This window comes from Pinus tabuliformis, chromosome 7 (assembly GCF_031772625.1).
Source record: "Pinus tabuliformis cultivar Carrire ecotype Pingquan chromosome 7, CPIR1, whole genome shotgun sequence".
Classification (NCBI taxonomy): domain Eukaryota; kingdom Viridiplantae; phylum Streptophyta; class Pinopsida; order Pinales; family Pinaceae; genus Pinus; species Pinus tabuliformis.
In genome coordinates, this window is record NC_142293.1 from 264,183,279 (window position 1) to 264,327,457 (window position 144,179).

The 144,179-nt window shown below is 38.7% G+C and overlaps 1 pseudogene; it reads right to left on the minus strand.

Moving 5' to 3' along the window:
* Nucleotides 1–19,591: 19,591 nt before the first annotated feature.
* LOC149246874 (polyadenylate-binding protein 2 pseudogene) lies at nucleotides 19,592–96,936 on the minus strand (annotated as a pseudogene).
* Between the last annotated feature and the right edge of the window lie 47,243 nt (nucleotides 96,937–144,179).

Here is a 144,179-nt window from a genome sequence, read left to right on the forward strand (position 1 = left end):
GCCACATGGGCTTACAACACCACTTGGAAGACCACCACCGGCTTCACACCTTATGAGCTGGTCTATGGGAAGAAAGCTTTGTTGTCCATTGAGTTTGAATACAACACTTTGAGGATGGCAGCTCAGCTGGACCTAGATCTCAGCCATGCACAACAAGAAAGGCTATTGCAGCTGAATGGCCTAGATGAGCACCGAATGCAGGCCCTCCTTCACTCAGAAGTGGTTCAACTTCAGAGAAAGGTGTGGCATGACCAACATCTCCATGACAAGCAATTTCATCCAGGAGATTGGGCTTTGTTGTATGACTCCAGATACAAAGATTTCAAGGGGAAGCTGAGAACTAGATGGCTAGGGCCATATTCAGTGGAAAAATGTCATGACAATGGATCTGTGATTATTAGGACCATTGATGAGGAAGCCATTCCCATGCTTGTCAATGGGTATCGATTGAAGATCTACAGGAAGCCTCCCTCAAGACAAGAGTTCATCAAAACTATGGAGAAGGCAGTGTTGGTCATAGAGAAGGGTTCTGCCTCTGCTTTGGGCATACCCTGAAGAGTCTAAAAAACAAAAAAAAAAAATAAAAAAAAAAATATATATATATATATATATATATATAAAATAATAATAAAGATCCTTGGGTTAAAACCTTTCTGAGGCGCCCAAGGCAGGTGGTAGGGGTGAAAACCTCTTTGAGGCGCTCAAGGCAGATGGCAAGGGTGAAAACCTCAATGAGGCGCCCCTGTTATCTTTCAAAAAAAAAAAAGAAAAAAAGAAAAAAAACAAAAGAAAAACAAGGTCAGCAGGTTCATTATGTAAAATTGCATGCAGGTGTTCTATGGAGGAGAGGAAGCCTCTCAACTCAAAGCCAAGGGTCCTCATCATGCAGCAAGGACACCTCACCAGCACCTCCTCCAAGAATCCTCATTTTCTCCAAGGTATGTGCAATTTTATTACAGCTTGAGTCTTCTACAGGAAGACGCAGATTTTCTACAGGAAAATGCAGAGTTTCTACAGGAAGATGCAGATCTTCTACAGGAAGGTGCAGACTCTCTACAGGAACGCATCCTTTCTACAGGAAGCGCTGCATTTCTACAGGAAGCTTCCTGTAGAAGCTCAGAACGGGCCAGAATTCATTTCATGAGGTGATCTAACGGCTAAGGATCGGTTTGGACGCATGCATGCCACGATTGTCAACCATGCACATTGATGTTATCTTGCTCCACCGTCCTTGTCGACATGCAACCAAGTACCTGCACCAGCAAAGCAGATCGATGAGTCTCGAGAAAAAAGCAACCTGTAAATGGAAAAAGCGCTACAAATCTCACACCATATTCATCACAGTCAGCCCGAGGCTCCGAGAGCATGATCGTGAGGCCATCCATCGTCGTGCAGCATGCACCCAAGGAGGAAGAACTGTTCCAAGACATCCCGCGGGAGTCCTGTAACAGTTAAACCTGCTAGAGTGGATACCATTCACCGCGCAGGCCATCTGAAGGGAAACGTGGGCGCATGCAACTGAAGCATCCCATCCATCGACGGCAGCTCATGAACATGGACCTCCGGGCCTGTGTAAGTCCGCCAGCAGCAGGTAAATCGACTCATCAGCGTCCAAAGAGCCGAAACATCGTGTACAGCCACGCAGGTAAGTGTCTCGACCCTTCCTTCCATCAGACTGCATGAATGTTACTTTGATTGATTGCTTAGGTGTAAAGGTGAATGGGTTGAGCGGCAGTATGGTCAGTTGGCCGGCCACGTCGGCCAGTTAATGGTCTAGTTGGATGTATGGGTGGCGGCCGTAACAAAACGAATGGGCAGCACGCACGTGAGAGAAATCCCGTCGAGGAAACGAGTTCAACAGAAGAGGCGGCGGCAGATCCGCGGGAATTGGTGCGGCAGCAAGTGAACGCACAGTTGAATGATGGGGTGACGTCACCCAACGGTCCGGCGGGGACAGCTCACCCCCGCGCCACGGATTCCGCCGAATTCAAAATCTAATCGGCTAGATTGCATTCATGCATTTAGCAACCACCGGTTTGAACTCGAGCGGCCATCCTGATCCTTCTACAGTGTGATACGCCGAGCCTTTGGCTATCAGAGCGATTGAGAAGCACGCCCAAGGCGCAGACCGACTGCAATCTCTCCCGAAAACCGCGCGCTGCATTCTACAGGAACGTTGTCATTCTACAGGAACGCTGCATTCTACAGGAACGTTGTCATCCTACAGGAACGCAGTTTTCTACAGGAAAGCGGGTGCCTCACGTAAAAAGGTGGCCAATTAAAGAGGTAACCCTGAACTCTTCATGCAACTGGTTATTAAAGGTGGCAAGATTGTCGTCCACAGTCCGGTCATAGAAAAACGGTGAAATTGTTGTCTGCTGTGCCTATACTGTCATTCTACAGGATGTCGAGTAATTAAACTGTGTGAGTTCCTCAGGGATAAGTTTTGTGGGTTATGTGCATGACATTCTACGCTCTGTCTCAGTAAACCAAAATCTCTTCCACAATCACCACCTCTGGTTAAGAAACTTGTTTTATCATGCCGGGTGGTTTTATAAGACGAGAACCCACTGATTCAACCAAATTGAGGGAAAACCAGGAAGTGGTAGAGCTCTTCACACGGGTTCAATGGATATCTTTTTGTGACAAATTGCAGGGGTACGATGATGAAGTGGCAGAATAATTTTTGCAGGCTCTGAAGCCGAAATCCAAGACACTGGCCACAGTGAACTTCAGAGGTCTAAGCCTCAAGCTCACCCCGCAATATATCAGTCGGATCACTGAACTTCCGATGGGTTTGCCATGGGATAAGGAAGAAAGAAAGTTGAGCCAGCAAGCCAAGAAGGAATTCTTTCCACCTGAGGAGGAATTCTCAGAGGACAAAAATGGGGTGCGAAGAACCAGCTTGCTGCCACCATGGAATGAAGTCAGTTTGCAAATCATGAAATATATAACTTGTGAAGGCCGTTTTAGCATCGTGTATGCATATCAATTTCGGTTGCTCACTGAATTGAGGCACCGGATTGATCTTCCTGTAGAACAAAAACTGAGCATTCCTTATTTCCTGTTGCAATCTCTAATTGAGTGTGCCACAAAGCTAAAAGAGGGCATACCAGATCAGATAGCCCACCATGGGTTGATCAAGCTTCTTGTAGAGGATGCGCTGCATTCATATAAGGTTCCCCTCTCATGGGAATCATTCCAGAATTTGACAAGAGATGGAGACATTAAAATGTTGATTGAAGAAACGGGGTCCTCCAGCAGTGAGGAACAAGAAGCAGTGGCCGAGGAAAAGAGAGAAAAAGGCCAGAAGACCCCGACCACAGTGCAGAAGAAAGAACAAAAGAAGAAGCATGAGGAAAAGGATGACAAAGAAAAAGGTGGCACACCCATCTTGTCAGCAAGAGAAAAGAGGTTGAAGAGCAGAATGGACAAAGCTGAGGTGGTCCACGTCAGCCCAAGTACCTCATCAGCACCTGCAACCAAAGCAAAAAGAAAAACCCATGCGGCTAAGCAAGAAAAGGTTGTGACACCCGTGTCTACAGGAAAGCAGAAACAGGCTTCTACAGGAAGCCCGAAAACAGAGAAAGGGTCTTCTACAGGAAGCCCGAAATTGGCAAAAGGGTCTTCTACAGGAAGCCCGAAAATTACCAAAACAGGGGCTCCTACAGGAAACCCCGAAAAGGTGAAACCCAAAGAGAAGAAGGTGGATATTCTGGCACGGGAGGCAGCAGCTGTATTAGTTGGCCTCAGCACGCCACCTAAGCCAAAAGAAAAGAGGAAGAGGGAGACCCCTCTATACTTTAAAGCTCGAAGAAGTGTTAGGATAAAGACGGGCAAGCCACAGCCTCCGTCCAGCAGCCCGATTGTCATCGAAGATACACCTGCTTCTCCCAAGGAAAAGTCACCCTCCAGGATCACAGTCACCTACGAGAAGGGGAGTCCAAAGAAAAATACGTGGCAAGAAAGGTTAGACCTGTTGACTGAAAAAACTCGGCTACAGGAAGCTGAAAATGTTCTACAGGACACTCTGGCCCGGCTACAGGAAACAGAGAAGAGGGAAGGAGAAGGACCCTCATCACCACCAAAGGAGGGTGAGGTAGAGCCACCTGAAGAGGCAGAAGAAGTACATATACCAGAGCCCAGCCCTCAGCCTAGTCTGAGTTCATACTACACCTTTTTAGAGGCGGGCAAAATCATACTGCAGAAATTTACTGTACCCTTATTTTTTGCATTAGAGGAAGAAAGAGTCCGTTCCCACACATGGATGCAGATCGCCAAATCAAAGGGTGTGGCGGACATAGGCCCTTTACAAGAGCAACTCAAGGAGGTCAGGAGTGAATTCACCATGGCTAAACATGTGGCTAATTGCCAACGTGTGCTTCTACAGGAAGAAAATCAGAAGCTGAGATTGCAGCTACAGGAACTAAGGGCAGGGGCAGGAACATCCTCCAAAGACATCACAAAAGAACAACAAGGCAAAAAGGAGCTGACCACCGGTCTTGAAGAGCCAATGACACTTCTACAGGAAGCATAACAACAAACAAAAATTGAAGTGCAAACTCTAAAAGAACAGCTGCAATAAAAGGAAGCACAATTGGCCTACATGGCCAGTTGGGCCATGGAGGCAATACAGTGCAGACCACCTGCAAAATCCTATGGATTGTACTTAAAAGATCAATGGCTGCAGTTCCAAATAAACACCTTGGCACAAAGAGGTATTTCACATATCCAAAACCCACAACAATTTTCTGAATTGTGCAGTACTAGTTCGTCAGAAGACAAAGCCAAATTAGCAGAGTTTTACCTCCACAATTTGGCTTTGCCTAATGAAGTCTCCTGGGATCCCAATATTGCCTTGGGTGATATGCAATTGATGGCGTTCACTTCATGGTTAAACCATGAGGATCAAAGAGAAACTGAAGCAAAATCGGTCATGAACCGAGAAGTGAGCGAGCCACTGTTCATTCGAGCAGAACCAGAGGATCCGGTGGCACTCATCTCAGCCCACCAACAGTTGGCTACTGATCCCACAGCTTCCTTGAGATTTATGGACCAACAGGCCCAAGCCATAGCTCACTTTGAAGACATGGAAAGGTTGTTAGGAGAAAGTGCTGCCCAAGCATGTGCACGTAGATGGAGTACCTTGGCACACAGCTTGAAAATCCGAGAAGACCATACCCCCATTCGGATGAGGGAAGCTTTGGCAAGGGTGGACCTTTACAAGAAATCCATGCAAAGCCTCCAGGCCAGCTGGATTGGCCTTAAACTCAGCCCACCACTGCTGCTAGGGTTGACTGAAGGCAATACAGAGGAGGATGACAGTCAACAATGGGAAGAGGTGAACATGAAAGCAGGGTTTCATATCAACAGGGAGGACACTACCACAGAGCCTTGGGATGTAAGGGAAGCAGTGAAAGCAATGAAGGATGAAGATTTGGACTAAGTTGCTCAAGGATGAGCAAATAGTTTAGCTGGGGGGTGATGATGAGCCCCAATTTTTGGTACAATTTGGGCTCATATTGGCCTACTTACCTTGCTCAACCATTCATATTTTACCACTTATGCATTCATTTCTTAGTATATTCGTGTTGTTTGTAGGAAGAAGGGCAGACATTATATCTATGTGACTAATACATGATGATTTCAGGTTCTTGGCATTAAAGAGAGCAAAAGACCACGCAAAAGGAGACAAGGAGACAGCAAAGGTGACATTGCAGGTTCATAGGGAGGTTGTCCACAGTCTTGATGACCCTCCTCGTGATTTTCACCTTCACTCCGAGCTCTAACAGCTCTCCCCACCGAGCTTAAAGGTAGCCAACACGTTCTACAGGATCAACAGTTTTACAGCAGTTTGACTCTCAGTTGGATAGCCAAGCTCCACGAATGGAGGAAGCCAGCTTGATCTTCATTTTGTATAAATATGAAGGCCGTAGCCTTTGTTAGGAGCTTTTTGAACTTTTGGACTGATATTGTAATTTTTGGAGCATAGCTCGGTGTTTGTTTTTGTAAGCCAGTTTTGGCATGACATCAGACTTTTGATTATGAATAAAGGCAAGCAGATTTGGATCTAATTCTGAGCTTTTAAGGGAGCTATAGCTCTCAGGTTAGGGCCCAACCTTAGAGCAATAGATCTCCTCTCCTTGTAGTGTTAGTTACCTTTCTTTCCAGCACTATTTTTACTTGTTTGGATATGCATTTCAAGAATACAGTTTGCTGATTTGATTTCCTTAATAGGATTGAGTAGGATTGGTTTATGATTAAATTACTTTCAGCTTCTTAGATTCGGATAGGAGGTTTGTAATACACAGGAGCTCCAAGAAAAGGTTGTTAGAGATCACTGCCATCTCTGTTTAGGGATTAGGGTGCAGTCTATACCAGCCACCAAAAAAACGCAGTCTTTTCTACTCTCATGCAAGCTGCAACACAGTCGGTTTAATCGTGGATCCTTCCATGCACTTTTTCTCTTGAGCCATACTTCATCATTGCAATTCCATGCACGACTTTTCTTCATGATTTACATCACTGCTTATTGATTTAATAGCACAGGTAGCACTGGTTAATGAATTTTCGTTTTCGGTGCAAGACATAAGTCATTTGTTTTATTTACACTACTCAATACCATTCCACTTCTTTCTTCTTCTTCTTGACCTCTCCTCAAGCCACCTACTCGACCTCTGTTCAGCTCATTTACCTTCCAACTCATCCATTGCCACGTAGCTTCATCTTTTTGACCTTTCGTTGCTGCCATCCTTCTATCCACCAACCAACTCCGTGCACTCTCTCTCCATCTTGTTCCTCTGCCCCTGAGCCATCACAAGCTCCATCTCCACCTTACCTATCCACCCAAACCATTCCATCACATCCCCATCACCCAAAGTTCCACTTACAGCACATCCTGTAGAAGTTAGCAGACTTCCTGTAGAATTCCTTAGTTTCTTGTAGGATCCCCTGCAGACATCCTGTAGAAGCCTGCAAAATTGGTTGCCGAGCATCCGAATGTTGTAGACCTCTGTGGACTAATGTTAGGGACCCTCTGGGACCTCTCCTAGCCATCCTGACCTTTACCAAGCTTTCTCTCCCTTCGCACCACCTCTGCACAGCCAAACCCTAATAAGAAACAAAGTCATAATCACTTCATCCACTTAAGCAAAAATACAAAAACCATGTTCTTTTTCATAGAAGTAGTTTGAGTTCATGCATTTCACATCATTAGAGGTAATGGCATCCTTTTTATACATTTGCACTTTCACCATTGCATCATAGAGGTTAAACTAGTCAGATTAGGGTTTACTAGGGTTTCCATGCTTTGGTTGGCTTTCAGTTCATTGTTGCAAAGTAGATCAATTTCCCTTGAGATATTCTTCGTCCATCATTTAGAAAGCTTCTTCTGAGAGCATATAGAAGTTGGCTTGAGCCCTAGCGAACTTGTGCCAGCTGACCAAGTGACAGCTGCGACAAGATCTAGTACTTGTGCATACAGCACCGTCGCTTCCAAGTTTGTACGAACTATCGGGTTGATAAAATTAGAGATAGGGAGCCCCAGGAGTTGTAGCATTATTGCTACAATACTGGAGCCCACCATCGTCATCAAAGTTCAAAGTATTGAATTTGAAGAGAATCACCAAGCGAAAGACTGCTCCTCTACCCTATATTATTTCAACTCTTCAGCAGGATGTATCTAACAAGTTGCATTTCAGGGCATCTCACACAATGAAGGTGGCTCAGAAGCTGTATGAATGGGTTAAAATTTCAGATAATGAAGTTGTTGGACTGATTACATACATGCGGACTGATGGATTACGGATCTCTGAGGATGCTCTAAAAAGTATCCATTTGCAAGTCACTGAACGTTATGGACAAGCTTATGCAGTCAAGGAAGTTAGGAAGTTTGTTAAGAAGGTGAAGAATGTACAAGAGGCCCATGAAGCAATCAGACCAACTGATATTTGTCGCCTCCCCTCAATTTTGGCCAACGTGCTCGAGGAGGATGCACTGAAACTGTACACTCTTATATGGTGCCGAACAATGGCTTGTCAAATGAGTGAGGCTGAAATAAGTCAGATATCAGTGATCTTTGGGAATGAAGATGAATCTCTTTTGCTTCGATCAAGTTCTTCAGCTATCTCGTTTCCTGGATATTTAGCGCATCTAACTGAACCACCGCCTCGATATTCAGAGGGAACTTTGGTAGAAAAGCTGGAGGAACTTGGCATTGGCAGACCCTCTACTTATGCACCTATATTGAAAACACTGGAGGAATTGGAATATGTCACCATTAGGAGTCGGCGAATATTTCCTGAGTTCCGTGGTCGAATGGTCTCTGCATTCCTCTCCCACTACTTTCCAGAAATCGTAGACTATGGTTTCACAGCTCTTTCTGTTACTTGTGGCTGTAATCGCTAAACCCGGGAACGCCGCTGGAATTTGAATGAATCGAAAATGAATAGCATTCTCCGTAATCCCGTTGCTGCAGCTTCGCTCTATCTTTATAAGAATTCATTTCTTTGTCCCTCCATATCCTCAGCCAGCGGAAGAAGTATCACGCCAACTGCCGCACCTTTAATTTCAACCTTGGGTGGCGTCGGGGATGGCTGGAGCAAGAAGAAGACAAATTTGAAATCCCCAAGGACGCCAAAAGTAATTTTAGGCTGGACGATCTTCCACCAAATCCTTCAACTCAAATTCAAAATGGTGATGGCGACGGTGATATTATTCTCCTATTTCCCTCACAGGCTCATATAGCTCTGATACCACATATTGAAAAAGAGAAATTAACTCAGACAAATATATAAATCACACATAAAAATCAGACACACAATATTGATGGAAAAAGGTTGAAGCCTCATGCTTCCTCAGGTATTCTCTCTCATTACCCATTACAAAAATAATTGAATATAGTGTTACAAATAAATAGATGAGAGACAATGTTCTCAAGATAGTGCGTGCTATCTTAGACACCTTTGGTTGAGATAATTTCTCCTTTGGTTGAGATAATTTCTCACCAGACACACCAATATAGGAGTTACCTAAACTAACTCCTATCTTAGAGGAACAACCCAAGAGTTAGGCACAAATTCCTAACTTGGAATATTTAATTAATTAATTTATTTTTGGATTTATTATTGTTTTATGAGAGAGTCTAACACTTCATTCGATGCTGAAAGGGTACAGTCGACTGTGAACAGTCGAAATTCATGACTGAAGTCTTCTTCTTCAACAAAATATCCTCTGTGTTTTGGATTTACCTGTCTCCTCCTTGCCTCGTCAGCCTGCTTCTTATAATAACAATCTCTCTGTATATGACCCTTCTTTCCACAATAAAAGAATTTCTTTTCAGAATGATTTGCAAGCATACCTTTATGACAGTGATGTTTATGTGTTGTTCCTCCTTTTTGGACTGATTGCTTCTGTGACTGCTTCCCTTTAGATAGTCGTCGTTTTGCCACCAGCGCGAGATCGTCACTTTGGGGGTTCAGATTCAAGTTCTGCCGTCGCTCTTCCTCTTGCTGCAAGATCGCAGTGAGATCATCAAACGTGGGTGTTTTCTCCCTTGCCGAGACTCCAGTGATGAAGGTTTGGAAATCATCACGCATCCCATTCACTGTAATTGCAACAAGATCTTCATCAGCCACCGCCACTCCAATGGCCCCCAATCCGTCTTTAACATCCTTAATTCGCGTGACAAATGCAGTAGCAGACTCCCTTTCGTCCATCCTCATTGAAAATAACTTTCTTTTCAGAGCCAAAACTCTGTTTGCATTCTGGGTCTCATACAGACTTTTGATTTTCGTCCAAATCTCTGCGGACGTTTTACAGTCTCTGATGTGTGCAATGACATTGTCTTTCACAAACATATTCAACAGGACTTTGGCCTTGTTTTCTCGCTTTTCCCAGTCTTCCTTCTGTGTGGTTGCAGTCGGCTTCTGCTCATCGCCTGTCACTATAGCCCAAGCATTCGCACCTTCGAGTAGGGTTTGGATCTTAAACTTCCAATTCGTGAAGTTAGACCCATTGAGTTTACCAGATTCGTTAAGGTAAGATTCCATCATATTACTCATTGTGAATCTACTTAACAACAACAAAAAACAATACCTGTCAGATGGATCTGTCACCTCTGCCACCGATCTACAGTGTCTGGCACTCCCGCTCCAATGAGCAAATTCGGCATTTTCAACACAGCCGAAACAATGATCTGATCACAATTGATCCGATCCACCTCTCCCGGATTGATCTGCTACTTCGTCGATCCTACTCTCCCTGCAGATCGCCAAACGAAGTCGAGGTTTCCCGCAGATCTCCTCTGGCACTTTCCTGATCTGTCTCTCCTGGACGGATCTGCAACTCCGCCGATCTGCACCGTTTTCAAACCGCCAAACGAAGTTGACTCTATTCGCAGATCCCCTTGGCGCTACCCCGAGCAAAAAATCCGCGCTAATAAAAAATCGGTTAGAGTATTTTAATTGGCGTGAATTTCCCGGTAAAATCCTGCACTAATCGGGCTTTCTGGCCCTTTAGCGCGATTTATCCCTTAAAATCCGCGCTAATTCCTCTTCTGGCGCGACTGTCAGCACAAAATCCGCGCTAATCGGCCTTTCCACTCAGAAAAAAAAATTTCCAAGTCCGAGCCAGGTGTTCTGCAGTCCACCTACTCAATTGAGCACAGAGCTCTCGTGTACACACAGCCACAAAGGCACTTCAAGCCACACAGGCTATTCCAGCCACACAGGCAATTCCACCACACAGGTGACAAAAGATCAGGCTCACTCAATCTGAGCTCTGATACCAAGATAAAATGTGAACAGAATTGAAAAGAAAGAGATGTAGCTCTCAGGTGTGGCCTGCACCTGGGGACTACACTCACAAAAAACTTGAGAGATTAGTCTCGTCCACTCTATCTCACAATCAATCAAAGATTACATCATTAAATACAATACTAGGAAATAGGAAGTTACACCCAAACCCCATAACTATAGGAACTAATCCTAAACTAGGGAGAAAGTTACAACAATGTAACTATTTTCTCCATTAATATCAAAATAATATTAATTATTCTCAACTGTTAATGCTTCTAATTATTGATGATGAAATTTATTAGTGTTGAAATGTGTTGTTGATGACAAGGATTGAGTGGTTGGATTTTTTAGGGTCGTTTATGCTCTTTTTGGTTTACGGATGTTTATTCCTTGATGTTGAACATGGTTTCTACTACTAATAGTGAATCTGTAGAGATTAATGAGGGTTATCATATTTCAACCATGTATGGGAGATTGTATGCATTGTTATAACATTGTAATTTTAGTGTTATAGCCTTGTACTCTGATTAGGAAGCCTTGTATCATTATTGTTTATCATTTGGTTAGTTGGATGTTTTGTCTTTGTGCTTACATGCATAGGGGAGAGAGCGATCATAGTGTTTTCCATATAAATTTCAACCTTATCATTAATCAAATGAGAAGATATGCTTCATATTTTCCATTGGAAGGTATCATGTGCATTGCAGAGGCCAAACAGAAGAACAAGATATCTGAAGGTTCCCCTTTGTTAGGTGAAGAGCCTCTTCTCGTAGTCCTCTACATAGATCTGAATATGATTATACCTACTAAAACCATCAAGGAAAGAGGAAAACAATTTCCTTGGTAGTGTATGCCAGATATGACTAATAAATGGTAGAGGAAAATGGTCATTTTGTGTTGCTTTATTCAATTCACGATAATCTACACAGATTTGCAAGTTGAAACTTGCCATTCTTCTTTGGGACAATCAAATTAATTCATCAATTTATAAATATATTATTGACCTAAATAACAACTACAAACATTGATAAAGATAAAAATACAATGAGAGATAATTGAATGTTCATTTAACTATGGAGTCAACTTCATTGAGGTACAACTAAACTTTGATATAATAACATTTTAAGAGTTTAAAGGGATATTTAAAAAAAAAATATGATTAAATAATCAATGGAGACTATCCATATGATTCAACTCATCCATAATGAATGAATTCTATTATTACCTCACGCCATAATAATATTCTAGTCATAGAATGCACTACCATGGTCAAGTACGATCATTCTATTTTACTGAAATATAACATATGAAATGGTGACATTTATCCATCTCATTTAATTTCAATTCCCACTATGACTCCCTAGGTCTAGTTTATTGTTTTGGATATGTTCATCTTATTATATTCAGAGAAATCTCTTTTGTTTCCATTACTTTCTTGTCTTCATCTTGACTTAGGGTTAGGTTTTTTAGCCATTGTAGATCATTGTTTATGCTTGATTTTTCTATCCACTAAGCTATAGCCATAGAGTTTATTTGCACTTCCTCTTGTTGTTTATCAATTTTCCTTGATTACTTTTGAGTGGTCTTTTATTTGCAAAGCCAAGTTTGGGATTTTGAGTGCTTGGTGTACTTCCATTGCAGATAGCTCTAATGCTATGCGAAACTTTTGATACCTAGAAGGTGTTACGAACTTAGTTAATTATTTTGATTACGTATACATGTCAAAATTAATTTATCAACTAGAATTACTCAATAAAAACATGAAAAAAACCATTCATAAAATAAAACTTTTAGTGGAGCACACAAGAAACCAATCACATAAGTAACACACCTGTTTTTGACAAATGACCTTGGAAAAGCCCCAATGTTGGGAAAACCAATCTTTGGTTGGGTGTGGAGCTTGCTTACTTTCTTGATTCAAATGTATTATTTTAGTTTTGTTTGGTTCTCATCCTCAATGGGGGACGTGTGGCGGGGTATTCCCCAAACTAGTGCCACTAGGGGGGTCCAACGGGGGGTGGAAACAATTATTTGGAGCCCCACCTCTAGATGGTGTCTGGGGACAATGCCTCTGAAGCAAAAAATCAGATAAAAATTTCCTTGTAAAATACTGTAATTTTGTAGTCAATATAGTCATTCATTAGGCAAAAGGTATGAAGGTAGAATTTATGTTAATCTAGGGTTTTTTTCCTTAGAAGGAAACCCTTGGTTTATATGAGGTTATTTTATTGTATATGACCATGATTTTGTGTCAGAAAAAGGGAGGAGACTATGTGAGAGTGTAGAGGAAGTTATATCGAATTTTTTATAGGATGCATCCCTTTAGTTTGATAGATAATATAAAAGGAAGGACTAGTTATTCCTCAATGGATGTAGCCCAAATTGGGTGAACCACATCTATCTGTGTCTCTCTTGTTTTATGATTTTCTATCTTTTTTGTTTCTGCATTATTTTATGTGTTACATTTCTCTGTTATTTGATTTATAATATTGTATTGTCATGAGGACTAGTTGTCTTGTAACTGTAATGTATTGTGTCATGCCATGCATAGTTGAATCAAAGTCTAAGCATTGAATTGTCTATGTTTTAATCTTCCTCATGAGGAGTTTACATTGAGGATTGCTACATGTGTAGGTTGATGTTGATTTTGTATCAAGAGAGTGTGGATGGCGTTTGTATTGTAAATCATTCACCAATCCTGATGGTTACACAAGATGAAGTTGTCAATAATTTTATGCCTAGAGGTTGTGTTTCAAAAGTATGGTTCAATGGTTGCTGCTGTTGATTTTGGTTGCATCTATTGTTAATGATGCTATGTTGTGTTTCTTTCTCTTCACAACTGAATTTTATGTTTTTGTATGTTATTATTATGGTGATGGACCTATGATATGTGATTGATTCCAAGAGGATGGATAATGGTATATTACTGGAAATTATCATGTGTTGATGGAGAGATGCTACTACAAATGATTTTTATAGCGTTATTATGTTAATGCTTCTAATTATTGATGATGAAATTTATTAGTGTTGAAATGTGTTGTTGATGACAAGGATTGAGTGGTTGGATTTTTTAGGGTCGTTTATGCTCTTTTTGGTTTACAGATGTTTATTCCTTGATGTTGAACATGGTTTCTACTGCTAATAGTGAATTTGTAGAGATTAATGAGGGTTATCATATTTCAACCATGTACGGGAAATTGTATGCATTGTTATAACATTGTAATTTTAGTGTTATAGCCTTGTACTCTCATTAGGAAGCCTTGTATCATTATTGTTTATCATTTGGTTAGTTGGTTGATTGGTCTTTGTGCTTACATGCATAGAGGAGAGAGCGATCATAGTGTTGTCCATATAAATTTCAACCTTATCATTAATCAAATGAGAAGATATGCTTCATATTTTCCATTGGAAGGTATCATGTGCATTGCAGAGGCCAAACAAAAGAACAAGATATTTGAAGGTGCCCCTTTGTTAGGTGAAGAGCCTCTTCTCCTAGTCCTCTACATAGATCTGAATATGATTATAACTACTAAAACCATCAAGGAAAGAGGAAAACAATTTCCTTGGTAGTGTATGCCAGATCTGACTAATAAATGGTAGAGGAAAAATGTCATTTTGTGTTGCTTTATTCAGTTCACGATAATCTACACAGATTTGCAAGGTGCAACTTGCCATTCTTCTTTGGGACAATCAAATTAATTCATTAATTTATAAATATATTATTGACCTAAATAACAACTACAAACATTGATAAAGATAAAAATACAATGAGAGATAATTGAATGTTCATTTAACTATGGAGTCAACTTCATTGAGGTACAACTAAACTTTGATATAATAACATTTTAAGAGTTTAAAGGGATATTTAAAAAAAATAATTTATGATTAAATAATCAATGGAGACTATCCATATGATTCAACTCATGCATAATGAATGAAGTCTATTATTACCTCACGCCATAATAATATTCTAGTCATAGAATGCACTACCATGGTCAAGTACGATCATTCTATTTTACTGAAATATAACATATGAAATGGTGACATTTATCCATCTCATTTAATTTCAATTCCCACTATGACTCCCTATGGGTGACCTTTATCACTGGAATTTAGGTTTGATATGAAATATAAAACCATATGTTTCAACAACAAACCTTGTTTTCTCTCTACACCTTATAATAGTTGCATGTAGGCACTACCTATGAGAATGAATGAATACATAAGAAGGAAGACCACATGTAAATACTAAACTAGAAGATCCATCTCTATAATTGAATACCAAATCTAATTCCACCCACTATTACCTTGTTAGCTCTACCTATAACTAAGTAAAGGATTTATTTGAAAGAAGAAAGATAAAAAAATCAATAAAATGGTATTGAAAAAATGCCTAAAAGAAGATTGAAAGCAAAAAACTGAAAATTGGATTGAAAACAAAATTGGAAACTCTATCAAGCAGACCAGTAGACGAATTGATGTTTTTTGAAAAAAAGTTAAGAAAATATTACTATTTTGTTCTAGTAAGGGTATCTAATAGTGTCAAATATATTTATGCATTAGAAACAATAATTTAATTGATTTAAAATTGTGGTTGAGATCTAGTCATGGCATTTCGGAAAGGACATGAAAGGAAAGAGTATAAAGCCTTGATTTGGTAAAATTGTGAATATGGATAGTTTCTATAACGCATGGAAAATAAATTCTCCCAAGTTTTTTATCACATAAACCTCAACCAATTTTAGCATAATTTGACACATCTCTTATTTCTTGTAGTAATGGAATCTTGAAACATATATTCTATGGTTCCCCTAACAAATCAAACTTAGTTCGTGGAGTTGTTTTCACTATCGATAGTGTTTTTGAATATGGGGAATAACAACTTGGATGTTCGTTGGGATGGAAACGACCACATGAGTGGGATGGAAATGACCACGTGTGTTTCAATTGTTACTCTAGGATTTTTAGTATTGTAGAGCCCTCTTTTTCTTCATAATCATTTTTCACTTCAACGTGTGAGGGAGGCTCATCCTCTACTTGTTTTGTGATTAATGGTGGTCTTTGTGGGTGAAGTATCTTCCTAGACCTATGTTGTAGATCATTACATGAAAGAAGACCGGTGTCATGTTTTCTTGAGTGGTTCTTTCATAGTGGAGGGCCTATAAAATAAAGGAAAGAAGATGATCATGAGAGAAAAATCACTAGTGAAAAAATTAGAGAGAAAAATCGACATTGAGTAGAGTCAGATCCAAGTAGTTAGGAATTAAAGGTGGCTAAGATTTGGGAAGGAGATGAATAAAAAACAACAAAAAAAGAGGATGACCTAACTTAGGAGGGTGAAAAGAGGGTGACAAAGAGCCAACTAGAAGGAACACAGAGGAAAGGGGAATAACCCATAGGACAAGATCAAAGAGAGACATCTTCAGCCCTAAAGTAAGATGAGTACCAAGAGGAATGCACTTGATGAGGATTTTGAGTGAGGAAATACCTTAAAAGAGTCCAAAAATGAAAACAAAGACTAGATTATGGGTGCTACTTAAGTCAGAGCATATTGGGAGAAAATATACATAAGTAATCAAACAGTAGAATGAGCAATCTTAATTCGTGCAACAGGAACCATATTGGGAAGCTGCATTAGGAAGTTCAAGCCTACAAGGGGAATGTAATAGTTAGGAAAAGCATATTCTTCAGTTAATCAAATGGAAATTTCCTTCATTGCAACAACTCCAATCCATGTTGAAGGTTCATTCTCTTCCGGAGTGGCTAATTCTTGCCAAGATAGAAAAAACATCCTAACGAGAGCTCGAGGGGGAGAGCTGATAGGACACCCCAATTATAATTAGGGAGAGCCAAGGATTGTGTTTCAGTAGCACAACCTAGAATCCAATAGCATAATAATAGTATTGAGCCATGACAAGGGATATAATAAACCACAATATAACTCATTAGGGATTCCCACAACTAGAGACCATACAGGCTATCTAGAAGAGTGATTATCTGTTGAGAATGCAACAAAATGATGGAGCTTAGTGGAAAGGAGTCGCCTTCACTAAGTGGGCCCGCAGGCAAATTATGGCGCAAAGTCTATTTTTAGACTATGTCTATTTTTAGACATATGGATCATGGTCTATGAGTTGCAGGATGTTTTTTATGGATGATTGGTCATGTTGGGAAAAATAAATGGACTTATATTTTTGGATCACAGCAGGAGTAATCGAGTCTATTTTTAGACTGCTAGTCAAAAATAGAAAAGTCAAATATTATTGTCTCATAATAATATTTAGACTATAAAATTTATCTTATTCTCTTGGAGCACTTCAGTTTGAGCTACAGATGTGGCACATGCAGCTGTCAGAAGGAAATACATTTTCTTTGTGATTTAGTTGAGCTATTGCATGCAGGACTTCAGTTAGAACTCAAGTAGTTGAGTTTGGTGGAGTTGATGGAGTTGTGTTCAGTTTGACTTGGTTGAACTAGTTGTAATTAGTCTAACTGCAAATAGACTAGTGATGAGTTGTGTGAATTAATTATTAACTCATAAAGCAACTAAAGAATACATCAATTAACTCATTTGCATGTCAGTGCATGTACAGTTCAGTGGAGACAGGTGTTAGAGGTTGAGATTGCTATAAGTTGTGACTATAGTTGTGCATAAGATCTTGCACAATCAAAGGATTGAGTATGCCCATGAGAATTGCATATGCCCAGTGATATATCCTGTGCTCACGTGATTTCCAGTGTGAGTGATTTTCCAAGGTAAATAGAACTTGGAATGAGTTTGGAATAATTCATTCTCTTGCAGGATTGTGTAGTGGAGGCAGGCAAAGCAGCGAGGGAGATTTGGAGATCAAATTTGAGTTGTATTGTGTGTAACAGGTGGAGATAGTACTGAGTACTTGTGAGGAGTATTGTACTATGTAATGTTACATGTTCTCAATCATTAATATACAGATAGTGTGGGGTTTTTACCTGTAAGCTTTCCCCGGGATACATACTGTGTTAATGTGTGCATGCGATTGATGTTTCATTATTTTTGATGCTGCTAAATTGATGATCAACGTAGAGGATCTTATGCATTGTGCATGTATTCCGCAATAGTGCATGATCAGGATAATCTCTGTTGAATAAGTGTCATATTATTTTATTCTAAAATTTTGAAGAATTTATTTAGGAAAATGCATACACATATAACATTAAAATGATGATTAATATTGGTAATCATAATATTAGAGAACTTCACATTTAAATAGAGTCAATATTTTTTTTAATACTTTATACATTTATATTTCAATTTAATTTTGTAATACTTACAAAAACATTAATTCATCAATTTATGAATATATTGTTGACCTATATAACAACTACAAACATTGATAAAGATAATAATACTTTGAGATATCATTGAATTTTCATTTAACTCTAGAGTCAACTTCACTGAGGTACAACTAACCTTTGATATAGTAACATTTTAAGAGTTCACAAGGATATTAAAAAAAATGATGATTAAATAATGAATGGAGACTATCCTTAAGATTCAACTCATACATAATGAATGAACTTTATTATTACCTCATGCCATAATAATATGCCTATTATAGAGTGCATAGACTCCCAATGGTTTCTTATGGTTCAACAACAAATATAATAGTTGCATGTGGACACTACATCTGAGTATGAATGAAGATGTAAGAAGGAATGCTTCATGTAAATACTAAACGAGAAGATCAACCTCTATCATTATTACACTAATAATTTTCCTAACTATTATATGAATATTATTATTTAATACATAGTTATTACTACATTATAGCCTTAGTTGTAATATATGATTGGTTTTAATTTTGCAAAGTTACTTGTTGAAAACAAATTCTTAATGAAAATAAAATTGAACACACTAATTTACATGGATACTTTCCCGAGGAACCAAAAATGAGTATTATAGAAGATTTTTAATTATATTGTTCTTTACAATACCAGAATATAGTATGTATAGATCATCACATCCATAAATCCAAATTCATTAACCTTGTATTAGAATACAAGGACAATTCGAGAACCAAAAATAAAAAACCATGGTTCAATTAACCTTGTATTAGAATATAAGGACAATTTGAGAACCAAAACTAAAAACCATGGGTTGAAACATTAGACCATTAAAAGCTAAAATTATGTGTGGAAATTTGCTAAAACCAATGTGCAATTTTAGCTTGAAGAACACACATGTGAATTTTTTGAATAAATTCATTTTATCATGTAGAATTAAAAATAAATTAATTTAGCAATAGGTAGTTTAAATATAATCAAATTATTAAAAGGTTTTATATAATCAAATAATTAAAACATTTTTTCTTTGGAAAGAGAATAGATTTGAAAAAAATACCTTTCTTTGTACAAAGAATTTCTAAAAACAAGAATAAACTTTGAACAAAACAAAAACTTTTGGATTGAAATTTTAAATTTGAAATGGTCATATCTAAACACAAACACACACACATAAGTTTCATATTCACAACTAATCCATACTGGAGTTGCCAGCCTTGTATGGTAGAATTTGGGTCATGTAATTCAAACCAAAAATATTCCATAGTTATGGATTGCTACACAAGCAAAGTCAAAATTGGAACCCACTCATCCCCAAAGCATGTAAACATGTGATACAAGACTAAAGAGAAAAATTTAACCAAAAAATCGCTGCTAAAAAATCTTCACTTTAATTGTTAAGAGTCTTTATTTTAACTCAAAGAAATAAACCCAAGGGCCAACTTAATATAATGTATAAATATCAATTTCTAAGACTAAAATGCATAATCAATTGGGTGAGATAATATAGGACGTTCAGGAGGTGGTACCATCCCCATCCCAATTGGATGATATAATATAGGATGTTGAGGAGCTGGTACCATGCCAATTGGATGAGATAATGTATGACCTTTGGGAGCTGGTACTATACCAATTCGATTATATGATATAGGACCTTTGGGATTGCACATGGGGACATGGGCACGAGTTGTTGGTTCCATGTCAATTGGATTAGGCAACTCGGATAAATGAGACTCTAGCTTCTTTCTTCTCTCCTCTTTTTGTTGGGAGAAATGAGACTGTAGCTTTTCTCTTCTCTCCTCCTTTTGTTGGGAGAAATGAGAATGTAGCTTTGCTCCTCTCTCATCTTTTTGTTGAGCCAAAGCAACATAAAGAGATAATATAGGACATTCGGGATTGCACATGGGGACATGGGCAAAAGCTGTCGGTTCCATGCCAATTGGATTAGGAAACTGGGAGAAATGAGAATGTAGTTTTTCTCTTCTCTCCTCTTTTTGTTGGGAGAAGTGAGACTGTAGCTTTGCTCTTCTCTCGTCTTTTTGTTGAGCCAAAGCAACATAAAGAGGCCTGCCCAGGACAACTTTCTTATTCATTTCTACCAAAGCTCGGGATGCATGATCAGGTGATGAAAATGAGACAAATCCTGAACCTTTACTATGTCCATGAAAATCCCTCATTATCTTGCATGAGGTGATTGTGCCATAAATAGAAAACAGTTCTCTCAGCTTGTTATCATCTATGCTATCATCCAAATGTTTTAAATAAAAATTCATTCCAGATTGTTGTCTCAATTCAAATTTATTTAATGCTTTTCCGACGTACCATTCTTTGTCATCAATTTTCTTGCCATTTAAACTCTCAACGCACTTTGCTGCATCATCGACATTCTCAAAATTGACAAATCAAAACACTTTGACTTCCCTGCTACATCTCTCATCACTACCGCACTTATAATTGTCCCATACTCATCAAAGTATTTCCTTAAATCTTCATCATTCATAGACTCTGATAAATTGTTCACAAAAACATTTTTAAACTTGCCTTTTCCATTTGTTTGTTGCTTTTTCATTTGTTCTCTATCCTTCTTTTTCGCCATCTTCGTTTGTTCTCTCTCTTCCTTTTTCATAAATGGGCCAACATAAATGTGACTGTCATTTATCAAAGTACCATTCATACATTTAATTGCATCTTGTGTTGATTCGTCTTGCTCAAAATGCACAAATCCATATCCTTTAGATTGCCTTGATGCATCTGTTGCAATTTTGGAAGAAAGAATGGGTCCGAACACACAGAATTTGTGATAGAGGGTTTGATTGTCTACTGCTCTGTGAAGATTTTTAATAAATATGTTTTCCGACCCACACTTGCAGATAGTGGGGTCACGGTGTGAGTACATTATCCGAATAGGCTTTCCATTAAGGGGTGTAAAATTCAAGCTACGTAAAGCCTCTGTGGCATCTTCAGCAGTGCTATAATTGACATAGCCATATCCCAGAGAAGTCTTGGTCATGGCATCTCTACAGATGAGAACACTGACCACCGGGCCAACCTGCTGGAAAAGTTCCTGAATCTGAGCGTCGCTAACATTGGGCTCCAGATCCCCCACATCCAGAGATTTGGGTCGTACTGATTCATTCGCTTTCTCGCTGCCCCCATTAGTAATAACTTCTCTCGCCCATTATTAATAACTTCACTGACATTAACAACTATGTGTTGTTCTACGGGTTGGACTTTAACAACTGCAATTTCTGCGAGTCTCACGGCAGAAAATCGATTCAATCGAAATAAAAATATTCAAAACCCATCACTGATGTTTTGATCTTTTGGTTCTTGGTGGCAGATTTATCGATTTTGCAATGTAATCAATTGCTTCCTTGGCACAACCTGTAGTGGTGATATACAACTCAATCGTGAGAGTGCGGCACCAATTCAATCGTAGTGGTGATATATACATATTTAAATGGGGTGGACGGAGCTTTATTTCCAACTCTTGGGTTTTTCTTCATGAGTCGGCTAGCTGGCATTTGAATTGTATTTCCAGCGATATTATTTTCGCAATATAGTTGGAAAACTGAGTAAAAATTGTATTTTCTCCATGTCGGTGGAAAACTGAATAAAAATTGTATTTTCCCAAATTCAATAAAAAACGTCATTATGAAAGTAACAATTTGAACAATTTAATTTTATGTTAAATTAATTAATATAGTCTTTAATTGAAGCACAAGGCAGAGATTGCAAATTATAGTCTTTAATTGAAGCAGAGGGCAGATTGCAAATTATAGTCTATTTATATCACGGAAAATGACAACCATTTTATTTAATTTCTACAAATAAAACATGGTAAAAACCAGAATAATTGGTTTACCACAAATAAAACATGAATAATGGCTAATGGTCAATGAGGTATGAGGACATTCCCATTGTATAGAAAGGGCTTTCAGGTCAAATGTCGGGTTCACAACCAGAAATTCTATGTCGTTTTCCACCGAGTTCATGGGGGATGATACAAGGGACTGGGGGGATGGTGGGGATTTGTGGGGAGGGGAGGTTGTAGGACATGAGGGATTCTCAAGAGTCTTCAGCAGGTTAGGATGTGGTAGAGGAGCCAAATTCACAGGGGCCATCAAGGAGGCAGAGAGCGAAGGGGTCATTAGGGGTCTCAAGTGTTGCATGAGTTTTTTCCGTTTTTGCATGAAGGGTTGCCGTTGCGGCGACTCCCTTCAAATGCTCTATGTTCCTTCTGTTTAATTGATTTTTGCACTTTTTTACATGCATATATATATACACTTAGTCAGATATGTACTCATGCTTACATCATCATTTAGATTTTCTTTTTTGCACACTACCTATGAACAGGTCTTGGCTCCTCTTACCTGGATCTCACATCTCACTACATGGAATGCGCAATTTGGGAGCTTAAGACCACTGCCATGGCTTCTAGAAATGCACGAGCCTATCGCGGGTTGGATCAAACTATGCACTTTGCAGTTCTAGGAGCTAGCGTCCCACCTTGGTCATTGAAACTTCATAATGCACAGTCTCTGCCAAGCCTTGTCCTATACTGAACTGTGCATTGCACAGTTCCATTCATCAAGCTTACACACTGATTACTAGGACAGTGAAGTGTGTAGTTCCCATAGTCATTCAGTCACCCCTGTCAATTAAAATTGTGCAATTTCTCTCATTAGATGCTTTGGTTGCTGCTTGATAATGTTGTAAAGTTAGATTTGTAAGAGCTAATGTTTGCTTGCCATGAGTGTCCTTTCTGTCCCATAGGTACCACACTCATGAAGCACTTCTCTCTAGCAGTCATTGTACCATGGCACCAAAGAGATTTGTTTCAAGAGTGACCACTGAAAGAAATACTCAGGAAGCAGTTGAGCAAGGGCCAATTTACTTGCTAATATATGTAGATTCCCAACTGTTTATAGAAAAGGAATCAACACTAACATGGCAACAAGACCAACAACCATGGTCGAAAGTAGCATCCAGTATAGGATCAGGGAAGGAGAAAATTGCTGACATAATAAAGGGAGAACAAAGCTGCAGAGTGAAAGCAGATCAATCTTAATGCAGACAAATTTGATAGCAAAAGAAAAAGGAAGAAAAGGACATAGACAACAAAGCGAAGGCAGAGAGAAAATTTGAGCTTGCAGGTAGCATAACTGAGATCTCAGCAAGAAGAATAAGAGTCTAAGAAAGAAAAATAGTTGAGAAGAAAAAACATGAATAAGAAAAAAGTCAAGGTGCAATAATAGAGAAAAAAATGCCAATACAGGTTGATAAGCTAGAACAACCAAGAACTGAGGATGAGAGTGAATAGATGCAGGTTCCCTCACCAAAGTTAGAAAGAGGAATGTCAAGGCTCACCCCACCCTTCATTATAAATAGAACCTCATTACTCATAGAATAGGGTTCTGGAAGCCAATATTTTGTCAACGCATTGCTTAGAGAAGGCTTGGAGAGTATTGTGATGAGCCTTAGATTCTCCACAACGTAGAGCAAGTATACTTCTTTGGAGGAGTAGGTGGTGTTGACTGTAATGGTCCACTATTGGGGATAGTGGTTGTCAATGGTCTAGGTATGGATGGAACTTTCACTTAATAATAATATAATTGATCCAACATGTTTTCATGCATATGTTGTTATTGTAGTTGGACTATTCTCGTTGCTTTAACAATGTATGCTATTTAACTTATCCATTTGTGTATGAACTATTTTTTATATGATTGTATGAATCTTGTTGAAGATGTGTTGTTAGATTAACCCATCACTTTAGTTTTTGGACTATTCTACTTTCTAGCTTGTGATGTCTTTCTACTCGTGTGTTCCTTTCAGACTGCGTACAATTACAGGCTGCTAAGGGACACACTTCCTTTTCCCCTCTATGTGGAATAACCTCTATGAATCTCACTTGACTCATCACAAGGTCACACACTTTCTTCTAGCCAAAGCTATATTACTTACCTTTGTGCACTACCGCAGCGAAGGTGCTACTTTACTATGCACTGTTGGGAATCCTACTCCAAACAATTTGAGGTCTAGTTGGGACTTATTACCGGGAAGATCTCCTTGACATAATGGTGGGTCCAACACTTTCAACAAAGAGGTACCTAAAAACTGTTGTCGATCTGTGAGAAATATTCGACTTTGTACATCAATACCTCATCCATGATGTTCTATAGGGTACCGTCCAACGCCATCATAAACCTGAGCCCCACCACCCTCAACGCCTTTGTTCCAATGTCTTTGAGAGAATTGTGCCATAAGATGAGCTATATGATGGCAAATTAAACATCGAAATGGTATACACCAAAAATCCAGTCTCTGATGTATATGGATTTTGTCCCAAACCAGATCTATATGTGTAGGAAGGTCCCCAGTGAAGCCACATTCTTTCAAAATCTAAACTACCATTTTGTCCCTAGCCCCTAAGCACTTTGGATCCACATATATGAATTTACCAATTTCATTTCCAATGTCTATAAACACCCTTTTGGTCCATAATTCAATGGGAAGTCCAGGAAGCTTCACCCAAATCAAATTATTGTGAGGGGTGTCCCTAAGAGGGTTAAGACTAACATACCAGGGTTGAAGTGACAAAACACCACATTCTCGAAAACATGACAATTTGAGGATTTTTTCCAGGTCCTCCTAGTGTAAGAAGTGGACGATGAACCACGAGTTCACAAGTTTTCTGACTATAGGAGTGTAACCAAGGAGTGTTTTCCACTGTGTTGAAATCGATGTATGCATCTCTTCTTCCTGTAAACCCGAGTAGTAACAGCTCCCCACAAGTTCTCTTTTCTATAAGCTGATCACCTGGTCCAAGAGGAAATCATACCCAAAGATTAGAAATTGTGTCTGAGGAGATGTTCTGATCCCATGGTGTTGATGTCTCGTATTAGGAGCCCAAGTGGAGTCATGGCAGTTCAAAAGGTGTGGTAGTTCCACACGTGAGGCAATTGGAAGGCCCCCCTTAGCCAACTGTATTAGATTATTCTTCGTATTCGGTAGTAATGATGTTGCATGTCTCTGCATGTCTCTCTTTAGACTTCAATTAAACATCCATTCATTTCCCCAGGAAGAAAGACGCTCCAGCAAAGGTGGCTTCGACATGTCAACAATCTCATCGACCGTTCTCCTTTGTACATTTTTTGATCCATGTAGTGAAAAGAGAGGGGACTGGAAAAGTTAGGGGAGACAGGGGGGTCAGTTCCTGAAGGCATAAGTATTACCTCCGTAGATGAGAGCAGGGCTTTTTCGTTTGGTAGAACAACTTTTGTTTATTCTAAGGAAGATTGTTTGGGTTAGAGAAGGAGCCTTTTCTCAGATTGATTTTCCTCTTCCTTATATGTTAAGAATCAGGGTGTTGTTGTGAGCATAAATATGAATGAGATTTGTGTTTGTGCCCATTGATGACTTACAGTTTATGATTAGCTTAGATTGTTTGAATGTGATTCTTCATCATAGTTAATTCATGAGTAGTCCCTGATTTGAAACTATGTTAAACATCAGTTGCAAGCTTTAATTCCATAAAAGGAATGTGTATTCCTGTATGAGTGATTGGATTGCAATTTAGAATTGATGCAACCTTATTCTTATGTGAACCAGTAATTGATTCATTTAGACTTGCGATTCATATATGATGTTTAACCTCTCTTTTTTCATGCTCCTGCAGGATAGATTAGGATAGCTAGAACTAGATTAGAGTAGTTAGAAGTAGTGTAGATAGGATTTAATACATAGAGGTTAGTTTTTTTTATTTTGTTGATTTAATTGAAGTCTTTCTCCTGGAAGCAATCTAACAATGCATTTAACAGTTTACGGGGTCCATTAAAACCTGTTGGAACTAGCCATTCTAAATGAAAGTAGGTCTAATTGGGGCTTGCAATTGGGTTAGTTCCCCTTGTTGTTATAGCGAACATTCGCCATGTCAACAAATTGGCGCTAGATGGAGGGCCTGAACCGCGCCGTCCACAGCTTTTCAAGATTTCATCTATAAGTGCCACACATGGATTCAAGAAGATTAATACATGGATTGTGAAGGTCGAAAAGACCCCTCCTCTCATTCGGAAAAGCCTCATTTCGAAGAAGAGACAATATGGGAGTATCCTGTCACTCAAGAACAACCAGTCAGAAGACTTACTCAGGCTTACGCTCATTCCATATCACATCTCCCTATATTTCATTCATTAGCTCCGATAGCAAAAAGAATTCCAAGCGTCTATCACATAAATGAAGAAACGTTTGCAACCCCTTCTCTTGAAGATATTGTGCTTGATTCTTTGCAGAGTATCAACTCTCCTTGGGAAGAATCCCTAAGGATTACCCGTGTTATCACCAAAATAGGACCCTGATAGGCTGTTGATCAGACTATCTTAGTGTAACTATTTCAAACCAATATTTTAGCTAAGGCTTAGCCTCCTCAGCCTGAGAGGGCTCTCTCAAAGGGTTAATGATATTGATTAAAGATATGGATAGTTGGCTAACTCTATGGTTTGTGATTGTATATGTTTATAGGTTGAAAGATGAAGGCTGGATACCATTGGGTTATGGAGTCAAAGTATGTTTTAGTACCACAACAAGATCAACTTAACATGAAGTCAGGGCATAGAGAGTTTTTATACATCAACAAAACAAAGATACAATGCAAGGAAACACAGTTTATAAATACATGAAGGAAGTTAGAGCATCATTGATGAGTTCTAAGTAACATGTATTCATACTACTGCAAGTAAGTGAAAGAGGAAATCCATGAGACAATAGGACATTAAGAACTCTCTTTGAATCCTGAGTAGTGAAGCCAAAACATTCTACCTAGCATGGAAGTCAAGGCATTATAGAGTTCAAGTGCAGAAATGCAAATATAAAATAGTGAAACACAATTAGTTTATCTATGAAGGAAGTCAAAGCATCATTGATGAATTTTGAGTATCATAAGTAAACACCACTGCAATGTAAGTATTGGAAGATGCCATCAAAACAAGAACATACAAGAACTCTTCATGAATCTTGAGTTGTCTAAGTAGAAATTCTACATTAGGTTAAAAATATACACAGTCTGCACATAGAGCAGCAGCTGAGCCAAAAAGTCTCCCACCCTTTGCTATTTTGACCTCTTTCTTTATATAGAGCATGTAAAACATGTATTCCTTCATTCCTCATCAAGAGAATTCGAATTTTCTATGAGTGACACCTATTCTAACCATAAAACAAACCATTAATTAGAACTAGTTGTTAACTAGCAGTGCTAGTGACCTAATACAACTAGGAGTGTAACTCCTTATTATGATTTCAACAACCTTACTAAACATTGAAAGAATTCTCTGACAGCTGCAACCTCATGAGGTCGAATTTGATGAAGCCTCCCACGTTATCACCATACTGCAGATGATAAACCCTAGAAATTAGGGAACATGTTTCCCTGTTTTTAGGTTTAGGATCCTTGAAAATTGGCACGTGGGGCAGAGCCTTTATCTTCTCATCCATGACATATTTTACGAAATTGAAGGAGGTTTTTGTATTCCATGCTGTCTAGAACAAAAACCTCTTTTGGCTTTTTAAAACACTTCCCCAGCTGTCCAGAATCTGTCCTTGAAACACACGTGTAAAACAGGAAATATATGTTCTCTGAAATTAGGGTTTCAAAGAAAGCTTAGTATCTCCCAACTGAAAACACTTATGAATAAAGTGAGATAGTTTATTGTAGCTGGAGATTTTATTAAGAGAAACCTCCTTCAAAATTTCAAAATACCTTTTCCTGTGACTAGAAACGGATCTTGAAAAAGACTGCTCAAACCAAAAGACAAAGCTTGACTTTCAACAGTATTGTAGCGCACGTTTAACCATAAATTCCTCCCACCTCATAACGAATGTGAAGAAACTGAAAGAGGTTTTTGTATTTGAGTATGTTAGGAAGAAAAACCTCTTTTAGTTTTGAAAATTTGGTTCTCAGCTACTCAAGAACCCTTCTGGAAGTTGACTAGTAAAAGCAAAAAACAGAGTCTTTTATGCTGAAACAGGCTGCTTCAGGGGTTTCGTAGCGCGCTACGAAAACTCAAAGTTCAAAATCCCAAATTTCGTAGCGTAGCCAGTGAAAATTCTGGGTTTTGCGCTACGAAAATACCTAGAGTGAGTTTTGCACTACGAAAACCTTGACACAAGTTTGACACATGGAACTTATGTGTGATGTGGGACCAGTGATAGGAAAGAACAGAGTATTGAACCTATTTGACCATACCAACAAGACTCTCTTTTAGATCTTAGACTCTAAAACAACCATGGAAAGACTATACCAAGACTAACATCAATCCTTTGGAATCAAGTTGATGTCAAAACACATGGTGAGGCTTCTAGGACATGGAATGAGGCTGTGAAACTTTTTTTTGGAAAAGAGAATGACACTTATTGAGATGAGATGACTCAAAACCTATAAGACTATGAGTAGAAGCAAGGAAAACTTTCCAAAGCTTAGAAACAAAAATTTTAGGGTGATAACAGTGGCTCCACTAGGGATAGTGTGCCCTTGTGGTATACTAAGAACTTGTAGCTCTAGTGCCGCTATCCATCCTCTAGAATAAAACTCTGAACTTCTGCCCAATTTGCTCCTGAAGCCTTTAATGATTTTCTACAAGAAGAATTCAAACTGCACCTACTAAAATAGATGCTTAGTCAACCTACCCTGAGCTTATTTGCACATTCCTACCTACCCTATCAGCTGCAATCTCCACTTGTAGCTCAAGGAACATGAAATTTCCAATGAAGCCAGTCATCGATCTGATTTGACCCTTGAATCTCTTGACTGCATTCAACCTCAAAATAACCATGATAGTGAGATGACCAAATCAACTTATAATGTATATGATCTTCATAATGCAAATGAAAATGAAATACTGATGTGCAAAACTTTGCCATGTATTCATTTATAGGGTCAAAGAGGACATGGTTATTTTGATGATCATCATAACATTCTATATCTTCAGACAACTGATTCTCAGCCACACAAAATTCCTTTGATATGCTATCCAACTGCCTTTCTGCATGATTCCCATAGACAATGTAATTTTCCTCACTATTATGATCATTCTTTGAAGTAATCTGCTGCAAGGAATTACATAAATGAACAACCTTTTCCTCTGCCTGAGGGTTATAAAAAATTTCTTCCAGTATTTCTTCTTGGTGTTTGCAATTATTTTCATCTTCATTATGATCTGAAGATTGACAAGTCTGCTGCATCTCTACATTAATCTCGGAGGATGTAATATGATTTTCATAAGTAAACCCCTGCTGATTTTCATGCTGCATTTCATGGGATGTTATCCTTTCTTCTTGGTGTTGAAATGTATTGCTATGAAGAGCTTCTAAAATTTCTTCATCCATGAATTCATCATCATCATAAGAATCCTCCAAATATTGAATAAAACTCATAGAATGTTTACAACAATCTTTGACCAGCAATAAGGAGGGATGACACTCTTTATACATGTCATAGAATGCATCATGGAAATTAGCAAGAGAATATAATGAACCATTTTCCAAGCATTTATACCAAGACCATGCTTTTCCTTCTAAAGTGGTCATAAACATCTCCATGAGACAATCTTCAGGAAACTGAACCTTAAGACTGCGTACATGCATATGGAACCTAACCAAATGAAGAGCAGCATTGTCCTTCTTTTCATCTTTGAATATTGGAAGATCATCTAACCAATCAACCTTTGTCATAGGATTTGGAAAACCAGGGATATGAGACCGATTCATAGGGGCATACCTAGCATTCATTCTTGCAATGGAACTCATCTTGAAACTTCATCAAGCTACTGATCTTCTAGCAGTGGAGTCACCTTCCAATTTTTTATTTGATGTGTGGAGTCACCAAATTAGTTTTGTAGCCTCAAAAAGATGTCTAAGCTCTTGCTACCTTCAGAAGTTCAGCTTCTTAATTTTAGGAATGAATAGATTTCAGGCTCCCGACAGATGCACCAAAATGATATCACCAAAATAGGACCCTGATAGGATGCTGTTGGGTCCCTATAATACTAGTGATTACCCCATTACTATTATAGTTATACCCCTTATTTATATTGTTGTGCCCCTATTACCCACATATTGTTATTTCTGTGCCCCTTAGAATCCCTCTATTATTATTTTTGTGGCTTAATATTATTATTGTTAGGTCGGCTGGATTATATTGTGACTCCTTAGACTCCTATATATAGAAAGGAGGTTTTGTCATTTGTATCATCCAAGAATTGTTCATTTATGTAATGTAAAGGAGGTTGCCCCCTCGAAGAGGCTGAATTCTAAGGCGTTGATCTTTCTTTTCTATCTTTTCTTGAGCTGGTTTCATAACATTTGGTATCAGAGCTTTGGATTCTAGGGTTTCGCTGCTCCAAACAGGTCATCGTGGAATTTTCGCTATAACTTTTTTTCTGTGACGTTTCAGAAGTCGCAAAAAAAACCCATTTGAGAAGAAATCACTCTGAACCTTGGGACAGAATTTCAGAGTTTTTCACATGATATTTTCGGAGATATGATCTGAGGAAGTTGGTCTTTTTGCAGACTCCTGAATTACACTCAAAACAGGTGACCTGGGGAAAATCGTCATAACTTTCTTTCTGAGCATCGGATTGAAATTTTGTAAGAAGGTACAGAAATAGGACGGACTGTAGTTTTCTTTTAGATATTTTTCAGAGTCAAAGGTTGAAACAGTGACACGTGGCACGTCGTACAAGTTCGCTCTACTGAACTAGTCTATAATCAAGTCACTGTGGGAGATTTTGCATAACTCTTCCTTGGAGAATCCAATTTGGGTCAGACTTGTGGCATTGGAAAGAGGACACAAAGGGCTACTACAGGTCATAAATTCAAAACTAGATGATCAGAAAGTACAGAGATACATCAGAGGCAATATCGAGCTCCTACAAAGTGAAAAAAGGTGTGTAGATTTTCTTTAATTTTTGCTTAAGCTTGGTTTGAAAATTTATTTTGAAGGAATTCAAAGGGCATAGTAGAGAATTATTATCGGTAACTGATGCCCCGAGGAAAGAAAATGCAAACACCTAGTAAGGAACCTGAAAGCTCTAGCATGACTCATGAAGAAGAGGAAGAAATGCTACATGATATATCAAAATTACAAGAACAAGTGCAACAAATGTCACTTGCACAAAAAGCAACAGAATCTAAAATGGATGGTTTAAGGAAAGATGTAGAAGCTAAGATGGATGGTTTAAAGAAAGGTGTAGAAGCTAAGATGTATGGCATGGAAGCTAAGGTGAATGGCATGGACGCTAAAATTGATGGCATGGATGATAAGATGGATAAGTTGCTACAAGAAATAGTCACTAATGGTGAAAGAGTACTAAAGGAAACTCATGATGAGAAAAAAGAAATGTTAATCATGATTTCATAGACTCTAATGTTGGATCGAAGACTCACCATGTTCCAAAAATCGATATGAGGAAGTTTGATGGCAAGGATCCCGCCACATGGATATTACAGATGGAGCAATTCTTCGATCTCAATAATGTGCAAAACACACAAAAGGTACGTATGGCAACTTTATATTTGGAACCAAATCAGTTTGTATGGTATCAATGGCTTTGTTCTCGTAAACAATTTATCACTTGGGCAATTTTTACGGAAGAATTGATAGCACATTATGAGGATACAAAAAGCAACACTTTTTTTAGCCAATTGATAAGTCTCAAACAAAAGGGTTCAATAATGGAGCACATTGAGGAGTTCCAAAAATTGAACATAAGGGTAAAAGATATTCCAGAGGAGCATAGGATTGATGTGTTCATAGGGTCTTTAAAGGATAATATCCAACATGATGTGCGCCTTTGGGAACCTGATTCATTAGAGAAGGCATTCAGGTTAGCAAGAAAAATGGAAAGCAAAATTATGGCAACTAGGAAGCATACCACTCACAACTATAAAGACGGAAGTGTTGTTGCCCATAGTCTTCCACAACCTACAAGGTTGACACCACAACAATTGGAAGAAAAAAGAGCAAAAGGGCTTTGTTACAATTGTGATAGCAAATACACAAAAGGTCATAAGTGTGCTGAGAAGAAATTATTCTACATAGATTGTGAAGAGGAAGAAGAAAAGGAGCAAGAAAGGTCAAAAGAAGAGGATATATTCCAGGAACAAAGCCTAGATGAAGAACAAATAAATCCGACCATATCTTGTAATGCATTGGCGGGAATTACCACTCCTCAAACCATCAAGATAGAAGGACAAATCAAGAAGAAAAAGGTAATAGTGTTGATTGATTCAGGAAGCACCCACAATTTTATTCATTGTAGGGTAGCAAAAGAATTGAATTGCTTCCTATATCCAGCACCAGAGTGTCAAGTGATGATTGCAAATGGAGGAACAATAAATTGTTCTGGAAAGTGCCATAATATCAAGCTATCCATGGGAGAATATGTATTGACTAGCCCAATGCTTTCCATTCCAATGGGAGGTGCTGATGTTGTACTAGGAGTCCAATGGCTACAATCCTTGGGTACAATAGCTTTTAATTTTCAAGAACTTTTCATGAAATTTTCTGTGGAAGGAAAGGAAGTTGAATTAAGGGGTATTGCAGGGAAACCAGGAAAGATAATCAGCTCTAATGGCATGACAAAGCTTCTAAAAAAGGAGCAAAGAGGTGTAATTGCACAATTATGTTCGCTAGATGTTTCCACATTGGAATCATCTATTTCTCCAGATCTCCAAAAAGTCCTGGACAATCATTCCAAGGTATTTGAGACTCCCAAAGGTCTCCCACCTATGCGTGATCATGATCATGCTATTCATCTGATTCCAGGAAGTGTTCCTCCAAACATCAGGCCGTACAGATATCCCTATGTCCAAAAAAGTGAAATTGAACGTATGGTTGCAGAAATGCTAGAGGCTGGTATAATTCAACCGAGTCAAAGTTCTTTCTCAGCTCCAGTAGTATTGGTGCACAAGAAGGATGGATCATGGCGCATGTGTCCAGATTATAGGGAGCTCAACAAGCTCACTATTAAAGATAAGTTCCCCATTCCTGTCATTGATGAATTACTGGATGAATTGCATGGATCAATTTACTTCACCAAGTTGGATCTTCGTTCGGGATATCATCAAATCAGAATGAAGATTGAAGACATTCCGAAAACGGCATTTAGAACTCATGAGGGTCATTATGAATTTTTGGTCATGCCTTTTGGCCTTACCAATGCACCTTCAACATTTCAAGGTTTGATGAATTCAATTTTCAAACCATTCCTTAGAAAATTTGTGTTAGTATTTTTTGATGATATACTAATCTACAGCAAGTCTTGGAAGGATCATGTTGAACATGTTGACAAGGTGCTACAACTATTGGAGGAGAAACAATTATATGCAAAAAGATCCAAATGTTTCTTTGGAGTCCAGGAGGTGGAATATTTGGGTCATATTGTATCTCATGAAGGAGTTAAGGTAGACCCTAGCAAAATTAAAGCCATTAAGGAATGGAAAATCCCCACATCCATAAAGCATCTGCGAGGATTTCTTGGGTTGACAGGGTATTATCGCAAGTTTGTTAAGAATTATGGGAGAATAGCAGCACCTCTAACAACATTATTGAAGAAAGATTCATTTTCATGGACTCCGGAAGCAACAAAGGCCTTTGAACATCTTAAAGAGGCAATGTGCCAAGCACCGGTCTTAGCTACACCGGACTTCACAAAAACCTTTATTGTGGAATGTGATGCTTCAGGAAATGGAATTGGTGCTGTTCTAATGCAAGATGAAAGACCCATTGCTTTTGAAAGTCGTCCAATCAAGGGAAAGTTTTTAAGCAAAGCTATTTATGAGAAGGAAATGTTGGCAATACTCCATGCACTTAAGAAATGGCGACCCTACCTAATGGGAAGACACTTCAAGGTAAAAACGGATCATGATAGCCTTAAATACTTTTTAGAACAAAGATTATCCTCTGAAGAGCAACAAAAGTGGGTCACAAAGATGTTGGGTTATGACTTTGAAATCATCTACAAAAAAGGGAAGCAAAATGTGGTGGCAGATGCACTCTCAAGAAAGGATGAGGATGTGGAAGCATTGTTGTGTGCCATTTCTATTATCCAACCAGATTGGATAAATGAAGCAAAGGAGGAATGGAAGAATGACGAAGAAGTGTGGGCACTTATTCGAAAGCTACAACAAGATTCCAGTACTTCTGATACATTTAGCTGGCAAAATGATTCGTTATGGTACAAAGATCGCTTATACCTCTGTAAGAATTCCCAGCTAAAACAAAAGATTCTTATGGAATTGCACACTTCTCCCTTAGGAGGGCACTCAGGATTTTTAAAAACTTACCACAGGGTTAAGAAGGAATTTTTTTGGGATGGCCTTAAATCAGATATTCAAAAGTTTGTGGCGGAATGTTTGGTTTGCCAACAAAATAAAGTTGAAACAATTAAGACACCGGGTCTATTACAACCTTTATCCATTCCAAGCCAACGTTGGGAGGAGGTTTCAATGGATTTTATCACAGGTTTACCCAAGTCTGAGGGAAAGAGTGTCATCATGGTGGTAGTTGACAGACTTACCAAGTATGCACACTTTTGTGCATTATCACATCCATTTAAAGCCAGTACAGTTTCTACTGCATTTATGGAAACAGTTCAAAAGCTACATGGAAACCCAAAGATTATTGTAAGTGACAGAGATCCCATTTTCACTGGAAATTTTTGGACAGAATTATTTTCTTGTCTTGGTACTCAGTTAGCTCATAGCTCATCTTATCATCCTCAATCTGATGGGCAAACTGAGATAGTAAACAAATGTTTGGAAGGATATCTTCGTTGCTTTGTATCTGATAAACAGACACAATGGGTCAAATGGTTGCCTCTGGCTGAATGGTGGTATAACACTTCCTTCCATACAGCAACAAAAATGACCCCATTTATGGCACTTTATGGGTATCAACCACCATCCATCACATCATATTTAAGAGAAAATTCTAAGGTTCAGGCAGTGGAACATCACATCGAACATCAACAACAAGTCCTCCAACTCTTAAAGGATAACCTCGTGTTGGCACAAAATAGAATGAAACAACAGGCAGATCAACATCGCAGTGAAAGAAGTTTTGATGTAGGTGATTGGGTATTCCTACGGCTACAACCATATAAGCAAATGTCCCTAAAGCAAGCTAAGAAGGATAATAAATTATCACCAAAGTATTATGGTCCGTACAAGGTGTTGCAAAAGATTGGTACTATGGCATACAAATTGGAGCTTCCTGCAGCTTCTCGATTGCACCCAGTTTTCCATGTTTCATGTTTAAAGAAGGTTATAGGTGACAAGCTCCCAGTTCAAACAATATTGCCAGAACTTGACGAGGAAGGAAAAATTATATTGGAACCGGAAGCAGTCACAGAAACAAGAACTCGACAGCTACGAAATCGATCAATTTCAGAGTATCTTATCAAGTGGAAGAACTTATCCGCTGAAGATTCCACATGGGAGGATGAGAATTTTATGCAGAAGTATCCAAAACTACTCAAGCGTTGAGGACAACACTTTTTTGAAGGAGAGGGGCATGTTGGGTCCCTATAATACTAGTGATTACCCCATTACTATTGTAGTTATACCCCTTATTTATATTGTTGTGCCCCTATTACCCACATATTGTTATTTCTGTGCCCCATAGAATCCCTCTATTATTATTTTTGTGGCTTAATATTATTATTGTTAGGTCAGCTGGATTATATTGTGACTCCTTAGACTCCTATATATAGAAAGGAGGTTTTGTCATTTGTATCATCCAAGAATTGTTCATTTATGTAATGTAAAGGAGGTTGCCCCCTCGAAGAGGCTGAATTCTAAGGCGTTGATCTTTCTTTTCTATCTTTTCTTGAGCTGGTTTCATAACAGATGCTGACCAGACTATATCAGTGTAACTATTTCAAACCAATATTTTAGCTAAGGCTTAGCCTCCTCAGCCTGAGAGGGCTCTCTCAAAGGGTTAATGATATTGATTAAAGATATGGATAGATCGCTAACTCTATGGTTTGTGATTGTATATGTTTATAAGTTGAAAGATGAAGTATGGCTACCATTGGACTATGGAGTCAAAGTATGTTTCAGTACCACAGCAAGATCAACCTAACATGAAGTTAGGGCATAGAGAGTTTTTATACATCAACAAAACAAAGATACAATGCAAGGAAACACAGTTTATAAATACATGAAGGAAGTTAGAGCATCATTGATGAGTTCTAAGTAACATGTATTCATACTACTGCAAGTAAGTGAAAGAAGAAAGCCATGAGACATTAGGACATTAAAAAATATCTTTGAATCCTGAGTAGTGAAGCCAAAACATTCTACCTAGCATGGAAGTCAAGACATTATAGAGTTCAAGTGCAGAAATGCAAATATAAAATAGTGAAACACAGTTAGTCTATCTATGAAGGAAGTCAGAGCATCATTGATGAATTCTGAGTATCATAAGTAAACACCACTGCAATGTAAGTATTGGAAGATGTGATCAAAACAAGAACATACAAGAACTCTTCATGAATCTTGAGTTGTCTAAGTAGAAATTCTGCGTTATGTTAAAAATATACACAGTCTGCACATAGAGCAGCAGCTGAGCCAAAAAGTCTCCCACCCTTTGCTAATTTGACCTCTTGCTTTATATATAGCATTTACAACATGTATTCCTTCATCCCTCATCAACAGAATTTGAATTTGCTATGAGTGACACCTATTCTAACCATAAAACAAACCATTAATTAGAACTAGCTGTTAACTAGCAGTGCTAGTGATCTAATACAACTAGGAGTGTAACTCCTTATTATGATTACAACAACCTTATCTAAATATTGAAAGCATTCTTTGACAGCTGCAACCTCATGAGGTCAAATTTGATGAAGCCTCCCACGTTGTCACCTTACTGTTGATGATAAACCCTAGAAATTAGGGAACATGTTTCCCTGTTTTTAGGTTTAAGATCCTTGAAAATTGGCATGTGGGACAGAGCCTTTATCTTCTCATCCATGACATATTTTACAAAACTGAAGGAGGTTTTGTAGTCCATGCTGTCTAGAACAAAAAAATCTTTTGGTTTTTTAAAACACTTCTCCAGCTGTCCAAAATCTGTCCTTGAAAAACACGTGTAAAACAGGAAAAATCTGTTCTTTGAAATTAGGGTTTCAAAGAAAGATTAGTATCTCCCAACTGAAAACACTTATGAAGAAAGTGAGATAGTTTATTGTAGCTGGAGAGTTGATGAAGAGAAACCTCCTTCAAAATTCCAAAATACCTTTTCCTGTGACCAGAAACTGATCTTGAAAAAGACTGCTCAAACCAGAAGACAAAGCTTGACTTTTAGCAGTTTCGTAGCGCAAGTTTAACCATAAATTCCTCCCACCTCAGAACGAATTTGAAGAAACTGAAAGAGTTTTTTGTAGTTGAGTATGCTAGGAAGAAAAAGCTCTTTCAGGTTTGAAAATTGAGTTCTCAGCTGCTCAATAACCCTTCTGAAAGTTGATTAGTAAAAGCAAAAAACAGAGTCTTTCATGCTGAAACAGGCTGCTTCAGGGGTTTCATAGCGCGCTACGAAAAATCCTAGTTCAGAATCCACGATTTCGTAGCGCAGCCAGTGAAAATTCTGGGTTTTGCGCTACAAAAACACCTAGAGTGAGTTTTTCACTGCGAAAACATTGACACAAGTTTGACACATGGAACTTATGTGTGATGTGGGGCCAGTGATATGCAAGAACAGAGTATTGAACCTATGTGACCATACCAACAAGACTCTCTTTTAGATCTTAGACTTTAAAACAACCATGGAAAGACTAGACCAATACTAACATCAATCCTTTGGCATCAAGATGATGTCAAAACACATGGTGAGGATACTAGGACATGGAATGAGGCTGTGAAGCTTTTTTTTGGAAAAGAGAATGACACTTATTGAGATGAGATGACTCAAAACCTATAAGACTATGACTAGAAACAAGGCAAACTTTCCAAAGCTTAGAAACAAAAATTTTAGGGTGATAACAACCCGTCTGAAGGAAATCCCTGGCCTGATTTGGAAAATGCTGACAAAGAAGCCCTCAACTAGAACATCCCTATCCTTGATATGGCTAATATTCCTCCACGGGTGGAAGCCAACTCCCACCTCCTCCGGGAGCACTGCCGCCCTGGCTCGCTCAGGATGTTGTGGCGATACATGGGTAGAAACATCCCTTACCCAAGAATGCAGAAAAGGTACTGCCTAAATTTGACCCTGAGCGGGGAGACACCACTGAAAGCCATATTAATTTGTTCTTCCTGGTCGTGCGCATGTTGGGGGTAGCTGATGAAGATATTGTCTATCACCTATTCCCTTTTACCCTGATTGGTGCAACTTCCACGTGGTACTTTAGCTTGAGAAATGAATCGATCGCCTCGTGGGATGCCTTTCAACAAGCCTTTTTAGACAAGTATGGCAATGACAAAACCCCTGATGCCTTTGTCCTAGAACTATCTCGTTTGAAAATGGAAACCAAAGAAAAGGTTAAGGATTTTAATATCCGATTTAACACCTTGTTCAACAGAATCACGTCCACCGCCAGACCTATAGAAGAGGTGCTTATGGAATTCTACATTGTTGCTCTCCCTGTCCCTACTGCAATGTGGGTCAAACGGAGTAACGCACAGACCTTACAAGGTGCTATCAGTGAAGCAGTAAAAGTCAAGAATGAAATGCTCAGTCTCACAGCATGCCACCCTACAACCGGAGAAAAGAAAGCCTCTCAAGTATCCAAGAAGAGTAATGGGAGTGATAACAAAGGCGTTGAAACCAAGGAAAAGGATACCACAAGTGTAGAAGTTTTGCATTGGATCATTAAGAAGCTGACAAATGCAGTTTTCGATATGAAAAGGAATCCGAGAGAGAGTACGAGTAGGAGTGGAGGAGAGTATAACAGCAGAAGACCCTTCAAACCTTTCTATTGTAAGAAGACAGAGGGCAGTCATGTTCCACTTGCACTGGCTACTCCACCCAATGAAGGGATTTTAAACATGGAAGAGATGGCTCTTATTGAATTGCTCCTTAACAAAGAAGAACCTATAGTGGAGCTCGAACCAGAACAAGCATATGAGGAAGAGTACTAGGTAGAAGAACCCTCAGATGAAGAATCTAAAATCAATGTATTGTGGGATTTCTACACTAATGAGAACGATGACGATGAAGGAGGTAGCACGACACAAATAAATGCTAATGAAATCCACACATGAAGTAAAGGGCCAATTGCAGGCACCATGAAGCCTGTAGACCAGACAAAGAAAGATACTTGCCCTTTGAAAGCATCCACTCCCAAGGTCCCTTTTGAGAAGGGTAAACCTAGTGGCGATTCCAAGAGTACACCAGTCACGAACTATCCAGAGAAAGAGAATACCTATCTGGCTACAATGAAGATGACCCAAAATGGTAAACTCCTGCCTAAGAACAACAAAACTAGTATGTTTACTCTGCCCTACTCTATTTATAACATTGATTACAACATTTTAGATGATCTTAAGAAATCTAGGGCTAATATAACATACATCGATTTTCTAAAATTAACGCAGCAAGGGGACCTTTTCCTGAAAGCTATGAATGAGCAAAATTGCAAACCTCCTACCTATCTGAGTAGCCAAACCAAGAAGTCAGCATCCAAACCTCTTAGTACCCCTAGCACAGCCCAAAATCCATCAGCTATGGAAGCCACTCTGTCGAAAATGAATCGAAACCCATAAGATGTCAGTGCAGCCATGATAGGGAGGAAATCAAAATCAATGACTCCACCTTTCCTTATTACATTTGAAATCTTCAACATGAATGTACATAATTTCTTGGTAGATCTCGGTGCCTCATCCACTGTTATGCCTTACGTTGTTGCTAAAAGACTGCAAGCAATACCCGAGAGAACTGGAACCTGAATTATGCAATTGGATAGAACAAATGTGAAAGTACTTGGGGAGTTAAACGATGTGTTGATTCAAATGGCCGCTAAACCATAATACACACAATCCATTGATATAGTGGTAGTCGACATGCCCAAGGCTTATGGAATGTTGCTCAGTAGGGATTGGTCATCAAATCTGAATGGATATTTCTCAACTTATTGGTCCCATCTCTTGTTGCCTTAGAGGGGAAAAGGTGATATTTTGAGAGTTGATCGAGAAAGATACATGAAGTATGTGGTAACAGAACTAAACAGCCCCAATTAACCTATAATGTTTACTAACTCCATCCTTGTGAATTATAGTTTCGACCTTTATACCACCGAAACCTGTTTCAGAGAATTCCAAGCAGAAACAGTTGAATAAACTATGACAAACACGCAGTTGGAATCTCTCCCCCGTGATCCAACTGATGAATCATCTTGTATTATAGTAGATGGTAGGGCTATTTTCATAAGGCGTAGTTCATTGAATGTAACATTAGATTCTATTTTTTGGATGCTCTATTTTGATGGCTCTAACTGCCTTGGAGGCGCAGGCGCTGGAAACGTTCTCATTGACTCGCAAGGGAACCAACATCTGATGGCCAGCTGGTTTGAGTTCACGTGCACCAAAAACAAGATAGAATACGAAGGCGTGCTGCAAGACCTCAAAAGGGCCATTGATATGAAAGTGAAAAATCTTAAAGGTTTTGGTGACTCGCAGATAATTGTGGACCAGGTAAGGAAAAGGATGCACTACAATTTGCCACACCTGGTAAGGTACCAACATGAGATATGGAGCTTAATTGATAGTTTTGACGCTTTTAATATTTCATACATACATCGAGGGCAAAACCAAGATGTTGATCGGATGGCTGGTATGGCTGCAAAACTTTTGCCTAATCTTACATTGAAAAAGAATAAATTTTATGTTGAATTAATTTTCAGACCATCCGTACCTAATAACATCTCAAATTGGCAGGTGTTCGAAGGTGATAATCAAATCCCTGAATTCCTGCATTACAAAAAGGCATTCAAAAATACATTCATTGGTGAAAAGGAGCGTAAGTATATACTCACGGTAACTTACCACCTCACCAAATGGACCAAAGTTGTCTCGCTTCGGAAGGTTAATGAGGACGAGGTAATATCTTTTATGGAGAAATCTATTATCAATAGGTTCAGCATCCTTTACGCTCTCATATTTGATAATGCTTCTTCCCTTTCATCTCTAAATTCGACTGGATTTGCTATCAATAAACCAATCCACATAAGGCATGCATCAGACTATTATCCCCAAGGAAACGGAGAGCTAGTCCTAAGCTAGGGAAAGCTGAGTAAGCCGAAAGGTGAACATGCGAAGTTTCAACACCTATGTTTGGGCCCATTCCAAATTAAAGAAAAAATTGTTCAGGGAACTTACAGACTGAAAATTTTACAGGGAGAAACTGAAAAACTCCCTGTTAATGGCCAACACCTCAAAAGATACTTCCAGTAGCCATGTAGGGTGGTTACCTCTTGAGTAGGTTAGGACTCCTTTTATTTTGTTGTTAGCTTAGTTTCATTTTCATCCTGTCCATTCCCGTTTTACGCAAATTTTATTTTTCTGCTATTTGCAATTTTAGTCTTTTGCAGCCATCTGATTTTTGTCTTTCAGCCTTGTTTTCACCTTCTCAAACCTCTTTAGATTGCCTTCATTCACTACCTTCGGATTTTTCATCCCTCATTAACCTGCTGATGGATCTGCTGATCCTAAATCCATCGTTACCTTGCAAATCAAACAAATTTTCAATGAGCCCATGATAACTTAAAAAAATATCAGCAGTGGAATTCAAAACCGAAGTCACTCAGTGGCATCTGTTAGGAACTAGGTGAGATCTGTTGATAACTTGGATATCTGGTGCATGTAGGGGCATCTTTATAAAACGAAAATGTGTAACTACAACTGGACTGGCACGGAGGAACACTGCATTTTTAAATAAATCCCACTCAGACCTACCCTATATTTGTCCATAATTTTTGCAGTCATTCTCCATTGGTTTCGTCCACTACAATAAGTTTTCCAATGCCTGCCATATACAAGTAAACCCCCTTTCATGGGCTAAGCCCACTGTCATATATCCTGTGGCATATCCAATTATGCTCTAGTCCTTGTGCCTGAAACTGGAAGGACTTATTTAAAATAAAATGAAATGCTGAGTCCTTGTGCCAATATGGAAGGACAAGTTAATTGGGAAGCTGGTTGGAGTAAGGACTGTTACTGGGCTGAGAGTATCGGTTGACACAGCAAGACCCAACCTTGCTTCAGCAGTTTAAAAATATGGCATGATCCATGACTGCACCCCATTCAATCATATGAAAGTATATCACTAAAATTTCTATATAAAGTGCAAATAAACATATCTTCATCGAGTTTGATGGGCAATGAAGAGCTGAGGTACACACTTGAATAGGTATTGACAGGCCAGTGATGGCCTCGAAAGGATCTTGAAAGTAGAAAATAGGTAAAAGAAGGTCAATAAACCCCACACAAGTGCAACGAAATGATACGTAGGCATTCTCTTTTTCATCGACACCAATTCATTTCCCTGGGAATAAGGACACTCCAGCAAAGGTGGCTTCGACGTGTCAACAATGTCATCGATTTTTCTCCTCTGTATTTTTTTTATCCATGTAATGAAAAGAGAGGGGAGTGGAAAAGTCAGGGAGAGACAGGGGGGTTAGTTCCCGAAGGCATAAATATTACCTCTGTAGATGAGAACAGGGCTTTTTCATTTGGCAGAATAGCTTTTGTTTATTGTGAGTAAGGAAGATTTTTCGGGTCAGAGAAGAAACCTTTTCTCAAATTGATTTTCCTCTTCTTTATATGTTAAGAATCAGGATGTTGTTGTGAGCATAAATATGAATGTGATTTGTGTTTGTGCCCATTGATGACTTACAATTTATGATTAGCTTTGGTTGTTTGAATGTGATTCTTCATCATATTTAATTCATAAGCAGTCCCTAATTTGAAACTATGTTAAACATCAGTTGCAAGCTTTAATTCCATAAAAGGAATGTGTATTCATGTATGAGTGATTGGATTGCAATTTAGAATTGATGCATCCTTGATCTTATGTGAACAAGTAATTGATTCATTTAGACTTGGGATTCATATATGAAGTTTAACCTCTCTTTCATCATGCTCCTACAAGATAGATGAAGGTAGCTAGAACTAGATTAGAGTAGTTAAAAGTAGTGTAGATAGGATTTAATACGTAGAGGTTAGTTGTTTTATTTTGTTGATTTAATTGAAGTCTTCCTCCCGGAAGCAATCTATCAATGCATTTAATAGTTTACGGGGTCCCTTAAACCCCGTTGGAACTAGCCATTCCAAATGAAAGTAGGTCTAATTGGGGCTTGCGATCAGGTTAGTTCCCCTTGTTGGTATAGCAAACCTTAACCATGTCAACACTATCAAATACTTATAATTTTAAAGTTTACATATCATTATTGATATTTACATAAATTTTAAATTTCCAGTTTCATGGCTCGATTAAGCTCCTAACCTAGGGGTTACACAGGAGATAGATAGAGAGTTAGTTTTAATGCTTAGTCGAGCTACGTTTTTAGCGCTTGAGAAGCTCGATCGAGCCTTTAAAAAAGGCTTGATCAAGCACTTAAATGGCTCGATCGAGCCATCATTTTTTCCACCCAAACGCTCCCTCTCCTGCCAAAAAGTGTAACTCATCTCCATTCTTTCACCCTCCTACCTAATTTTAAGAATGAGAAATTAATGGAGACAATTACTATCAGAAGTGATCATAATGGCCTACTTAAACCACCATAGGTAAGTAGATAGGTAAGTGGTGTGTTTGTTATTTTCTATTCCATTTCAAGTTATGTGTGTTGTTTTTAATGTTTTTTAGTTATCACTTAATCTATAAATGACTTGTCATTGTTCCTAATGAATGTCTAAGTCTGCTGTCCTTTGTTGTGCCCAATTTGTCCAAAAAACCATAGGCACATCAAGGCTCATCAGCGAAGACAACAATGTTTTTCAACATCACTCTAATGATTTTGGGAATGATGGAATTGGGATGGATCTAAGATATGTATGTAGTTACTTTTCTCTATATTCATGACTTACGTGCATATATTGTGATAATGCAATAACTTCATGTCTCCTCCTCCTTAAAACCCTTATTATTGAATTATTAGAATGGTAATTTATTCTTCCTCATTTCTGAATCTTCCTTCCTCCCTCTTCCTATTCCACAAATATTTCTCTCTCCCTCTCTCTCTCCTCCATTGTTTCCCAAAAATCTCTTTATCTCTCTCCTACTTTCCTCTCCTTTCCTACCCCATTAAACCCACCCTTTCTCTCACTCTTCTCCCCTATCTCTCTCACAACCTTTCACTCACTCTCTCTCCTTATCTCCCTCTCTCACCCTTCCCCACCCATCATTGTTTCTTTTTCTCTCTCACTCATTCCCTCTATCCCTCCCTCTTCCCCCCACCCCTATCCTCCTCCTCCTCTCTCTTTATCCCTCCACTCCTTCCCCCAGCCTCAACCCTTCCTCCATTTCCCCTTTGCAAGACTTCCTAGGGACTTCCTAGATCTACGTAGTTGCATGCACTCCTAACTATAGGAATACACATATTCTTTTTCAAATTCAAAAATTTTCACATGGGAAGCTTACATGCATGACAAGTCATTTTCTTCATATATATAGGTTTAAAATGAAAAACTTGGTTGTTTGGGCTAAAAATACGTGAAACCCTTATTTTTTAAGAAAACCCCTCTATATCTCTATTTTTCACGTTAGTTTTCTATATGATAGAGACATTATTTATCCATGAAATAAAGATACATATATAGGTTACTGAACAATATATATATATATATATATATATATATATATATATATATATATATATATATATATATATATATATATATATATATATATATATATATATATATATATATATATATATATAGTTGGAAATATAATTCATTTTCCCACATTTCATTTTTTACACTATATTCAAATTCATTATGGAAGTATCTTCAATCATCCATCCAAGTTAACATATTTTTATTTTTCCATGATTGCATTACCACTAACATGTCATGAGATATTGTCATTAGATTTCACACACCCTCATTTTGTTCAAGAAAAATCTTATTTTATTTTCAAAGGTCTCAAGATTCACCTTCCCTTCAAGTATCTAGCTTTTCTTGGTGGGAAAACACTATAATAGAAGAGACCCTATTAACTCATCTTTGTTCCCATTTTTTGAGAGGCTAATGGTCACTTAGGAATAAATTTATCACCTTATTGTGTGTCCTTTGGCTAATTATCATGAGGGACCACATCTATGGAATACTTTCACAACGACATGCAACCTTAAAGAAAATGCGTCGATCATAGATTTTTAACTTGGGAAGCATGAAGGAGTGGTAGTATGTGGAAATAGGAGCACTACAACTACTCTCCTAATGGTACTAAATACACTTCCATATATCCCCAGTATTGATATGTGAATTGATTTTGGAAGCCTCCTCCATACAATGATGCATACATGTACTGCCCCTATGAATGCACTCTTGGTAATAGATGATGCCCCTATGAACTTGAGCTCACTGATGGGGAATGGATGAGGGATAATAGGATAGGAAAGGCCACAAAAACAAATGGAAATTTGAGGAATGGTTTCAAATAATCAAGAAGAGTGTCATGTATCTCTCTCTTGCATAACGAGGAGGGGAAACATTGAAAAAGGGACAACCAATTAGTGCCACTAGCTATCTCAATGAGAAGGGCGAGGGGAAATTGAAGGTGTTTTCCTATAAAGGATAAACAAGAGTAACCCAAAGCAACAACCCACATCAAAAATCCCCACTAAAGGATCATGAAATGTGATGGAGAAGATAGAAGATTGAAGGTGTGGAAGCACAAAGGGAGCATAAAGAGCCCTGAGAATGGGGGAGAGGAGGGTATGGGGATTTAGATTAGACCGGAAAGAGACTGAAGCAAATACGTGAGAAGGATTATACCAAGAGAAAGGAGGGAGGAACTAAAAAATATAAGGCCCAAGCACAAGAAAATATGAAGAGTTTACCAACCTGCAATAAGATAGTGAGTGTTAAATGAGAAAAATGATGCAAAAGATACAAATATTAGCAATTTGATTTTGATGCCACAAACTAGAGAGTGAAGCAACTCCCTTGAATTTATAAGTACCCAATTGAGAATGTATTATTTTATCAGTCATGTGCATGAAAGGGAAAGGATGTGTATAGCAACATGAAAAACTATTCCTAGTCACTTTTGGTACACTGATCAAGTTTCCTTGCTCTCCAATTTCATCAATACTGAGCCTGGAATGAGATTATGGTCTTGGATCATGATGACAATGTTGGATACCGACAACATATAGGGGGTCTCCCCAATGTAAAGTCCCAATTAGACCTCAAATTGTTTGGAGTAGGAGCCCCATCTATAGTATCGTTCTAACCACCATAATTATATATTTTGCCTTGGCTGCAATGAATAAAATAAGAGATCATACACATATCCTTTGAAATCAACAAGTAATTTTAGACTATAAAACACCAATTATAGTGTGTAAATGGATACTTTCATGAGAGGGTTGACAAGTGTGAGTTTCTAGGAGGAAAGTAATAGTACTATCCTAGGAGAGGCAAACAAGAGCAAGGAAAGATTTGTTAGTTATCTAGCGAGAGAGAGAGAGAGAGTAGGAGGAGGGAGTGATAGGTATATAGATAGATTGGAGAAAGAGAGTGTATGTTCTAGGGGTGATATAGAGATACAAAGGGAGATATAGATATATATGGAAGGTGAAGAGAGGGAAGAAGAGGGAGATGGAGAGAGGGAGGGAGGGATAGAGAGATTGATAGATCTGGAGAGAGATAATGTGTGTGTTTGGGGGGGTGAGATAGAAAGATAAATAAGGAGAGATGGAGGGATATATATATATATATAGATATATATATATATATATATATATATATATATATATATATATATATATATATATATATATATATATATATATATCTATATATATATATATATATATATATATATATATGGATGGAGGGATGGAGAGGGAAGAATATTTCTTGCACTAGATGCATTGATTTTAGTGTAGATGGTGGTTTCTAATCCACTAGAGACAAGGTATGATGTTTACTACAACAACTTGAGCTAAATGTTTAAATGGTTTACAATTTCAACTGCCCTTTTCATATAATCGATATGAAAAGATGACAAAACTAATAAGGGTGACAATAATAATAGTAGAAAAGAATAGTTTTAGATTGATCACAATGAATACTATTTGTAATTGATTACATTCTTATTATTCATATTTTATATCAGTCAATATTATTACCTTGTCACTTTGAATTCCAAGTTTTTATTTCATCATTTTTCATTATTAAAGTTATTAACAATATTTATCATCTCAACAAACTGAGGTAACTACGAAAATTTAAAATTAAAATGACTAGATCAATCTTAAACATATTTAGCATATTTAAAATGATTATATTAGTATTAGATGTATTTAAATATTATTGATAAAATTAATCATATGTTCTATTGTCTCTCCCAGAGACAGGCTTGGATTGCTTACAAGACCAGTGCTTGGGCACATCTAAATTCTATGTATCTCATATGATCCTCAAGAAACCGAAGGCATCATATGCATCTTCTACACATAATAATTACAAATACACATATAACAACATGGTTTGGTTCCTTCATCCAAGGATATAAGCCATGTATTTTTGGTATCCTTTCACATATACTACTCACAAGAATAAGGCAAAAACAAGTGGAGGTCGAGTAATCAAGGACTTATAGTTTAATCAGATTTTACAAAATAATGAAAGAATAGAAAGAGAATAATAACTCATCACATACAACTTGAAACATCAAGAGTTATATACTTATCTGAGCTAAAGATAGACAGGTGGATGTAAGAAGAGTGAATGCTATGATTTTAGGAAGTGCACATTTAAAGATATAATTTCAGACTTGCATATAGGAATATGTATTAACTATCTAACACCAATGAATTTGTAAGAATATAAGAGATATTTCTGGCAGCCACAATTGCTTGAAATCAGAGAGGAAGTGCAAACATAATGGAAGTTTAACAGAGAAACAACATACTATAATACTCGAACATGGGAATCACCATTGTTTCTTTCATATTAAGAAAGATGTGGATCTGGAATCCATACAAATTCAGAAGCATATAATGTTTTTTCCTAGAATTCATAACCTTTCTTCAATGTTTCTTCCTCCCTTTTATAATGAGAGGGAGGGTAACCAAATCAGTTACAAAAATATCTTCAAGTGGAAATTTACAGTTGTCTATATGAATGGTTGTCTTAGCATAACTCCTCTAACTATTACAGCAGGGAGTTTCCTTTCTTGAAAGAAAAATAGGATAACAATACAATGATCAAAACAAAAAAATGAAATTAATCCATCACAATTAAAATGATGGTTTCCGGAAATATCTTCATGCCACTCTTCTTTGTTGGCCTTTAGTCTTCCTCGAATTCTTGCAACAACTTAGCTACTGGCATTGCTAGTTGAGAGTCCCAATTCCTTTGTTTTTGAATTGTGGTCTTCTTTAGAACTCTCACCGTAATTTTATTAGAAGACACAACCAAGCTATTCCCTTGAGGGTAGTATGTAGTGGAGTGTCAAAAAATGATGTTGAATTTGTGGTAGAAGTTGGTGAACTTGGCAGATTTGAAGACGGTGCATTATCAATGATGATTTTAAAAGGACACCCAAAGCGGGATCGTATGTTCTCTTCCATGAATTTAATTACCACTGAATAAGTAGCATTCCTAGCTGGGATAGACTCTACCCACTTGGTGAAATAGTTAGTGGCTGTTAAAATCCATTTATGTTGGTCGCTAGAAGGTGGGTTGATTTCTTCGATGAAGTCCAATCCCCACTATCTAAAGGGCTCCTCTACATGCACGGGAATTAGGGGAGAAGATAAAACTTTTGTCTTTCAACAAACAACTGGAATCTTTGGCATGACCTGACCTTAGAATAAACATCTCCAAATAGCATGTGCCAATAAAATCTTTCCTTGAGGGTTTTGTGTGATGTTTCCTTCCAACTGTAGTGTCCTCCATATACTCCCCTATCGAAATATTCCATCACTTCATGGGTTTTCCCCTCAATCAAACACAATAGTAATAACTCCACCGGGTCCTTCTAGTAGAGCAGTCCGTTGGATATAATCTATTTTTGTGCCTGCAATCTCATACTCTAGTATTTTTATCTATCCAGTCCCAACGAGCACCTTAGAAATAAGAGGTAATTAACAATGTTATTATACATGGGCAATCCCTCATACTCTGCATAGATCTTTTGTTCAGTCGTTTTAATTTTTCTCTGTTCATCCTCTAGACTGCCCTCCTCTGTGATCAAGCTTATCCTAGAGTTTGGCATATGGATTCAGACAAAATCTTGGCCAACCCCTGGCCTTTGATGAGCTTGGTAGGCTTGATTTCCATCTCATTTTCCTGTATTTTAGCTATCCATCTACCCCTCTTTCCTTTGTTGTCTCCCTACACCAGAATTTCTTTGACTGTAATCATTGGGATAAACGTTGTGATTTCGGATTACAATACATACATATGGAATGCCTTTAGTGCCTTGAATAGTCCATACTATTTGTAATTTATTGCAGCATTATTATTCATATTTTCTTTCAGTCGACATTATTACCTTGTCACTTTAAATTCCAAATTTTTATTTCATCATTTTTCATCATTAAAGTTATTAACAATATTTATCATCTCAACAAACTGAGGTAGCTAAGAAAAAAGACCACATCAATCTCAAACATATTTAGCATATTTAAAATGATTATATTAATATTATATGTATTTACATATTATTGATAAAATTAATCAGATGTCCTGTTGTCTCTCCTAGGGACAGGCTTGGATTGCTTACAAGATCAGTGCCTGGGCACATCTAAATTTTATGTACCTCATATGATCCTCAGGAACCGAAGGCATCATATGCATCTTCTACACATAGTAATTACAAATATACAAGTATATGCATAACAACATGGGTTCGCTCCTTCATCCAAGGATATAAGCCATGTATTTCTTGTATCCTTTCACATATACAACTCACAAGAATAAGGAAAAAACAAGTGGAGGCCGAGTAATCAAGGACTTATGGTTTAATCAGATTTTACAGAATAATGAAAGAAGAGAAAGAGAAAAATAACTCATAACATAGAGCTTGAAACATCAAGATTTTTATACTTATTTGAGCTAATGATAGACAGGTGGATGTAAGAAGAGTGAGTGTTATTATTTCAGGAAGAAAACATTTAAATATATAATCTTGGACTTACATACATGCATATGTATTAACTAGTTAACACCAATGAATCTATAGGAATATAAGAGATATTTATGGCAGCTAGAATTGCTTGAAATCAGAGAGTAAGTGCGAACATAATGGAAGTTTAACAGAGAAACAACATACTGTAATACTTGAACATGGGAATCACCACTATTTCATTCATATTAAGAAAGATGTAGATATGGAATCCATACAACTTCAAAAACACATACAATTTAATCCTAAAATTCAAAGCCTTTCTTCAATGTTTCTTCCTCCCTTTTATAATGAGAGGGAGGGTAACAAAATTAGTTACATAAATATCTTTAGGTGGAAATTTACAACTGTCTATATGAATGGATGTCTCAGCATAAATGCTCTAACTATTACAGTAGGGAGATTCCTTTCTTGAAAGAAAAATAGAATAACAATACAGTGATCAAAACAAAAAACAGAATTAATCCATCGCAACTGAAATGATGGTTTCTGGAAATATCTTCATGCCACTCTTTTTTGCTAGCCTTTGGTCCTGGAATGTTCCTACTAAGTCATGGTTAATCCTCTCTCAGTAGGTTCCAGGTCACTCTTAGTCTTTAACAGTCTCTGAAATAGCTGCCAACTCATATGCCTTTTTAACTTTATGTTAGATAATATTGGTGGCCTAAAAAGTTTGGTGTCGTATTTCATGGAGTACCCAAGAGCATTTTGAACATTGGCCTTTTAACATAGGAACACCATGAAACAGGTGAGCCCGACTTCCCTTTACATCGTTTGGAATACAACCCCCTTTTACTTCTTCTTTTATGTGATCGAAGGCTTGAATCGAGCGCTTAGTATTTTGGGCGCTAAGGCTTTCAATTTTTTCGTGGGGACCTTTTCCTTTGTTACCTGGAAAACCTTTAATAACCCCTTACACTGCATCAGCTGATATCCCAAATGCAAGAACCTTATGAAATATAGCCTATGGAAGATCGTCTCCTGTCTTAAACTATTTTATTCCTTCCCCAGAGATACAACATTATATCGCAGATCGACCCCCCTGAGTTCTTGGAGTATGCAGTGATTGCATTCCTGCAATGACAACCGATTTGCGGGATTGTGATATCGACCTTCAGCATTAAGAAATGCTGATAATCTTTAAGTGTGAGCCCCGGGAATTTGTCGATAGCCGATTGCGATTTTCCCTCCATACTTAGCCATTTTTTGGTTTGTTGGGATTTTCCAAGGTAGACCTTCAAAATGCCTTATCTTCTACTCCAGGAGTCCATTTTTGGACTTCCATATACAACCGGAAATCTTTTTCCAATTACTACCCAATGGGGAGGGTATGATTCAGCTCTGATATCTTTTGTGGACTAGGGAAGGGGCTCCAAACTTCACTGCTCTTGGGAAACTTTGACCATTTGAAACCCGCAATGCAGTGAGTGACAACATGTTCAATATATTTTCCTTGACCGCACACGATTAAACCCAACCTAAATCCATCTTAACTTTGGATCTATCAAGCACAGAGAGGGATCAAATCTCTAGAGGTGCAAATCTTTCCTCAAGTTTTTCACTCAAAAACGACGTTTGAACCTCGATATATTTGGTCCTTCTCTCTCCACTTATCGAGCCTAAGGAAAGTATTATAGAGCAATAAATCCTTGTGATTAGGTGATTTCATTCGAAACAAAATTGTTTACTATCTTGGGGAGTCTACCCTAGTATTATTGACATCTCTTATTATCCTAAATATTTTTGTTTTTGTTTGCTCCCTTCATGTTCTTTGTTGTTATGCAAGCACATTTGGGTTTGATTTACTCCCCTTGGCTTGAAACTTGGTTAGGTTTCATTTGATTTTGTGTTTCAAAGTATATTGCTAGATAGATGTTGATTCAAAGCCAGTTACAAAGTGTTTGGCCTTAGGGATGCTTATTAACTATTATTAATGTACATCAAGGACTTTGTTTAACCACTATTTAGTCAAAATTTGTACCTATAATTTGATTTTTGTAGGGTTGTTCTCTTAGGACTTGTTTTGAGCTTTTATGTTTGTGTTTCCTCTACATGTTTTAGACCATATTGAGAACTATTTCTTTGATTAGATCAAGTTTCTTTCTTATTTAAGGGCACCTTTTCAAGTTGTTTTGCTTTGTTTTTCAAGGGATTTTCCCTCAGATCTTGTTTTCATCTTTTAGATCTGTGCTCCCTATGATTACATTAGTTCATATTTGTTTTAAATGTACATTAGAGAAGTTTTCTTGAAGTGGATCTTATTTATTCTCTACTTTTGGTTTTTCCATTGTAGGGTTTTGCTTGAGTTTGTTTGTTTTTAGTGGCATTCTTATGTTTGGTTCTATGCAGTTGTGCAAATTTAGACCTGAGAGGTCTAGTTTAGTGTTTTGGATATGTTCATCTTATTATATTCAAAGAAATCTCTTTTGTTTCCATTACTTTCTTGTCTTCACCTTGACTTAGGGTTAGGTTTTTTAGCCATTGTAGATCATTGTTTATGCTTGATTTTTCTATCCACTAAACTATAGCCATAGAGTTTCTTTGCACTTCCTCTTGTTGTTTATCAATTTTCCTTGATTGCTTTTGAGTGGTCTTTTATTTTCAAAGCCAAGTTTGGGATTTTGAGTGCTTGGTGTACTTCCATTGCAGATAGCTCTAATGCTATGCGAAACTTTCGATACCTAGAAGGTGTTACGAACTTAGTTAATTATTTTGATTACGTATACATGTCAAAATTAATTTATCAACTAGAATTACTCAATAAAAACATGAACAAAACCATTCATAAAATAAAACTTTTAGTGGAGCACACAAGAAACCAATCACATAAGTAACACACCTGTTTTTGACAAATGACCCTGGAAAAGCCCCAATGTTGGGAAAACCAATCTTTGGTTGGGTATGTAGCTTGCTTACCTTCTTGATTCAAATGTATTATTTTAGTTTTGTTTGGTTCTCATCCCCGATGGGGGACGTGTGGGCGGGTATTCCCCAAACTAGTGCCACTAGGGGGGTCCAACGGGGGGTGGAAACAATTATTTGGAGCCCCACCTCTAGATGGTGTCTGCGGACAATGCCTCTGAAGCAAAAAATCAGATAAAAATTTCCTTGTAAAATACTGTAATTTTGTGGTCAATATAGTCATTCATTAGGCAAAAGGTATGAAGGTAGAATTTATACTAATCTAGGGTTTTTTTCCTTAGAAGGAAACCCTTGGTTTATATGAGGTTATTTTATTGTATATGACCATGATTTTGTGTGAGAGAAAGGGAGGAGACTATGTGAGAGTGTAGAGGAAGTTATATCGAATTTTTTATAGGATGCATCCCTTTAGTTTGATAGATAATATAAAAGGAAGGACTAGTTATTCCTCAATGGATGTAGCCCAAATTGGGTGAACCACATCTATCTGTGTCTCTCTTGTTTTATGCTTTTCTATCTTTTTTGTTTCTGCATTATTTTATGTGTTACATTGCTCTGTTATCTGATTTATAATATTGTATTGCCATGAGGACTAGTTGTCTTGTAACTGTAATGTATTGTGTCATGCCATGCATAGTTGAGTCAAGGTCTAAGCATTGAAGTGTCTATGTTTTAATCTTCCTCATGAGGAGTTTACATTGAGGATTGCTACATGTGTAGGTTGATGTTGATTTTGTATCAAGAGAGTGTGGATGGCATTTGTATTGTTAATCATTAACCAATCCTAATGCTTACACAAGATGAAGTTGTCAATAATTTTATGCCTAGAGGTTGTGTTTCAAAAAGTATGGTTGAATGGTTGCTGCTATTGATTTTGGTTGCATCTATTGTTAATGATGCTATGTTGTGTTTCTTTCTCTTCACAACTGAAGTTTATGTTTTTGTATGTTATTATTATGGTGATGGATCTATGATATGTGATTGATTGCAAGAGGATGGATAATGGTATATTAGTGGAAATTATCATGTGTTGATGGAGAGATGCTATTACAAATGATTCTTATAGCATTATGATGTTAATGCTTCTAATTATTGATGATGAAATTTATTAGTGTTGAAATGTGTTATTGATGACAAGGATTGAGTGGTTGTATTTTTTAGGGTCGTTTATGCTCTTTTTGGTTTACAGATGTTTATTCCTTGATGTTGAACATGGTTTCTACTGCTAATAGTGAATTTGTAGAGATTAATGAGGGTTATCATATTTCAACCATGTATGGGAAATTGTATGCATTGTTATAAAATTGTAATTTTAGTGTTATAGCCTTGTACTCTAATTACGAAACCTTGTATCATTATTGTTTATCATTTGGTTAGTTGGTTGATTGGTCTTTGTGCTTACATGCATAGAGGAGAGAGCGATCATAGTGTTGTCCATATAAATTTCAACCTTATCATTAATCAAATGAGAAGATATGCTTCATATTTTCCATTGGAAGGTATCATGTGCATTGCAGAGGCAAAACATAAGAACAAGATATCTGAAGGTGCCCCTTTGTTAGGTGAAGAGCCTCTTCTCCTAGTCCTCTACATAGATCTGAATATGATTATACCTACTAAAACCATCAAGGAAAGAGGAAAACAATTTCCTTGGTAGTGTATGCCAGATCTGACTAATAAATGGTAGAGGAAAATGGTCATTTTGTGTTGCTTTATTCAGTTCAGGATAATCTACACAGATTTGCAAGGTGCAACTTGCCATTCTTCTTTGGTACAATCAAATTAATTCATCAATTTATAAATATATTATTGACCTAAATAAAAACTACAAACATTGATAAAGATAAAAATACAATGAGAGATAATTGAATGTTCATTTAACTATGGAGTCAACTTCATTGAGGTACAACTAAACTTTGATATAATAACATTTTAAGAGTTTAAAGGGATATTTTAAAAAAATAATTTATGATTAAATAATCAATGGAGACTATCCATATGATTCAACTCATGCATAATGAATGAAGTCTATTATTACCTCACGCCATAATAATATTCTAGTCATAGAATGCACTACCATGGTCAAGTACGATCATTCTATTTTACCAATATATAACATATGAAATGGTGACATTTATCCATCTCACTTAATTTCAATTCCCACTATGACTCCCTATGGGTGACCTTTATCACTGGAATTTAGGTTTGATATGAAATATAAAACCATATGTTTAAACAACAAACCTTGTTTTCTCTCTACACCTTATAATAGTTGCATGTAGGCACTACATATGAGAATGAATGAATACATAAGAAGGAAGACCACATGTAAATACTAAACTAGAAGATCCATCTCTATAATTGAATACCAAATTTAATGCCACCCACTATTACCTTGTTAGCTCTACCTATAACTAAGTAAAGGATTTCTTTGAAAGAAGAAAGATAAAAAAATCAATAAAATGGTATTGACAAAATGCCTAAAATAAGGTTGAAAGCAAAAAACTGAAAATTGGATTGAAAACAATATTGGAAACTCTATCAAGCAGACCAGTAGACGAATTGATGTTTTCTGAAAAAAAAAAAGTTAAGAAAATATTACTATTTTGTTTTAGTAAGGGTATCTAATAGTGTCAAATATATTTATGCATTGGAAACAATAATTTAATTGATTTAAAATTGTGGTTGAGATTTAGTCATGGCATTTCGGAAAGCACATGAAAGGAAAGAGTATAAAGCCTTGATTTGGTAAAATTGTGAATATGGATAATTTCTATAACGCATGGAAAATGAATTCTCCCAAGTTTTTTATGACATAAACCTCAACCAATTTTAGCATAATTTGACACATCTCTTATTTCTTGTAGTAATGGAATCTTGAAACATATATTCTATGGTTCCCCTAACAAATTAAACTTAGTTCGTGGAGTTGTTTTCACTATCGATAGTGTTTTTGAATATGGGGAATAACAACTTGGATGTTCGTTGGGATGGAAACGACCACATGAGTGGGATGGAAATGACCACGTGTGTTTCAATTGTTACTCTAGGATTTTTAGTATTGTAGAGCCCTCTTTTTCTTCATAATCATTTTTTCACTTCAACGTGTGAGGGAGGCTCATCCTCTACTTGTTTTGTGATTAATGGTGGTCTTTGTGGGTGAAGTATCTTCCTAGACCTATGTTGTAGATCATTGCATGAAAGAAGACCGGCGTCATGTTTTCTTGAGTGGTTCTTTCATAGTGGAGGGCCTATTAAATAAAGGAAAGAAGATGATCATGAGAGAAAAAGCACTAGTGAAAAATTTAGAGAGAAAAATCGACATTGAGTAGAGTCAGATCCAAGTAGTTAGGCATTGAAGGTGGCTATGATTTGGGAAGGAGATGAATAAAAAACAACAAAAAAAGAGGATGATCTAACTTAGGAGGGTGCAAAGAGGGTGACAAAGAGCCAACTAGAAGGAACACAGAGGAAAGGGGAATAACCCAAGGGACAAGATCAAAGAGAGACATCTTCAGCCCTAAAGCAAGATGAGTACCAAGAGGAATTCACTTGATGAGGATTTGGAGTGAGGAAATACCTTAAAAGAGTCCAAAAATGAAAACAAAGACTAGATTATGGGTGCTACTTAAGTCAGAGCATATTGGGAGAAAATATAAATAAGTAATCAAACAGTAGAATGAGCAATCTTAATTCATGCAAGAGGAACCATATTGGGAAGTAGAATTAGGAAGGTCAAGCCTACAAGGGGAATGGAATAGTTAGGAAAAGCATATTCTTCAGTTAATCAAATGGAAATTTCCTTCATTGCAACAACTCCAATCCATGTTGAAGGTTCATTCTCTTTCAGAGTGGCTAATTCTTGCCAGGATAGAAAAAATGTCCTAGCGAGAGCTCGAGGGGGAGAGCTGATAGGACACCCCAATTATAATTAGGGAGAGACAAGGATTGTGTTTCAGTAGCACAACCTAGAATCCAATAGCATAATAATAGTATTGAGCCATGACAAGGGATATAATAAACCACAATATAACTCATTAGGGATTCCCACAACTAGAGACCATACGGGCTATCTAGAAGAGTGATTATCTGTTGAGAATGCAACAAGATGATGGAGCTTAGTGGAAAGGAGTCGCCTTCACTAAGTAGGCCCGCAGGCAAATTATGGCGCAAAGTCTATTTTTAGACATATGGATCATGGTCTATGAGTTGCAGGATGTTGTTTATGGATGATTGGTCATGTTGGGAAAATAGATGGACTTCTATTTTTGGATCACAGCAGGAGTGATCGAGTCTATTTTTAGACTGCTAGTCAAAAATAGAAAAGTCAAATATTATTGTCTCATAATAATATTTAGACTATAAAATTTATCTTATTCTCTTGGAGCACTTCAGTTTGAGCTACAGACGTGGCACATGCAGCTGTTAGAAGGAAATACGTTTTCTTTGTGATTTAGTTGAGCTATTGCATGCAGGACTTCAGTTAGAACTCAAGCAGTTGAGTTTGGTGGAGTTGATGGTGTTGTGTTCAGTTTGACTCGGTTGAACTAGTTGTAATTAGTATAACTGCAAATAGACTAGTGATGAGTTGTATGAATTAATTATTAACTCATAAAGCAACTAAAGAATACATCAGTTAACTCAGTTGCTTGTCAGTGCATGTATAGTTCAGTGGAGACAGGTGTTAGAGGTTGAGATTGCTATAAGTTGTGACTATAGTTGTGCATAAGATCTTGCACAATCAAAGGATTGAGTATGCCCATGAGAATTGCATATGCCTAGTGATATAGCCTGTGCTCACGTGATTTCCAGTTTGAGTGATTTTCCAAGGTAAATAGAACTTGGAACGAGTTTGGAATAATTCATTCTCTTGCAGGATTGTGCAGTCGAGGCAGGCAAAGCAGCGGGGGAGACTTGGAGATCATATTTGAGCTGTATTGTGTGTAACAGGTGGAAATAGTACTGAGTACTTGTGAGGAGTATTGTACTATGTAATTTTACATGTTCTCGATCATTAATATACAGATAGTGTGGGGTTTTTAGCTGTAAGCTTTCCCCGGGATACATACTGTGTTAATGTGTGCATGCGATTGATGTTTCATTATTTTTGATGCTGCTAAATTGATGATCAACGTAGAGGATGTTATGTATTGTGCATGTATTCCGCAATAGTGCATGATCAGGGTAATCTCTGTTGAATAAGTGTCATATTATTTTATTTTAAAAATATGAAGAAATTATTTAGGAAAATGCATACACATATAACATTAAAATGGCAATTAATATTGGTAATCATAATATTAAAGAACTTCACATTTAAATAGAGTCAGTATTTTTTTTTAATACTTTATACATTTATATTTCAATTTAATTTTGTAATACTTACAAACACATTAATTCATCAATTTATGAATATATTGTTGACCTATATAACAACTACAAACATTGATAAAGATAATAATACTTTGAGATATCATTGAATGTTCATTTAACTCTGGAGTCAACTTCATTGAGGTACAACTAACCTTTGATATAGTAACATTTTAAGAGTTCACAAGGATATTAAAAAAAATGATGATTAAATAATGAATGGAGACTATCCTTATGATTCAACTCATGCATAATGAATGAACTTTATTATTACCTCATGCCATAATAATATGCCTATTATAGTGTGCATAGACTCCCAATGGTTTCTTATGGTTCAACAACAAATATAATAGTTGCATGTGGACACTACATCTGAGTATGAATGAAGATGTAAGAAGGAATGCTTCATGTAAATACTAAACGAGAAGATCAACCTCTATCATTATTACACTAATAATTGTCCTAACTATTATATGAATATTATTATTTAATACATAGTTATTACTACATTATAGCCTTAGTTGTAATATATGATTGGTTTTAATTTTGCAAAGTTACTTGTTGAAAACAAATTCTTAATGAAAATAAAATTGAACACACAAATTTACATGGATACTTTCCCAAGGAACCAAAAATGAGTATTATAGAAGATTTTTAATTATATTGTTCTTTACAATACTAGAATATAGTATGTATAGATCATCACATCCATAAATCCAAATTCATTAACCTTGTATTAGAATACAAGGACAATTTGAGAACCAAAAATAAAAAACCATGGTTCAATTAACCTTGTATTAGAATATAAGGACAATTTGAGAACCAAAACTAAAAACCATGGGTTGAAACTTTAGACCATTAAAAGCTAAAATTATGTGTGGAAATTTGCTAAAACCAATGTGCAATTTTAGCTTGAGGAACACACATGTGAATTTTTTGAATAAATTCATTTTATCATGTAGAATTAAAAATAAATTAATTTAGCAATAGGTAGTTTAAATATAATCAAATTATTAAAAGGTTTTATATAATCAAATAATTAAAACATTTTTTCTTTGGAAAGAGAATAGATTTGAAAAGATACCTTTCTTTGTACAAAGAATTTCTAAAAACAAACATAAACTTTGAACAAAACAAAAACTTTTGGATTGAAATTTTAAATTTGAAATGGTCATGTCTAAACACAAACACACACACATAAGTTTCATATTCACAACTAATCCATAGTGGAGTTGCCAGTCTTGTATGGTAGAATTTGGGTCATGTAATTCAAACCAAAAATATTCCATAGTTATGGATTGCTACACAAGCAAGAAGTCAAAATTGGAACCCACTCATCCCCAAAGCATGTAAACATGTGATGCAAGACTAAAGAGAAAAATTTAACAAAAAAATCGCTGCTAAAAAATCTTCACTTTAATTGTTAAGAGTCTTTACTTTAACTCAAAGAAATAAATCCAAGGCCCGACTTAATATAATGTATAAATATCAATTTCTAAGACTAAAATGCATAATTAATGAGACCAAACATATATATATTACAATCAAAATATAATTAAACACTAAAGAGTAGTAATGTAACTATGATGGAGGTGGTGGTCGGCCATGTCCATAACTTCCACGATTGGACATGGGGACATCAAACGTTGGTTGGTTTAGTCCATAACTTCTTCCACCAGAAAAAGTAGGTGGTATCATGTCAATTGGGTGAGATAATATAGGACGTGCAGGAGGTGGTACCATCCCCATCCCAATTGGATGATATAATATAGGATGTTGAGAAGCTGGTACCATGCCAATTGGATGAGATAATGTATGACCTTTGGGAGCTGGTACTATACCAATTGGATTATATGATATAGGACCTTTGGGATTGCACATGGGGACATGGGCACGAGTTGTTGGTTCCATGTCAATTGGATTAGGCAACTCGGAGAAATTAGACTCTAGCTTTTTTCTTCTCTCCTCTTTTTGTTTGGAGAAATGAGACTGTAGCTTTTCTCTTCTCTCCTCCTTTTGTTGGGAGAAATGAGATTATAGCTTTGCTCCTCTCTCGTCTTTTTGTTGAGCCAAAGAAACATAAAGAGATAATATAGGACATTCAGGATTGCACATGGGGACATGGGCAAAAGCTGTCGGTTCCGTGCCAATTGGATTAGGCAACTGGGAGAACTGAGAGTGTGCAGGAAGGAATTTGAAGAGTTCTATAAGAAGTGTGGCATATCAAAACATAATATCACTACCCCATGCACACCTCAACAAAATGGAGTTGCGAAAATGATGAATAGGGCATTGATGGAAAGAGAAAGGATCATGCTTAGTGGTGCTAGGTAAGGAAAATAATTATGGGGAAAGACAATGGATACTTATGTTACTTTGAAAATTTATTACCCTCATCAGTGTTGGATTATAAGACTCCACATGAGGTACAGACTAGTAAGAAACCATCTTTCACACATCTCAGGGTATTTGGTTGTTATGCATATGTACATGTTCCAAAGTAAATTAAAATTGAGTTGGATAGAAAATCTGAAAGGTGCATCTTTATCAGTTATAAAGATGGTTTAAAAGGTTACAAGTTTTTGAACCTAGAAACCAAGAAGGTTGTGTATAGTCGAGATGTGGCATTTAGATAGGTGAAAGATGTTATCAAATAAGAATTCCCACCAAGGGAGAAATAACTAGAGAAGATAGAGTTTTAGTTAAAGGACGATGAATTAGACTCTACAGAAGAAGAAGAATCAAAAGAAGAAGAATCAAATACTATGGTTTTAAGGAGATTGGCTCAAAGAAGAAGGAAACCAAAAAGGTATACTCCACCTAAATTCTATTAAATTTTTCTTTGCTTATTATTGATGATTATCCTAGACCTATTAGGGAGTTCATCGATTTAGAGGATGGAAAACTCTAGAAAAATGCCATAGGTTGAAGAAATGCCAGCCTTGGATAAGAATGAGGCTCAGGAACTAGTGGAGTTTTTAGATGGAATAAAACCTATTGGTAGTAAATAGGTGTTTAGAAGGAAGTTAAATGCAGAAGGAAAAGTGGAGAAATACAATTCTCAATTAGTAGAAAAATGTTATTCCCAGGTGCAAGGAATTGAATATAGTGATATTTCTTCTCTTGTTGCAAAGTTAGCTTCTATTAGATTTCTTTTATATGTTGTAGCTACTTTTTATTTTTAGGTAGAATAGATAAATTTGAAGAAAACATTCCTACATGGGGATATGGAAGAAGAGATTTACATGAATCATCCAAGAGTATTTGTAGTGAAGGGAATGAAAGAGTTGGTGTTGAAAATAGCAACAAGAAATGATAAAAATAGAATCCAGAATATTCCAATTTTAATTTGTCCTTGAATTAAAATTCGAATTTAGTCTCACCAGCTTCTTGAAAAATAATTAATTAATTCATCTTAAGTCAATTAGTTGGAGAAATTCAAGCTAGAAGTCTTTATAAAGTCATGCCAAAATTATCCCTTAAATTAAGGAGATTAAGGAGATTATCCCTTAATTAAGGCGAGAAGATTGAGTTATATTTGAGTTGTAATTAGTAGTTTACTTAGTTAAGTCCAGTTAAATTAGTTCCAAAATGTTTGAGGAACTAATTGTGAGTTCAGTCAGTTAATGCATGCATGAATCCAACTAGTATACTCCAAATAACTGAAGATTCTCTCATCAGTAACTCATGCATGTCTATTCAGAGAAAGACCCAGTTGAGCTAAATGTCAAGGACAGATTACTATCAGTTGCATGTGTTTTCCTATAAAGGAAACTCATCCATGCATTCAAGGGAAGGTTCCTTGAGGATTGTGTAGTTCTGACAGTGTGTTAGAGTAGTGTGTGAGAGCAATGTCACACTGGGTGAAGGAGATCATCCCAGAGGTAACTGTGCAAGGAAATAGGAGCTTGGAGGGTAGAGGAGAAGGCTTGTGAGAAGCTTTGTTTGCCTGTGAGAATCGAGGAGGATTGTACTGAGAGCTGGCAAGCTGTGAGAGCTAAGTCTTTGTATAATTCTAATGTATTTCCACCTTGTATGATAATACAGATAGCGGGGTTTTTAGCTGAGGCTTTTCCCATAGTATTCTTTTGCATCTCATGTGCATTGATCCTGCTTCTGGTTATATGTGTTCTGCTTGATCTTGTTCAAATCTATTAAGCTTCCACAAGTTTGATTGTAGAAGTAGATTAAATTATTTTGCTTTAGTTATATTGCATTATCAGGTTAATCTACAGTGAGAATTTCTACATGGTATCAGAGCTGAGTTTATCGGAGTAGTGAACAGTATACAAAGAAGAGAATTCGAAGTTTCAAGTTTGAGGTTGTAGGTGCTAATTGAATTTATCTCATACTTCAAGATTGGTCAATGGCATTTTATGGCTTGAGACTCGAGTATGCCTTGGATGGTAGCTCAAATTACATAGCATGGAAATATTGCATGGAGGCTATATTAGAAGACAACGACTTGAAGGATTTAATTGATCAAGAAATCCCAAAGCTAGGTTCAACTAATGCACAAGATTTGGCTGAATGGAAGAAGTGTGTGGCAAGGGGCAAGACGGATCATCCTTGAGGGAGTTCGAAATCATATTGTCTCGAGTCTCCATGGGAATGATACTCCATACTCAATGTGGAAGACATTGAAGGACCTCTACCATAACATTAGCAACCAGAGGAAATTGGCATTCAAGGACAAGCTTCGAAGAATCAAGATGGAGAACTGCGATATTATTTCCACATATTTGAACAAGCTCACCACTTGCAAAGATGAGCTTAGCAGTGTGGGAATAACTACTGCTAATGATGATATGGTGAGCCTCTCTCTCCTTGGCCTTCCAAAGAGCTGGAATAGCTACCAGGACTCTATGAATGGAAGGGAGAAAATGTCGGATTAGGAATGAATGTGGTCAGATCTCATGCAGGAGGAGATTAGGAGGAGCACATGAGATGGTTCTTCATCCAAGGATGATGATGAAGAAAATCTGGCCTTAGCAAGTAAGGCAAGGAAAGGGAAGGGGAAGGCATCCCATTCTGAATCGAATTCTTCTCATGGAGGGAAGAAGGGTGGCAATTCTAAAGTGAGATGCTTTAATTGTCACGAGATGGTTCATTATGCAACTAATTGCCCATCGAAGAAGTCCAAGAAGGAATACTCGAAAGGATCGAAAGGTGAGGCATTAGCCTCTCAGTTTGAGATGGACTTCACCCTCATCGCATGCATGGTGTCATCAATGATGGGTTGTGGTTGCTATCTTGACAGTGGAGCCTCATTCCACATGACCGGCGATAAAAGTTTATTCAGTACCTTGGAGGAGAAAGACCTCAAGATGTGCATAGAGATGGGTGACGATGAAAGGTATAGTGTTTCAAGAGGTTCACAGTTTCTTTTCAGAGGGAGCATGGAGCTCTTATCACCTTGATAGATGTGAAGTATGTGCTTGGAATAAATAAGAATTTGGTATCCATCGCAATGTTCAAGGACAAAGGCTATGATTTTGTCTTTAGTAAGGGAAAGGTTTTCCTTAGACACATCACCACAAGATAGGTGAAATAGATCGATTCATGAGTTAAGAACATGTATGCTCTTGAGGTTCAATATGCATGAAAATCCTTGAGGAGCAAAGGCAAATGTTAGAGACTTGGTGGTTGAGAGGGAGAGTAAATTACCTCTCAACATGCAGTCTCAAAATAAGTTTGAGACAAATTTGGAGAAGCCACATTTGGAGATGCCGAGAGGAGATGGAGTGGAGGCATCCACTCATGCAGAGACCTCCAGTAGGGGGGAATTTTGATCCAAGTCAGCAAAGGGATCACATGCAGCCATACCTCTAGGTGTGAGGTGGGGTTATATGAAGTGATAGTCCCAAGAAGGCTGAAATTGGGCAGGGTCCATTGAGAGGTTTTATCTCATGGATCGTACCTTGCTACGGGAGCCCAAAGTACATAGTAGCGGGAGGAATTAGTGGGATTGATGCAGTCAGAGATCAAAGTGACAGAGGCTAGAGCAGTCAAATACTGAAAAGCGCAGAGAAGGATTGAAAACAGTGCAGAAAGGCAGAGTCAGTAGAAGCGCAAAGTTTTCAGTTGATAGAGGCAATAAAAATCAGAGACTTTGATAACAAATGCATCATACTGATTCAGGTTGGATATTTTTTTGTTTCTGGTGTTGCTAGAGCAACAACACTAGAGGGTAGTGTTGCATGCATAACATTCCAAAGATTCAGGATCGGGATCAAGTTGAATTCCTTTCTTGTTGAGAGGGAGTGCTGAAAATAGCAATAAGAAATGATAAAAATAGAATCCAAAATATTCCAATTTTAATTTATCCTTGAATGAAAATTCGAATTTAGTCTCACCACCTGCTTGAAAAATAATTAATTAATTCATCTTGAGTTAATTAGTTGGAGAAATTCAATCTAGAAGTCTTTCTGAAGTCATGCAACAGTTATCCCTTAAATTAAGGAGATTGTCCCTTAATTAAGGAGACAAGATTGAGTTATATTTGAGTTGTAATTAGTTAGCTCAGTTTATTGAGTTAATTCTAGTTAAATTAGTCCCAAATTGTTTGAGGAACTAATTGTGAGTTCAGTCAGTTAATGCATGCATGCATCCAACTAGTTTACACCAGATAACTGAAGATTCTCTCATCAGTAACTCATGCATGTCTATTCAGAGAAAGACCCAGTTGAGCTAAATGTCAAGGATAGGTTACTATCAGTTGCATGTGTTTTCCTATAAAGGAAACTCATCCATGCAGTCAAGGGAAGGTTCCTTGAGGATTGCGCAGTTCTGACAGTGTGTTAGAGAAGTGTGTGAGAGCAGTGTTACACTGGGTGAAGGAGATCATCCCAGAGGTAACTGCGCAAGGAAATAGGAGCTTGGAGGGCAGAGGAGAAGGCTTGTGAGAAGCTTTGTTTGCCTGTGAGCATCCAAGAGGATTGTACTGAGAGCTAGCTAGCTGTGAGAGCTAAGGCTTTGTATAATTCTGATGTATTTCCACCTTGTGTGATAATACAGATAGTAGGGTTTTTAGCTGAGGCTTTCCCCAGAGCATTCTTTTGTGTTTCGTGTGCATTGATTCTGCTTCTGGTTATATGTGTTCTGCTTGATCTTGCTCAAATCTATTAAGCTTCCACAAGTTTGATTGTAGAAGTAGATTAAAGTATTTTGCTTTAGTTATATTGCATTATTAGGTTAATCTACAGTGAGAATTTTTACAGTTGGTATGCATGATGAAAAATTCCCTGTATGATTTGAAGCAATTGCAAAGGATGTGGTACTGAAAATTAGATACATATACAGAGAGACTTGACTATTCAAGGAGAAAAGCATATCATTATGTGTTTTTAAATTAGTTGGTGATCATTGTATTTATTTTTTCTAGTATGCAGATGATATCTCGTTAATTGGAAATGCTAGGGAAATCATCTACGATGTGAAAAGTCATTTGTCCTATAAATTTGACATGAAATATATTGGTGTTCCAAATTTCATTTTGGGCATGGAAATTTAAAGAGATGGGGAAAAGAGGAAACTCTATTTAAATTGAAGAAAGCATGTCAGGACAATATTGTAGAGGTTTAATATGCATGAAAGTAAACCAGTGAAGGTCCTTATTCCTATAGGCATAGATTTATCTACAAATCAATGTCCCAAGACATAGGAAGAGGAAGAGGACATGACCTGTGTTCTTTCCATTATGGTTGGAATTTTAATGCATGCAATGGTTTGTACAAGATTAAACATTGCACATGTAGTGGGAGTATTGAGTAGGTATATGTCAAAACTAGGGAAGGAGCAATGAACAATAGTAACATCAAGGGTTTTCAGGTATCTGCATGGCACCATTTATATAGGTTGTATTATCAAGGAAGACCATGATTGTTGGACATACATGGATTAGTTGATGTAGATTGGGCTGAATATATAGATTGTAGAATACCTACAAGTGGGTATTTGTTTAACCTATTTGGAGGAGCAATAAGTTAGATGAGCAAGAGAGAGTCTATGATGGTACTTTCAACTATAGAAGTTTAATACATGTAAACTACTCCAACAAGCAAGGACGTAACTTGGTTAAAAACATTTTTTTAGGTATGTGGTTGGTACAATAAGCCATAAGGATATATTGTGATAGCCAAAGTGTAATTTTAGTGGTGAAGAACCTTGCCTTTCATTCAAAGACAATGCATATTGATGTTTAGTATCACTTTGTGAGGGATACAATTGAAGAGAAGAATTTGTTGCTCGTAAAGGCAGATAATTTGAAGAATATTTAGATGTAGTAACAAAATCAATGAGCACCAAGAAGTTATCTTGGTGCAGGGAAACAATATGCATAACTTCCTTAGATTGTTGAATGGGTACTCTTGTGGTCCCCTGTATGCAAAGAAAACAACAAGTGAGAGATATTTGGTATGTGTTATATTATTTGCATGATTAACACCATGCATGATTTATATGCACTAAACACATAGGGAGGTCATAGGGGGTATGAAAGGGGCCGATAGCCCCCCCACACAAGGTTTTATTTATAACCCCAAATTTTTTAAGGGATTTTTGCTTCTATTTCTAGCAATTCTTGGCATGCGATTTTTAATTGTAGTGGTCTTCTATAAAATGGTGGTATTGCCCATGGTTTTGTAGATTTAGTCAAAGGAACTATGGTTGTATTATAATCTAGGGTTAATGGACTGGGGGTTTATGAATGTTATGACATATACATATTGTATTGTAACATTGTAAGGATTATATTTATTGAAAAAAACATTACTCTTTTTCCCATTTTTGGGTTTCCACTATAAAATCTCTATGTTAATGTGTGTGCTTTCCATTGAAACTTTTCTATTTCATTGAGAATCTATTTGCAGGAATTATCTATGCATGGTTAATACCTACACCCCCCTCTCTCTCTCCCCCTCTCTCCCTCCCCCTCTCCCCTCCTCTCTCCCTCCCCCTCTATCTCCCTCCCTCCCTCACACACACATATTCTCCCCCCCTCCTCTATCTCTCTCTCTCTCTCTCTCTCTCTCTCTCTCTCTCTCTCTCTCTCTCTAGCCCTTTCTATCTCTCCCCTATCCCTATCCCTCTTTCCCTCTTTCTCTCTCTCTCTCTCCATTTCCATATTCTCTCATATCTCTCTCTTCCTTTCACCATATCTATCTCTTTCTACCCCTATCCTTCTCTCTATCTGTGTCTCCCTCTTTATGTCTCTCTCCCCTATTTCTTCATCTCTCTCTATATCTATCTTTTTCTCTCTTCCTTCACCCACCCCTCTGTCTCTCTCTCTCTCATTGCACCCCTAGTATGTCTCCCTCTTGTACCCATCTTTTCTCCGTCTCCCCCATGTATGTATCCCTCCCATATCCCCACCCCTCCCCCTCTCTCTCTAACTCCCCTCTCTTTTTCCCTCTATCTCCCTTTCTTTCTCCCTATCACTCCCTCCTTCCATTTCCCCTCTCCCTTGTCTCCCTCTCTCCCATTTTGTCCCTCCCTATCCTTTTTTCTCTATCTCTCCCCCTATGGCCCCCCCTATATCCCTCTATCTTCACTTCCCTAAGCATAATATATCTCTATCTCTTTCTCACTCCCTCCTTAACTCTCTCCACTCACTCAATCTCCCCATATCCCTCTCTCTTCATATGTTTATCTCTTATATCCTTCTCTCTCTTCCTTCCCCCATCTCTCTATTTATCTCTCTTTCTCCCCCCCATGTCCCCCTATATCCCACCTATCTCTCTCTACTTCCCTAAGACTCTCTCTCTCTCTCTCTCTCTCCCCCTCTAACTCCCCCCCACTACCTCTCTCTCTATCTAATCCTCTATCATTCCATCTCCCTATGTTTATCTCTTATATCCCTCTCTCTCTTCCTCTTTATACCTCTCTCTAACCTCCCCATCTATGTTTCTCGCCTTGTTCCTCCCCTCCAATCTCTCTTCCTTCTACCATCAGATTGGAGTAGGAGCATGGGAACATTATCAATTCGTGTTTGATCCTACATTTTTAAGCTACCATCGTCTCATTTCTTCCTTCTCGCATGTGACTAGATATTGGAGTAGGAACATGTTAAGCCACTTACATAAAAATTTGTACAAATCATTACGCTATTATCATGATTCCTCATCCTAAAAAGACTTAAAAAAAATTAAAACCTCTAAAATAACTAAAATTTCAAGTATTAGTAAGTGAATTTCAAGTATTAGTAAGTGGGTTCCCTTTGAGAAATAAGGGATATCGACCTGGCATCATTGCACAAAGCCATGTTTATATTTAAGTTATAGTTTTATAAAGAGTATACATAATTATAATACTCTTATGCAAATTTCAAATGTGGTTTCAAGGTTTTTATTATACTGATAATACTAATGTAAGCACAAAAATGACAAATATAACATCATTTTAAGTTCACTATTTACATGATCAATCCTTAAAGATGGATGTTCCCCTAAGTGTACAATTACAATTTACAATATTGCCATATTCTTGAGAATAAAGACCGTATAAAGACAAAAGTTTAAACATGCCGATCCAATAAAATCTCTGATAAAATCATGAATGTTTTGTATGGGCATAAAATTTATTAATATTATTTGATCATGTGATGCATTTTCACCATAAAAGTGAAAAAAGTATATTAGTGGTGAAATTATATGACAAAAAGTATGATCTTGGCCTAGCCAAAAGGAATAGGTACATGAAATATAAAGTTATCACTTGACTCATAAAAAGTAAGCAGTTGTCTATAATGCGACTTTTTGGAAGCCTTTCCGGTGGGTTTTTCCGGTCAAAATCCGGCAGCAATTTATTGGAATCGCAAGTTTGATCGCTAGTTTCTGCACAATCAAAGCGTCCCAAGGGTTTTTCAGGGTGCTGAATCCAAATACGCAGTTAAAAAACCATTTTAACTGCAACAAATCAAAATTTAACCTCAATTTCTTCTACCGGATTCCGTCACCGGAATCTCCAAAAAGTCGCATTATAGACAACTCCAAAAAGTAATGCTCCCCAACACTACCTCATTGACCATATGATCAACGGTGTCATAAGAGCATGACCCTTGCTGACGTGAAAACATAATTCAACTTTTTATTTCCCATTATCCACCCAATGTTAAGTGTACATGTTGAGTTATGCGAAGTATGAGACATACGGCTGGGAGGCCATTCACAACCTATGTGTGGCGCAAAGTATTTAATTGCATGCACAGCTGAGAACATAGTTTGGCATGCCCCACCAATGCTCCATAACATGGGTTGAAGATGATGGAGTGGTTTCATCACCATTACAACTATCTGATGTAAATGTTGGCATAAGTGTCCATTAATATAAATGAATTCGTAAACTGTAACGCTGGTGAGAACGATGGGTGAATCATATGGATGGAGTTGGTAAAAATTATAGAATGCAATGTGTGTTAACTCCTTTGAAGCCCGAGAAGCACGTCAATATTTGCAACTGGGAATGATGCAAGAGAAAGTTTGCTAATCTACCCCTGTGCGCTCAAACCCTTTTTTGGCGTTTACAATGGCAATAGAAAACTGCTAACTGGCGTTTTCAATTTCTATTGGTGATGGTTCCTTTGCGAGTTTGTATTTGTATGATTTGTTGAGAGCAATTTAGGAGTCGATCCTTCCCATTTTTCTTCTTTGCCATCTCTTCCTTGGTCGTTCACTGTCATGCATACCCAACATTTGGTCTTTCCTTCTTAAAATTTTTAGTAAAAATAAATTGAACAAGCTTCCCTACTCTAAGTCACTCACAGTTCGAAATCCTTCTTCACAACCCAGTCAAGCTCTTTCTCTCTTAAAAAATTAATCCATTAATTCTTTCGGCTAGTCATGACATAACTTCATTTTGCTGGCCATGATATGGTATTATGTATAATAACTATATAGAAGGTGGGATAATGTCTCATGAATATTTGTTGCGCATGATCATGCCACCAGTTCCATGACTCTTTACACTTTGCCTTTATCGTTCTCCATCTTAGTTGTATCATAGGCTTAATGTACATGTACAAGAAGATAATATTTTCATGTTCCACACAATATATGAGCCTTTACCATGTTTCAAAGTTTTTTTTGTGGGCCCTATTTCTCCCATGTCCATATAAGGTTTCCCATGGACACATTACAACTATGTACAAAGCATAATACACTATGTGAAATTACAACCCCCTCCTAGCTGAGTGTTACCTCACGTGTGTCTTCATATGATTTAGAGCATGCCATCCATATTCAGCTATCCCAGTATCTCGTCGCACTGGTTGAAAGGGGTCTTTTATTTTTTCTTACACACAACAAAAATAATCCCTACTGTGTTAAAATAAAGAAGGGAAAAGTCAAATGGTAATCCTCTCAACCTATTGTTATAAGTTTACAATGTTTTGATGCCTGACTGACCACTGCGCAATACCAGACACCGAAGCCATGGAAAATAGAGTTGATGGAATCCCCACCTCCCCTCTCGCCTAAATCTCACACACAAGAAACTACTTGAACCACGTCAACCTTAGTAATAATGTTGGAGCATGCAATAAAATATTTACTCTCGTCCTAGTCATATTTGATGTGTTTCCCTTGTGGCACCAATCTAGGCATAACTATTCCTTTCTATATATTCGGTCTTCCCCACATTGACTTGTTTAGAATCATGAACCCAGTGTGCACCATCCCTTATTCATCCTATCATGCAAACAAAAGGTTATTTGTTTCATTTTAAGATGTAAAAAATATTTTATTCTACATTAATACTCTACTTGAGCTTGCATGCCTTAGCCCTTATGTAGTTAGTCAAATTATTTATCTTGCATGCCTTAACCCTTATGTAGTTAGTCAAATTATTTGCTAAGAAAATTTAAAGATTAACATTTGTGCTTGATGAGTCCATTCCATATCATATTTAACATTTGTCATATCCTTACTTCCAATCACTTTCATAATCAGCCTTGAAAGAAAATGTTGGGCTAGGTTATTTATAAATAGGTGGCCATCTTTTCTCATATATATGTTCATGGCATATGTACTCCATATTGTATATAAGTTTTCTTTACATTGATTTCCATAGTCATTATTATGAAGCAAAGAAAAGACGCAAAGTATCATCATCTTCTTTACACAACTATGTGATGTCAAAATACCTCCTTTCACAGTCTACAAGACATATCTATCTTCTACATACCATTCCTTGATTGGTGACACATTTTAGAGATAATTACCCTATTAACACATTGCAACACCCTACACATTTCTCTAACACACTGTTATGCAATGTTTGATCAACAACTGTAAAAACGTTTTATTTCTCCCATCATATTTATTGTATCAACATATATGTTTTCATTACACTGATATTACTTGCATGCATGTACAACCTCCCTCCCCAAGTTACATATTTTCCTTGTGTTTGTGTGCAAAGTACTACAACACTTATGTGAAACATGGTTCTGAATAGTCCTTTACTTTGTTGATTACTATTTATGCCTAGAAAATATTGATGGCTACATGAAAAATTGTCTTGTATACACTACAATATGAGCTTATTTAGCAGAGGTTCACAAGGAAATAAAAGAGGGAAAAATAAAAGAACTAATATGTCATGTAGGGAAAATAGGAATAAAATGATCAAATTTTCTATTCATTTTGATGCAGATTCTAAGGAATTCAATCAATTAACTCAATCTGGTCACTTGTCCCTCCAAGGTCCTCCTCCCCCTCCTCCCACTCAACATGCTTCTCAAAACCTTCCTCTTCCCCATCCAAGTATAATGGAATTTTTGGGACCTCAAGTACCCCAACAACAACAAAAACATAATGATGGATGGGAGGCCAACCTTGTTAGGTATGCCTTCATATTTTCTCATTGACCTAACATTTCTCACTACTCTAAGCATCAATGATCATACCCCCTCATATACCTTTTTATTTATCTCATGTCACTTCATTTCATGCTCAACAATCCCTTGACCCCTCTACACACCTGGCATTAGGTAAATTTCATGTATGCAACCCATGTACACTCTTCTTCTGAAACCACCTCATTTCATACTCACTCTAACATACCTGCAGCTAAAAGAGGGGGGAGGAGAGAAATCTCCTTCACTGACATGCACCCAAAGATGCAAGGAGAGAGGAAGAAAGAGGAAAAAGGAATCTTACATGGATGGTCCTAGCAGGCCACTTGAGATGACTTTAGTGATTTCTCTATTATCATGGTTTTTACTTCTTACTTTTAGTTATTTCATATGCTTACATTGGCATGTTTTTGGGACAACACTTTACTTTTGAGTGCATTTTTTTAATTATGTTACGTGGGAGACACAAGTTTATTCCACGTGCTTGATTATATATGTTTATGGACATTAGCTTACTTCATATATATGATTTTCATGATGGGGTTATTCTCGATGATGTCATATTTTTATATGTTTTAATATGGGAGTTACAAGGTTAATAGAAATACTTTATGGACATTGTCGAGGACTCCACGTACTTTATAAAATTAATTTATTAAAAACTATCCCTTCTAAATGCCTTCTCCTAACTTAAAAGAAAAGAATTTATATTTATATATATATATATATATATATATATATATAATTAGTTATGTGACAAATTTTCCCTCCAACTACCTAAGGGAGGTATAAAACTAAACATAAGGCACATAAGGGAGGATGGAAAATGCTAGTGAGGAGAGGTATGCATAAGTTTTGAAAGTTGTCATTTTCCTCTAATTCATTTATTCTAGAGTACTAGAGCTTACCTGTTTTGGTGATAATAGAAATCCTTTTAGGAGTGACAAGAAAAAAGTGAGCTCATCAAGTTTTTGGTTCTTTGATTAATATTTTGTTTATTTCTTGCATTAATTAGTGTTGTTAGAAGGTATGATACTTCGTATATAGTGTTAATTAGTTCTTTTAAACAAAAAACATTGTTGATACAATCTTATTGAAAGAGTCCAAGCTTCCCAACTTAGTTCTTTTTTACAAAAAACATTGTTGATACAATCTTATTGAAAGAGTCCAAGCTTCCCAACATTTATCCTTGATTATTTGGCATTTCAGGTATCTATTTATGAATTTTGTCACATCTTAGACATTTTAAAGTCGATTTTTGGTCTTCATTTTGATAAAAAAAATAGCCAAAAAAATAAGTTGTACTCTCATTTTTATCAATAAAATAAATATTTGATAGTTGATATTTTTTTGGCGTATTTCCTACAATAAGTTTTATTTATATTTTTTATTTTTAAGAGCAGGTTTCTTTAATATTAGTAGTTGAAATTATTATTTAATTTACTTCAAATTGCATAACATACCTGTGTGGTCTTATGGGTATGAGTTTTGTTTTTTAAATATTCCTGTAAAAGGATTCATAGTTTGTTGTTAGTTTGTTTTATTTCTAGTTTATTTACTTTCAGCCATGTTTATGACCGTTTATATAGCTTCTTTTATGTTCAATTTTCCATTGTAAACAATTTTCCTTTACTTTATTGTACAAATATGTTGTAAATAGTTGTAACTTAATTCTAGGCATTAGATCCTGGGCCTAGTTCCATTAACTCACCCGACCAATGAGATTGGAGGGTGTTGGAAGTGAAGCATAAGAAACTTTGCTCATCAACATAACACACGTGTGTTATTTATGCATGCACATTCCTACTTGCATAAGAAAAAACACTTTTATGTTGCTATTATTTCTTGTTTGCTCAACGCTCACATCTATAAATACCATGACAAATATTATTACACCTAGCACTTCATACACTAAACTTCATGGGGTGGGGAGAGGGGGTTGCCTATTCTACATTTAACCTACCCAATATCATGACAAATATTATTACACCTAGCACTTCATACACTAAACTTCATGGGGTGGGGAGAGGGGGTTTCCTATTCTACATTTAACCTACCCCCACCCCATTCTGAAAAGTTGTTTTCACTTTTTCCTACAGTTGCTAGCTTCCCCTTCATTTCGCCCCCGCCCTCCTAAAACCACTTGAAAAACCATTATTTATAATGATTTAAATATCATGATATATGGCGGGAAGGTCATTTGTGCCATTTGATTAATTGAATTTCTCTGGCGCTGGAGCTTGGGCTTTTCTGAAGCTTGGATATATTTATGAAATTAATTAACAGATGAAAGTAAAAGGAGACTTTTACAGTGATATATTTATGAAATGAGGCTACATAGAGAAGATAGATATGGTTTTATTCTACCTTTAACTTACCCCACAGCCCCTGAAAAGTTGTTTTCACTTTTATGAGATTTTACAGTTGCTATCTTCCCCTTCATTTCGGCCCCCACTCCTAAAACCACCTGAAAAACCATTATTTATGATGATTTAAATATCATGATATGTGGAGGGAAGGTCATTTGTGCCATTTGATTAATTGAATTTCTCTAGAGCTGGAGCTTGGGTTCTTTTGAAGCTTGGATATATTTCTGAAATTAATTTATAGATGAAAGTAAAAGAAGACTTTTACAGTGATATATTTATGAAATGAGGCTACAGGTGAAAGTAAAAGTAGGTCGCCCTCCTAAAATCACATGAAAAACCATTATTTATGATGATTTAAATATCATGATATATGGTGTGCCATTTGATTAATTGAATTTCTCTAGAGCTGGAGCTTGGGTTTTTCTAAAGCTTGGATATATTTATGAAATTAAGTAGGCCCCCCTCCTAAAATCACCTGAAAAACCATTATTTATGATGATTTAAATATCATGATATATGGTGGGAAGGCCATTTCTATTATTTATGATGATTTAAATATCATGATATATGGTGTGCCATTTGATTAATTGAATTTCTCTAGCGCTGGAGCTTGGGTTTTTCTGAAGCTTGGATATATTTATGAAATTAATTTACAGATGAAAGTAAAAGGAGACTTTTACGATGATATGTTTATGAAATGAGGCTACAGGTGAAAGTAAAAGGAGGCTGAGTAAAATTTCGTGACATTTCATTAATTGAATTTCTCCGGCGTTGGAGCTTGGGTTTGTCTGAAGCTTGGATATATTTATGAAATTAATTTACAGATGAAAGTAAAATGAGACTTTTACGATGATATTTTTATGAAAAGAGCGATGATATTTTTATGAAAAGAGGCTACAGGTGAAAGTAAAAGGAGGCTGAGTAAAAACAAATTTTTACAGAGAAGAGAGATATGGTTTTTGCTAAGGTATAAAGAGGAGAAATGAACAGAAAATGAACCTTGAATAAACAGTTGTCCAGATATTTTACTAGCCATAGAAAAACAACACATGGTTTTTAAAATCCAAGGGGAGGCAAAACAAGACATGGATTTGAAAACAAGGCATGGATTTAAAAACAACACATGGATTTCAAAACAAGATGGTTATTAAATCATCCAAATAAATATGTTGAAATTTTAATTATGAAATTCATTTACAAGTTTAATAAAAATATTTGGAAATATTATTCAAAAAATATATATTTTTCCCCAAATATTTTGTGACAATAATGAAGTATTCAAAAGATGATGAAAGGAAAAAATGATAGAAATAGAACTCAAAGGGACAACTAGTTAATACAAATGGCAGAGTAATGAGGTTTGAACGGCAGCTAACAGGTTGTGGGATGGAAACTCCAACATCTCCAGATTCCAAGGCATATGATTAACGTTAATGAACCAAATTCCACATTTGAAGGCTGAATATTTTCTAGCAGTTCCAAATTTCCTATAGATTTCCAGTGATTAATGTTATCTTTAGTTTATTATTAATATTTTTTCTAAAAATTGTTAGATATTATTTTGTAATCAGTTCCTTTTTGGAATCTGATATTAGTTTAACATAAATTCTATAAATATATTGTAATAAAGTTGAACAGGGATTGGAACTTGTATGAATAAAGTAGACATTTTGATGCAAGTTGCGCATGTACTGAAGTGATCAATTTCAATAATACAGAGAGTTTGTTCCAGGATTTTTGTGTCAAGCAATTGGTGATTTTCCTTCTCATATGAAATTTTTTTTCCTTTGTTTTCCATATGTTTTTTCTGTCTCTATTGTTTCAAGAAGATAAAGCATTGAATTTGTTTAAGTACACTTTGCTCTGGCTTGTAAAAAATATCAATGTTTTCAATCCGATGTTAAGTATAGAATTCATCTTAACATGCTCTATATTTAATTGAATCTAAATCATATTTCACCCTATTCACTCCAATAAATACTTTTAAAGATCCAAAATCTTGTCTATCCTGCCCTGTTACAACTACTCTAACATTTTTGTATTTGATCACCCAAAGACCCATGACTCCATCCCCAATGGACTTTCCTTGCAATTTTCAAAAAAATATTTGAAAAACAAACCTCAAAACTGAATAAATAGCCTAATACCTTAAGACATAATTTAAATCAGATAGATATATCCCTCTCTAAAGCTGGAAGGGCTAGATCCCAGCTTTGCAAGTGGTTTTGTGGTCACCTATGGGTTTCCCTCCTCAACCTAGGGAAATTACTGAGTGATAATAATGGGTGTTGCCCTCACATAATAGATACTTTGAGAAGTTTGCAGGCATAAATAAGAAGTTGCAAAGAAGATAATGGCATAATCAGTTAGTCACAAGAGAGACTTGGCAGGGCACAAGAGAAACAAGCAGAGGTCAATGTAGTTATCCTTCAGATTTTTTCAGACTTACAGAGATATTGCTTAATATCAGTCATGGATAGGAGGATAGAACTAATGGGGCATATGGCAGTAGATCTCATGATGGGCATAGGTTGGATAAAGATGAAACCATTAGAGATGGAAGATTCTTGGATACACATGGTAGGAGAGGCAGTGGACATGGGATTTACTCTAGTTCTAGTTCGAACAAGTATCATGGTCATCATCACTATCATCCTTACAGGAGGAATGACAGAGGATATTTTCTGAATGAGTTCAATAAATCCAATCCCCCTACATTTGATGGAGAATTGAATAAACTGGAAGATGTAGAGGCATGGTTGCTTGGAATGAAGAAATTATTTAAGTTGCATGATTACACAGAGAACATGAAGGCCATGATAGCTATTTTCAACCTCAAAAGGAAAGCAGACATATGGTGGAAATATGTGAAGCGGGTCAAAGACATCAAGATAGTGGAGTTGAGTTGGCATGAATTCAAGATTTCTTCAGAAAAGGTATTTGTCATAGAGGTATTATGACAATAAAGCTAAGGAGTTCTATGAGCTAAATATGGGATCGATGATAGATGAGGAGTACATGACTAAGTTCCTAGATTTATTGAGGTATGTACCATATCTTAAGGATGAGAAGGCCAAATTTCATAGATTTTTCAATGGATTACCATTAGCATTTAAGGATCGGATTGAGTATGATGAGCCTTGGTCACTGGAAGAAGTAATTGGAAAGTTGAAGCATTGTTATGAGCAATTGAAGTGTAAGACAAAGTATCAGCAAAAGTTGGAAAGGGAAAGACAAGACTAGAGGAAAATGGCTACCGAAGCGAACAAGACCTCAGGATGCAGGTGAAAAAGAGAATGTTATTTCTTACAAGAAGTTTAATGCAGTTGGAAAGGGACCAGGGTCACATCCTGAAGGGAAACAGAATAGAGGTGATGGTAAGGGATAGTTACGGTGTTGGATATGTGGAAAGGAGCATCTCAAGAAGGATTTTCCGTCATATCAGGGTGGTAGGCCTAAGGTTTACAATGCACAGGAAGAATAGATAGTTGGGGATGTTGGACAAAGCATTCATCGGCTCTATGCAACATTGGATAACAAGTAGGAGGATCACCAGGCATCTATTATTAATATGGATGTTAAGCTTTATGATCAATTTGTTTCTATTTTTATTGACCCTTGATATAATTATAGTTATGTTAAACCTGACCCGATGGATAAGTGTAGTTTGAGAAAATAAGTGCATGCAGATTCTCGGTTAGTGTAGTTGGCTACAGGTACGAAGAATAGAGTTCATCATTGGGTAAGAGCTTGTGCATTTGAGTTGAATGATATGCCTACATCATTGCATCTAAATGTACTTCCATTGGGATCATACAATATGCATGCTTCTGGGTATGGACTAGTTGTATCTTCACAGGACCAAAGTAGATTGTTATGACAAGGCCAATGAGTGCTTGGATGACAATGGAGAATAGGGAATGTTACATGGTAAGAATAAGGAAACATCAGTTAGAATGGTTAGAGTTATGTAGGAAAAACATAGTCACAGGAAAGGGTGTGTGTTATTTGTGATGCATATTTCTAGTGATAAGGGTAAGGATGTTGAGGATGCGAAAGTCTTGAAGAGGTACCCAGGCTTGTAGCAGGTTCATTACATGTTTCTAAAAAAAAATTTAGATTTACCACCTCATAGGGAAGTGGACTTTTCTATTGAGTTGGTACCAGTGGCAAGACCAGCATCAAAGGCACCATACATGATGAGCACTCCAAAGCTAGTGGAATTGAAGCTGCAATTGAAGAAATGATTGATGGGGGATACATTAGTCCAAGTGTATAACCTTGGGGTGCACTAGTGTTGTTTGTGAAGAAGAAGGATGGTAATCTCACATTGTGCATTAATTACAAGCAGCTGAACAAGGTGACAATCAAGAACAAGTATCCATTTTACTGAGGATTGATGATTTGATTGATCAATTGAAGGGAGCAGTAGTTTTCTCGAAGGTTGTTATAAGATCAGGATATCATTAGGTACGCATTAAAGAAGAGGACATCTACAAGACTTCTTTCTGGACCAAGTATGGGCATTATGAGTGTGTTGTAGTGCCTTTTGGTTTGACTAATGCTCCAACTAATTTCATGTGCTTGATTAATAGTGTTTTGCATCCTTATCTGGACAAGTTTTATTTTGTATTCATTGATGATATATTGATATATTTTAAGAATGAGGAAGATCATGTTGAACACTTAGTAGCAGTATTGAGATTGCTAAGAGAGCATCAATTGTATGTCAAGATTAGTAAGTGCAGTTTCTTTCAGACATATCTACATTAGTTGGGGCATGTTGTTTCCAAGGAAGGCATAACAATGGATCTAGAAAAGATAAAATATATAATGGAATGGGAAACTCCTAGGAATGTGGATGAGGTCATATCATTCATGGGATTAGTAGTATACTATAAGAGGTTCATGAGGAACTTCTCACAGATTTCCTTTCCTATTACATCAACGTAGAGGAAATGAGAGAAATTTGAATGGACAAAGGAATGTGCAGCAAGTTTTGAGAAGTTGAAGCAGTTGCTTATAAATGCTCCAATTCTTAAGATTGCAGATATAGATAAAGAGTTCGTGGTGTGTACAGATACTTGAAAGAGAGGACTTGGTGGAGTCCTGATGAAGGAGGGATAGGTGGTATGCTATGAATCAAGGAAACTGAATGAGCACGAGCATAACCATGTGACACATGATATTGAGTTGGTAGTGATCAATCATGCATTGAAGATGAGGAGGCAGTATCTTCTTAGCAGGAGGTTTGTATTAATGCGTGATCACAGTGGGTTGAGATACTTGTTTGACCAACCTAATGTGAAATCCAGGAAAGCTAGATGGTTGGCCACGATCAGTGAGTTTGAATTTGAGATCAGGTACATTAAAGGAAAAGAGAACAGGGTTGCAGATGCTCTTAGCATAAGATTATAGGTAAATCACATAGTAGTTATGAGTTCATATGGGACGATTTACAAGATCAGATCTTACAAGTAGGATAGAAGGATGATAGGTATAGGGAGCTGTTGAGGGCCCCGAAGTCGGGTCAACAATAAGGGGGATACCCACCCGGTCCGGAACCTGGTTGGCGGCTCCTTGCCCGTTTGGAGTAGCGGGTCCGACTGGGGATAATGGGACCAGTTTCCCAATGTAAAGGGTGTGCGTGTGTGTGTAGAGTTTGATGATATTAATCTAAAAGGTTTCTCTGAACTAGTCTTAATTCTAACAGCTAAACTACTTCTATACTAATGTGATCTAATGAAGAGAAAACAATACATCTAATCTACGCTAACCCGGGGTGTTCTCTTTTGTTATGCGATCTAGAAAGATTTCTAACAACAGCTGGTAATAAAGATCATTCAACTGTTATCAGAATATAAATCGATAAAGATAAACCATTCTGCATAAGAAGTTAGGCAGAGTAGTTGTGAACAGCATATCGCATAATCAGTTTTCTATATGTCAAGCATAAATAAATGACTCCACCGTACAGAAGTGCCAAATGGTAATACAGACATTCATACAGTAACATATAAAGAACTCAGCTGTATATCACTTTGGGGATACTAGCAGAATTTAGTCAAGAGATAAAAGTACCATTTATGACTGATTTCACTAATAAACTTCAAGCAATAATGATTTACTTCTACTTGTTCTAATATATGTTAAGAGTACAGAAGTGCAACATCAGTAACAGACATTAAAATGCAAACATAAATAAATCTCGATCCATCCATTCATCAAAAACCTCCTCTGAGGGTGCAGAAGTGCATGTTCTGAGGATAAGTTTTTTGACAGATTTCCGGACCCTTCTCCAAATGCCATGAGAAGGGTTAAATACTACTAGCTAATTGATATTAATTACACGAATCTAGGGAATCGGCTTTAAATGACCGCCCTTTACTAAAAGCAAATTTATTTCTAAAACTTTAAATCTAATTTCTGACCGTTTCTGTATATTCTCTTTAGTGTTGTCAACAGCGCAACGCTTTCCTGGGAAGAGTCGGTTGACTGCCTTCTTCTTTTGCTCGAGAGATAAAAGTGGAAATAACAAGAGCTGACACCTCCTTCTGACAGACCAGAAGATATTTTCGAAAACCTTTCTCTAGCTGGGTGTATTCGCCGCGTGTATACTTAGCACAACCCAGGTTCTGCTCGAACTGATTTTGCTGTTGCTGTTTTGGTTTCCAGTCGTACGAATGACTGAGTGGGTTAGGAGTCGCACTGTATGGACAACCCTCTGTTTCGAGAATTGTTTCCTCTCTTTGTTCCAGGCTTTTCTGGAGCGTCCTCCTTCTTTTGCGTTTCTCTTTTTGCTTTACCCAGTCTAAGCTTCAAGATCTTTTGTGAACACGCTGCTTTTGTGCGCCTTTGACTCTGAGTCCTGGATAGTCTAATTTCATCAGTGCCGGTTGTCTGATAGTCTGGAATCTGCGGTCCTGCTGCATGCGGCATTCGTTTGCGGAGGCATCTTCTCTCTGCTATTTAATTGGCGCTTTCCCCTTTCCCTCAGATGTTTCCTGCATATAGATTTATATCAGTTGCGTGTCTTGCAGTCTACGCAAAGAAGAAGGGAAATGAAAAGATTGACATAAAAAGCATTAAACTCTAATGAATGCATAATCCTGACATGAATCATGACTTGACTCTTCGATAAATGCGATGCAATCATTCCTTGATACTCAAGCATGCGGTCATAAATTTCCTTTAAGGCGCGCGCTTGGTCTTTGGGTTTATCGTGTGATGAGTCTTTTCAGATCACAGATCGCAGATCGCAGATCGCATTTTAGTGATATCGTAGTCATCGCAGATCGCAGATTTTATTCAATGGTTCATGGTGCCATAGCGTGACGTTTGCGATGTGCGATGTCGCATATCGGCGATCGGTGCTTCTTGGAGGTCCTCCTTTTAGAGCGTGTTTGAGATGCATGCGACGCGATGAACTTCGCGTCGCTTTTTCGCATTTTTACTTTTCGCGCTTTGAGTAATGCTTAGACCTTTCTTTGCGATGCGATTTAAGCCTTAGGGAGAAAAATACAAAAATTTAACAAAATATTTTTTGGGATTTTTTGTTCAGGGTCTCCCCTTTGCTTGACGTTATTGCTAATATCAAGCAAAGAGGGGGGGGTTGTTGGTGACCACAACAATGGCGATTCACTGTGAAGAACCAGTTATCTCTGCTTGTTCTATTGCATTTTCACTTCCAAAACAGAAAAATTTTCTTATGTCTAAATTTTGTTATGGACGGATAGAGTATTACCCCTTATCCTGTCAATGATGTTTCGTCACAACTTTTTATTTTATTCCGATTGTTTGCTTCCTCTGGGTTATTTCTTGTATTCACACCTAGACATTACTCAGTTTTTTCAAAGACAAAATAAGGTCTTCTCTACGTACTGGCTTTGTAAAGTATGCTCATTTTTCGTAGGTAGAGCCTCTGCTGACCGCAAGCGTCCATAGCCTCGACAGGGTTACCATATTATCCAGCAATGATCCTTTTTCCTGCTTGAGGTTATCTACAACATTCCAGAGAAAAATCCTTTTGACACTTTTCTTTCTTTTTTGATTTTATTTTTTTATATTCTCTAAAGAACAATGTCTTGGTTTGGTGGCCAAATTATGACACAGTCATTCACTTGATTTACACTTTTGCTGAACAAGCTGGCTCGTGATGAGACCCCTTGTCTTTTGATTGCGACAATCTTGAGTCATTGCCCTGTTTTGATAGACAGTAGTGGCAAAGTCAGCAAGTTATAATATCTGTGATCATGATAAGTCGGCTCGTGATGAGACCTCTTATTCTTTGAGATATAGTGTTTTCTTGGATTGTTTCTCTGGATGCTGCGATTTTCCTTAACAGGGAGGAAATCATTGTTTTTCCTTAAGAAAGCTCTGGACGACAATAATAGAGTTTAAGAACATCAGTTTTGTAGAGAATACTTATTTTGCTATTGATGATACTTTTCATTGCGTTGGCATAAAACAATTTTTTGCCAAAAGTTACTTTCATCCCAGATTTCTTTGTGAAGTTGAAACCAACATCATATTCAGGCTAAAGTTAACTCTATCTGTCAATAATAAAAGTCAGATTTTTCGAAAAGTTTTACTATTTATACAAGTGAAATCAAAATCTGATAGAGAAATGGTATATTCTTCATAAATACAATTTATGATCACTCACAACCAACCTTATTTATAAAAATAAAACTAAAATTATCCTACAAAAATTAGAAGGATAACCTTCTATGGAAAATACATTTTGAGGATTTGTCCATTTACAGGCAGAGAATCTCTTCTGCCTGTCAAGTCCTGCAACACAAAAGTCGACGGGCCTATGACCTCTACAATTTGAAAAGGACCAAGCCATAGCTTCTGGAATTTCGTATGCTTGCCCTTTTCTTCATGTGCCTTATCCCACTTCAAAACTAAATCTCCCATCTGAAAGTTTTTTCTGGTCATTATGTTCGAATCAAAAGAGGATTTTATCAGCGCTTGGTGGTGAGCATGGGTTTTCTTGGCCTGTTCTCGTTGTTCTTCTAGCTTGATTATTTCCATTTGCCTTAGTTGTAAGGGAGAAGTGGATACTTCATCAATGTATTGTACTAAGGACAAGGAGGGAATGACTAAGTGAGTAGGAAGAACTGCTTCTCTCCCGTAAACTAAATTAAAGGGAGAAGTGTCGATAGAGGCTTTCTTTGTAATTCTGTCTGCCCATAGGGCGTTTACTAGCGCTTTATGCCAATTCTTTTGGCTTTGGTCGACTGTCTTTTTGATAATCCTGATTAGGTTCTTGTTCGTTGATTCAGCCAACCCATTACCTTGCGGATAATAGTTGGCAGAATACTTCAGTTTGAACCCTCTTTTGAGCGCGAACTCAGTCATGGTGTTTCCAGAAAAATATGAAGCATTATCGAATATTAAGGCCGTTGGCAATCCAAACCTAGTGATGATAAACTGATCTATGAATTCAATAATATTTTCAGAATTAGCTGTCTTGAGAGGAACTGCCTCTACCCATTTAGTAAAATAGTCAGTTGCCGTGAGGATATACCTATGCTGTTTAGAGGAGTGAGGAACGATCTCACCTATTATGTCCAGGCCCCATTGGCTGAACGGCTGTTCGATGTTAACCGGCTGCAGTGGACTGGATGACTTCTTTTGTTTTCCTGCAGCAGTCTGGCAGACTTGGCATTTTCTTACGTGATTGTACGAGTCTTTGAACATCGTGGGCCAGTAGTATCCTACACGTAAGATTTTGTGCGCGGTGGCTTCTCCAGCATAGTGTCCACCTGCTGGTCCATCGTGGAGTTCCTGCAAAACCTTTTCGGCTTCAGTTTTCTCAAGACATCTAAGAAGCACAGAATCATAATTTCTTTTAAACAGGACATCATTCACGAGTTGGTATTGTTTGGCTTTTAATCTCAGGGCTCTCTTCTTGATGTGATCCAGGTGAAATGGAGCATGCCCGTTCTTTAGAAAATAAATGATGTCAGCATATAATGATTCTGCGTCGTTTAGGCTTACCTCATACGCGTGTACCTCTTCAGACGATTCTTCGGGGATTTGCGATGCTCCAGCTAACATCTTGCAGAAGCCTTGGCCTCGAACGATGTGCGTCGGCTTGATCTCCAGGTCGTATTCTTGCAAGGCGGTGATCCAATTCGCTCTCTTTTCGCCCACATCCTTCTGTATCAGGAGATTTCTTACCGCTGGGAACGGTACTATGACCTTGGTATGGGCTTTTAGCAAGAATGGTCTGAAATATTTAATCGCTTTAAAAATGGCATATGCCTGTTTCTCTACGTCCGAATATTTCAGCTCAGCACCTTGTAAGTTTGAGCTAAAGAATGCGATCAGAGCCTCTACCTTTTCTTGATTCGCTTGAGTCAAGATTGCAGCATAAGAACTCTCTGAGGCAAACGTGTATAAGGCAAAAGGCTCTGAAAAGTTTGGGGTTGCTAGAGATGGAGCGTTGATGATGGCTTATTTGATTAAATTAAACGCTTCGTGCTCGTCTAGACCCCATTTAAAGTTTGAATTCTTTTTTATCATTTTTTGTAAAGGAGAAATAATACGTGAAAAATCTGGGACAAATCTTTTGACAAAATTGATCTGTCCTAGGAAAGATTGCATGGTCTTTTTGTTATGGGGCATGGATATCTCGGAAATTTCTTTGATTCTGTCAGGTTCAATGCGAATGCCAGATTTGGACACTATGAATCCTAGCAATTTTCCTTCACTCAACGCGAAAAAAGATTTCTTCGGGTTAAGCGAGATCCCATATCTTAAACATCTCTGAAAGATTTGCTTCAAATCTTTGAGGTGGTCGTTTCGGTTCTTGGAGTACACAGTTATATCATCCAGGTAAATCACTACCGATTTGTTGACTAAACCTTTAAACGCGATGTCCATAGCCCTTTGAAAAGTAGCGCCGGCGTTGATCAGACCGAACGGCATTTTCCGATACGCGTAGGTACCCCATTTAGTTCGGAAGGTGGTTTTTAACTGATCATATGGGTGTACCAACACTTGGTTATATCCTGAAAATCTGTCCAGGAAAGACATTAACTCTGAGCCTGCGACTGCCTGTAATATTTGCTCCATAGGTGGGAGGGGAAAATTGTCTTTCTGACAGGCTTTGTTGAGGTTCTGGAAGTCGATGCAGATTCTAATATCTCTGTTTTTCTTCCTAACGGGTACCATATTGGATACCCATTTGGAATGTCTGACTGGGAAGATTATTCTGGCTCTCAACAATTTATTCAGCTCAGTTTTTATCTGACTTTCCAAGTTGGGGTGGATTTTCCTGAACTTCTGCTGGACAGGTTTCTCGTTGTCAATCATGGGGATAGTGTGTTGAATGATAGAAGTGTTGTAGGTCTTCAGCTCATCGTAATTCCAGGCGAAGACGTTTTTGTACTGTCGTAGAAGATGGATATATGCTGATTTTTCTTCAGGAGCCAGGCCTTGGCCTAGATTAACGTTTTGCGGCTTCTCATCGGTTCCTAGGTTCACTGATTCATAGTTCAGAGTCGAACTGTAAAGTTTGGCGTTAGCTGACCTTTTGAACCGACTTTTCAAGTCGTATAAATCTTCTAGTTTGACCACCGATTTGGGTATAGCATTATCAGTGCTATTTTGTTGTATCTGGTGGTCATGACAGTCTTCGTCGATTATTTGGTTTGAGTAGGATCCTTCGGAGGTGAGGAAACTTACGATGTCTGGGTCGTCGTTGAATACTCTCCAGTTAGTGATGTTGTCAGGGATGGACGGTTTAAAAATCAATTCTATCGAAAACCTATCTGGACTAAAGTCTTCGGAGGGAATGATTCTGGAGGCTACGTTAGCTAACAGGTCTGCGCTTGCGTTGTGAAGTCTCGGGATTGACGAAATATTGAATGCTGTAAAATGTGCAGTGAGATCTTGTACTAAAGATTGATAGTGCTTTAAATGACTAGACAGGCAGTGTATGGTGTTACGTACCTATTTGACGACGATCTCGGAATCTCCAAAGACTTGAAGATATTTGACGTTGCAGCCGATTGCTTTGTATAGGCCTTGGACCAAGGCTTCGTATTCCGCTGTGTTGTTCGTGCAATCGAACTCCAGTCTGCATGTGAGCATGGTCTTATTTCCGTCAGGGCTAATCAAAACGCATCCTGCTCCCTCTCCCTCGTTGGATTTAGAGCCATCAAAATATAATTTCCAAAATAAAGAAGTATTTACAGGGTTACCTAAGAAACTAACACATTTTGAATCATCAGTCTGGGAAAAGTTTTCTACTTGGGACAAAACTGAATTTTCTAAATATGGTGATATGTGAGCATTGAAATTTCCAAGGAAAGAGTCTACCGAGTAGTTGCCTATGATGATGTTGTTGTATGCTATGGCTTCGTTCTCTCCTTCCAAATCCGTCACTATGTATTTTTGGTGCAATTCTCGTTCAACCTTTATTTGATTTGGTTTCCCGTTGAAGGGTAACCACATGTGCGACCAGTCGGTTGAAAAGTATCCGTGGAGTTTCTCGGACCAGTCCCTGCTAAGAATCAGGCCATAAAATTCAGGGATGTCAGCCACTAGGATGTCGATAACTTGGCATACCTTGGGGTTAGACGACAGTCTTATGGTCACTTGATTCAGTTCGCCTATCACTTTGACTTGTGATCGATCAAGTTGAACTATGCGCACTGCGGATTTTTGCGGTTGAACGTTGAGTTTGGCACATATTGACTTGGGTAGAATATTGGTTGAAGCACCAGAATCAACCAAGCAGTTGTGCACGTTTTTGTTAAAGATTTCATAAGTGAGGAGGAAAGGAGGAGTATGATATCTAGATCTCCCTCCAATCAAAGCGATGTCATTTGGATCGATTTTATTGATCGTGTTGATTGGAGGTCTTCCTATATTATGGGAAGCTACGGCTGTAGGTAAAGGCGTAGTAGGTACGGCGTGTAACTCTTTCATCATGATTTTCTGTTGGTGTTTCAATTTTCTCAACTCGTACAGGGTGATATTAGCCCTAGTCTTTTTCATGTCATCGATGATGTTATACTCCATTTCATCCGACACTATTAGTGTCTTTGATGGAGGCATTTGCTCTGATTGGACTGGGCTAAAAGAGGTCGCTTTAGCAGTTGTTTTCTTTGGTGCGACCCTTTCTTTTGCTGCAGGGCTTGCGCCCTTCTGTTTTGGGATATTCTGGGGAGGATCAAGCTGATTTCTGCTTCGTGTGCTGACCGGAAGTGCTTCTTGATCTTCCTCTTGTGGGAGGATGAAATCCCACATTCCTTGCAGTTCCACCACTTCTTCATCGTCGGTCTGCGTTTCGATGGTGCTCTCTTCTTCTTCTTCTTCTTCAGATTCAACGTTTGAGACCACGTTGGGTGGCTTCGTCTCCATAGGAGGATTTCTCTTAAAACTCCTAAAAGGATTTCTTGGGGACGATTCTGCTACTTGTTTCCTTATATCAATCATCTCATTGGACATGGCTTTTAATACCTTTTGTAATCCTTCCATGTCGAAAGGATCTTTCGTTTGCTTCTTCTTGGTGTCTTCTTTGAAAGATATTTTCTTAGATTTACGCTCTTCGATTGTAGATCTCTTTTCTAGGGCTACTACGCGTCTTTCAACTGCCAACGCCTCAGCCAAATTTTCGACTAAGGTTGTCTTGCTCGCCCTATCTACGAAGATGGCCAAGTTTGAAGGTAAGGCCGTGATGTACCACTCGCATCTTACTTCCTCGCTGGGTTGAGAAGCAGCGGGGATTTTGTTGAGGATCTTGTTGAACCGTAAGTTAAAATCTTTAATGGGTTCTCTAGCCTCAGCTTTGAGATTGGATAAATCGTTGATTAGTGTCGTTGTCGATCTATCATCGCCGAATTTGGTGAGAAATTGATGTTGAAAAATGTCCCAGCTGGTGATAGATCCGGAGGGCAGCGAAAAGTACCATGACCCGGCTGTCCCTTGCATTGTATAGGGGAAAACTTGGACCATGGCGTCTTCGTTGGTAACTCCGTTGAGATTAACAGAAAGCATGAAATTATTGATATGTTCTTCAGCTAGCATTCCTGTTTCCGGATTGAATTTCGGCAGCCATTTCTCAGGATGGGCAGGTATTGGACTTAGGGGTGGAGGCATTAAAACCGCCCCAGGATTGTTCCATGGAGATTGGGCCATCGCTGAGTGACTAGTTAACAAAAGTGCAGAAGATGATTTTTGATGTTGAGAAGATGGAGATATTACGACCTTCGACGATTGCGGAGGAAGGGTTGTGGGAGATGGATGAGTGTTTTGAGGTGACGACGTGGGTGGTAGACTTCGCGGAGAGGGAGTTGAGATGGACGAAGTGGATGAAAGAGTCTCTCTGTCAGACTCTGGAAGTGCTTTCCTTGCTCTTTTCCTAGTAGGGAGAGGGGTTTCAGTTGGCTGAATGCCAAACTTTTCACTCTTCAATCGGGTCAGGGGATGAGCAGGGTTGTATTGCGAAGTCAAGCTGCCTTTAGATTTATCAGACTTCTGGGTGAAAATAGAGAATCCCTGGAGTTTACGGATCAACGTTTGAACTTCAGGGGGATCGAAAATAGGACGGTCTGATGTATCGGGGTGAATAGCAGCGGTGGATGTCCGAGCGACTTCTAGTTCCGAGTTTAGTCGTACTGGAGAAGTCGGGGGAGTTGGTGAGGGTGATTTGCTCTCAGAATGGTATTTGGATTTTGAATTATGTGCCATTCATAGCTCGTGCCCTCCTTCTAGCGCCAGAAATGTTGAGGGCCCCGAAGTCGGGTCAACAACAAGGGGGATACCCACCCGGTCCGGAACCTGGTTGGCGGCTCCTTGCCCGTTTGGAGTAGCGGGTCCGACTGGGGATAATGGGACCAGTTTCCCAATGTGAAGGGTGTGCGTGTGTGTGTAGAGTTTGATGATATTAATCTAAAAGGTTTCTCTGAACTAGTCTTAATTCTAACAGCTAAACTACTTCTATACTAATGTGATCTAATGAAGAGAAAACAATACATCTAATCTACGCTAACCCGGGGTGTTCTCTTTTGTTATGCGATCTAGAAAGATTTCTAACAACAGCTGGTAATAAAGATCATTCAACTATTATCAGAATATAAATCGATAAAGATAAACCATTCTGCATAAGAAGTTAGGCAGAGTAGTTGTGAACAGCATATCGCATAATCAATTTTCTATATGTCAAGCATAAATAAATGACTCCACCGTACAGAAGTGCCAAATGGTAATACAGACATTCATACAGTAACATATAAAGAACTCAGCTGTATATCACTTTGGGGATACTAGCAGAATTTAGTCAAGAGATAAAAGTACCATTTATGACTGATTTCACTAATAAACTTCAAGCAATAATGATTTACTTCTACTTGTTCTAATATCTGTTAAGAGTACAGAAGTGCAACATCAGTAACAGACATTAAAATGCAAACATAAATAAATCTCGATCCATCCATTCATCAAAAACCTCCTCTGAGGGTGCAGAAGTGCATGTTCTGAGGATAAGTTTTTCGACAGATTTCCGGACCCTTCTCCAAATGCCATGAGAAGGGTTAAATACTACTAGCTAATTGATATTAATTACACGAATCTAGTGAATCGGCTTCAAATGACCGCCCTTTACTAAAAGCAAATTTATTTCTAAAACTTTAAATCTAATTTCTGACCGTTTCTGTATATTCTCTTTACTGCTGTCAACAGTGCAACGCTTTCCTGGGAAGAGTCGGCTGACTGCCTTCTTCTTTTGCTCGGGAGATAAAAGTGGAAACAACAAGAGCTGACACCTCCTTCTGACAGACCAAAAGATATTTTTGAAAACCTTTCTCTAGCTGGGTGTATTCGCCGCGTGTATACTTAGCACAACCCAGGTTCTGCTCGAACTGATTTTGCTGTTGCTGTTTTGGTTTCCGGTCATGCGAATGACTGAGTGGGTTAGGAGTCGCGCTGTATGGACAACCCTCTGTTTCGAGAATTGTTTCCGCTCTTTGTTCCAGGCTTTTCTGGAGCGTCCTCCTTCTTTTGCGTTTCTCTTTTTGCTTTACCCAGTCTGAGCTTCAAGATCTTTTGTGAACACGCTGCTTTTGTGCACTTTTGACTCTGAGTCCTGGATAGTCTAATTTCATCAGTGCCGGTTGTCTGATAGTCTGGAATCCGCGGTCCTGCTGCATGCGGCATTCGTTTGCGGAGGCATCTTCTCTCTGCTATTTAATTGGCACTTTCCCCTTTCCCTCAGATGTTTCCTGCATATAGATTTATATCAGTTGCGTGTCTTGCAGTCTACGCAAAGAAGAAGGGAAATGAAAAGATTGACATAAAAAGCATTAAACTCTAATGAATGCATAATCCTGACATGAATCATGACTTGACTCTTCGATAAATGCGATGCAATCATTCCTTGATACTCAAGCATGCGGTCATAAATTTCCTTTAAGGCGTTCGCTTGGTCTTTGGGTTTATCGTGTGATGAGTCTTTTCAGATCGCAGATCGCAGATCACAGTTTAGTGATATCGCAGTCATCGCAGATCGCAGATCGCAGATTTTATTCAATGGTTCATGGTGCCATAGCGTGACGTTTGCGATGTGCGATGTCGCATATCGGCGATCGATGCTTCTTGGAGGTCCTCCTTTTAGAGCGCGTTTGAGATGCATGCGAAGCGATGAACTTCGCGTCGCTTTTTCGCATTTTTACTTTTCGTGCTTTGAGTAATGCTTAGACCTTTCTTTACGATGCGATTTAAGCCTTAGGGAGAAAAATACAAAAATTTAACAAAATATTTTTTGGGATTTTTTGTTCAGGGTCCCCCCTTTGCTTGACGTTATTGCTAATATCAAGCAAAGAGGGGGGGTTGTTGGTGACCACAACAGGAGCTTAGGCACAGGTTATTGTAGTAGGGTATAGGTGATCAGGATGTGGACTATCATCTCATGATAGATGGTTTGGTCAGATTTAGGGAAAAGATCTATGTGCCAGACAACAGTGAGCTCACGAAGCTTATCTTGAGGAAATTTAATGTTAATCCATATTCAGGTCACCTAGGAAATCATAAGACATTGACAATGGTTAAGAAGTTCTACTATTGGATGAATATGAAGAAGGAAGTGACAGAGTTTGTGGATATATGTTTGGATTGTCAATAGGTAAAAGCATAGTGCAAGCATTTAGGTTGTCTACTACAACCAATTTCGATTCAAGAGTGGAAATGGGAGGTCATTTCCATGGATTTAATTATAGGTTTTTCGAGGACATATAGACAACATGATTCTATTATAATTGTGGTTGATAGGTTGACAAAGGTAGCACACTTCATTCCAGTGAAGTATACATATTCATCTAGTGATGTAGCACAGGTCTTCGTCAGGGAGATAGTGAGGTTGCATGGTGTTCTGAAGAAGATTGTGTGAGATAGAGATGCCAATTTCACTTCTAGGTTTTTGAAGGAGTTATTTGCAAGTTTGGGTACAAAGTTGGCATTCATCACAACTTATCATCTGCAAACAGATGGAGAAATAAAGAGGGTCAATAGGATTTTGGAGGTACATCTTGAGATTGTATGTTATGCATCAGTAGCGAAAGTGGGAAAGTACCTTCCACTGGTAGAGTTTTCTTACAAAAATGGGTATCAGGAGTCACTAAGGATGAGTCTATTTAAGGCACTTTATGGATGAAGTTGTAATACTCCCATTAGTTGGAGTGATCTAGTGAATAGGGTGTTGATTGGAATAGACATGTTGGCAGAGATGGAACATGAAATGCAGGTTATCAAGAAGAATCTAAACGCATCATGGGATAGAGAGAAGTGTTATGTAGACCAGCATAGGTTTTTTAAGGAATTTCAGGTTGGGGAACATGTGTACTTGCACATCAAGCCCAGGAAGAGATCCTTGAGGATTGGGTCATGTGAAAAGTTGGCACCTCGGTATTGCATGCCTTTCGAGATCCTTGAGAGGATTATACCAGTGGCCTATAGACTTGCACTGCCTCTGACAATGAAATTCCATGATGTTTTCCATGTTTCATTGCTTAAAAGATATGTAAAGGATGTTTATCATGTGATTGATTGGTTTATATTGTAGGTGGAGACAAAAGGAGAATTACAACTGGAACCTCAGTGCATTTTGCAATGGAAACAACTCATGCTCCGGAACCAAGCAATTGAGCAAGTTAAAGTGCAATGGAAGCACTTTGGTCCTGATGAATCTACATGGGAGAATGTTGATCAGATACGGGCTATGTATCCTTCATTATTTCCTGATGCAGGAAGGTGAAAGGTCACAGGTTGCATGTGAGGAGTAAATTGAAGGAAAATAGAGGAAAATTGAAGAAATAAAGGCCTATTGATGGCCTAAATTGATCTCATCGACATTGGGGGAAAACCATCCGGTCGAGGCCCCAATTAGACCCTTTTCCATTTGGAGTGGTGGCTTCGATTGGAATTATGGGACCAATTTCCCTTAATTAAAAATATGTGGAATGGGATGAATGATGGCGATAATGTATTTATTAAGAAAATTGATATATTCTGCTAACCTACTTATAAATCGCAATAAATTATTATAATACCTGGGTAAGTTGATAACATATGTGCTAGAAAGATGTCGTAATAAACACAATAATGTAGATCATCATGTAATTACGATATTAATTCGATCAAAGAAATTTAATTCAATTAAATAGTTAATTAAATTAATTTGATTAAAGCATCACATATAACAGAATTTCTGTTGTTCACGATATAACATTAAATTTCAATCAAACATGCCAATAGTGATCATGAAAGGCTGACTAGCATACATATATGTGAACAATAACATGTAACAATTCCTTTCAAAGAAAAAACACAAAAAATAGGATAATAATACCTGATAAACTACATATCTGCTCATACTAGAACTGTAAGTGGTTCATATTGTATTAAGAAAAACTTAAAATACAATAGTGCAATTTCAAGTCCTCTTCTTCTCAAAATTTAAAACCCCCATCTCCATTTGAGAGAGGGGAATTTAAAGTCTTAATACAAAGTAAAAATAACTTTTCCTTCAATATCTCAATAGAAATAAACAAAAAAAAACATAAACTGAAATTGTTGCAACAACTTTTAAATTTAGGACGAGGATTGTCCAATATTGTTGATTTGTCGCAGTATGTAAATGTCCAGCAGGCTAGTGAGTTCTAGAGGATGTCTAGGCTTGATTCTCATATTACTAGTGAAAATAGCTGACTTCAATGGCGATAACATCTGTGTAGAAATATTAGATAAACAACAAAGAACCAACCATTGGTTGTGGGGTTTGACAAGAAAATACCAATGATTCTCAAGGTTGATTTTGGATAACTGCTCTATTATTTCAATCATTATGTTTCCCTATTATGTCCAAGTATTTATTAAAGTATTAGCATCTAGAAGTGAAACTTATGAGAAGTGAGAAATTATATTTTCTTGCAACAGAGTATCATTAACAGATTCAACGATAAAAATGGAAATATCTCAGGCCTCATTGACTGCAACTTCAACTTGTTTCATTCTGATTTCCCATTCTTGGAAAATTATTGTCTTTTGTGCTCATCAATCTTAGGAAGATTTACTCTACTCCCTCTTTACTTTCTTGCCAGGTTATGAAATCAGTCAGTTGATCATTTACTTCATCAAAATAATTCATCATGTCATTCAATTGATCAATCAGGGAATTCACTATCTTGCATTGATCTTGAATTAATAGGAGTTTGTTGCAAAATATTTTTTGTTGGTTCTTTAACAGAGTATTAACTCTTTAGCTTCCTTTTTAAATTCAGACAGCTAAGGATTAACACTCAACTACTCTATCTTTTCTTCATTTATTTAAGTTGGTCATATTTTACCTGTATCTCCTTATCATGTTGTATTTTCAATGCATCTAATTGCCTCTGTATATCTGTCATATGATTTTGAATTTTTTTAGTAATTCTATATTTCTCATGAGCATTACGTTATGTTCCAATGATTTTATCTTTTCTTATCTTTATTTTAGAAGCTCTTGGACTTTTACTTCTTTATCTACTATGGCAGAAGCATAAACTCTTGTGAATTGAGTCAATTTTCCCAATTCCTCAAAAGGTGTAGTGGAGGAACCCTTCCACAAAAATTTGAAGGAAGAAAGTTTGCTAGGAACTAATGATTGAGATTGCTCAAGCTTCCTTTTCTTTTTGCCTATCTTGACCACTACCTTGTGCTAAGGACTGTAAAATATATCTAAAGGAGGAATCTCCTCTATATTGAGAGTAACTTTTGAGGTAGGGAAAGAAGGAATAACCTCAATATCCTTTTGACCATGAATGGAAGATTTATCAACAACTTCCTTTGTCCTGGTTTCTTGTTCAACATTTTTAATAGTACCCTAAACCTCCACTTGTTGTGAAGAAGTGGTAGTTTGAGAAGCTGAAGCTTGAACCTTAGTCTTAGGATTTATGGTTATACTAAACTCATTCCAATATTCATTCAATTTAGGATTAAAAATCAAATCATCAACCTGAGGTAGGGAAGAAATCAAAACAACCTCTCGCTGATATTTGGGAGGAACTACTAACTATGCAAAACTATAAGGTTTAGCACTTGACACTGATGAATTCTCCTGAGATAGCTGTAACAAATTCAATGGAAGGTTGGCTATCCAAGAATCTCTGTATTGAACAAATTCTACTCTTCACAACACTGTAGTGCATGAAGAAGATTGTACAAACATATCATCGAATTTATCCTCTTCATGGATGAACTGTTTGATCCCTTGGGATGCAGTAAAATTCTTCACCATTAAATCTGAGTCATATTTCCTATTGGGAACAGTAGGAAATTTTAGAGCTTCAACAACAAGGATCTCTTTTTCAGCATGGTGGTAATTGGCCAATGCAAATATACTGAATCTTATAGGAAAAATAGGCCATGCCCTTTTATTGGATTCTCTCAATACTTTAGTGATACCATAACCCATTGTCTGATAAGCTACTTCTCTGTTGACTAGCTTATTAGGAATGTATAAAGGAAAAACATGAGGATGAGCAAGACTACCCCAGACTCTGATATAGGTAAATAACTCTTCTCTGAACCAATTTTTGACTCTCCGAAGGTCGTCCATGGCTTCCTGAGACATTCTTGGTGGTCGAGACTCAAAGATGGTTTCATATATTGGAATCATAACCCTATGACATATCTGGTAGAGATGTTCAAAATACTTGGATTCCCATAGGATATCATGGTAGATATGGATAGGATTAGGATCCTAAATATTCCATTTCCAACCCATAGAAGGAAAATCCATAGAAAAACACAAAGCATCCATAACATAGGCCGACATATAAAAAGGAGGCAACTTATTTTCAGAAACTATTCTACCGTGCCAAAAAGATAGTATATGAGAAGCCAAGTTATCAGAAAGTATGGTAGCCCAGTCAAATATATAACCTTCAGAAGCCCCATCAATCAAAGGTACCTAGGTGTCTGGGAATTTCGACACATTAGGGAGTGCATGCAATCGACACATCATAGCTGCAACTTGGGAAAAAGAAGCAACGAGAGAATCATGAAAGTACTTACCAGTTTCCTCTTCTTTATGCTTATTTGGGTCGTGTCTCCATTATCATATTTTATCTGAGGGCTTCCCATGCTCTTTTACGAAAGCCTCAACATATTCCTTATTTTATATATATATATATATATATATATATATATATATATATATTGAGGATTTGGAAAATGGTACATGACTTGCCAATCCCTGCTGGTGAAAGACGCAATTATTGTCCCCTTCTTATTCTGAAAGCGCCTATCAAAAATATCCAAATTTTCCACTACCCAACAGACCATATCCGTGTAAGGCAGTAATCGTGGCCTGGCTACAATTCTATGGAGGAAAGAGTTGGTGGAAGCTCTTGCAGTGGCTTTCGAAATAACAATGTTATCATCAAATGTGACCATTCTTTCAATAACTTTGGGGTTATCACTTTCAAAGTATTGTAAATTTCTTCCTATGAAGGAAGTCAACATCTCTAGTACACACAATATCCTAAAATAATCCCACTCCTAGAACTTTATCATCTACCTCTTCCAGAAATGGATTGGAAGATTGTTGTTGTGGAGCCTTATTTTACCTCTACCGCCTTTCCTCATTTGTTCTCTAAATTGAGAAGTCGAGCTTACCTATAGGAGATAGAAGTAGAGACTTAGCAAAAAAAAAAAAAAATACTTTGTAGTACTCACAAACAACATAAAATGGGCATTGTTAGTGGGGAGAAAATGGCCGGTGAAGCTCAGTCTTTGTTCCATGATTTCTTGGGAATGAGCCCTCCAGGCGGACGAGAGGCCAAGAGCTTTGGCGCCCAATCGGAGATTAATGGCGTGGTGTCGGTGAAATCGTCCTCGGCCCTCAACGGCTGCACCAAGGGCAGCGTTTGCTCTGCGCAGGCCCGGTTTTCCTGCTCTCTCTGTTCGGCGGATCCCGGCTGTTCGAGCCGAGATTCAGAGAGGATGTTGCTGATAGGGAAAACGAAAATGGCGGCAAGAGCAGGGTCTCCCAAGCCTGTCACGCAGACCCAAATGCTGAATCAGAAGAACGAAGAGGCAAAGAGGAGGGATCGGCATAAGCAAGAAGTGCTCCCTTCCCCAGCAAAAGGTAAGAACCAGATCCAGCCGTACTCTTCTCCCTTTCAAATTTTTATTAGACCTCCTGTGGGTAACCCTCATATTGTCTGGGTAAACGATGATTCCTCTATCCTTCAACTCAAGCATAAAATATGGGAAATGATGGGGTATCCTGTATCGGTCCAATATCTGGTCAATGGGCTCTGCTCCCTCCAGGACTGCAGGCTCTTAAAGGACTACTCCATTAAACCAGAGATGACCATTACCCTAAACTTGCGTCTGCGAGGGGGTGCGGCTCAGAGCATCCCAACATCTGCAGATGGAGACAAAAGGAATATGCCCAATAGTCAACAGCAATCAAATGGAGGCCCCTCCTACAGAAACATCCTTCAAGGGAAGAAAAGCGGCGGGCTCTCTTCCAGAACAAGCTGGAAATACTCCGAGACCTTACATAGTAGAACTTCAAGAACAAACCCCAACACTAAAAATCATCAGTACAGCAACAGAGGAGCACACAAAGACATATGAAGCCCAGGCACTAATATGCCGCTTCAATTGCTTCTGGCCAAAACCCATGGACCTCTTTCACTGGATTTTTACTCAATGGTCTCTGGAATGTGAAATACACCTATGTTCCAAGGGGTTTTTTATTGTTAAATTTCAAACCTCGGAGGAAAGGGATTCAATAATCAGAGAGGGGCCTTGGTTCTGGGGGTCCACGGGGTTGTTTATCACCCCATGGTTTGCAGATTTTGACCCCAACACCATGTTAGTTTCCAAACTACCAGTATGGGTGAGGCTTCACAACTTGCCTCTTCATTTTTGGAACGAACAGGTTTTGGAAAGCATTGGAAACAGCCTTGGGCGGTATATCAAAACAAACATGGAAAGGCAAGAAAATAGAATCTTCACCTTTGCTCGGATCTGTGTAGAAGTAGATCTAAGCAAAGGTTTACCAGAGAACATCATGTTGATCTATAAGCAGCAAAACTGGCTGCAATCACTTGATTACGAGAATACTGCATTCAGATGCAGGAATTGCAGGATGACAGGACATCTTCAAAATACATGCCCAGAGGTTAAGAAAACAAACAGCAAAAAGAAACCGAACAGGAAGTAGAGGAAAGGTTGGCAGTTTCCCCCTCCTGAGCCAGAAGAGGATGAGTCAGAAGAAGAAGAGGAACCAGCTCCATCAGAAAGCAAACAACCTACACAGGAACCTGAGGTGCAAACAGTGGACACGTCTGTTCTCTTGGATCCACTCCGTCCAACGTCTGATAGGATTGTTGTGGACCCAGGCAGCGGAGGAATTAAAAGACAACATACTCCAGAAACATCAGATTCGGATAAGGACACAGGAACTCATCATGCCGAAAGCCAGATTGTCCTTGCCTCTTGTGAGCCATCTCTGGGAGAATGGCGCAAGGTCGAAAAGAAGAAAGGGAGAAAAACGTGATCTCGATGTTTCCGCTTTTCTCCTCTTTCTCTTCCCCTCTTCTTTTTCTTCTTCTTGCATTCTTTTAGAATGCAAGGTAGCCTCGCTTCGCCGCTTTGTGTGCCAATGCACACGAGCTGCTCTGATAGCGAGCCGTTCTGGTAGCTGAGACTCGCCCCGATTGCTGGTGGTTGCAGTCTTGGCGTTACGCTTACATAGTTTATGTAACCCTTTTTATTAATAAAAGGTTGGACTTTTTCTGTGGAAAAAAAAAACAACATAAAATGGAAACAGAGCATAAAATTCCTTTTAAAAATCAATTACAAAAACCAAAGTTTATTAAATGTAAAGTTTTAATTCACTCGAGGCTAATAATTAAAACGTTAAATCACTTAAGAGAATGGAAAAGGGACCACGTGATCATGCCACATTGGATATCAGAACGGAAATATCATAGGGACATTTAAAATAAAGTTACGATATATTATTTGCCCTATATGGAGAGCTCTGAGATCTCTCGAGCTAAGAAAGCTCCCAATACAATATGTTCCGAGATGTGGGGGCTTCGATATGCAAAAGGGTCGATATGTTAAAGCAGCTCAGAGAACATGAATCTCATAAGTTATTTTAAATAAGAGTTCTGATGAATTAAGTCCTGATAAAGGAAAGCCTGATACACCAACATTCAAACATAAGTAAACTATCTTGAAACCTCAGGAGATTGGATCTTAGAGGGGAAGAACCTCGTAACATTTTGTAAAAAAGGCTCGGATAAAGTTGTTATGATAAAGTTGTTCTTTTACTTTGGTTTTCTCTTTAAATTTTATGCATTCAATCTCCTTTTTAGTTTTATTTTTAAATGATAAAAACTAAAGCAAAAACAAAGGGTCCCCATTATTTAGTATGCCTTAGAAAGAAATAATTAAAATGGGATTCTTTTGTTTGCTACAATAAAGCCTCATTAATAAAAAGGCTTCAGAGGATCATTTCAAAACCTTTTGACAATTTTTGGTTGGAGCTCTCTCTCTATTCTCTCTCTCTCTCATACTCATGTGCACTTAGAGCATTCTTGTTACACTCTAGCATTGGAGAAAGGAAGGCAAAGGAAGGAAAAGGAAGTAAATGGAAGCAAGGATCAAGCAAGGAAGAGTTAGATTAAGCGACTATAGTGGGATTACTTGCTAGTATTGAGTTGCATGTATGATTTCCTTGCTAGTATTGGCTTGCATGGTACATGCATGTGTGTATTTGGTTCTCTTGTTGTCATTGGCATGGGTTTTTCCAGATGTGATAGTGGTTTCATCCTTGCCTTGCTTTTTCTGAATAGCCATTGTATGATGGTATTCATTTATTTGGTTGAGCTAGATTATCAAATGGTTTTGGAACCATGTGAGGTGGTCTCGGTAAAATTCCCAAGGGCCTATAAATCCCTTGACCAGTAATGGCGGGATACATGGTAAATCCTAAGGGTGGAGATGGGAAAATTCCTCAAGGTATTGGTGAAGAAATCTAGAGGCATCCAAGCTTGTTTAGGCATAGTGATCCCTTGATCGGTAATGGATGGATTGCGATAAACCCTGGTAGTGTATGTTTCTTGTTTGGACCTAGGAATCGCTTGACCGGTAATGGTGGGATACAGAGTAAATCTTGGTAATATAGATGAGGATTTCGAGCCTAGAAATCCCTTGAACGGTAATGGCGAGATATGCGGTAAAGCCTGAGGAAGCCCTGGTTGTTTTTTTTGTGAGTCTCACATTCATGCTTGGAATATGGCACGGGGTGATTAGCTAAAAGAAAGATTTGGTTCAGCCCACTCTATGGTCGGGTGGTACGTGGAAGTCCCTAAATTGGTTGGATTTTGCATATGTTAATAATGCTCTCTTTCCTCTTGTATTTCATGAGTATTTATACTTTTTATTATGTGGCTTTGATGGTTCTTCTAATTATTGTTATTATTTTGGTTATATGCTGGTTATAATCATGGTTTATGACAGACTTTAGTTATGGCTATTATCATGTTTTTATTAGTAAATGAATGGTTAATAAATGCATGACCTATTAGATGATAATACAACTATTGAGAGAAGGCATTAGACCTTCCTGCTAATTCTCAGATAAGTATGAGACCCCTATGTTTAGATATGTAATTATGACCTGTAGTTTACATTTTCATGATGTGTTTGATGAAATTTCTATCATGGTTAGGATGGATCAGGTTAAGTCCTTGATTAATTTTTGAATCAAGGATTTTTCTTTGTGTCATTTATCATTTCTAAGAGTTTCATCAAGTTTTGGGTAGAGGTCTGGATCCTAGCCCTGAAAAAGTGGCTTAGATCTTAGGGTCGCTAGCACATAACTAAATAATTTAGTCTACAGTCGCTAAGAAGCAGGCTCATGGGAGTGACTAGAGGGTTACAGTCACTGGGATGCCTTGTCATGGGGCCGACTAGGAGTCCAGATCATTGAAAAGTCAACTCAGGAGTTGGGAACTTGGGGTGGTTAGTTAGCTCTTGGGGGTCTTGTAGCATCTGAGGAAGGCCAGCAAAGTTATGGTTGGAAAATTCCACTTAATTAACTATACCTAGGAGGCTGACTCATATCATAGTAACTCTTCGTCACATATTACCTCGGTGGACAGGTGAACTTGAGTAAGTGTGGGAGGAGGGTATTACAGGAATTATAAGAAGTATCAACAAAGTTCTCAAGCTACCAATGGTTTCAAGAGACCTACCTTAGCATTGTAGCTATGTGATCATCACAAAACATCCATTCATTTATGAGCATTGCATAACACAAAAGAAAACTATGGTCATGGAAGTAAGTAAGAATAATGGTGCTAACCATAGGCCTCCAACATGTTTTGTAGTTAAATTTGGTGATCAAACCAAAACACTATACTTGAATGAATATTAACCTCACATGCCTTAAAGATATAGAAAGCCCAACAACTACCTACTACAACACCAGAAGTGGAAAATGAGAGAGAGAGGGGGAGAGAGAGAGATATTTCCTTACCAAGTTTTGGCTGAAAGAAAAATGTGTATACGTTATTATCAATAATAGGAATAAATTAAAGAAATATATCCCTAGAAGCAATAAGAATATCAAACCTAAAATATTATTGATCATTTGCAACCCTATCATCTTATATGGATGTAGAAAGGGGAGAAGGTTCTAGCTAAGAAACAATATTTTGTCCTATTTACACTCCATTAATTGCAAGATGGTTTTCTTTGTGATGTTACTCCATTAGAAGTATGTGATACATCCTCATACAACATTTATTCAATAATTCCATGGGAAGTATGATTCTATATGATAGAAGTTCCATGTAGAAGTTGCAAGATGTACATACACTATTATAGAATGTTCACCATTCCAAATGATACAACTTATTTTAGCCAAGTAGGCTAGGAAAATAATTGCACATTCTTAAAAAATTGTTCTCCTTATAGTAAAGCTAGAAAGGAACCTTGTTCCATTGGAAAATGTATTTCATTAGTAAAAAAAAGAACAATATGCTCAACATTAGCTAAAACCCAAAGCAAATTGTTGGGCACGGGATCCCCCAAGGGCAGTTTTGGGGCTAAAAGCCCATATTTTGGTCAAATTTTGTAATCCAAATGTAAAGTCTCCGCATTTTGTGGTCACAGAGCGTGTAGGTGTTAAAGAGTCATAGGGTTCTCTGCCCTTATTTTGGAAATTTAATGTCAACTGTAAAATATCTACCCATGGTCCACGGACCATGGGATTGTATAAAAAGAGCTAAACTCTAAGTAGTTAGATGGGACACATGAAGATATGATCTATGAGAGATAGCTCTGAAGTAGAAGTCTAAGTTTGGGTTGTATCATAGGTGGAGGCTCTACAGCTGAGGGTGCAGAGGCCTAGAAGTCCACAACTGAGTGTGCGGACCCCTGTAGCTAAGCGCGTAGGGCGGTTCGAGTCTGTAATCATCCAGAATTATCAATAAAGAGAAGTATTCTACAATTTCTGCGTCTTTATTTCTTGTTTATGCATCTTGTTATGTTGGGTATGAATTTCACTTATAATGCTCATATGATGCACGAATGTATGTAAATGTGTTGGTTAAGTGAACACAAGTAAGAACATCTGTTTACACGAAGCTAACTAAGATCGGTTAATAAGATTAGTAGAACACTTAGCCTAGTTTGGGAGTATCGCAGTTTGCTGCCATAGCAGTGCGAAAGTCCCTAAGTCGCAGGTTAGGGCTGCGCGAAAACCAATTATATGTTTTCGTGAAGGTACTGAGGGGTGGAACAGAGGGATACGCAACCTGCTCAAAGGTAGGCATAGCTAGAATAAACTAACATCACAACCATCTCAAGGGTGCGGAAACGTGGTTCCAGCATCCCCCCATACTGCTTTGGGTGAGACTTTTGTCCGCAATCCACGGGCTGATGCTGAAAGGGCCAGTAGTGTAGGGATTTGTTTGGCTAACTAACGTTGAACCTGGGTCAGGCCTCCTCAAACCAACAAATGGTTCTATTGCCGGGACCAGAATCTGCATAAGAGATGTGTGATGTCGTATCACTGGAATCCAACTAAGAAATAAATCGAAGGCTGGTTGGACAGAAGGATCCATGAGTTCACTGCATAAGACCCATGACGGTCAAAAGAATAGTGATTGGACTGATACCATATACGAAGACCCACGAAATATTTTTCTCCTCTTTTCCAATTGAGTTGTATGAGTGGATCGCGAAGCTAGCAGATAGCCAAGGAAGGTGGAAACTTAACGGTCCTATTGTGTGGACCCAAGAGCTAATGCAAAGGTTGGAAGCATCAAAGGATAAGATCACCCGCGTTGTTGATCATTGGCTCGATTGCGTCATCGGAGTATTTGTTACTGAATTTGCATTCAACACCTCAGTCAGCTATAGTGAGGCAGAGTGACGCTTTTTCAAAGGACCATGAGGTAAGTACGTAAAATCTTTGAATACTTGGATTAAAATGTTGTTGTGAGAAAAATGGGTTATGTTACTATCTTGATGTTCAGGACTACGTGAAGCAGAAAAATTTACAAAAATGAAGGAAATAAGGGTTTGGAGTATAGCCCCTTGATTTCACCTCCGCGAAGAGACGAAGAAGGAATAGTGAAGTTCTCTCCGCGAAGTGCTATTCAGTTAATAAAGCAAGGATTCCCGCGAATACCACCTCTGCCCACACCACCTCCGACTTCACCGCCATCGCCTCCAACTTTGCTCGTACCACCTCCGCCTCCACCGCGATTCAGTATGGAAAACACAGTGAAGTTTCCTTTGTTCAAAGGCTTGGGAAATGAGGACCCAGACCAATTCTGGTTCGTTGTAAGGGCTATATGGGAAACTCAAGGTGTTACAGATGATCATATAAAGAAAGCGACACTAGTTAGTGCTCTGCAAGAACCTGGTATATTAAGTACACTAACGATAACCTGGATGCTGGAATAGTAGACATACAAGTAGCATTAAATAGGGAATTTAGCCGGCCTAAATCTTAGGCTTAGTCAACTGTGGGATTCAAAGAGATCGCAATGCAACCAGGCGAGACACCTTGGGAACTAGATCAAAGGTTGAAATGTACAATCCGTGAAGCCAACATGAATTTGACAGATGGACAGCATCGTGAGTGGTTTGTGGCTTCGCTACTACCACACTTAAGGAGTGCACTGTCGCAGTAGAAGATAACAACTCAGGTAGAGGCCTTGGAGATTGCCATGAGACTACATGAGACTCTGATGCAAGATCCTAAACTAGGAGTTCAGCAGATTCATGCAAAGTTGAAGAATATATGCCTTGAGATGCAAAGTCTAAAGCAGGACAGGACAGTTCGGCTAGAGATACGCGAGGAGGTATGGTGCTTGAAATGTAAGAGTCATGGTCATGACAAAGACCATTTCCCGGTCTTTGCAAATTACATTGCAGGAGGAGAACCGATGCCTTTAAGGCCGGAAGCTCAAGCAAGACCTAGCGCGGCACCTGCATTATGGTGCACTATCCGTTAGGTTGTCGAAAAACATGCTACAGATAACAGTCACTTGCTACAGAAGTATGTGCAAGCACCGCAACAATTTTTCTGCAACTTTTGTAGGTCGGTAGGACATGATGAGCGCACTTGCAGGAGCTATGAATTGATGATGGATAGAACTCCTACCTATCGAGTTTAGGCTGAAATGCGACCCCTTGACCAGAATGTAGGGACGGCGTGGACCAGATTTAAGGGGCGTGAACGAGGCCGAGATGGAGGAGGACCTGGTAGAGGTCGAGGATAGTTGATTTGCTACAATTGCAGAGGACTAGTACACTATGCCCACGATTTCACTAATCCAACACGTTCATCATGCAAGTATTGCACATTGTTTGATCATGAGACAGAAGATTGTCCTACGCTGATAGCTAGGATATGTGACAAAGGGTTTCTACCACCTCCCCCGAGTTAGAACCTGTAGATGATGAGGTCTTAGCCGTGCGAGGAAGATCTGAATGTAAATATAGTGCTACAGAGTGGAATCGTGAAGGGAGATGACAAGGGGAAACATCCAGAAGACAATACATGGGTTCACAAAGCCCTGGCGAAAGAGGCTAAGTTCGATTTGGAGCGCACTCGGGAAGCCTTCATGGAAGCTAAGAAGAGCTTCGTTGAGGCCTCCACTTCAGGAAGCAAGGATAAGCCCGAGCTAGAGATGGACCCCTCTATGCTCACAAATTTCCTAGAAACCTGTATGAAGTTACTGCACAACAGTAAGGCTATAAAAGGGCTACAAGAACTCATCAATATATGTGCCGGAACTATGCCAAGTGAGCCACGCGTAGTGTGAAAGATTGGCAAGCATAAGACAAGGATGGGATGGGAGATGAGACTGGCCACCCAAATAGGAGAATATGAAATGGATCAGGTCATTTTGGACCTGGGGTCAGATTTGAATGTCCTACCAAAGTAGTGAATGGGGAGACCTATGCTGCAATGGTCTCCGATTCAGCTAAGGGTGGAAAATCAGTGGAAAATCATACCCATGGGGTGGCTGCACGGGGTGACCGTGGATATTGAGGGAGCGAGTGCGCTGGCATATTTTGAAGTAATAGAGATAGTAGATGATAGCAATCCCTACCCTGCGCTCTTGGGAATTGACTAGGTTGCTGATACGAATAGGGTAATCAATCTGAAAAAGCGAAAGATGATCTTTGAAAAGAAATCACTATGCATAATAATACCCCTAGATCCTATTGAAGGATCGCGTTATACGGAACCAATCCGCAATTATGAGAGTGATGATGATCTAGACTGCATCTATGAGATAACAGCGCGAGACCAATATTGGTTGAATCCCATTGTGGATGGATGGATTACGTGGGATCACGATAGTTCCTGCACTTCGAACTCTGATGAAGAAATAAAATGCTGGAAGAATCGGTTACATGAAGTAACTATGCTGAATTGCAACACGATGACCCGGTCGCTGCGTTGTGTGTCGTCAAAGGTAAGAAATTTTCCTATTTATGATGGTCTAAATGAGGTAGATACCATTTTGGATGCATTTTAAAGAGAGGTGCCAGAAAAGCAATGCTTCCAGGCCTTGAACTGGGCACTATGCGTTATGCCCACAAGATGGTGGGGTATGCACAAGGGAAGCTTTGATGATTGGCACGAATGTAGAAGGATGATGAGAGCATGATTTGGGAAGCCTAAGATGCAACTAACAGACATGTATGATGGGCAGGATGATCTGCACACACATCTGGCCAAATGGATACAGGCCTATGGAGAAAAGCCACAACCTGAGTGGGTGTGCCTGTTCTGTCATACCCTGGATGTTATCCCTATGAATTGGTATATAGAAACAAAGCTTCGCCATGGGACAGGTGAATGGGATATCCTACGTGAAGGATTCATGATGACAATCAATTTTGAGGATGGGTTTGACAGTATTGATGAAGCGCTGCAAGAGGTGAAAGCATCCATCTTTAGGATACCATAGGATCCTTTAGACTTGATTAAGCCTGAATGGGATACTCAGTTGAGTCACGCGCTCGAGTGTTATAATGTAATTTCTAAAGATGAGGATGAGGATTCGCGGAAGTTCAACATTCAAGAAACAGAAGGCCACTGCGAGGTTCAATGACCACAGATTGAGAACCCTGATATAACCATGCCGGTGAAAACTAAACAGGTGAGCATTGGTACGAAGAAAGAACCCAAATTCGCGAATATTAGAGACTACTGGGACGATGTGACGGTGGATAAGGTCGCTGAATTACTCCACGAATATCAGGACTTATTCCCTACCAAGTTTACGGATTTGAAAGGAATAATCGGAGATCTAGGAGTGATGAAGATCACGTTAAAACCTGACACGAAGCCAGTTAAGCAGAGGCCTTACCGCTTAAATCTAAAATACAAGGAGAAGGTCCGCTTAGAGCTGTACAAAATTCTAGAAGCATGCATCATTGAGCCTATGCAAGAGTCCGATTAGGTAAGCCCAATGGTGGTGCAAGAGAAGAAGCAGAAGGATGAGATAAGGATATGCGTGGATCTCAGAAAACTGAATGACGCTTGTGTGCATGATCCTTTCCCGACTCCATTCACGGATGAAGTGTTGGACAATGTAGGTGGCCAGGAAGCATACTCCTTCACTGATGGGTTCTCTGGGTACCACCAAATCAAAATCACACCGAAGGATAGGAGCAAGACAACCTTCACGACTGAGTGGGGTTTCTTTCAATATACTATAATGCCATTTGGGTTGAAGAATGCACCTGATATCTTTTCGCACGTGGTTGTTGCGGAATTCAAGGATATTATCCATAAGTTCCTGGAGCTATATTTTGATCACTGGACTGTATTTAGGCTAGTTAAGCACCATGCAGGGAGCTTGCGGTTGATGCTGAATACTTGTCGAAGATACCAGATTGCGCTCAATCTCAAGAAGTGTCTATTCTAAGTTCCTTTTGGGAACCTATTGGGGCATGTGGTTTGCAGACAAGGGCTGATGGTAGACCCCGCGAAGATAGCGATGATTCTAAACTTAGAAGTGCTGAGGAATGTGAAATAGTTGTGCCTGGGACATATGGGATATTATAGGAAGTTTATCAAAAGCTATGCCTAGATCACTGCGTCAATGGAGAAATTGTTGAAGAAGGATGTCACGTTCTACTAGAACGATGACTGTAAGAAAATCTTGGATATATTGAAAGAAAAGATGGTTACCGCGCCGATTCTAGTCTTCTTGAATTGGAAGAAATAGTTTTATGTACATGTCGACGCGTCATGTATAGCGCTGGGGGCAGTACTAACACAGGATGGCGGAGAAGACTTGGAGCACCCTATCACGTTCACAAGCCACAGATTATCCAAAGTAGAAAAGAACTATTCTACCATTGAACGCGAGGAGCTATCTATGTTGTATGTGCTCTAGAAGTACCAATGCCACTTGCTAGGAGGCCACTTCAAGATGTATACAGATCACTCTACGCTGAAGTACCTAATCAATAAGCCTGTGTTGGGGGGTCGAATATGTAGATGGCTCTTATTGTTCCAAGAATACGATTTTGAAGTTGTTGTGAAGCCTGGACGATTGAACGTGGGACCAGATCATCTGTCATTCATCGAAACAGGGGAGGAACCTACTAACTTGGAAGAAGGATTGCCTGACACGCAACTATTTGTAGTGCGTGTCGCGGATGGTCATTTCAAGGATATAATACACTTCCTAACAATAGGAACTACACCGGAAGGATACTTTGTCCAACAAAAGAAGGAATTAGTGGTGCGCGCGGCAAAGTTCTCTATCATTGATGGGCATCTATACAAGATGGGGACTGATGAGATACTATGAAGGTATGTACCTGATTTCGAATGAAGCAGAATGCTCGCGGACGCTCATGGGAGTGCCGCGGGAAGACATTTGTTGGAAATAATACTGAGAGGGGGGGGTGAATCAGTATTATCAGAACTGTAAAACTTTTCAATGCTCAGAAACATATACGCTACTTTCGTTAAGTGAACCAGCGTGTACACGCAACTGTGTCTAAAGAAAACAGCGTATAACCAGAAATCTTATAATTCAGTTAGTTTATCTTCAGTTAAGTGCATAAGGACATTATTCACCATATTAAGAGTAAACAGATGCAGTAGAACAGATCACACAAAAACCACACACATGAACACCATGATATAAGGTGGAAACCCAATGTGGGTGAAAACCACCTGCTGCAAGTCGTCTCTATCTTTCTTTAATATGAAACTTCAGTTTACAATCTTTTTGTACTGGTGCAGCCTTATACCAGTACGCAGGCTACAACCTGTAGAAGGCTACAACCTTCTCTCGTTCTCCAAACTTCCTTGGAAGGGAGCTCCAACCCCCTTTGCTCTTGTACTAGCCAAGATACTAGTACGTAGGTGCTGGCCTACAATCTTCTTTCTTTCAGGTACCACCTTTCATACATTTTCAGACTGGATATTCCTGAAGCACAACATTACAATCTGAAGACCACAATTCATTCAACTTTCACAACAGATCATTGAAGCACAAAACAACCAATACTAGCATCATCAATCTTTGAATCACTGAACCACTGAAACCCTGTCAATCACCAGTTACCAGAACACAGAGCAGACTACAGAACTCTGCAATAACAGTCAGATCCAACTGTAAACCCAAAAATCAAGCTTCAAAAGATATACGCTACTTCAATGAGAGCAACCCGCGTATACACGCGCTTTTAACGAAGACAACCTGCGTACAGATCTAAAAATAAATTCTCTCAACTTGAAGTTGTACCAGACATCAGTTAGACCCAGAACATAACATTGCGTCAGTATGCAGATCTAGAAATACGCATAATCAACCATATCATAATAGTGCATTTCAAACCATTAGATCCCGATCTATCCTTAGATCTAGTCTTCCATCAACCGATGTGATCTCTCCTTAGCTTAGATCAAGCAACCCAGAACCTGCATACCAGATCTCTTCCTTTTTCAGATATTCAAGCCTTTTCAAAAGATATATTTGCCTAATGATCTTCTTCTCCTTATATAGCCTTAGGCCTTGCTCAATACCAAGAGCCAAAACCATAGAAATCCAATACCATCAGCTTACAAACTAGGGATCAACACGTCTGTCGAGACACTTTGGTCCAAAGACATAGGCTCAAGTACCGAGGACTAACTACCACGGACCAAAGGGAAGCTTCCCGACATATACGCCCTTTTCTTTTCATGCATCTGCGTGTATACGCGCCTTCGTATATAGCTCACCTGCGTATACGCGACTTAGTATGCATATCACCAACGTGTATACGCAACTTGGACTTAATTAACCTGCGTATATGAGATTTCTCTTTATTCTGTAGTCTGAACGGAGATCTGTCATCAAAGAGAGTTGCCATCAAGGACAACACCTGTATCATAGCGCCACACCTGTGCCAAAATGCCAACAATCTCCCCCTTTGGACTTGATGGCAACCCCAAGATCCTTAGAATCATTCTCCCCCTTTGTCATCAAGGGCAAAGGGCTGAGCTCCCCCTGACTGTAGGCCAGATCTACAAAAAAATGTTCTTCAACAAGAACCAAGACTTATACACCATAAGGGACCATCCTATCACCAAAAGACTCAATACATACATCCATACTCCCTACCAAGAGGGGACACATCAGAAACAACCAATTATATTACATCATTCATCCCAGGCATAGTGGGGAAACCAACATAGGCCGTTACGTGACCTTGACACCATAAAAGAGATATCACAAAAGAGATACATGACATAGAGACAACAGATCTAGACCAAGACTTATGAAAATCACCAGCAGCATCTGATAAACATCTTTTAGATCAGCAACCAGGATTTCTTTCTGAGCTCCTTCTCCTGAAACCAACAATCAAAACATCTAAATGCCAACAATGCTTTATGAGACTTTTAAGCTGCTCCCCCTGAAACTGTGCCTGCTGCACCCCCTGAAACTGTGCCTGAAGAATTCTGACATACCCATCTCAGACCTTTTCAAACCAGAGTTTGCCCTTGCTGTTCAGAACTCCATATACGCGATTTCTCCTGCATAAACCAGCGTATGTACGCGGATATACTTTCTTCAACAAGCGTACAACATACACGCGACTTACCCAGCATAAATCTACGTATATACGTCGATATCCCTTACGTAACTTGCGTATACCAACTTTTCTATAGAACAGACAATCTTTAACAGCAGGATGAAGCATCAACTACTCCCAGCTTTTGTCTGAGATATTCAAAAGTTTCCCTGGGCAGTGGTTTTGTGAGAATATCAGCAACTTGTTCCTTAGAAGGAACATACTCCAACTTGACCTTTTGCTCAAGCACTTGTTCCCGAAGAAAATGGTACTTGATTGGTATGTGCTTGGTCTTTGAGTGCATGACTGGATTCTTTGAAATGTTGATTGCGCTTGTATTATCACATAAGATAGAGACTGGTGGAGTGCAAATGATTTGAAAGTCCTGCAAGGTCTGCATCATCCAAAGAAGTTGTGTGCAACAAGATGCAGCAGCCACATATTCTGCTTCAGCTGTAGATAAGGCAATCGAACTCTGTTTCTTGCTGAACCAAGATACTAATCTGGAACCCATGAAGAAAGCACCACCACTTGTGCTTTTCCTATCATCCACACTTCCAGCCCAATCTGCATCTGTGTAAGCATGAAGAGTGAGATCAGTGTTTCTAGGATACCATAAGCCATAGTTTTGGGTCCCTTGAAGATACTTGAAGATTCTTTTGACTGCCTGAAGATGAGTATCCTTTGGGTTGGCTTGAAATCTTCCAACAATTCCTACTGCATGTGTAATATCTGGTCGGGTACCTGTCAAATAAAGCAAACTCCCAATCATGGATCTATAAGTGGGTTGGTGAACTGCTGCTGATTCATCATTTGCACTGAGGCTGCATCCTGTAACCATGGGAGTACATAATGGCTTTGAATCTTCCATGCCATACTTCTTCAAGATCTGCTTGAGGTACTTGGTTTGAGACAAGAAGATACCTCCTTTATTTTGTTGGATTTGCAATCCAAGAAAATATGTCAATTCTCCAAGTAGTGACATTTCGAATTCTTTCTGCATAACCAAGGCAAAGTTTTGACTCATAGTCTCTTCATTGCTGCCAAAGATAATATCATCTACATAAACAACAAGAATTAGCAATTTGTTATTTTCAACTTTTATATAGAGATTGTTATCTGCTGATCCTTTTGAAAAGCCTTGTTGGTGAAGATATTTGTCCAACCGATAGTACCAAGCCCTTGGAGCTTGTTTGAGTCCATAGAGGGCCTTTTTCAATCTGCATACAAGGTTTGGATCATTCCCAAGAATGAAACCATCTGGCTGCTCAATATATACTTCTTCTTCTAAGTCTCCATTCAGAAAGGCTGATTTCACGTCCATTTGAAATACCTTGAAGTTTTGAAAGCTTGAGAGAGCAAGGAACATTCGGATGGCCTCAAGTCTTGCCACAGGAGCAAAGGTCTCTTCAAAATCTATTCCTTCTTGCTGCGCATACCCTTTACAAACAAGTCTGGCCTTGTTTCTAATTACTTCTCCATTTTCATTCAATTTATTCTTGAAGACCCATTTTGTTCCTATTACATTCTTATCTTTTGGTCTAGGAACTAATTCCCAAGTGTTGTTCTTTTCGATCTGCTCAAGTTCTTCATCCATTGCTTTGACCCAACATTCATCTTTGCATGCCTCTTTCACATTTTGTGGTTCAGTGGAGGAGAGTAATGCCAAATAGCTTGAAGCTTCTGCAAGTGTCCTTCTTGTTTGTACTCCTGCTTCTTTCTGCCCCACAATCTGAGATTCTGGATGATTCTTTTGAACATATTTGGATGGAGTCTTCTCCTCTATTCTTGTCTGCTCCTCTGGTTCTTCTTGAGGTTCTTCTTCTTCTTGAGGTTCTTCTTCTTCATCATTCCGCCTTTGAGGGTAGCCTTCATCTTCTTCAATGTCTTCATGATGAACTTGCCTAGGAATATATCCCTTCTCATCAACCACTACATCAATGTTGTCAACAATTCTGCCAAGTCTTTTATTGTAGCACTTGTATGCTTTTCTATGTGGAGAATAACCAAGAAGAATGCCCTCATCTACTCTTGGTTCAAGTTTGCCAAGTTGCTCATCAGTATTCTTAATATAACATTTGCTCCCAAAGATTTTGAAGTGCTTCACCGAAGGAGTCTCACCACTCCAGAGCTCATGAGGTGTTTGAGTGCTGTTTACTCAGACATTTGTTTTGTTAAGAATAATAACCGCAGCATGTGCAGCTTCACCCCAGAAGGTTGCGGGAGTACCTGATTCATCAAGCATAGCACGAGCCATTTGTTGGATTGTTCTGTTCATTCTTTCCACCACCCCATTTTGCTGAGGAGTTCTAGTTGTAGAGAATTCTCTTCTTATCCCATGTTCTTCACAGAAATCGAAAAATTCGTTTGAGGTAAACTCCCCACCTCTGTCAGATCTGAGGCACTTAATTTTGTGTCCTGATTCATTTTCAACCAAGGCTTTGAAGGATTTGAATTTTTCGAATGCTTCATCTTTGTGCTTCATAAGTCCTAACCAGACAAACCTGGAGAAATCGTCAATGAATAATATCAAGTATTCTTCTCCTCGAGGTGTTCTTTTTCTGAATGGACCACATGTATCTGTATGTACTAGCTCAAGAGGCATGCTAGCTGATCCTTCCTTCTCTGGAAAGTTAGTTCTGGTTTGCTTTCCAAACTGACAAGATTTGCATATAGTGTTGTCTGGAATTTTGATATCTGGAAGACCACGAACTGCCTGATATTTGCATGCTTTCCTTATCTGTGAAAAGCTTAGATGCCCCAACCTTCGATGCCATAGCCAGTGTTCATCATCCTTGCTCAAATAGCATTGTTGTGGTCCTTCTTCAAATATGTATAGATTATTTGGAGTCCTTCTTCCTTTGATCACTGTTTTACCTGTATCAAGATCACGAACACAACATCCATTTGATCTAAATATTACCTCTGTTCCTTGGTCACACATCTGACTGACACTCAGAAGATTATGCTTCAATCCATCAACATACAAAACATTTCCAGCTTTGACCTTCTCTTTCAATGGAGCCACACCTTTTCCTTTTATGGTTGCAGAGATATCGTTTCCAAAGGAAACTTTCTTCCCCTTTTCTAATGCGGTATATGACTCAAGCTTTTCTTTGTCCCCTGTCATATGCTTCGAACATCCGCTGTCAATGTACCATAGACTTTCTTGACCTTCTGCATAAAAGGCTATCCCACATCTTTCTGGTTGAGGTTCCTTTATTCTCCATGTTCTGACATTTGAGTTTTTCTCCTTCTGAATTGTCTTCCGGAACCTGCTCCTGCATTCAAAGTCTTCATGACCAAAGTTATTACAAATAGAGCATTCAACTTCATTTTCAAGAACCGAAAAGTTGTTATAAGTTCTTTTCATGGTTTCAGTCATTCTCCCTTGCTTTTGAGTTTCTCTAGTCATGATTGTCTTGTAGGCAACACATTGAGCTGCTTTGTGACCGAAGTTATGGCAAGAAAAGCATTGGCCATTAAAGAAACTTCTGTGATAACCAGATCTATCATCCAACCGATTGTAGCTTCTATTTATTCTTGGAGCAAATTGGGAAGATTTTACCTGTGGCTGATTGTAGCTTCTGTTTGTCCTTAAGGCAGTTTGTCCCCAAATTTCTTGATGGTCTTTATTTGTTCTTGAGGTAAACTGTCCCTGATTCACCTGATTACTTTTATTTGGCCTTTGCTCGCTTCTTCTTGTTGCATCAAGATAACTTTTAGAGGTAGAGGCTTGAGATGTTTCTCCATTATATCCAAGACCTGTCTTGATCAGAGGAGATCGATGCACATTGATAATCTCATCCAAGGTTTCAGATCCTTTAACAAATTTAAGATTAATAGCTTTTGTTTTCTCAATCTCTTTTCTAAGACCAACAATTTCGCCTTCTAGTTTTTCAAGATGTTTTTCCTTTTCATCAATTTGAAATTGTAGAGTATCAATGATTATATTCTTTTCTTCTATACATCTCTTGAGTCTAGTAATTTCATCATAAAGGTTATCCACATCTATAGCATCCATATAATCATCATCTTCAAATGCCATTAACAACTTATATTCATTACCTCGTTCATCTTCATCACTATTCGATAGACCATCACTATCTTCATGAGTGTAGTAACTTTTCTTATTTGCACTCTGTTTCTTGTTCCATCTAGCAGGTTCCTTTCCTTTATCCTTATAAGGACATTTTGCAGCATAATGACCTATTCTTCCACAAGCAAAGCATTTAAAAGGTAACTTACCTCTGAACCTTCCAGAACCCCTTTGAAGATTTCTGACAAAATTTGATTCTTCTTCCTCTTGTTCTGGGACGTGGCTTGCTTCATAATAATCTTCTTTGCCTGATGCCTTGAAAGCAGCTTCTCTTCTATCTGATGGACCTCCCTTTCTCATTTCATAAGCAGTTAGAATTCCATGTAGCTGAGACATAGTAAGAATTCGTAGATTTTCCTTTTCTTCTATTGCAGATACTTTAGATTCAAACTTGGGGGACAATGATCTTAGAACCTTTTCAACCACTATAGCCTCTTTTATTTCTTCACCCAAATTTTTCATACAATTAACGATCTCATCTACCCGAAGAAAATAGTTAGCCACACTTTCATCATTATACATCTTGAGAGTCTCATATTGAATCCTGAGAGTTTGAAGTTTAGCACGCTTTACCTGTTCATCACCTTCATAGCTCGTGACAATTTTGTCCCATATCTCTTTTGCGGATTTGTAGTGCATTACCTTCATGAATTCCGTTTGGGATATACATCCTAATAGGGTACTGACTGCTTTCGCATTTGTTTCATACTTCTTTTTCTCGGCTGCATCTGTAGGAGTAGCTGAAGGAAAAGCGTAGCCTGTTTCTACAATGTCCCAAACTTCTGTACCAAGAGATTGAAGATAGGCAGTAACTCTTACCTTCTAATAATTGAAGTTTGTCCCATCAAAAACCGGTGGCCTGATTGATGCTTCTCTCTCGTAGTTGCTCATGATGAACGATCTACCTTCAAGCGATCAAGCTTCTCTGAAGGACCTGCTCTGATACCAATTGTTGGAAATAATACTGAGAGGGGGGGGTGAATCAGTATTATCAGAACTGTAAAACTTTTCAATGCTCAGAAACATATACGCTACTTTCGTTAAGTGAACCAGCGTGTACACGCAACTGTGTCTAAAGAAAACAGCGTATAACCAGAAATCTTATAATTCAGTTAGTTTATCTTCAGTTAAGTGCATAAGGACATTATTCACCATATTAAGAGTAAACAGATGCAGTAGAACAGATCACACAAAAACCACACACATGAACACCATGATATAAGGTGGAAACCCAATGTGGGTGAAAACCACCTGCTGCAAGTCGTCTCTATCTTTCTTTAATATGAAACTTTAGTTTACAATCTTTTTGTACTGGTGCAGCCTTATACCAGTACGCAGGCTACAACCTGCAGAAGGCTACAACCTTCTCTCGTTCTCCAAACTTCCTTGGAAGGGAGCTCCAACCCCCTTTGCTCTTGTACTAGCCAAGATACTAGTACGTAGGTGCTGGCCTACAATCTTCTTTCTTTCAGGTACCACCTTTCATACATTTTCAGACTGGATATTCCTGAAGCACAACATTACAATCTGAAGACCACAATTCATTCAACTTTCACAACAGATCATTGAAGCACAAAACAACCAATACTAGCATCATCAATCTTTGAATCACTGAACCACTGAAACCCTGTCAATCACCAGTTACCAGAACACTGAGCAGACTACAGAACTCTGCAATAACAGTCAGATCCAACTGTAAACCCAAAAATCAAGCTTCAAAAGATATACGCTACTTCAATGAGAGCAACCCGCGTATACACGCGCTTTTAACGAAGACAACCTGCGTACAGATCTAAAAATAAATTCTCTCAACTTGCAGCTGTACCAGACATCAGTTAGACCCAGAACATAACATTGCGTCAGTATGCAGATCTAGAAATACGCATAATCAACCATATCATAATAGTGCATTTCAAACCATTAGATCCCGATCTATCCTTAGATCTAGTCTTCCATCAACCGATGTGATCTCTCCTTAGCTTAGATCAAGCAACCCAGAACCTGCATACCAGATCTCTTCCTTTTTCAGATATTCAAGCCTTTTCAAAAGATATATTTGCCTAATGATCTTCTTCTCCTTATATAGCCTTAGGCCTTGCTCAATACCAAGAGCCAAAACCATAGAAATCCAATACCATCAGCTTACAAACTAGGGATCAACACGTCTGTCGAGACACTTTGGTCCAAAGACATAGGCTCAAGTACCGAGGACTAACTACCACGGACCAAAGGGAAGCTTCCTGACATATACGCCCTTTTCTTTTCATGCATCTGCGTGTATACGCGCCTTCGTATATAGCTCACCTGCGTATACGCGACTTAGTATGCATATCACCAGCGTGTATACGCAACTTGGACTTAATTAACCTGCGTATATGAGATTTCTCTTTATTCTGTAGTCTGAACGGAGATCTGTCATCAAAGAGAGTTGCCATCAAGGACAACACCTGTATCATAGCACCACACCTGTGCCAAAATGCCAACAACATTATGCGGGGAGAGCAACCACGCAGAAGATTCTACACGTCGGGTTGTGGTGTCCAACCCTTCATCGGGATTCAAAAGCATACTGAAATGTGTGTGATGTATGTCAAAGAATAGGCATGCCATCATGGAGGGATGAAATACCTTTGAATCCACAAATGACGTTGCAACCCTTCAAAAAATGGGCAATAGATTTTGTAGGACCCATTCAGCCATAAGGGAAGATAGGAGCGAGGTACATTATCACTACGACAGATTACTTGACTCATTGGGTAGAAGCAACTGGTGAAGGATTCCATGAGCACAATAGCCGTGAATTTTCTATTTGAGCATGTACTGATGCAATTTGGATGTCCAAGGATCTTGATGAGTGATCATGGTACGCACTTCCTGAATGAGACAATCAGCGCACTAACAGAGGAATTTCAAGTGTATCACCAAAAGAGCACACCTTATCATCCACAGGCTAACGGGACAGTGGAGGCATTCAACAAAGTGCTTGAAAATACGTTAAACAAGGTTTGCAATGCTCCGTGAAGTGATTGGGACCTACGTATACCTGCAGTGCTATGGGCTTATTAGACGATGTGCAAGAATTTAATGGGACAGACACCCTTTAGGTTGGTATACGGTGTTGAAGCCATAAGGCCTATGGAATACATCATGCCTAGTCTGCGCATAACAGTGCTCACAAGTATGACAGATCGCGGAGCCCTGGAAGAAAGGCTCGCATAGTTGGATGAGCATGAAGAAGAGAGATTTTTGGCTGGATTTCATCAACATGTCCAAAAGCAACGCGAAAAAATGTGGCATGACTGACATATTAAGTTGCGTACCTTTAAGTTGAATGACTTGGTGTTGTTGTATGACAGTATGTTTGATAAATTTCCAGGAAAATTCAAAATGCATTGGCTGGGGCCCTATGTTATTAAGGAGATTACCAATGGTGGCGCGATACAGCTAGTCAAGTTAAATGGAGAACCCTTCCCAGGAAAGGTGAATGGCAGTCGCTTGAAGCCATACACCGATGGTCCAACCATGTGACTAAATGAAAGTAGCATAGTCTTAGCGCTCTAGGCAGCTGAAAAGAGGCAAGGGACTATAAACTACACTGCTCGAGTTGGGGAGCTGCGTGATTTCAGGACTGCGCGAAGCATAGAAGTGTCACAGGGTCCACGATAGTGCAAAGGCAGCGACGCTACTCGTAGAAATAGCGTGCAAGTTCATCGGAAAGTGACCGTTAAAGTCACTATTCACGATTTGATGATTGGATTATGGCCAAATGGAGTGGGCAGCAGGCATTTAAGGCAAACTTTATGGATTAGATTCTTGAAAATATGCTGCCAATCTAGCATTAATGGGCTGAATGTGGGGGGAACAGTCGGATTTGAATTCAAAAGGCCCTATAAATTACAAGTGGTTGTCCAGTGAAAAACACTTGGCATTTTGAAAATTCAGTTGTTGCGCTATCAAGTGTGTATGGACCGTGCAAACTTTGAGGCTTTGAGAGCAAGTTCAGAATTTAAGAGATTGCCGAAAGAGAGGCAGGACCTCCTGAGTAGAATGATATCGACACCCGAGGAAGCTGCACAGGAAATTGAGGTAGTAGAAGCTGCCCCAGAGAGTGCCGGAGTGATAGTTGAAGTCCCTTAATCACCCAGAACACCGAGACCAAATAAGGATAAGCAAACTATGATCCCGAGGCGCTTTGCAGGAAAAGGGGAAGGCCATTAATCTGGAGGCAGACAAGGAAGAATCTGAAGAAATCCTAGTGGATGAGGAGGACTTGGAAATTGAAGTTGAAACCCAGGGTGCAGACCCTATTATGAGGTTACCCGAATATGTTCCTCCACACAAGGGAAAAGCCAAGGTCTCGAAGGACATAGAAGAGAGCAAGAGCTCCCTGCAAATTCCGTTGCTCTTGGATGACATTGTTTTTGAGGGGCCACACTTAGGGTAGGTACCTGTACTAAGGTTTGAAGATTGGGACCTCGCAAATCATGAGAAATTCCTACATTTAGCGACTGAGCAACTAATGCGCCGATGGATTGACGCGACTGCTGGAACAATTAAATTGGAGCCGCAGACATGGCTCAAGGGTGTAGAGAAAGCCGAGTTGCTCAACCTGCTCTGGGTACCACATTACCACCGTGCCCCAGTGATCGTCTTCGTCATTAGGCAGCTGCTTTGATTGGTGCATGATGGGTGTTTGTGGCTGGACGAGCCCATTCCCATCACAAACCACTTGATCCATCAGATCACATGACTACCTTACTCAAGGGAGGATCTAGCCAATATATCACAAGGAAAAGGTGGCAAGTTGGCCCTCGCGGAAGCTATGAAGAAGAAATTTAAGTTGGAGAAGAAGAAGCGGGGATATGCCATCTCCATCATTAACAACCCTGCAGTTAAGGTAGCAACACAAATATTAGCGTGAAAGGTGATGAAGAAGTGTTGCATGGATGAGGTGCCTGCTCCTGGGATTGCACTTGCGGCCCAATGCGCTGAAGGAGTCCGGTTCAACATGGAAAATTATCTATGCGGCGAGTTCCTTGTGACCTATCGCAAGGCATAGGAGTAGGGAAAGATGTTTCACTATGCATGGCTCCTGCTGTCGATCATACTGGTGGCATGGGAGCTGCCAGAAGACAACCAATTCCCTTTGGTTGCGTCGAACCTTATAGAGGCAGCAAAGTATGCTTTGCTGTGGGCGACCAAGGATGTGCAATGCATAAAAGAAAGCAAGATCTTTTGGATCTTGATGGAGATGAGTATCCAGATGGGGATCAATCTCAAGCTGTGGTTGTCACCCACAATATATGCTAGTTTGCAAATCCTTGCAGAGTTCAAAGTGGATTTCCACCATGTCTTTATCAAGACGTGAAAGGACCCCGCAAAGACATGGCATAACTTATCATATCTGGTGACCGATGATGTTATCTTTCCAGTTCTCAAGTCTTGGCCACTGGAGTGGCGCACTCCCATAGGCTCCACGGTGGAAACGGATAAGTCCTCCACGCATCGTAAGAAGGAATAAACAAAGCTCTGAATGGCGCAACTGGCTGAGAAGCGCAGAAAGGAGGAAGTGAAGGCTAAGGCCTAGGCAGCGCATGACGCTGCGCAATTGGCCAAACAACAATGGACAGGAGGAGAAGAGCGCGAAGGACAGAAGTCACCTTCACCCAAGGCTAAGGCAGAAACAGAGGAGCCAACAAAATAAGGTGGCGTGGACCGGTAGATGACGTCCACCCAACTCAAGTGTCAACAACCGCAAGAGAAGGCAGCATCACGGAAGAAAACCAAGGCTTCAAAGACATCCTTGGACCCAATCACCCTCACTGAGGGGGATCTGCATGATATTGGAGAAACGGCGAGGGATTACCGCGAAGGCCCTCTAATAGTTCGAAGAGCAGTATTAATTGGTCTTAGGGGCTCTCTGGACAGAGCTACATGAGTTGCAGGTTCACACTCCATAGGTTGGCACAGTGTCCACCAGCCTCGCGGTTGACACTTCAACTGCCGAGGAGATGTTGCACACAAGGGTGACCAACACGATATTACTACCAGATGGGGCACTTACTACAAAAAATGAGGCCGACAGGCCCACAGTTAGCAGCCTGAAAAGGGTGGGATTGAATATGGCCCCGCTCCCTTGAGAGACACTCAACCTCTTGCAAGATGGAATCACAACAGAACTTAGGGCCTAGGAGAGTCATGCTCTGCAGGTGATGAGCGACCAGCACATCAATATCGAGTAGTTGGGCCTGTAGCGAAACAAGGCAGTAGAACAGAACAAGCAAATCATGCAGGTAGTGGAGGAAGCATGCCGAATGGTCCTAGAGTTGGACATTCAGGTACAAGAACCGGTTGAGGTGTGCGTCCACAAGTTGGCCACAGGGGTGTGTGATGCTCAAACAGAGATGGCCAGGATTTAGTTGGAGCTGAACCTGCAGATCACAGAATTGTAGTTGCGGGCTCAGCCTTCAACTTCGCCGAAAGTCAGGGAACAACATTCCACTGCTATTACAATAGCAATAGTGGTGGTTGACAGTGTAGTAGCAGACTACACGCGACTTTTTGAACAATCATTCGAGGTCCTAACCACCCTACAGGAGGACCCGAATGTAGAGCACTTGGAAATAGAGGCACGTGAGTGTTTGGTCAATTTAGTGTGTCTTAAATTGCTATATAAATTGTCAATCAGGGTGTCGTAAACTGTTGAAGTGAGGTGCACTATATATGCAAGATAACCGATTTCTTACTTCTTTGTCGTTTTTGATTTTTGGTTTGTTTTTGGTTTTATCTTTTGTTGATTCCCTAATGTGAGATGGCAATTCTAAAAGTCAAGTATTGATATAAGTGTTCAAGGCAATGGTGACCTTTAAAATAATTTCCAAACTTCAAAGTTTTCAAAAAGGTTTTCAAACTTGCAATGATGAAATCAATTCCTAAGAGAAAATAAAAATATACCTAAATTTTAATTAAACCAAACAGTGAGCTAGTGACTATGAAACCCAGTATCCTTGCTGTTGTATAAAAAGAAAACTGAACTCAAAGAAATTTAAAAACTGCAAGCAAAGTAAACTAAATCATATTACATCAACTCATATTCTAATCCCTCACCATTCAACTTGCTCTGGCTATAGGAGGTAATCATAAACAAATTGAGTAATCTGATATCTAAATTGCATAAAATGAAACTAATATCAAACTATGCATTCATACTTCAATCCCTCACCATTTGACTCGCTCTGGCTATAGGAGGTAACTGAAAATGACATGAGTAATCTAATCACTAACTTGCAGAAAAATAAACTAATATCAAACTACGCATTCATACTTCAATCCCTCACCATTTGACTCGCTCTGGCTATAGGAGGTAACTGAAAATGACATGAGTAGTCTAATATCTATCTTGCAGAAAAGTAAATGAAAAAAACAAAACTGAAAGAAATAAACAGTGCTGGAATTAGAACTAAGAAAATAAATCAGCAGAAGGACAAGATAATTCCATGTCATTAGTCATTAAAAAGCTATGTGCAAATGCCCGGGCTGTCTATTAGAACCTGAAATAAAAACACTGATCAGTTAACAGTCATTAGAAAGCATAAAAAACTATGGACAACAACCAACATGAATACCATAAACAATGGAATATATACAAACAAACAATTATGGCATCAGGAATGTAAAGGAAGAAAGCATGAAACTATACAGCAATTACAGAACCTTGGTGTGTACAGGGGCCCTCTGCACAACCTCAGCCAATTAGCAATCAACCACGAATTGAGCTTAAAAACAGTGTCTTCTCATGTATTAAAATGCAGTCATAACATAAGGAACAAGTCACGACACAGTGGGTTCGTAAACAGTCAATATTACATTCCAAAAGCTAGCTAATATGCGTATGTGAATGCTTTATTTATAACAGAGGATGACACAACTACTTCCTAAGATCTGCGCTAATAAACAGACAGGTGAATAACCACGTCCGGAAATCTAGCATGATGGTAGTCGTGACAATTAAATCCAAGGAGGGTGACTGTTAGATTTGGTTCATGGAGCAGTCCACAGGTGTTAGCACGCCTCCTGAGATTTAGGAATTTGCCACGCAAGTCTTCACGTGGTGAAAAACAGAGTTCTGCCACCATAAAACTCTTAGGTTGACCATCGCTTGACTGTCTTTGACCATGGCCTTTTGTGAGGGATTTGGCTGAACCAAGGGGACACGTTCCATGTCCACATCATTTGCAACTTACCCATGTGTCCAGATTCTCCTGTAGACACCTGTAACATAGACTTCAACAAAAAGGCTGCGGAAAGCTGAGTTGGCTGCGGAAAGTGACAAGATTCCGCAGCTGACTGAGCAAAAATCTAGATCAAACAGCAGTCACAAGACGTAGTTAGGAAACCATTTTATATGATCTTTTTGAACTAATATGCAATGATTTGACAGCTTAGGAGGTTCAGGTAACTGGAAAAAAAGGCTAAAAAGGTGTATAGGGAAGATGCAAGTTTGGGACTCAACAATGAGCTACAACAAAGATATGACGAGGTCAAAGGGTCTGTGCAAATAGTCGCCCTTACAAAGAGGCTTGCACGGATGTAGGAGGCAAAGGTGCTTAAGGAACAGGTGGATGTTTCTTGGCACAAAGAAGCGGTCCTAAAGAGGCATATATGATCACAACTTCCGTTGAAGGAAAGCTCGCGACACTGCAGGAAACTCAATAGAAGATTTAGGGTAGCAGTTCAACGGCAGTCACCGAGAAAAGAGTGGAAGAAGTCCAACAGGCAGTCGCTAAGTGCGCTACGGAGGTTGTGGTCATCCAGATGGAGCTGTGGGGTCTTCGTGCTAAGATCTCTGTGCCTGCAGAGTGACTCAAGGGCGAGTCACGATGTTTGTGTTGGGGGCCTATTGGGCGCGGGATCCCCCAAGGGTAGTTTTGGGGCTAAAAGCCCATATTTTGGTCAAATTTTGTAATCCAAGTGTAAATACTCCGCATTTTGTGGTCACGTAGTGCGTAGGTGTTAAAGAGTCATAGGGTTATCCACCCTTATTTTGGAAATGTAATGTCGGCTGTAAAAGATCTACCCATGGTCCGCAAACCATGGGATTGTATAAAAAGAGCTAAGCTCTAAGTAGTTATAAGGGACACATGAATATATGATGTATGAGAGATAGCTCTGAAGTAGAAGTCTAAGTTTGGGTTGTAGAGTAGGTGGAGGCTCTACAGCTGAGTGTGCAGAGGCCTAGAAGTCCGCAACTGAGTGCGCTGACCCTTGCAGCTGAGTGCGCATGGCGGGTCGAGTCTGTAATCATCTGGAATTATCAATAAAGAGAAGTATTATACAATTTCTGTGTCTTTATTTCCTATTTATGCATCTTGTTATGTTGGGTATGAATTTCACTTATAATGCTTATATGCTGCATGAATGTATGTAAATGTGTTGGTTAAGTGAATGCAAGTAAGAACACCTGTTTACGTGAAGCTAACTAAGATCGGTTAATAAGATTAGTATAAACTTAACCTAGTTTGGGAGATATCGCAGTTCGCTGCCCTAGCAGTGCGAAAGTCCCTGAGCCACAGGTTAGGGCTACGTGAAAACCAATTGTACCTTTTCGCGAAGGTACTGAGGGGTGGATCAAAGGGCTAAGAAACCTGCGCTAAGGCAGTCATAGCCAGAATAAACCGACATCACAACTATCTCAAGGGTGCGAAAACTTGGTTCCAGCATCCCCCCATATTGCTTTGGGTGAGACTTTAGTCCGCGCTCTGTGGGCTGATGCTAAAAGGGTCAATAGTGTAGGGATTTGTTTGGCTAACTAACACTGAACCTAGGTCAGGCCCCCTCAAGCCAACACAAATGTGAATCACTCTAATGGCCCATTTGAGGATCCAAAAGGATTACCAATGAACTATCCAATGCAACATAGGATAAACCTTTGGGATCACCATTTCCCAATGGTCAATTTGATTATAGATGCTTCTAGGATAATGATGGAATTCATTAACATAGATAGGCAGTTGTTGATACTAGAAAATGCATATCATTTTTTTTTCCCTACAAAAGCCCTATAGTATAAGAGCCTAAGAAAGATGGTTCATGGCACTTTACATAGACTATAAAATACTTAACAATATAGTAGTGAATAATGAATAACCAATATTCACTACCTTGTATGGATGACCTCCTGGATCATATTAGAGGTTCCAATACACCTTGAAGATGTTTGGAAGACAATTTTCAAATCCAAAGAGTGATTGTTTGAATGGTTAGTGATGTTATATTTTCTTACTAATGCCATGCTAATATTTATGAGACTAATGAATGGTGTACTCATACCTTTCTTGAACCAACTTGTGGTGGTGTACCTAGAGTACATCCTAATTTTCATCAAGTCATGGGATGAACACTTGCAACACCTTCATCAAGTATCGTAGATGCGCCAAGGACATGACTTGTAGGGAAATTTGTCTAAGTTTTCATTTTTCATGACATTTATTCACTACCTTGGGTTTGTAAATGAAAATAAAGGATTTTGAGTGTACCATGAGAAAAAGTGGAGATTGCAAAAATTTGGCATGTGCCCAAGACCCTTACTATGAAGCCTTGTAGTTTCTTAGGTATGGTAAACTTCTACTTACATTTTATTCCAAGGTTCTCACACTTATTATGGCCACTCAGCCAAATGTTGAAAGGGACCAAGTAGACATGTAGCTTTATGGACTACTATGTAACAACAAGTAGCAAAGAAAGTGAAGAAAAATATCTATGCTACATCTATATTGGTATATCCAAACCTATCTCAACCTTGGAGACATAAGTTATGCTATGAGAGTTATTCTATATCTAATTATGACATGAGAGTTATCCTCTCTTAGTATAGGAATCACATTTCTTTCCACTGGATACATTAACTAATGTAGTACACACCTACTCTAATTATGATATAGAATTGCACTTCATTGTAGAAGTAGTTTGACATTGTGAAGTAAACAATGATACATTCAAATCACAAGCCTCTTCCATTTCTAGACAAAAAACATTGGATAATGCACATCATTATGAATTGGTTGACTTTCTTACAATGGTTTCATGTAGTCATAAAGCATAGTAAAGGTAGAGACAACAAGGTAGTTGATTATTTGAGTAGACCACCCATATATCTTGCAGTTAATCTTGAATTCAAAGGTTGTAATACAAAAGGATGGATATAGTTGTACAACAATGGCATACGGTCAGTATCCATTTACACTATGCTCAAACATGTATATAATGACACCTCTAAAGTACCTATTGTAGAATCATATGAATGATCTCCACTTGCAACATGATCTTTGTTATCACATTGCTAATTTGTGTGTACTTTCTAGTGAACCTAGAGACCTATGCTTTGTTAAAATTACATGAGAGAAAAAATAAAACAATTAGCAAAATTTCATAAAACATAAAAAAAATGTTTTATCCTTGAAAACCCTTCCTTGGGAAAAACTAGCTAACAAAATTTCATTGGTCCCTTGGCAAAAATTCAACCATACTAGCTAAGTGCTCCTTCACTACTCACTTCCCTTGGAACATTACAATGAATTATTTCCAAGCCTTTTAAAGGATTCATTACATGCAACCCATGGGCACAAACCCATGTACAACCAAAATCATGTGCCAAAAACTACCACTATTTGAGCGAGTAACTTTGACTCTTCACCTAGTCAAGTTTTACCTAACAATCCTCCTAAAACCTTGACTTGGGGTTTCCCTTAACCAAATCTGGTTAAACCAACCAAATGAGTCAACACCACTTACCTCAAATTCCTACCCCACTCAAAGTTAATGTTTAGGGTATCCATTAATTTGGCATGCCCCCTATCACCTAGGTCTAATTCCTGAGACTTACAAATGTCATCATCCTCTCACCTTCTTGCCTTATCATACCTAATTCTCTCCTCTCGAGATATCTTGTTGCATAATTTCTTCTCTAATTTTATTTTCGAGTTTCTACAAAAAAGATACAACAAAATCCTGACTTTGTACCTTGCAAAACTTCTTTTTCTTCATGTGTATAACCTTGTACACATTGCTACCACTACCATGGCTACACATTTGAATTTTCTCCAAGACTTTGACTGCACCATTACATTCATCGCCTTATCGCTCACACTCCAATGAGGTAGTGTTTATAGAATCAACTAATTGTGACATCGCTCTTCTCATTCCATTCTTCTCCTTTGCATATAACCTTTAGTAGTTCTAGGTTTTTGCTCACTTTTCTTCATGGGTCAATGAGCCACTTTTGTTCGGTTCATGGTGGCATGAACTCCCATGCCCACTTTATTAATTCTCAGCATCATCAAATATTTTAATAAGTAATAATAGTATGGTTCCGATGTTATTTTAAAATTACAAGATAGAAATTTTACTAAGAAAAAAAATTAAAACAACTAACATTTCATAGAGCTTAAACAAAATGTTTTATACTAGAAAACCTAAGTCTATGAAAAACCAATTAAAAAATTCCTTTGGTCCCTTGGTCAAAACCCAACCAAGCCATCCAATGGGGCCTTCACTACTCACCTCCCCTAGCACATTACAATGAATTATTTCCAACCCTTTTAAAGACCTGATTACATGCAATCCATCGACAAAAGACCATGGGAAACCAAAACCATGTGCTCAAAACCACAATTGTTTGAACAAGCAACTTTGACTCTGTCACTCAGTCAAGTTTTACCTAACATGATTTTGGGAGCCTTATTTTTCTAAGTCAATTGGACACTTTGAAGTGATGAAGATAGTCACGATACATGCAATACATTTCTGTTTAGCCCTGCATGAAATAAGTGATGAGCCTCATAAATGGGTAATTATATGGGCTTATTTTACCTCCTAACTTAGTCAAACCAACCATTCTCTTAGCTTATTACATGTCTTTTTGATTATATTTATGCTTATAGACTGAGTTGAGTTAGTTATTGCGCCATGTGGTCTAACATGTATTTAATGCAGATTATTGATGAGTTTCGAGCTCAAAGTCAAGGATCCAATGGACAAATGGTAGTAATAACACAAAGTGGACAAAGGAGAGGAATTATAGGAGGGAATCCCTCTCATTTATTACTCCTCACTTTGAATTCCCCTTCATTCAGCTCGGAGTACAAGCAGCCGAATCATGCACTAGAAGGCAGTCGAGCAAGTGGAGGATGACTGATGATTATCTCGAGTTTTGGGAGCCAAGCCTCCCTGATTTTAAGGAAGCTATTGGTAGCTTCATTTGTATAAGTATAGAGGCTTAGGGCCTCACTAGGGTTGGATTTTTGTTGGATTTTTGCTTATGTAAACTCTGCTCAACTTCGAGCTTATTATTTTGTGACAGTTTCATGTAATCTTGCTATTGTTTTGGAAATAAAGATGGAATCCTTTTTTGAGTTAGCACTGAGTTACATCAGAGGGCTGAATCTCTTGGGTTAGGGACCAATCCAAGCAGCCAAGCTCCTCTTTACCTGTATTTGTATGTTTTATTTCAGTTTGCAGATTAGGTTGCTGTTATATATATTTCTTTTATGGTTAAGAATAGGTTGCTTTTGATGATTCAATAGTTTGCTTCCATTTGTGCTTTCTAAAGTAGGTTAAGTAATGATAAAGAGAATACTCAAAAGGCTAGAAAGAGTGCCTTGGCCTCTCTTCCTCCATTTGGGGCTACGATTTGAGGCAAAGACCCTGTTACTGCCCCAAAAACACAGATTTTCCTCATTCATAGGACTTCTAGTGTTTGCAGCTTTTTAGTAGGTTAATAGTCTAGTTCTATTTTGCTTCAGATCTTCTTCATAATGCTCACTTCTTTATTTGTAGTAGCCTTCTTTCATGATTTCCTTTCTTGCAGCATTTCTCAGATCATAGTTTAGACTAGTTTGATGCAAAACTCTATTTTTCTAGATGCACTCCTTTCATTGCTTGTTTGATCTTATTGGTTGACTGTTAGTTCCTTTACAGAAGATCTCTTCTAGCAGTAGGCCAACCTATCATACATCACATCCTCCATCTGATCCATGCCCTATAGGTCACCTAAACCTCACCTCAATTCTGCTTTAGTTTCCTGCATTTTTCCTAGAACTTATTCCTCTCTCCTTGAGCAAATCCAAACATATTTCTCTCTCCTGGTGGTTCATGGTAGACCGTAGGTGCCCTAACACCTCATTCCAACCTTCATCCACTTTTTTCATCCCCTCTCACACCCTCAAAATACTGAAAACTACTCTCGGCCTCCTCCTGTAGGCCTCTTGTAGAACGATGTTTTTCCTCCTGTAGATTTCCTGTGTCCTCCTGTAGATTTTCCTATAGTCCTTCTTTTGAAGGCCGAGTGTGGGAAAATCCTCCAAAAGACCTCCTAGGACCCATCCACACCATCCTACATCCTCTCAAGTACCAAAAACGCCATCCAATGCCACCTATTCACCGCCACACTCACACACAATAAATTACATGCATGTTAATTTCACATAAAAATCCAAAAATATGTTTTTTGCTTATTTACTTCCAAAAATAGAATAGTTAGATTTTGTTTACTTCCTTGAGTAGGTAATGGCATTCCTTTCATGGCTTTCATAATGCTTTTTGTAAAAGTAGAATTAGTTGGTTAATAGGATTTACTAGGTTTGCTTTACATTTCAGTCTTGCTCCTTTCTGCAGTTAGAGTGTCATCTGTAGAGTAATCTTTATCTCCTTTCATCACATATAGAGCTTCTTCTGAAATCCATAGAAGTTGGCTTAAGCTCCTAGTGATCTTGCGCCGACTGACCAAGTGATAACCTGCAGTAAGAACTAGTACTTGTGCATACAGCACTGATGCTTCCAAGTTTGTTACGAACTACTGGGTTGATAAGAGTAAAGTAGGCAGCCCAGGAGTTGCAGCATTATTGCTGCAATACTAGTGCTCACTGCTTTTTGGCACCGTTGCTGGGGAAGCGTCAGAGTATTCCGTGATTACTACTTTCTTCTATTTCCTATTGCAACATTCTGCTAATAGTTCATTTCAGCAAAAGTAGACTAGTCATTTCTTTTCCTTGTTGTTGGGTTGTGTTATATTCTTTCCACGACTAGCCCACGTAGTTAACCGGGGGGTTAGAGGGGGGGCGGAGCCCCCCTTAGTTGTGCCGATTGTGTAGCAGGGGGGGGTCACAAGGGGTTTGAGGCGTACCCATAACCCCACTTTATGGGGTCCGGGGCAACGTCCCAGAAAATTTTGGTTTTGGACCCTATGTTAGGATGGGCGGACCCACCTATGGTTTTGTGCATGTTTTTCACACATGTTTCTAGACGCGATGGTTTTTGGTCCATGGTATTGGATGTGATGGTTTTCGATCCATGGTATTGGATGCTTTGCATGTATAAATATGTATTATAACATTGAAAGGAACATAATGAAAAATCAAGCTGGTAGTCCCAGTTTTGGGATCCAGGGGAAAATCTCTATGTATATGTGTTTTATGTGTTATGCTCTCGCGTTGTTTATTTTCTGTGTTTTAGAATTTGTATGTAGGTAATTTCTGTATGGGGTTAAAACCTACACTTTCTTTCCTTTTCAATTCTGCAAATTTCCATTTCAGCAAGCTCATTTCAGTTAGTTGCAATTTGTTTTGTTCAATAAATTTCAGTTTTGCAGGTACTATCAGTGTGGGGAAAAAAGAAACAAAAACCAACCAAAAAGATTTCCTTTCATGCCTTGTAGGAATAGAGATAACTCAGGAAAAATTTTACCCAACAACCCCACTGCTTCACACAGGTAGGCTTCTCTCTTCTTCGGTGGCTGTAATCAAGAAGATCCCTTAGGTGAACAGCAATACATATTTGAAGAACCTATAGGGGAAGAAGAAGAAGAAAACATTCCTTTGGAGCCAATGGCTGAAAATAGAAATGCTATGGGGAATGGAGAGAGAATAGAGGGTACCTTTCGCATTCGGGAGACCAATGGGGACACCAAAATGAAGAATATAAGCCCTTCCGCCCTACCTCATTTCCATGGTCTGACTACATAAGATCTTGACACCTTCTTGTTCGAGTTTTCTATCATTTGTCGAACTTATGGCTATGTAGAAGATGAGCAAAAGTTGAGATTGTTCCCTTCTACTCTCAAGGATGCAGCACTACGCTGGTTCATGGGACTACCTGGCAATGACATCACAACTTGGGCTTAGATGCAGCAAGCTTTTAACAACAAGTATCGAGACTATTGTAGGTCAAAAGATACTAAAGAATAAATCTTCCAAATGAACATAGGAAGTGATGAGTCCCTGGAAGACTATGAAGGGAGGTTCCAGCTCAGTTAAAAAAGGGTCGGGTGTACACTTGACCCTGAGTCTTTGAAGTTGGTCCTACTCAAGGGAATCGGGGAAGATCTTTTAGACACCCTCCATCTGCTGGTCAAGGGAGACATCTACAACTACCATATGAGGACATAAGGACTTTTTTTAGAAATCATTCTAGGGAAGCCAGAAAGAAAGGTAAGTGGAGTCACCCCATAGCCAGTGCCTCTTCCTCCAACTCATCCATTAAAGGAGAAATTGGAAACATGCTGGAAGACTTCAAGAGTGAGATGCTGGAGACTCTTGCCATGCAAATGGACACCTTACATATCAAAAGAAAACAAGAGGAAGCAGAGAAGGCTTTGGCCATTTTTTTCCCTAGATGCACTAGGAGGCATCCTAGGAATGAATGCCCATTGAACTCTATAGAGGTTTGTTTAGTCTGTGAAGAAAATCATTCTATAGATAAGTGCCCTTCCTTGCTCGGACTTAAAGCTATATATCAAGGGGCTGAGGGAGTCACTGAAAAGCTCTACTACATAAACCAAAGAAGGCCGCCTGGACCTAGAACACACCAGCAGGGGATGCAGGGACATCTCAGGCATACTACAACCCCAACCAAGTGCCCTCCATACCTTCTTTGGGTCCCTCTACTCATCCTTCCTAGTCCACACCACCTCCTTGGTCCTTCACATCTCAATATCATGCCCAACCAGCCACCCATTCATTTCAATCCTATGCTCAACCACAACCTTAGTGGAATGCACCTCATCAGGGGTGGAGGCCCCAATATAACTCTCTTCCCGCTCTTATGCCTCCACCACCTACCCAACCCCAACCGTTACCTCCTGCTCCACCAAAGCAACCCCAAATGCCTGCCTAGCCAAATCCAAACCCGAAAAATAAACAGGCTCAGCAAGTGTATAGTGGGGAACCATCATGCCCAACTTATGTTGTGGAGATTCAAGAAATCAACTTGCGATCTGGGAAGGTTCTCCCAGATAGCTAGCCTCCACCCAGGGAGGTTGAGGAAGATAAAGAGAAAAGTGAACCTAAAGCAATTCTACCCTTTCCTAAGAGACTATCTGTAACAGTCCAGCCTACCTCAGAAGAGACTGAACTCCTGGGAGAACTGAAACATTTATGTGTGAAGATACCACTTCTCCAAGCCATAAAAGATGTGCCTATCTACAATAGGTTGATCAAGGAGAAGTGCTTTAGGCATCCAGGAAGGCACAAGAGAGATGCCCCAACCATCAATGTCATAGGGAAACTATCCGACCTGATGTTAGGGCAAGTAATCTGTCCAAAATATCTGGACCCTGGAAGCCCAGTAGTTGATGTCCACATCAATGGCACCATGATCCCACATACCTTGATTGATCTGAGAGCTGCCATTAATGTGATGAAAAAGGACACAATACTCAAACTTAATCTCCAAGGCTCCTTGAGGAAGACCACGACCATGCTACAGCTAGCAGACCACTCCACCATGACCCCTGAGGGGATTGTGGAAGATGTGATGGTCTCCATTGATTCTTGGGAGTACCCTGCTGATTTATTAGTTCTCCAGCCAAAGGCAAAGCTCACTAGGTATCCTCTCATTCTGGGAAGACCCTGGTTCGCTACCGCCGATGCCTACATCAGTTGTCAAGCTGGGAACATGACCATAAAGAACGAGCATATTCCCAAGCAGTTAATCCTATATCCTCCTACCCAACCCTTGCTAGAACATAATCTACCTCTTTGTTTGGAGGAGGAAGATGAGGATGAAGTCTATTTTGCACCACTTTTTGCATTAGAAATCGCCATGGGGGGGAACAACAAGATGAGGATGATATGATTGAAAATCTGATTCAAAATCCACCTCCCAGTATATTACCATTAGAATACATAGTAAGAGAAACCCAAAACAACCCCTCAACTGATCTCTATGTGCCCAATCCTACTCCTCCCTGTGTCAAAAATATAGAGTTTGGCCCAGAAATAACATTTAAAATCAATCCATCCCTATCTACTTCCCAGGAGAAGGAGCTATGCAGCCTACTGAGAAAACATCTAGATGCCTTCGCCTAGAGTTATAAGGAGATGAAGGGAGTTCACCCTTCAGTATGTATTCATCATATATACATCAAGGAGGATTGCAAGCTAGTCAGGCAGCCTCAAAGGAGGATGAATCCAACACTTGAAGATATTGTTAAGGAATAACTACAGAAACTGCTTGATGCAAGATTCATCTACCCCATCTCTGACAGTGAGTGGGTCTCTCCTTTGGTGCTAGTGCCAAAGAAAAATAGTAAGTGGAGAATCTGTGTCGACTATCGGGAATTAAACAAATCCACTAAAAGGGACCATTTTCCTTTACCTTTCATAGATCAAGTGTTAGACGGTCTGGCAGGGAATTTTTTTTCTCTTTCCTAGATGGGTTTAGCGGGTACAATCAGATTCAAATCAGCCCAGAAGACCAAGATAAGACCACTTTCACTTGTCCTTGGGGTACCTTTGCATATCGGGTCCTTCCTTTTGGTTTGTGCAATGCTCCAGCCACTTTCCAAATAGCGGTATTGAGTATATTTTCTGAATTAGTTCATGATGCAGTAGAGATATACATGGATGACTTTACTCCTTATGGCTCTGACGTTCAGGAAGCTTTATCTAACCTAGGAAAAGTTCCAGACAAGTGTATTGAGATGAACCTGTCCCTCAGTCCGAAAAAATGTGAGTTTTTGATGACTGAAGGGACCATGTTAGGTCATGCAATATCTCAGCAAGGACTACAGGTCGACCCCAACAAAATTGGCATCATCTAAAGGGTCCCACCTCCTCAGAAGATGAGAGATGTCAGAAGTTTCCTAGGCTTAGCCGGATATTACAGAAGATTCATTAAAGATTTCAGCAAGCTAGCCTCTCCTTTGTTTGGCCTCTTAGGCAAAGATGTTGAGTTCATATGGTCGGAAAAATGTCAAGAAGCCTTAGATACATTGAAGAGAAAGCTAGTGAGCCCAATTCTTAGAGGCTCAAACTGGGTCCTATCTTTCCACATTCACACAGATGCCTCGAACAAAGAAATAGGAGCAGCTTTAGGACAAATTGATGAAAATTTACCTTATGCCATATACTTTATAAGCTAAAACTTTTCAAAGGCAGAGATAAACTATACAATGGCTGAGAAGGAACTCCTAGCTGTCATGCATTCCTTAAACAAATTCAGACATTATATCACAGGCTATCAAACCTTTGTGCACAGTGAACATGCTACAATTAGATATTTAATGAACAAACCAGATGTAAATGCTCGCATTATTAGATGGTTGCTTTTACTGCAGCAGTTTGATTTGACCATTATTGATGAGCCTGGTAAATAAAATGTTGTTGCTGACTTTTTGTCTAGACTAAATTTTCCTACAGGTGATGAAGGAATGGTGGATGACCAAATGCCAGATGAACACCTATTTTCTATATCAGTCCTCTCTCCATGGTTTGCTGATATAGCAAACTACTTGGTTTTAGCACAATTTCCACCACACCTGTCCTCAAAAGAGAAGAGCAAGATAGTAAGGAAAAGCACCCCTTTCACCTGGATTGGGGGCAATCTCTTCAAACTTGGCCTAGATCAGATCTTGAGAAGATGTTTTAGGGAGGAGGAAGTCTTTGACATCCTCCTAACCTGTCATGATGGGCCTTGTGGAAGTCATTTTGTAGCAAAAATAACTGCCTTCAAGATATCGCAAGCAGGCTACTATTGACCCACTCTTCATCAGGATGTGAGGAGATATACCAGCCAGTGCGATCGGTGTTAGAGGATGGGGAAACCTACTCCAAAGGATGAGATTCCCATGCAACCTCAAGTGACCTTTCAGCCATTTGAGAAGTGGGGCATGGACTTTGTGGGTCCTATCAGCCCTCCTTCAAAGCAGAAACAATACATCATTGTGTGCACTGATTACCTAACAAAGTGGGCAGAGACAAAAGCAATCAAAGCAACAACAAAGGAAAAAATAACTGAGTTTTTGAGAGAAAACTACAAGTTCGGGTATCCAAGAGAGTTGGTCACAGATCAAGGCATTTAGTTCACTACCAATTTGATTGAATACCTACTCACCCATCATAGAATCAAGCACAGGACTTCCACCCCTTACCATCCACAAGCCAACAGGTAGGTGGAGGTCACTAACAAAGCATTGGAAGGGATCCTGACCAAGGTAGTGAGCAGCAATAGAAAATACTGGGCGGATAGATTAGTTGAGGCCACTTGGGCCTACAACACCACATGGAAGACCACCACTGGGTTAAAACCCTATGAACTAGTCTATGGGAAGAAGGCTTTGTTTTCAATAGAATTTGAATTCAATACCCTAAGGATGGCAGCTCAGCTGGACCTAGACCTCAGCCATGCACATAAAGAAATATTACTTCAGCTCAATGGATTGGATGAACACAAATTGCAGGCCCTTCTCCATACAAATGTAGTTCAACTTTAGATAAAGATGTGGCATGACAAAAATATCAAGGAGAAGCAATTCCAAGAGGGAGATTTGGCACTACTTTATGATTCAAGATACAAAGATTTCAAAGAAAAGCTAAGGACAAGATGGCTGGGACCCTACACTATGGAGAAATGCAATGACAATGGTTCAGTTTTGTTCAGAACCATTGATGATGAATCCATCCCCATACTTGTCAATGGACATCGATTGAAAATCTACAAGAAACCCCTCTCCAAGAGAGAGTTCATTGAATATTTGAATAAGACAATGATGGTAGTGGAGCATGTCTTAGCCTCCACTTTACCCACTCACTGAAGAAAAAGTAAAAGAGAAATAAAAAAATAAGGACTCAAGTGAAAACCTCCATGAGGCGCTTGAGTCCCATCATTGGGTTGAAAACCTCTTCTGAGGTGGCCCAATGATGTCAAAAAAAAAAACAGAAAAAAGAATAAGATCCCTGGGTGAAAACCTCCCTTGGATGCACCTAGGGTAGGCAATTAGGGTGAAAACCTCCCTGAGGCGCCCTAGTTATTTTCAAAAAAAAAAGAAAAAAAAGGAACAAGAAAAATGAATTGTCATTTGCATTGCAGGGTTGCAGGAGGACTACAGGAAGCAGAAGAAGGTGCCAAGGGAATCCTGACATCCACACTAGCACCTATCCTATCTTCTCCACACTTTTCTCCATCATTTTTGACATTTCTTTCACCCCACTGTGCTTCTTTTTCAAAAACTGTGTTTTCCACAGGAGGCTCTTGTAGGAATTACAAAGTGCCAGAAATGAATATAAATGGAAGTTAGAGGGATAGGGAAGCTTCATGAAGAACCTATAAACCCTCCTATAGCCTTCGAACATCCTTGCCATCATTTCTAAGCTTGCATCACACTCCAAGCATCATTCTTCTTCCTGTCCAAGAAAAACACAAAAAAATAAGAGAGGAAGCAGCACCATCCACCTCACCTGAAGCCTACCTACTAGCTCTCCATCTCTATCTACGCTTTTGGCATCATCCTTAAAGCTCCAAGCATAGAAAGAAGCTGAAGTTTCAAGGGGAGAAACAGCTACAGGAGCTCCTGTAGGAATTCCTGTAGCAGCTAATCCCATCAAAACCCAGCACTAGCAGCAGAAGAATGCACACATGAAGGTTGAAGAAGGCACCTGAAGCTCAGACCCAGCCAGAGGAGAACCTGCACAAGACACAGCCACACATCAGCAAGCAGATAGCATGCATCAAAAGAAATAAAGGCATGCAGCAGAGAGGGAGCCACAACACCTCACAACAAATACATTCGGATCACAGGTAAGTAACTAACTCACTCCTTTGTTTGCATTTGTGTAATTAGAAGGCATGCAAAAGAAATGAGATGGTTGAGGTTGAATGAGGGGAAGGTGGCCAATTAACTTGGCCACCTTCATCTAGTTGACTCCACTCATCCGAGATGTCACCCACACGTGCACACAGTCAACTCAAGAAAGATGTCAAGGACAGGTAGTGGAGGAAGTGTGAACTCCAATGTAATCACAGGGAACGATTATGAGGAGGGGCCACAATGACAAGGCAGGTGGGGACCAACGGTCTGAATATGACCAACGAATACTTTGCCAGCTCACCCCCCATCACCGGAAATATCCATAAAGGGTAATAAGTACTCCTCCCCGAGCACTCTCACCACCTTTTCCTTCATTCTCTCCTCGTAACTCAACTACAACAGTCTCCTTGTGCCCCCACAGCCTCGTAACCATCGTCCTCCATCAATCTCTCCCATATTCTTGCTCTCGACATTTTCTATAGGAGCACTTACAGGTTCTACAAGAGCACCTTCAGGAATTCTACAAGAGGGACAGTAGGCTTCTACAGGAGCGGCAGTGAGTTGTTTTGAAGGGAGAAAACATGGGTTTTAACATGATTTTCAGTCTGAGGAAGTAGGTTCCATGCATGACCCCATTGAATATCAATATAGGCAAAAAGTGGTTTAAATTTGAGGAGGAAATAGGACTTTAGGAGGAGAAAAAAAAAAAAAAAAATCTGCTTATTTAAAAAAAAAAAAAAACATGGTCTCCTCTGTTTCTCTATTTTTCTCAAAAATTGTTGTCTCCATCTCCACATTTGGTTTCCCAAAAAAGTATAAACAAAATTACAGGAGGTTTTATGAGAAAGGAGCCCACTAACTCCACTAGGCTCCATGCACATCCACAAGTGGTGGACATCTTCACAAGGGAAAATTGGATGAATTTCTTTGAGAAATTCCAAGGTTTGATGAGGAAATTTCCCAAGAGTTTGCTCTCTCTCTGGTACCCCACACAAGAACTCATGCCACTGTCACCTTTAGAGGTCTTTCCATGGATATAACCCCTAAATTTATCAGTAGGGTCACTACCCTTCCTCTTGGGCTGCCTTGGAGTAAGGATGAGAAACCAATTGGCCAGGCTGCTAAGAAAAACTTTTTCCAAAACAATGAAACCCTTGTAGAAGATAAAAATGGCATTAGAAGGGCTAGAATACCATATCCCTGGGATGAGGTTAGCTATCAAATAATAAAATATATTTCCTGTGAGGGGAGGTACAACATTGTTTATGGTTATCACTTTAGAATCCTACAAGAATTAAGGTATGGCATGGACACTCCAGCACCTCAAAAGCTCAGTATCCCCAACTTCCTCTTGCAGTCCCTCATTGACTCTAGCACTAAGGTTCAAGCAGGAAATTCAGAGCAGCTAGCTCACCATGGCTTAATCAAAATCCTAGTGGAGGAAGCCCTCCATACCTTTACACTCCCTATAGCATGGGAAGTTTTACGAAACATGATAGCTGAGGATGACATAAAGGCCTTAACCAATGATGTCAGTCGTACTGGTAGTGAGGAGGAAGAACAGTAAGGGGGAGAAGGTTAAGCAACTGGTGACATAGGAAAACAAGGAAGGAATGAGGAGGGGAAGGAAGGAGGAGGGAACTGAAATAAAGGAGGAGTAAGATGAAGAAACGAAACAGGAAGAGACAGAAAAAGAGACAAAGAAAGAGACAGAAGAAGGAGAAAAAGAGGCAGAGAAGGAAAAACAAGGAGAAGAGTCCCCTGAGACTTTGGAAAGGGAGGTAGCAGCTTCCCTTACTCCACTCAGTACACCAATCAAGCCAATGCAAAAGAGGAACAAACATGCCTCCATGTATTTCAAGGATAGGAAGAGCACAAGAATCAAAACAAGAAAACAGCAGCCCTCTTCAAAAGTGCCAATTACCATTGAAGATTCACCCTCTGCCAGGGGGAAAGAATCCCCTTCCAAAACACCTATAACATATGAAAGGGGGACTCCTACATCTTCCACATGGAAGGAAAAGGTAGTACTACAGGACCCAAAAATAGTCCTACAGGAGGCTCAGACAGTTCTACAGGAGACACTGTCAAAACTACGGGAGACCCAAAAGCTTGAGAAAAGGATAGAAGGACAGCCACAGGTAAAGGAGGAAGTGACAGAGCTACAAGAACCTGATCCCTAGCCTAGTCTTGCCTCCTATTACAATCTACTTGAAGGAGGAAGGATAATCCCACAAAAATTTGCAATACCACTATTCTTTGAATTGGAGAAAGAAAGAGAAAGAACACATAGGTGGATGCAAATAGCCAAATCCAAAGGAATTGAGAATGTTGGCCATATGGAAAACAAACTCAGAGAGATGGGCAGAGAGTTGAGTGCTCTCATAGACAGGGAAGCAATTACAAGAAGCCACCTTGAAACTGAAAATGAATTGTTAAGGAGGTAGCTGCAAGAGAAGGAGACTCAATTGGCATGCATGGCCAACTTATCCATGGAGGCATTGCAATGTAGAACACCAGCAAAATCCTATGGCCTCTATCTAAAGGACCAATGGTTACAGTTCCAGATAAAGACATTGGCATAAAGAGGGACAATGCCTTTCCAAGATTACAGGCAATTTATGGATCTGTGTGACCAAAGCACATCATAGGATAAGGCAAAAATGGCAGAATTCTACCTACATAACATGGCCCTCATAGACATGAATGTGTGGGACCCTAATTCCAAGCTTGGGGACCTACAATTAATGGCAATGGCCTCATGGATGAACCATGAAGAATTGAGGGCAGAAGAAATAAAAATATTGATGATAAAGGAGCAGAATGAACCACTAATGATAAGAGCTAAGCCATCAGATCCTATGGCACTCATCAGCACACACAACTTGCTTGCTAATGACCCTCAGATTGCCCCTAGATATCTCACCAATCAGGCACAATCCATTGCACACTTTGAGGATATGCAAAGGCTACTTGGGGATGACTATGTTCATGCATGCATGAGAGGATGGAACACCTTGCTACACAGTTTCCAGATCAGGGAATATCATTGCCCCATGAGGCTGCAGGAGGCACTGAAAAGAGTGCCAATGTACAAGCACTCCATGCAGAGGCAGAATGTCAACTAGATTGGCCTCAAACTTAGTCCCCCATTGTTGTTAGGCATACTGGAAGGTAGAAGGGAAGAAGAAGAGGAATAGCAGTGGAAGGAGATAGATAGGAAGGCAAGATTCTATGGAAAAGAAGAGCAGACCACATCAGAAGCTTGGGATGCCAGGGAGGCCACCAGGGCCATAAAAAATGAGGAGATTGACTAAGTTGCTCAGAGGATGATCAAAACTTTCAGTAGGGGGGTGATGATGAGCCTCATGGGTAATTATATGGGCTAATTTTACCTCCTAACCTAGTCAAACCAACCATTCTCTTAGCTTATTACATGATTTTCTAACTATATTTATGCTTATAGAGTGAGTTGAGTTAGTTATTGTGCCATGTGGTCTAACATGTATTTAATGCAGATTATTGATGAGTTTCGAGGTCAAATTCAAGGATCCAATGGAAAAATTGCAGCAATAACTCGAAGTGGATAAAGGAGAGGACTCATAGGAGGGAATCCCACTCATTTATTAATCCTCACTTCGAATTCCTCTTCATTCAGCTCAGAGTACAAGCAGCCGAATCATGCACTAGAAGGTAGTCGAACAAGTGGAGGATGACTGATGATTATCTCGAGTTTTGGGAGCCAAGCCTCCCTGATTTTAAGGAAGTTATTGGTAGCTTCATTTGTATAAGTAGAGAGGCCTAGGGCCTCACTAGGGTCAGATTTTTGTTGGATTTTTGCTTATGTAAACTCTGCTCAACTTTGAGCTTATCATTTTGTGACAGTTTCATGTAATCTTGCTATTGTTTTGGAAATAAAGATGGAATACTTTTTGAGTTAGCAATGAGTTAACTCAAAGGGTTGAGGCTCCTGGGTTAGGGCCCAATCCAAGCAGCCAAGCTCCTCTTTACCTGTATTTGTATGCTTTATTTCAGTTTGCAAATTAGGTTACTGTTAGATGTATTTCATTTATGGTTAAGAATAGGTTGCTTTTGATGATTCAGTAGTTTTCTTCCATTTGTGCTTTCTATAGTAGGTTAAGCAGTGATAAAGAGAAGATTCAAAAGGCTAGAAAGAGTGCCTTGGCCTCTCTTCCTCCCTTTGGGACCATGATTTGAGGCAAAGACCCTCTTGCTGCCCCAAAAACACAGATTTTCCTCATTCATAGGACTTCTAGTGTTTGCAGCTTTTTAGTAGGTTAATAGTCTAGTTCTGTTTTGCTTCAGATATTCTTCATCATGCTCACTTCTTTATTTGCAGTAGCTTTCTTTCATGCTTTCCTTTCTTGCAGCATTTCTCAACATTTCCTTTCATAGATCATAGTATAGACTAGTTTGATGCAAAACTCTGTTTTTCTAGATGCACTCATTTCTTTGCTTGTTTGATCTTATTTGTTGACTGTCAGTTCCTTTGCAGCAGATATCTTCTAGTAGTAGGCCAGCCTATCAGCCATCACATCCTCCATCTGATCCATGCCCTACAGGTCGCCTAAACCTCACCTCAATTCTACCTTAGTTTCCTGCATTTTTCCTAGAACTTCTTCCTCTCTCCTTGAGCAAATCCAACCATATTTCTCTCTCCTGGTGGTTCATGGTAGACTATAGGCGCCCTAACACCTCATTCCAACCTTCATCCACCTTTTTCACCCCCTCTCACACCCTCAAAACAGTGAAAACTACTCTCAGCCTGCTCCTGTAGGCCTCCTGTAGAACGTTGTTTTTCCTCCTATAGATTTCTTGTGTCCTCCTGTAGATTTTCCTGTAGGCCTTCTTTTGAAGGCTGAGTGTGGGAAAAGCCTCCAGAAGGCCACGTGAGACCTCCTAGGACCCATCCACACCATCCTACATCCTCTAAAGTACCAAAACCGCCCTCCAACGCCACCTATTCACTGCCACACTCACACACAATAAATTACATGCATGTCAATTTCACATAAAAATACATAAAAATCCAATAATATGTTTTTTTTCTTATTTACTTCCAGAAATAGCATAGTTAGATGTTGTTTACTTCCTTGAGTAGGTAATGACATTCCTTTCATGGTTTTCATAATACTTTTTACAAAATTAGAATTAGTTGGTTAATTAGGATTTACTAGGTTTGCTTTACATTTCAGTGTTGCTTCTTTCTGTAGTTAGAGTGTCATCTGTAGAGTAATCTTTCTCTCCTTTCATCACATATAAAGCTTCTTCTGGAATCCATAGAAGTTGGCTTCAGCTCTTAGTGATCTTGCGCCGATTAACCAAGTGACAACCTGCAGTAAGAACTAGTACTTGTGCATATAGCACCGATGATTCCAAGTTTGTTACGAAATACTGGGTTGATAAGAGTAAAGTAGGAAACCCAAGAGTTGCAGCATTATTGCTGCAATACTGGTGTTCACCAATAAGATGATAAATACTACCTCAATTCTTGTCTTTCATGTTCCATTAATAAACCAACTAATCACCATTTGAAATATATGAACCATTTCATGATCCTTTTAGATCTTGGGAATTTATTAGTCATATTTTCTCTTGCATCTACATGTGACCGAGAACCAACATGACAACTTAATGTTGATATTTCTCTAAAAATAGCTTTCATGATACCTTGTAAGAAGAATACCATAGCTCTCAACACAAGTGATATGCACTTCACCCACGCTTGGCCTCATTTTATTTAACCATCTTCTATAGTGTATTATCAAATTCTAGATTTCTTAGCCATTTTTTGAATGTATTGTGGTCAAAGTTTGACACTGAAATAAAACACTCTACTACCTTCCACCCTTAAATCAACAATGGGAAAGTTGAAATATTTAACAAAACTTCAGTTCATCTATTATTTATATATATATATATATATATATATATATATATAAACCTCTACCCCTGTGATGAAATGTTTCAACATGATTATAGCATAGCCTAGCATAGTTCCACCAAACATGGTCCTTTCTACACTTGCTTTTATTCCAACCATCCAACCTTGTTGATGTTTCATTCCTACCTCGTTCAACATCCTACTCTTTATATTTCCAATGAACAAGATATATTAGACACGTTTTTCAAGTAGATTGAATGAATCAACAAACAAGTGCAACCTATATTGTAGTAGTGGTGGTAAAAGTACAAGAAAATACATGATGTACATTGAGTTCCTCGTTCTCTCCAAGTAGGTGACCGAGTTTAATTACAATTGTAGGAGGAAAGGTATAAGGGTCCTCATCGGAAGACCAAGCCTATTCGATATGATCCTTACTCCACTATCAAATCAATGGGTGATAATAATTTCTAATTGATCTATCAACTTCCATGGGAATTCATCGATTCTTCAACATTCATTTATTAAATCTCTATTGTCTACCATTTTTTAGATAATAACCTCAAGTTTACATAAGGGGCAAGGAGTTTCACCTTGAAGTTTTGGTAGATACTACATGAGTACATATAGGTGGTATTTGATTTTCTAAATATGCATTTTGGTATATTGTTAAATAATTAGCAATATGGGGATGTTCAAATTATATTGGAACACAATTTTAAAATTTTGATACAATTTTTATAATAAAATGGTAATTTTTTGACAAAATTGATTTACCAATAGAGACCAAAGAAATAAGAGAGGATATGGTAAATTATAAAATGTTGGCAATTTTATAAGGCCATGAACATCCATGTTTTGAACATTTATACTAACTTATTCCTTAATAAAAGTGTCAGTGCCTACATATTTGCATCTAGAGAACTTAACAACTACCCACATTGATCAAATATTCACTCAATTACTCA